Source organism: Microtus oregoni, unplaced genomic scaffold (genome assembly GCF_018167655.1).
Source record: "Microtus oregoni isolate MIOR12 unplaced genomic scaffold, Mior012 000050F_010, whole genome shotgun sequence".
NCBI classification, from domain to species: Eukaryota; Metazoa; Chordata; class Mammalia; order Rodentia; family Cricetidae; genus Microtus; species Microtus oregoni.
In genome coordinates, this window is record NW_024543234.1 from 126989 (window position 1) to 241428 (window position 114440).

The following is a 114440-nucleotide window of genomic DNA, read 5'->3' on the forward strand; positions in this document are numbered from 1 at the left end:
GCACAGCTACTTGCATGCTAAGATGAAAGAGGTCTTCTGGGAGGAATTATTTGAGGGCTGTTTTTATTTGTCAAGCAAACTCAATCCCTAGAGCTAAAGAATGGACTGCGAGTAAAATAGGCTTACAGAAAGAATTCCGATAAAGGATCAGACAAGTTGACAAAGTATCCAAAATGAAGATATATGGCCATGTGGCTAAAACTATGGGGTGGGACACACTCAGACTAGGAGTCCTGCAACTAACTACTGAACTCTTTGCCTTGAAGGAGTGTGTTCAGGTTAAATCTTCGGAGATGCTGGCTGTCACAGAAAGTTCTTGTGGATGACAAACAACAGCAAAACCCTCCAAACAACAAGGACCACAACAAAACCAGCCCCCCCCCCCCCCAAACAGGACAATCCAAAAGGCAATAGGAGCAGCTTTCTTCAGAGGAGGAGGCAACCCTCCTAGAGCCTGGACACAACGTGTTTCCTAGTGCAAAGTCATCCAAGCTTGAGGTGTATTAAGTACATCATTTTCTCACTTTCTTCACAGTGAAAGAGCAATACATGCAGCAAATGTAGACACCTCTTGTCTTCCTTCATTTGCACAGTTCTGGCCCCCTTTTAATTTCCATTGTCAGTCAGTACCCTTATGGTTATAGTTATGGCAAGGAGCATCAGAATGGATGGCTCCTTTACCCTACTCTGAACCCAAGCAGGGCCAGTCAGAGGCTCCGCTGTAAGATCAGGCCCTTTACATCTCAGAGCAGAGAATTTAGAACGCTTTTGTAAACAAACATTTCGCTGATTATATAAACTAAACAGTTTTCAAGTTAAATTATGTATATCAGGTAAAAATTTTTCTTGATCATAACCTACTTCAAGTCTTTGCAAATAAGTGTTTCTCTAAAATCACATTAAGAACAGAACGGGGTTCTATTTGCTGTTCAGTTGTGTGTGTTACTGTAAATTACTTTAGGATTACAAACGATCTCGACTATCCCTGCTAGTATTGTCCTGGCACTTAATGTACAGTATGACGTGTTTTAAAATAACCCTATGCTTTTTCTTGTTTATAAGTGCAGTTTCGGAGAAATTGTTACTTTCCTGAGTCCTCACATCTAAACAAATGGCAGAGTTGGGATCTGAGCCTGTATTTATGACTATAGACCAAAACACTATATTGTCTCTGAGTATGGTCCGTAGATACAAAAGCAATGTATCCAAATGCTAAACTCACTTCTCCGAATCCCCCCAGTCTAATATTCTCATAGTTTGAAACACTACTGTTTACCAAGGTGTTAAGCTGAAAACTTTGGAATAAGCTTGGGTTTCTTATATTTTTGGTTGTGAGCTTAGCCTTTAATGGCTGAGCCATCTCTCCAGCCCAAGCTTAGGTTTCTTTCTCTCCCTTTCTTCCCACCTCCATTTGCATCTCTCTGTGTGTTTCTCTGCACAATATTTTTAAAAATCTATATTGTTCTTCTGTGGTTTAGAGTGACTCCACATCGTGTTATTGCTATACAACTTTAAAAGCATCCCAATTCATTTGTTTGCTTTCATTTTTATTTTCTGAGCGATATATTAACCCACCTAATAGCACGGCATGAGGGTATATTATCCAGAGGTCAGTCTTCTGGGTGACTGGCTCATCTAAATAGTGGCCTCAAATACTTATGAGAAAATGTATGAGGGAAGAAACGCCCAAAACCAGTTCCAGCAACGGTGCTAGGGAAAGGCTTCCGCTCTCACTTAGTTTCTGGGCTAATCTGAAGTGACATGAGCTATGTTTATAGAGTTTTAGTCTATAGCAGATTTGGGCGCAATAAGATTCAAAGTGTGAATATTTGTCTTAGGGGACAGTCATTTAAAGTGTTGTTTCTCCAAGTGTGGATCCCAGACCAGTGTCATCTGGTCACCTGGGAGCTAGAAACTCAGACCTTCCCGCCTTACACTTGGCCTGCATAGCTAGAATGTATATTTGACCAAGGTTCCCTGGAAGCTTGTGGGACAATAAAGCTGTGGATGCATTGATTTAAGGTGAATGGTTATTTGAAAATCAAACTACTCCAATCTGGTGCCCATTAATCATGCTTGACGTAAGCCCCACGTAGGCATCATTCATTAACCATGTGAGCCCTTTCAACATAAGGTGGCAATATTGCTCCTTTAAAAAAAGGTTCTGTTAGTACCTGCTCATTAAGGTTTTCTGGGACAATGGTTCAAAACTGGGATAGCAGTTGGAGTTACAGCTAAAAAGGGAACTTGCTGTTAATCAGCCATAAACACTTTTATGCTTTTAAACACCAAGAACTATACCCATGAGTGCTTCCCATTTATGAAACTTCTTGCATATTAAAAAAAATGTGAGGACTAGAGAGATTGCTCAGTGGTAAGTGCTTACTGTGTTAATGAAGAGGACCTGAATAAAAAGCCTAGAGCATCTATCCACTCGTCAGGGACAGAGACAGGGTGACTGCCACCCTAGCTCTGGTTTGAATGGCAGACCTGTGTCAAGGGACTAAACCAAAGAGTGATAGAGCAGGGCACCTGATGTCTTCCTCTAGCTTTTGTGCATTCCTTTATGCACATACAATGCACACACATACACGCACATGAACATGCACACACCATGGCACATAACACTGAAAGTTGAGGACTACTGGTTAGTACTTCTCAAACTTTTTTTACTGAAGTAGCTTTGTTGGTAGAGGCTATCTCTGCAGGTCAAAGTGACCACCACAATCATTAATTTCTTTTATTCTCATGTAGTGTATTAATTGTTAGTTGTTGTGCTTATACTATAAAAATTAACTCCAAAGAAAAGCAGTAAGCAAAAAAATAACTAGACATTTTACAGTCTGGGTTGGTAATTCTTTAGCGAAATATTTTACAAATAAACAAGGATGAATGTATGAAGGAGATAAGGAATGTTCCTACCATTCCAGTTGTCTCTATAAATGCTTTTAGTATTTCTGATTGGGTGTGGGGTAAATGTATATTCCTAACATGAATCAACTCAAATTCCAGTAAACTCATACTCAGACTCCCCTATTTCTTATGTTTGCAGCTCATTGTGCAAATATTATCTATAGTTAAAAGAATTAGCCTATGTTGTGATATCATGTGAATGCATAGTATAAAGTCTGATGTTTAAGCTAAAGTATATCAAATGGTAGTATCAAGAAGTCGTAGGATTCCTCTCTTTGAGGAATTCCTCCTGGCATTACATCTAGAGAATGATTTATATGTGAATGTAAATATAGAATGTAGTTCTATCCATAATGACTAAAATGGTGCAACACCCCAAGGATTCAATAATAAGTGGACAAACAAATGTCAGATTCTCATATGATGGCATATACTCAACAATGGAAAGGTATGAATTATTGTATGTATACACTATAATATGGGTGAAGCTTGACCATATTATTCTAAGGGGAATCCAGCAGCAAAGCCTTTATTGTACAATTCTGTTTGTGTGCTGTCTAAAATAGTAAATCTATAGAGACAGAAAGCAGACTGGTGAAATGCGTAAGCTGGAACTAGGAACAGGAATTTATTCTTGGCACGAGGGTATGTTCTGGGATAACGCAATAAGGATCTGAGTTCAAATCCCAGTACCTATGTTAGCAAGCTGTTCATCCATTCCCCAAAATCATGAAGCACCAGCTCTGGGTGGTCTAACAACCTTTTCTGGCCACTACACTGTGCCATGCCTCGCCATACATATGTAAACCCTCACACAGACATGCTGTGGAACAACCCTTTACACTGTAAATATGTATTGCTCTCATTAATAAAAAGCTGATTGGCTGATGGCTAGGCAGGATTTTCAGGGCAGAGAGAATGCTGGGAAGAAGGAGGGCAGAGTTAGAGGGGTGCAGCCAGATAGCAAGGAAGGAGGACACGCAAGAGAGGTAAGAGCCACAAGCCGCGGGGCAGCACATACTTGAATAGAAATGGGTTCATTTAAACTGTAAGAGCTAGTCTGGGCTATCGGTCAAGCATGTATAATTATCTGTGTGGTTATTTGGGAGTCAGAAAAACTCCGCCTAAACTCCGCCTACGCAAATACATACACAAATAATTTCTCTCTAAGTTAAAATTATCTTTTTCACTGAAGCAGCATGTACAGGGCCTGCACAGGTCTGCACCAGGTCCTCTGAATATGTACTGTGGCTTTCAGTTTAGTACTTTTGTGAGACTCCTAAATGTCTGAACGAGTGGGTCTCTGATTCTTGTGTCTGCTCTTGGGGCTCTTTTCTTTTTCTGTTGGCTTGTCTTATCCAACTTTGATATGGGTTGTTTTATTTTTTTTTTTAATAATTTTTTTATTAAGAAAAGAAGAAAAAAAAACATAAACAAAAAACAAGTTTCCACCTCCTCCCAGCCTCCCATTTCCCTCCCCCTCCTCCCACCCTTCTCCCCCTCCTCCCACCCTTCTACCCCTCCCCCCACTCCTCTCCCCCTCCCTCTCCAGTCCACAGAGCAGTCCAGGTTCCCTGCCATGTGGTAAGTCCTAGGTCCTCCCCCCTCCGTCCATATCTAGGAAGGTGAACATCCAAACTGGCTAGGCTTCCACAAAGCCAGCACATTAAGTAGGATCAAAACCCCATGCCATTTTCCTTGGCGTCTCATCAGCCCTCATTGTTCGTCATGTTCAGAGAGTCCGGTTTTATCCCATGCTTTTTCGGTCACAGTCCAGCTGGCCTTGGTGAGCTCCCAGTAGATCAGCTCCACTGTCTCAGTGGGTGGGTGCACGCCTCGTGGTCCCGACTTCTTTGCTCATGTTCTCCCTCCTTCTGCTCCTCATTGGGACCTTGGGAGCTCAGTCCCAGTTAGTTCCTTGGGTAGCTGAGGATTGGGAACCTGAAATGACCCTATCTGATATGGGTTGTTTTAATCCTGAGATGGAACAAATCAAAATGATCCCCACAAAACTTAAACCCTTTAAAACTATAGAGAATACTCATATTGCAGGCATGTTGTCACATAAAATGTGTACACTGATTTTGATAACCATGGTCCTGAAGTGATCCAAGTATCTGTGGATTCTTAAAATGCTTTACAAAAGATAAGATATATTCTGATTCATTAACAACATCCTATCAGTCATACAGTCTAAAGAAAAAAAAATGAAAGAAAGCTTTAAAATACTGAAATAATCCTCATGTCATAAATGGCACAAATACAGGTTAACATCAAGATAATTTAACCTTGTATTTTATTACTGATAAGCTTTATTATTTACTTTGTTGACATCTAAAACTACTTCACAGTTTTTTCAGAGCATAATGGCATCTCTTCCCTTTTTGCATGAGGTCACACGTAAAGATCACACTAGAGATTTAGTCTGTACTGATCAAATATATCAATGACCGTTTACATCCAACAATTCTTTCCTCTCAAAACTAAGTGTATTATACACAAAAGTGAGTATATAACAGCTAAAGGGAACATCAGATGCACTCTTTCATGGGAATGTTTTATTTACATTTCATATTTAAAGAGAATCAGTACAAATCGAAGCATATTTACAGCATTTTCAAATCAGTGTACAAGAATGCAATGGTTTCATCCATCATATAGTCAGCAAACAAAAATCCATGTCTGTTCTATCTCTGTCTAAATTCTGCTGGAATCTGAACTCACTGGGAACAAAACTAATGGGCAAGCCACACGAAATAGAAATAAAGTGAATTTTTAAATAGCTCTATTTAACTTTGGTGGTTGAAGCTTCAAACTTTATATTAAGGCACCTGGAAATCCCCCCTTCCCTTGATTCTTTTTCAAACACCAACAAAATGCATTCACAAAACTATAGATATATGGACAGGATTTAAATTTAATATAATTAGAGCCTGTTAGGTCAAATGTAAACTTAATTTTCAATGTCAACAGTGTTTGGAAAATACTTTCTACAGACAAATCTTACAGAACATTTTCTGTAGATTAATTCTGCAGAGTAGTCTGTTACCAATTTTCTCTGATTTATTCTACTATTACTATTTTCACATCTTAGAGTAGTTTCTATTCTGTGCTTTTGAATATTTCAAGTTTGAGAAATAGTTTACAATAGTTTTGTAAGAAACTCTTTTGTGTCTATAATCTTGTGTGGTGTCACTGATATACCGATCAACCAATTCAGTTCATATTTTCTGACAAACTATGCTCACACTCACATGAAATACATACACAGCTTAATTAAAAAAGAAAAGGTTAAAATGAGCATTTTGCTTTAATCTTGTTCTATCAACGTAATGTATTTTAAATCGACATTTCATGAAGCACTAGCCTAAGTTTGCAATGCTTTTTACAATTCCAGATCAATACAAACACCCGGAGACAAACCCTGACACAAATAGCCCAAGCGAAAGTAGTAGCAGTGTTTCATTGTGATACTATTACGAAATAAAAGCGATTACAGCTACTCCACATATTGAAAGCAACATATTTTTATAAGAAAGTTGTTATACATGAAAAACCCGACTACTTGTAGACAGTTCTGAATGTTTAAAAATGTTGTTATCACTATCATCAAGAGGAAACTTGACTATGAAAAACACTATAATGAGTTTGTGGAAAAGTTGCTAGGTTAAATATGCTAAGCCACTTAACTATAGTATAATATTAGTCATCTCAGCACTTTCACTCGTCTTTATTACGTTTACCCAGTTCATTAATAGTAAACTAGGTCCTGATTGGCAGTCCCGTTATTACTAACGGTTCAAGTTTCTATTGACACAGATTTTATGATTTAATTTCGCGAACAGCAGTCTCTTGATTGGGGCTTTCATCTTCTTCAAAGGTTGGGTTGTCAACATGAGGAACAACATCCACAGCCACAGCACTTGCTTCATGGTTTACCAGCTGTAGATTTTCATCTGAAAACAGAAGGGAAAAATGTAGGGTGATTCCATTCGTCTCTCCTTTCAAGACAGAATTCTGCATCACATCTAAGAGGGCTTCCTCATTCAAGGTCATTATACTCTGATGATTATACCGCTTTCTGTTCCTTAATACCATGTGGCCTTTTCAATATCCAGTGTGGGGTGCCTGCCTATATTCATAGCATTCAGGGCAGTGAGGAACAAGCATTCTTGTGCTTTCAAGGCTAGCCTGAACTACACAGTAAACTTCAGGCTGACCTAGGCTACAGCCTGAAATCCTATCTCCAAAAAACAAAAAAAAACCATAATTTATATTGTTTCACATAAGGCAACTATGGTCCTATTGATTTATGGTTCCTATATTTGATTCATGTACATGTGTTTACTTTTACCTGGATTATAGTCTCATTAACGACAAAAGTTACATATTTTACTTTTTTTTCTTTCTTAAATATAACAGTTCTTAAACCTGGCTGCACATTACTACCTCTTGTGCTATTTAACCTAACTGTATAGTAAATACAATATATAATCATCCTTAAAGAAGAAAGGCGGGGATGAAAAAACATCTAAATAACTTCATGCCAGATGGCTAAAGAAAAAGAAATGGGTTGAATAGTCGTTGTTGAAAGTATTCTATCTTTATTCTAGAATTGAAAGGTTAAGTAAACATTTCTTGGATAAGGAAAGCCTTCTCCTTCCACCATCACTAATAGGAATTCCAAGTAAGGCCAGTAGGAAGGTCTAGAATGAGCCCTGGCTGTGGAGCTACAACCACACACATCCAGCAGCAAAAACTCAGTGTCTTCCAGATCAGAGGAAAAGGAACAGAGAAAGGAAGAGAAGAAAAGCTTTGTGAGGGAACAAGTTCATTATAGCCTTGTGCTTTGAAAAATTGATCAGAATAACCACCCAGTGGCTATGAGTGTGCCCAATGCCCAAATCTTGCTTTTGCTATATCAATCTCCAAGAAGAGACCTCTTGAAGAAATGGCAGATTCTGAGACAGGGAGTGTACAAGATTAACCTGGATTCTAGCCTAGGTGTCAGAAAACTATAACTCACGGAGCCAAAGCCACATTAAGAGTGCTTTTCACATTTTAAAATGTTTTCAAGACAAACCAACCCTTCCCCCTGAAAGATACACAAAAAGAATATGCAACAGAAATATATGTGGTTTTCAAACCATAAATATTTACTACTTGGTCCCTTAAAGAAAAAAAAAAGTCAACTTGAGACTGAAAGCATACTATGGTACCAGAAAGTAAGGAAGTCAAAAGAATAAAGAACCCAACTTAAATAAGTTTCTCAAGACAGAAATGAAGAATCTATGAGCAATGGACAAATCATGAAACTAACAAAGAATGAAAGAAGTATCTGTGATGTCACTTATTACCAATAAATGAATAAAATAGAAAGGGAATGGCTCTTCCTTAAATTTGAAAATTAATGTGTGGGAAGAAGGATAGAAATAGAACGTCACTATTTGGTGAATAGTTCAGTAATAAATTATAACAGGAAGTATCAATTATTGCTAAAGTTGGCCAGTAAAGGAGCCACGACAAAAGAGATATTTGCAAGGTTTCCAAGCATCTATCAAAAAGATATTTAATAATTACAAATGGAAAATGGTAACTTTACAGGGAAGAATTTGGCAGCCAGAACCCTTAACCAAGTGAACAAAGTTAAAATCATTTGTAATGAGAACATCGTGTGCCTCATAATATGTGCTGCTGACAGGCACAGAGCATCATCCTCTGGCATTCTTACCAGAAATGGACAGTGATTTAATTTTCATGAAGCAGCAGACAAGGCTAAATAAAGGAACATTTTATAAAGTAATCTTCAAAAATATCAACATCATAAAAGGCAAATACTAAGGAATTGTCATAGATTGAAGATCAAGGAGACTTACAAGTACAGGAAGCGTGAGGCCTTGGGGCGGAAAAAAGGACATGCGTGGGCCAGATGGTAAAGTTGAGGAAGGTCTGTAGTTAATATTTCATCAGGTCATTTTCTAGGCTCTATGCAAGTATATGGTTATATAAGATATCCATATTTGCAGAAACTAGGAAAGGGGTAGATGAGCACTCTCGGTACTATTACTGAAACTTATTTTCAGTCTAAAGTTATTTCAAAATTTAAACTAAAACTACATGTAATTGGGCCCCATCCCTTATGAATTCTTTTTTTATTTTTATTTATTTATTAAGGATTTCTGCCTCCTCCCTGCAACCGCTTCCCATTTCCCTCCCCCTCCCCCGATCAAGTCCCCCTCCCTCATCTGCTCGAAGAGCAATCAGGGTTCCCTGACCTGTGGGAAGCCCAAGGACCGCCCACCTCTATCCAGGTCTCCTAAGGTGAGCATCCAAACTGCCTAGGCTCCCCCAAAGCCAGTATGTGCAGTAGGATCAAAAACCCACTGCCATTGTTCTTGAGTTCTCAGTATTCCTCATTGTCCGCTATATTCAGCTAGTCCGGATTTATCCCATGCTTTCTTATTAAATTGCCCTAAAGTGCTCTTTATATGCCAGATTTTTTTAAAAAAAAAAATCTCTCCATGTGATTCTGATGTACAGCATGGTTGATAACCAAGGGCCTTAGTGGATATATTCCCTGTACCAGAAGTATCAGTATCACCAGAAAAATTGCTATAGATATACATTTTCAGGCCCCACTCCAAACCCACTGAGTCAACAAGCCCTCTAGGACATTAGGTAGGTAGTTAACTTTGAAGACTTGTATTCTAACAGAACTGATCCCAATGATGTATTACATAGATGAAGTAATTATGCACTTGCAATTATAAAAATCAACTGCCCCCACAACTGACTTTGAGATACCACCTCATACCAGTCAGAATGGCTAAGGTCAAAACATCAATGATAGCCTATGCTGGAGAGGATGTGGAGTAAGGGGAACACTCCTCTATTGCTGGTGGGAATGCACACTTGTGTAACCACTCTGGAAATCAGTATCGCAATTTCTCAGATAATTGGAAATCAACCTACTGCAAGATCCAGCAATACCACTTTTGGGCATATACTCAAAAGATGCTCAACCACACTATAAGGACATTTGTTCAACTATGTTCATAGCAGCACTATTTGTAATAGCCAGAATCTGAAAACAACCTAGATGCCCCTCAACTGAAGAATGGATAAAGAAAATGTGGTACATTTGCACAATGGAGTGCTACTCAGAGGTTAAAAAAAATGACATCTTGAAATTTGCATGCAAATGGATGGAAATAGAAGAAACCATCCTGAGTGAGGTAACCCAGATGCAGAAAGATGAACATGGTATGTACCCACTCATAGTTGAATACTAGCTATAAAGTAAAGGATAAGGAGCCTATAGTCCATGACCCCGGAGAAGCTAAGTAACAAGGAGAACCCTAAGAGAAACATATATAAATCACCCTGGGAAGAGGAAATAGACAAGATCTCCTGAGAATATTGGGAGCATGAGGTGGGGGAGAAGGGAAGGCAGAAGAGGAGGAGGAGGGGAGAAGGGGAGGGGAAGAAGAACTAGAGGGAACAGAATGGTCCAAATGGGGGAAGGACAGAGAACAAGGAAAGAGCTATCTTGATCGAGGGAGCCATTATGGGGCTAGCAAGAAACCTAGCAATAGAGAAATTTCCAGAAATCCACAAGGATGACCCCAACTAAGTCACTAAGCAATAGTGGAAAGGGTGCCTGCACTGGCCTTGCCCTGTAGTCAGATATGACTATCTTAAATATCATCATAGAACCTTCTTCTACCAACTGACAGAATCAGATGGAGAGATCCACAGTGGAGCACTGGGCTCAGTTCCCAAAGTCCAGTCGAAGAGTGGGAGAAGTGAGAATACAAGCAAAGAGGTCAAGACCATGATGGGGATACCCACTAAAACAGCTTATCTGAGCTAATGGAAGCCTTCCAACTCTGGCCTGGCAGTGAGGGAACCAGCATAGGACCAAACTAGTCCCTCTAAATGTGGGTGACAGTTGTGTGGCTGGGGTAGACTGTGGGGCCAATGGCAGTGAGACCAGGATTTATTCCTATTACTTGTTCTGGCTTTTTGGAACCCATTCCCTATGGAGGGATATTTTGCTCAGCCTAGATGTAGGGGTGAGGGCCTTGGTCCTGCCTCAAAGCAAGGTGCTAGACTGTGTTGACTCCCCATGGGAAGCTTCAGCCTCTCTGAGGAGTGGATGGGGGTGGTATGGGGGGTAAGGGGGGAAATGTGCAGAGTGCAGGAGGAGAGGAAGGAGTGGGAAATAGATTTGGCATGTAAAATAAGAAAGGATTTTTAAGAAAATTATAGGGAAAAAAGATGGCCCATAGATGTGGATCCACTCCACCCTGACCAAAGGTGAGAGAATTCAAGCCTATTCCTGTTCCTTAATTTTAAAATAGGAGGTTTGACCTAGGGAGTGGCTGCCTATAGGATGCTTGTTCGAGTCTTGCTTTACTCAGGAAACAATGGCTTGATGTCTCAAGTATCAAAGCAATAACTTCTGGTTATCCTTTGTGTCATATTATAACAGTTTTTTGACTTCTCCCCCCACTTTGTATTGGGAGCATAAAAGTGTATAAAAAATAAATGTGAGTGGATTCAGTATTCACTGAGTTACCCTCGTGGTACTTAAAAGAAATCAACGGCCATTGTAATCAGTGACAAACATGTCATATCCCCAAACCGGCAAGTTGCAATCACAGACAAAATTGAATGTGATCTAAGGGATCATTTATTCAACACAAATTTCCATATCTTAGGTGGCAGCATGTGCTGAATGGGAAACAGGTTAACAGAAGCCACCTTCCTCACTAAGAGGAAATAAAAGTTACATGGTACAATTTAGTTCACTAAATGCATCCATAGAAATTTGTGGGTGTGGACGTGAAAGTGAAATCAAGGCTTCTGAAAGAGTCTGCGAGGCATGCCTGCAGAGGGGGAGCAGACATTAGACTGGGAAAGGAAGAGTGGAAGTATGACATAGAGAAGCAAGGGGCTCAAACTCTGTTTATGAAAGATGAGAAATTAAGGGGCAGATCTGAGAAAGTGTATTGAATCAACAGGAAAGAGGGAATGAAGAATCTGGGGAACTAGGGATCTAGGGACGAATCCTTAAGGCCTCAAAGTGGGCGTCACTAGCATTCATCCAGGAAAGAATGCAGGAGGAACATGGACCATTATTTCATTTGCTAGTCAAATGATCTGTAAAGTCTCTCTACTTCCCCATCCTCTGAACCAACCCCCACAAGAACTGAACACAATTAAGTAGGGTGGAATTTTGTATATAAAAAAATCTAACACAATTTAAATTATCTTTTATCTTCATCAAATTCTCTTACCACACCATTATGGGAACACAACATTATGACAAAAAAACAATGACTCAGTATTATAGCTAGAACAATCCACAGATAATTAACATTCCTATGAATGTACTGAAGGAAATGTCTGGAGATCAGATTGCAAGAAATACAAAGTTTGCTTTTATACGGCTGTGTGCCTTGTGACGTCTTCAGCAATGGTATTTATGGCACTGATAAGCCTACAGAGGGCAAAGGTTTATGGCACAGAAAGCTGAAATATTCACAAGCTATTGTAGTAATTAGTTTCTTCCACTTTTACACTAAAATCGGGTGTCTTCAAGGTAAGAACCGAGGGGAAACTTTCAAACTAAGAAAAACTTGGAAAAAGTTAGAGGTTAGAAAAAGGAAAACTAATTTATAGAGAGACTTGATATTTTTAGAGGAAAAAGTAACAAAATTACCCCCAAATTTCTCCATTCATATAAAATTACTAAGCTGTAATAATAATCCACATGAATTCCAAAATTAATTATGTTCAATCTTAGTTTCTAACAATTGATTCATAGCCTAGAAAAGTCAACAGGTGGCAGCACATACCATTGTTAAACCTAGTTTCCTATCTGCAAGATGGATTCCTGAGAATATAGGCATAAACCTAACTGTTGTAAATCAAATTCTTCTATTATTCCAGGAGTCATTTATCCTCCATTCTGATTTATCTGTCATAAACAATGGCTGCTAAAATTTAAAGTTTCTCCTTCACCTCAGTAAGAAGTTAATGGCTCAGAGAGCAGCTTTCCAACAAAACCTCTTCTTCTGTGAATAATCCTAATTCCTGTGGCATGCCATCTATTTCAGGAACATTTGAATATGTATGTACTCTTTGAATATGCATATACTTTCTGGCAGGAGTACATCTTTCATTGCATCATTTTAAATAGCAAAAGAACTTGAAATGGCATAATGCATGAATGGAACCACCACTAAAAAGCAAGATTACGTGGCTAGATGTGTGGCCCACAGTGGACGACTTGAGATGAGCCCACTGCTCTGCAGTCTGATGCTTACTTGCTGACTGCACATGTTCCTCCAGAGGCGGCTCATCTGCTCCCTGGACCGAAGCATAGCCAGATGATGCGGTCTCGCTGCGATTGTCCTCTTCGTGGGGAGAAGCAATATTAGATGCATTATTGGAAACAGGAACTTGTAAAGACACTGATCCATCTTCAACATCCACCTGTGGTAAGCATTCAAACAAATTGACTTTCAGAGTACATGCATTATTACATTGACATATGGTTATGATGTTTTTCAGTAGTGATAACACAGTAATATTTCTTAACCTTATTAGTAATATTTCTCTACCCCATTTTCATGTCACAGAAATCTCTTACTGGCCCCAGTCACGGTAGCAGGAGTAGGCATTGGCTATACCAATGGAGTACATATGTCTTCATCTGGCTGATCTCTTCACCTCAAACATAATGGTGGGAACAAGGTATACTCAGTATACATTAATATATAGTATTCTGTCCCAAAAGAGAACTGAAAATTGCTCTCATCTCATATTTCTGTTCTGTTAAAAAGATTTCATCGAGTTGACATTTATCTTGAAGATACGTTTTTTTCATTTACCAAGTACAAAATTATAATTTTATTATGCTTTCTCAAATGGTCATGGTTACTTAATGACAAATTTGAAACTTTGCAATAAATGACAGGGTTAAAACAGAAAAGTAGGTAAGTTGGTAGTTTAGAGTTCTAATTCTGATCCAAATACTAAGTACATTTGCGATGAGAGAAGGAAAATGGATATGTCCACGATCGTATGAGCGTCTCTGTGGCTATGAAAGAAATAGGTCTAGTTTTTGGTATCAACTAAATGATTTGCACATTACCTCCCCAGAGAGAGAAGGATGTTATTGTCATAAATGCCCGGGAATATAAATACCACACTGCTGAAGTTCCTTCAGAGAAAGAATATAGCAACGTTTACCTCAATTCCCAGAGCTTTGAGAATGTCACACTTGCACATGGGGCAAGTCCTGTGTTCTAAAAGCCATGGGTCCACACATGTCTTATGGAAAATATGACTAATGAAGGAGAAAAGAGATAATGCAGTTACAAGATGTGAAACAGAAACCACACTTTGCGCCTCCCCCCACCACCACCACCACGGACACATGCACACACGCACACACACAGAGATGACTCTTAGCCTTTGCTAGGATGTCTTTTCCCCTTTTAAACATACCATTAATAAAGAGGCCACAAGAATAGATTCTGGAGATTTCATAATGCAAAGCTCTTAAATATAGAGGCCCCATTACTCTAGCCTCAAAAAGTTATTTTTAGTATTCATAACTTGAAAATGGCTAATGCTACTTGACTTAAGTCTCTTGGCATTTCACATGTTACAATATTAAAATTATAAGTTCCATAACTCTAAAATGGAATCATCATTCTCAGTAACAGAATGATAAAGTACTGAGTACGACATAGTACCAATGCTTCAGGCAATGAAACGAGCTCCAAGAACAGCGCTATTTAACAGCTGAGAAGACAATCTAAGACTAACCTTCTGGAGAGGAACTGTATTTTAAAATCTAAAGAGTAAAGACTTCAAAGTAGGCCACTAAGTTGAGCTTATGTTTTCTCAAAAGAAATGTTAGAATGAATTTAAAATAAATAAGCAAGTACTAAACACACACACACACACACACACACACACACACACACACACACACACACACACACACACACACCGATGACTAGGTTTCTCGGTTTCCTGCAGGGAAAACAAACTGTTGAGAACAAATTGTACTGGATTTTGGAAACTATAATTCAATTTTAGTGCTATATCAATTTGGAAGCATTCAAAACAGTTTTCCTTCATCATGCTAACTTTAAGGATGTTATTTTTATGGATATGAAAGAAGATGAAACTTACTTGCAGGTTAGGATGCGCACCAAATCATTTGGTTTATAGAGCTCAATACACACAGCACAGCTATCTCCATCAGGGCCAATTTCCTGTGAACAAATAGTTACTGTTACTCAAACAAGAAAAAGCAAATTAAATGTCAGAGCTGGACCAGCATATGCACATGCAGTTTAACACCTAGAAATTCTTATACAAAGAGAAACATTACTGAGGATGCAACTATGAAGTTGCAGTGGGTGATTTCAATTCATTGACCTTTGGAAGAGGCAAAATAACAAAGTCTACAAAATGAAGAAAGAACAAATTAAATCATGTAGTACTGACTTCAACTCTTTTTCCTGTCTTGAGAATTTATAGAAAGCCATCTGTATATTTTCAGATATGTTTTCTCTAAAAAAGTAAGGTATAATTTACATATAGCAAACCCCAGTCATTTTTACAGTCTTGCATGTTCTTAAAAACATGTAGTAATCTAATCCCCACCACACTCAAGATATAGAATAGTGACATTACCCCCAATAAATTCATTCATATTCCTGTAGTAACTAAGCCTTTCTCTCATTCTCAACCTCTGCCTATCACTGTTATGTTTTCAATCCCTATACCTTAGGCTTTAAAAACTAATGCCAAATAAATGCAATCATGTATCATCTAACTTCTGAGTATTACTTCCTTCATAATTATAGGGTCTTTGATAGTCACATATGTATATTATTGCAGGTAGCAGAAGGACTTGCTAACACTTTTATTACTAAATTGTATTCCACAGTATGAATATTCCACAGGTTATCCATTTATCAGGTGATGGGAATTCAGATTCTTTCCATTTTGGAAAGAATTACTAATAACTACGTTTAGGAATTTAATGGGGATATAGGAGTTTCCTTTCTTTGCAGTGAATATCTAATATGGTAAATGCATTTTAACGTCATAAGGGATTGTTAATCTGTTTTGCAGGGTAGACATAATCATTTAGTATTGTCACCAGAAAATAAATAAGAATTCCAGAGGTTGTACATATTCATCAGGTCTTAGCAACCCTAATGAATGTGTACTGGTAACACATTTGGTTCTAATTTTGTATTTTCCTAATGACCAGTGACACTGAGTATTCTTTTGTATACTTCTCAGCCATATGTTCATTTGATTAATGTATGTATATTTAGCATACTTACTATATTTATTAATTTTCAAAATATTTTTATTGTTGTGAGCCACCGAATGGGAGCTGTAAATTGAACCCAGGACTTGTAAAAGAGCAGCAAATATTCCTAAACTCTGAACCATTTCTTCAGCCCATATTTATTCTAAGTAATTAGCACATAGAGTATTAGGTTTCATTATAGTACTTTTGTTTTTATTTTATTTATTGTTATTTTGTGTGTAGGAGTGCCTGAATGCATGTCTGTACACCACACGCATGCAGTGCCTTCACAAGCCAGAAGGAGGCATTGGCTCTCCTGGGACTGGAGTTTCAGATGATCGTCAGCCACCATGTGCTCACTGGAAATTGAACCTGGGTCCTCTGCTCTTAGTCACTGACTCATCTCTGCAGCCTCCACACAGTGGAATTTTCAGTTTATTGTGTTGTTGCTGATTCTCCCCCATCTCATGTTCTCCAACTTCTCCTGCCCCTTCTTGTACTGTTATACTCCTCCCCCATAACCTCTTTTCTGCTTCCCTATCACAGGTTTGTGTCTTTATTTTTTTTGGCTGCTTCTGTTGTCGAGACAAGAGTTTTTAATATTCTAAGTGTAGTCGTTTAATAAATATGCAATTTGCAAATATTTTCTCTAAGACTGTACCTTGTGTTTCCCTTCCTTAAAAACTGTCTTACAAATAACAGAAATACATTTACTTATTTATTTGTTTATTTAGTTGATACAGGGTCTCATTATGTCTTGGAATTTGCTATGTAGACTAGGTTGGTCTCACTCTCAAAGACACCTATGCCTCCAAATTTTGGGGTTAAAAGATGTGTTACACCATGTCTAGCAACAATAGAAATCTTTTCATTTTTATTTTATTTTACTTTACTTTATGTGGATGTAAGTTTTACCTTCTTTTAGGTCTGTGCACCATGTGTATGTCTGATGCCTGCAGAAGCCAGAAGAGGGCATCAGATACCCTGGAACTGGAGTTACAGATGATTGTGGGCCACCATGTAAGTGTTAGGAATTGAACCTGGGTCCTCTGAAAGAGTGGCCAGTGCTCTTGAATCCTCCTTAAAACAGAAATTCTTAAACTCTGACAGTCAAATTCTACATTTTCTCTGTGGACCTGTGTTTCGGTGTCATGCATAAAAACTATTAATGTATCCCATCCACATCTGAATTATTTTTCTCCCAAAGACTTCCAAAGAATCAATAGTTGCTGGATGGTGGTGGCACACGCCTTTAATCCCAGCACTCAGGAGGCAGAGGCAGGTGGATCTCTGTGAGTTTGAGGCTAGCCTGGTCTACAGAGCGAGTTCCAGAACAGACTCTGAAGCTACAAAGAAACCATCTCTCCAAAAACAAAACAAAAAAAAAAACAAAACAAAAACAATAGTTATAGACTGTATATTTAGGCCTATACTCTTTTAAGTTAATTTTTACACTGTATGGAGAATGGAGGTATTTTTAAAATGGATACTATGCTGGCTAGTTTTTATTTTAATTTTTATTCATTTTACGTATCAACCAGAGTTTCCCCTCCCTCCCCTCCTCCTGCTTCCATCCCACCTCCCACCTCAGTCTACCCCCTATCCACTCCTCCAAAAGGGTAAGGCCTCCCATGGTGAGTCAACAAAGTCTGGTCCATTAAATTGGGGTAGGACCAAGTCCCTCCCCACTGCATCAAGTCTGAGCAAGGCATCCCACCATAGGGAATGGGCTCCAAAACTGGTAACACAGGTGGTTCTGATTTTGTATTTCTCTAATGACCAGTGACATTGAGTATTCTTTTGTATACTTCTCAGCCATATATCAACTTGACGTAAGTTTTATATCAATTTGGCATAAGTGTCATTTAGGAAGAAGGAATCTCAATTGAGAAAATACTCCCACCAGATTGGCCTGTGGGGCACCTTCTCGATTGATGGGTGATATAGGAGGTCACGGCTCACTGCAAGTAGTGTCACCCTGGGCTGGTGTTCCTGGGTGGTAAAAAGAAGCACTCCTCCATGACTCGGCATCAGTTATTGCCTCCAGGTTCTTGCTCTGTTTGAGTTCCTGCCTTGACTTCCCTCAGTGATAGATGTGATATAGAACTGTAAACCTAAATAAACCCTGTTCTCCACAGGTTGCTTCTGGTCATGGTGTTTTAAGTATAGCAATAGAAACCTTAACTAAGTCATATACTCAATCACTGCAGAGAATTCTCCTTGCTTTGTCGCCTTTGGATCTTCAAAAAAAAAAATTGGCCACATGTTCATTGCTGCATTCTATACTGTTCCATTCATTTCTGGATTCTATACTGTTCCATTCATTTATGGATCTAGCATTTCTGGATTCTATACTGTTCCATTCATTTATGGATCTAGCATTTCTGGATTCTATACTGTTCCATTCATTTATGGATCTAGCATTTCTATACTCCCACAGATACAGCCTTGAAATAACCCTGAAAACTGGGGGGATGTGAACTACTGTTTGAGGTTGTTCTTTTTTATCCTCCCTATATTAAGAAAAGGTCTTTCTATGTAACCCAGGCTGAACTTGAATTTACAGCTCTTTTATCTCACTTTTCTGGATGCTGGAATTGAAGGCATGTATAAGACTCTCAGTACATGGTCTAGGAATGAAGTCATGTGAGAATTCTGAGTGCTTGTGAGAAAACTCCAAAAAAAAAAAAAAAGAGTCTTGTGACCTCAGTTTCTTCAAAACACTGAATTCTTTCTGGAATGTGTCTACGGGCTCCTCCCAGGTGTAGTGGACAGGAATGACTTTACCTCAGCTTGCTCGGCTGATCTTACTCAATTCATGTTTATATGCCTCTATGGGAAAATATGTTTTTGCCACATGTGGCTTGTTCTTGCGATTGTATGCAGCTTGAACTCGTGGGACCTTTACTCATCTGACAATTCTAAACCTTTAGAGTATAAACTGTCAGGTGCTCTGAATAAAGTTGGCTATTGCATGAGACTTTAGTCAGCCTCATTTTTCAGCTCCACTCTCCCACGTCCCACTGTCTTTAGAGCGGTAACACAGCACATCCAGCTTCTACAGTTCTTATGCATCCAAATTGTTTGGATTATACTGGCTCTTGGGCTTTTCCAATACTTAATACTATCTCATGAAAATTCTTGTTGAAATGCTAATTCATAGGTTAGTTTAAGGTGAACCAACACCTTAACGATGAAGTTTTTGATCCACAAACATTATATATATATATATATATAATCCATTTTTATAGTTTCTTTGATTTTTTTCTCCATACTTATGGTTGAACTCAAAAGCCTTGAGGATGCTAGAGGTAAGTGCTCTACCACTGAGCTATAATTGCCAGATCCTGTGATTTCTTTCATTGGTGCTGTACAACTTTTAACATATAAATCTTGCTCACATTTTGAATATTTATATCTAAGAACGTAATGTTTCTGATGGTGTTATAAGTGATAAATCTTTATCTCAGTATGTCCTGCAGGTTTTTTGGGATATCTTTTGCCATCAATAGGTTTTCAACTGTCCTAAATCTCAAATGGACATTCAAAGTTGTACTGAAGCATGATATTAGTTTTCTCTCATTGCTGTTGCAAATTACCATCCTTTGATGGCTTATGTTAGCATGGCTTTTTACCTTTTGTGGAGGTGAGAAGTAACTGAGGTGTTGGCTGTTCTACATTCCTTCTGGAGGCTTCAGGGAAAATACCTGTCATTGCCTTTTCTAGCTTCTGGAGCATTCCTGCATTCTATTTCATGGTCTCTTCCTTGACTCATTCCACTTTTTTTTTTATTCCATTGCAACCTTGCTATGGATGGCGGTCAAACCTCCACCTTTACTCCAGCTTATACAGATTCTGATTATATTTAGGGTTTGTCTAAATAATCCTGGATAGATGGGGAGAGAAAAGGTAGAAGGGAAGGAGTGGGGGGCTTGGGGAAACAGGAGGATTGGGATAAAGGAAGGTTGGACAGGGGAGCACGGAACCACAATTCTTAGTTAAGGGAGCCACTTTAGGGTGGGCAAGAGACTTGACCCTAGAGGGGCTCCCAGGTTCCCAAGCTGAGGTCCCCAGTTAGTTCCTTGGGCAGCTGAGGATTGGGAACCTGAAATGATCCTATCCTAGAGCAATACTGACAAATATCTTGCATATCACCATAGAACCTTCATCTGGTGATGGATGGAGATAGAGACAGAGACCCACACTGGAGCACTGGACTGAATTCCCAAGGTCCCAATGAGGAGCAGAAGGAGGGAGAACATGAGCAAAGAAGTCGGGACCACAAGGGGTGCACCCACCCACTGAGACAGTGGAGCTGATCTATTGGGAGCTCACCAAGGCCAACTGGACTGTGACTGAAAAAGCATGGGTTAAAACTGGACTCTCTGAACACGGCGAACAATGAGGGCTGATGAGACGCCAAGGACAATGGCACGGGGTTTTGATCCTACGTAATGTGCTGGCTTTGTGGGAGCCTAGCCAGTTTGGATGTTCACCTTCCTAGATATGGACGGAGGGGGTGTTATGGTTTTGGTCCCTTTAAGAGACAAGCCACACCCATTCCCCTCCACATCCACTGAGGCAGGCTGATCTTCAGCTTCCAGTCCTGAGCTAATTCTCTCTTTTCCATCTTCCTCTCGGAGAGGCAGCTTCACTTCTGCCTCTCTCCCCACTTCTCTGCTTCCCCCCTTCTCTGTCCCTTTCTCCTCTTCTCTCTCTCTCCCTCTCTCTCTGTCCCCCCCTTCACCCTTCCTCCTCCATAACCCCCTGAATAAACATTCAACCTCACCCTGCATGTGGTGTCTATCCATTTTTCTGTCTTCTGCCCACCCGCCATGTGTCTCCCTGCCTGGAACCAGCCATTGCTCGGGGACCAGCAGCCATCTCTGCCTGGGGCCCACTGCCTGCTGCCACATGGCCCACCACCACTTCTCGCCACCACTTCTCTGAGACCAGCAGCCATCTCTGCCTGGGACTGGCTGCTCCCAGGGCCCGCTGTCTGCCGCCACATGGCCCGCTGCCACCATTTGGGACCTACAGCATTTCTGCTGCCTACCACCACCGGGGATCTTGCAGCATTTTTTTAAAAAGAACAACAGGGGGGAAGACCTAGGACTTACCACAGGGCAGGGAACCCTGACTGCTCTTTGGACTGGAGAGGGAGGGGGAAAGGAGTGGGGGGAGGGGGAGAAGGGTGGGAGGAGGGGGAGAAGGGTGGGAGGAGGGGGAGGGAAATGGGAGGCTGGGAGGAGGTGGAAACTTGTTTTTGGTTTTTTTTCTCCTTTTCTCAATAAAAAAATAAAATAAAATAACAAATAAAAAAAATAATCCTGGATGATCTCCCTCTTTAACTTTCCACATCTATAATTTCTTTCTGCAAGATATTGTAACATTTACAGGTGCCAGTGATTCGTACCTAGGAACAGTTGAGGGCCATTGTGTAGTCTAATTGCAGTATTGAATAGAATAGTATTGAATAGAAATACCCAGTGAGGTATATCAATGCTAGCAAAAAGACAATTGCAGAGGGCATTTAAAGAATGTCCTGGTAGCTTTGCTTTAAAAGTAATAAAAGTACCTTGTCTCCTTGCTTCAAAGTGCGCAGCTGAAGCCTTCCAATAGCTTTTTTAGCATCTGCCTTTAACTGTCTCTGTAATAAAAACAGATATTAGAAGACATGTGTTTAAAAGAAGTATGATAAGAAGGTATAGTAGTTTAATAGTAATTGATAAAAGTTACTATCCAAATAAAAATTCAGAGATTAAAAATCTGCGGCTGGGGAGATGGCTCAGTTGGCAAAGTACTTGTTATGCAAGCATAAAGCTCTAAGTTTGATGCCCAACACCCACAGAAAAGCTAGGCACCATAGTTGCTGACCTTCCTTGTCACCTGGGTACCCTGTCCCTTTAAGCCCCACCCCCACCCCAGAGGCAAGCTGATCTCCTGCCTCCCTCTACTTGCCTCTTCTGAAGAGGTAACTACTGCCTCTCTCCCCTTTCCCCTTACCCCCTTCTTTCTTCTCTCTCCCCTCTCTTTCTTCTTTCTCTGTCCCCCCCCTTCTCTCTTTCTCCCGTTCTCCCCTCCCCTCCATAACCCCTCACTCCTATATCATTCCCAATACCCATTAAATAAATTCTAGACCCAAGCTCTGTCCGCATGGCATATCTGTCTGTCTCCCACCTGAGGAGGTCTCCCACCCACCGGGGCCTACCAGGGTCACACCACCGAATATCTTTCAATAGTGTGTAACTCTGATTCCAGCACTGGGGAGGCAAGGACAGGAAGATCACCAAGCTTTGCTAGCCAGTCAGTCAGGTTGATTCAGTGAGCTCCAGGTTCAATGAAAAACTCTGGCTCAGCAAGGAAGATTAAGGGCAATTGAGGAAGATACCTGTCTTTGACTCTCCATACATATGAGCAAATGTATGCATGCCCACACTCAATTTTTAATTAAAAAAATTTATATGATATATTTTGATCATATTCTTTCTTTTAACTTCTCTCAGATCCTCCTCCCCACCTCTGTATCCATCCAACTTCATGTTCTCTCTCTTCCCTTTCCTCCCTCCCTCCACAAAACAAAACAAAACAAAACTAACACCAAAGTTAGTCCAAAAGTGCCTTAAGGCAAAAATACCAAAACAAAACAAAACTGCACAAAACAAAACAAAAAACAGAATCTGTTTTGGTTTAGCTTGCTACTCCTGGATATGGGGCCTGCCCTTGAGTGTTGTTGACATACTCAGTGACACGCCAGTGGAGAAAACTGGTTTTTCTCTTTCCCAGCAGGTATCAATTACAAATAGCTTCTTGGCGCGCACACACACACACAAACACACGCACGCGCGCGCACACACACACACACAAATTAATTAACCATATTACATATCTTATTTATCTGATATCAAGCAGGATCTTCCAAATTACTGAACCTTTTCCTTCTAGCCCACTAAGTTGTATGCTGCCTATATTCCAGCTGTGTGCAGCCACCAACTAGAGCAGTGGCCCTCACCCTTCCTAATGCTCCCACCTTTAATGCAGTTCTTCATGCTGTGTTGAACCCCGACCATCAAATTATTTTTGTTGCTACTTCATATGTGTAATTTTGCTACCGTTATGAACTGTAATCTTATATGCAGGATACCTGATATGTGCTCCAAACGGGGTAGCAACCCATAGGTTGTGAACTGCTGTACTAGAGTACGGTCTGTCCACCAGGGCTCCATGCTAAAACTGACTTTCCATTCCAAGTACCCATCCACTGTTAATAGTTCAACTAGGCGTGGATGCTTCCAGCCCCTCCTCCTTCCTGTCCTAATGCTGACTGGTTTGATCTTGTACAAGTCTCGGTGAATTAATCACAGTTGCTATAAGCTCATGAGTCTAGTGGTCCTATAATGTCCAGAAGATACTATTTTGCCCTTGTCCTTTCCAGCAACATCTGGCTCTTATCATTTTTCTGCTCCCTCTTCTAAGATATTCTCTGAGCCTTGGGGTCAGGCAGTGTGATGCAGGATGTCCCGTTTATGGTTGAGTACCCCACCAACACTTGTTCTCTCTACATCGATCAATTGTGAGTTGCAGAGTTAACTCCTATGCACTGCACAGAGACACTTCCCTGATAAAAACTGAAAATTGCACTAATCTATGGATTTACACATATGAATCTGGAAGGCAGTTTGATGCTATGTCCATTTAGCAAAATACCATTAATATGTAATATGTCTACCCCCTGGGTAATACTAGTAATATGTAATGTGTCTACCCCCTGGGTTCTTGGCCAGATTTATAGTACCAATCATTAGTCTCCTCATGATGAGTACACCTTAAATCCCCCAAATTACTCAAACCTACATACTGTGTTTCTCTACTTTTAAAAAAATAGCATGCCTGCGACCATAATTGTAAAAAACAGTATGCCTCTCTCCCAAATGAGTTCAGATACTATGAATTTTTGAAGCAATTTTTCTATTTTTAAGGCTCAGAGGACCTTAAAGCATACCTTCTTCAATTTCTTTTCTGAAATGGGCCCTGTTCAAACAAAAGTGCACAGGATTTGAATTCAAATGGACCTAGATTCAAAATCTGAATTTGTCACTGAATAAAGAATAATACTAAGAAGTCACTGAATTATTGAACTTACCTACTTTTCTATGAAATGTGGATAATAACAACCTTATAATATTCCGTATTAGGAAAACGTGCTGCGAATAACCACCATTGTCTAGGAAGGAGGACAGATTCCGAGTTGTCTCATTGAGCACATATCTAGATGAGTCTGGATATTCAATGTCAGACTAAAGCTCAGGAACAAGGACTAAGGCATATAAAGTGGGATGATGCTATAAGTTCAGAACGGATGATAAAGAATGGAATTGTTGAGAGGCTGTCTTTCTTCTATGCAGTTTGAACTGGCCCCAGGAAAATTAATGTCACAAATAAATCCTCCTTTTTCTTTGAGAAAAAAAAAGTCTGTATTCTAGATAAGAATGTCTCCGGTGACTATATCAAGTGTTTAAAATGAAGTTGAGGTAGGTTTCACATCAGAGCAGGTGCTGTGTGGACTCAATAGCATTGCAGCAAGACACAATATACAATCTTATTTTGAATTGTAAAAATGAATAAACTTACCAGAAATTCAGCAAACAATAGCTGTTCAACCAGAGTTCATTATGAGAATGAAGATACAACCCCCTCCCCCCCCATGCAGGGTCTGGTCCCTAGCAGGGTCTTCAGCTGACACGTTACATGAAAGTTAGATATAATACAAATAAAACATCTACCACAGTGCCTGACATATATAGATACTCAATAAGCTATCGACTAAATGAAACTATAAACTATTACTTATAAATAAATAACACTGGGTACAGGTAACATATCCATAAATGTTTCTGACAAATAAATTTTGGAAGGAAATAATCCATAGTATGGGTATGTAAATATTGTCCTCAATGCCGCATGATATATCCTCCATACCATTTTTGAAAGGTATTTGACTTAAAGCTAACAGATTACTAGCCAAACCATTTTTCTTCTGCCACAGGAACAGCAAACATCCCTCTCAGATGGCTACTTTAGCCAGTAACTACAGATCAGTGGAAATAACTCATGAGGGTGTAGCTGAAAGTCCTAGGAAAGGCTAGACGAATAAGACAACTTGATCTTTATATTCCTGGAGTCTAGCCCAATAAAACCGTCCAGAATTCAGCAGTCTTCTGATAGTTGTTCAGTTTTTTGAGCCTATGGTCTGGGAAACTGTTTTCCTTTCACTGAACAGCTAGGACCCACAGGCCTGGCTGTGGCTCAGATTTCTAGGCCTGGGCACTTCCTTATCATGTAGATCAGGAGCTACTCAGACACTGAGAAAAAAAATGCAAAGGGAAACAGAGCCAATGAGAGACAGGACTGTAATAAACCCAGAAATATATCTTTGTTGATTCTTTTGTTATTTGTCCTTAAAGCATTTCTGATTGAGGTTTAAGCGACAAGCTCTGTAGGCAGTGGAGAAAGGTACTCATTAGGAAGTGGTATTTCCCTGGCATGTTTATTTGATTAAGTGTCCATACTCTGGAATGGGAGGGTGATCTGGTTACAGTATCTGTCACACTACTCATCTCCACGGTTGACTCAGCTAAGCTGGCTGGCTAGGTCGGTGTCCCCTTTCAACCTTACCCCTCCACGTGTAGGTCACCCAAACTTTCATGCCTGGTCGAAGAGGACAACCTTCCCCTATAGAGCAGGAACATTCCTTCATCAAGGGTATTTGAGTAGCTGTGCTGTCCTGATAGAACCTCCAAACAAGCTCTCAAGTCTGTATTTTCAGATTCCTCATCCCTAAATGTTCAATTCAATCTATTATCAGTCCAATGGTGGTGTTTATATACATTTACTCGTAATGAATGCCAAACAAGTAATCTTTACTGCAGCTACCATCGTAACACAAGTTAATTTGAGTTTTAGGCCCAAAGGCAAAGTTATATGCCATGTATGAATCTATTCCCAAGAAACAAAAGAGCTGGTATTAATACCAAGCTAAAAATAGGGGATGGGGTGAACTACACACACACGCACAACCAAACTGCAAATGCCAAGTTATTAACAAGAAACTTGATTGTAGAAGATCTCTGAAGATCTACAACATCTAAAGACAGCATGCTGGTTCAAATTGTAATTTATCATTTATTCCATAAAAATGAGTATTTTATGTAGTTCTCAGCCCTCACCAGAGAAGTTCCTGCGTGTAGTGGATGATGGGAAATGCGAAAACTCACAACTGGTCAAAATGCAAAGAATAAGTAAGTATCAGGGGACTGCTCAACCACAGATGGAACATTGGTATCACACCCGTCAAAACTCAGGGACCTCTCTCAAAGGATACAGCAGGAAGATCGTAAAAGCTAGAGGTCAGGGATGGCTCACACGAAATGTCTTCTGGGCATGAGAAGACCACTGAACTCATGAACTCATAGCGGCTGTGGTTGCCTGCACAAGATCAAACCAGCCAACATTCCTGCACGGAGGGAGGGGCTTTGCGAATTCCCAGGCCTAGTTAAGGAGCTAGTAAGAGTTGAAGGGTGCTGGGAGAGGGAAGGTCAATTTCCTTTCAGGGTGTGGCTCCTGGTAGCTGACCCATACTCTAGTGCAGTGGTTCTCAACCTTCCTAATGCTGCAGCTCTTAAAACAGTTTCTCATGCTTCCGTGACCCCTCAATCACACAATTAGTTCACTGCTACTTTATAGCTGCAATTTTTTGCTACTGTTAGGAATTGTAATGTAAATATCGGACATGCAGGATATCTGATTTGTGATCCTTGTGCCCACAGGTTGAGAACCCACTGCTCTAGTGGGCAGCTCCATGCCCATGATATACAGGCAGCACAAACTGGGTTAAAAAAAAATAACACAAAGTTCACAGGGAGTGGGAGAGTGGGGTGGATCTGGGAGCAATGGCAGAGAGGGTTTGTAGGGTGAATGTCTTAAAAATACATTGTATGAGATTTTCAAGAAAGTAATAAAAATAGTTTTAAAAGAGCTCGATGCACCGTAATTGAATTTATTATCCCTTTATCTTTCTCGTACTAGGCAGCTAGTAGCTGGAGGGCTGGGCTTTAATAGTAAGTTTTTAAAAATTCCCATAGTGGTTGCTCACTTAAGAGTATATTTAATTTAAAAACATAAACACTTTCACCACTTTCTCAAACAGGACATTTCTCAGCTTTACCTATTCAAAGCCTTTTTTTCGGAATATCTGGGAAAAGAAAAAAATTAAAAGAACATTTAGCGGGCTCCTGGTATGGATCAGGTTCAGCCCAAAGAGTTTTACCTGTGTCATCACGTATAATCATTAACCAACTTGTGAAATAGGTATTTTAATATCCACGCTTTATAGACACGTCAAGTGGGTCGTGAGTATTGACTAAAGTCCAGGCAGGTGGCTAGTTGCAGGGCTGATTCACTTCCACCCCAGCTTGTACCTGACTTTAAAGCCGGCGATCCCTCCACCGCAGGACACTGCCTCCTTTGTGTGCTAGAGATGAAGCCTTTAAAAGGCTTCGCATTCCTTATGAAATAGATAAAGGAAAGAAACAGGGGAGGGAGCCCTCCAAGTCAGCTATTATTCAGTCTTGAAATTGTTTCTAAATTGCTCTACACTGTGATTTGAGAAGCGGTTTAAATAGGCATATTATACTAACAGCCTCCGCTCCTCTTCAATCCTCAGTCATATCTGCTTTAAGAATATTTGACAATAGAGTTGAGAATTAAAGAAAAAAAAACACTGCTTTTTGTGCGTGGGCCAATTTTCTTAACAGAAGCTTGATGACATTTTTCAAACCAATCAAAGTTTTGACAGTGTCAGAAACTGAAGATATCAGCTATACAGTTTTGGGTTTATTGTTGCTGTTTTGGTTCTGAGACTTTCCAAGTTGACATGAAGGAAGGAGCTGAAAATAAACTCAGAACAATTATTATTTCTTAAAATTTTTCAATTTAAAATTGCAAGGAACACAAGATATTCTATCTAGTTCATTTGTATATTCATGCCAAATTAGGTAAAACATATGTCAGCCTTGTGATCTGTCAGCCTGGGTTTTGGTCACAGGGCATTTAACATGCAGTGTAACTGAAATCTATGTGAACAACATCACTTCTATAGTTAAACTAATTACTGAATGGGGCTAGAGTACACAAAAACAAGAAAGTGGTTAGCACAAACAAACTAGATTTTTGTGCACATAAGTCACTGCCTTTAAAAAAAACAAACACTTCATTAAAAGCTAAAAATAAGAACGTTTTCCAAGAATTAAAGTAAAAAAATTACGATCTTGGCTTAGAGTTTATAAAAACGATGCTTAATTTTTTTAAAAAAATATATATATAGTGAGAGGATTCTTTTCCTAGGATACATTCCTGTGAGCAAATGCAATGTCTGTGCTAAGTGGCAATTTAGGCATGTGAGAATTTGCCTTGCTCAATGAAAACTTATGCATAATACTTGAAAAAAGGAATCCCCACATTATGAAAGATTTTTCTTCAATTAAAAAACAAAGAAGCAGACCTTAAGAAAGACATACATAGATCTACATAGGAAGGAGAAAAATACAAGATCTCCTGATTAAATTGGGAGCGTGGGGAGTCCCGGGAGAGGGAAGAAGGAGAGAGCGAGGGAAGGGAGGGGAACAAATAAAAATGCATAGCTCAATAAAAGCAATAAAGAAATAAAGAAGCAGGCTGTGCAGTGCTGGAGCACACCTTTAATCCCAGAACTTGGGAGGCAGAGGCAGGAGGATCTCTGTGAGTTTGAGGACAGCCTGGTCTACTAAGCAAGTTCCAGGACAGCCAGAGTTGTTACAGAGACAAACCCTGTCTCAAAAAACAAAAACAAAAAAATAAATAAATAAAAAATAAAAAAAAAGAAAGAAAGAAAGGAGGGAGGAGCAACTTTTGAAAAATGTATTCCTTATAGGAAGGGAGAAGCAAACAAACAGGATCCCATGTCTGTAAATAGCCTGGAGACAGGGATAAAGATGGCCACTGTTGACAGTAAAGGACTGGACAGCAAGGAAGAAATATGAAGAAAAGGAAACTTGGCAAATGAACATGACACAACTAAGATTGTGTAGCCTTTTCCAAGAAACATAATCAGCATGTTTAGAAACCATGTTATACTTGTAAATCTGTACTTTTGAATTAACTCTGACCCCTTGCAAACATTTCCCCTTCTCCCAAAGGGTAACTGCTGTCCCGATCTCTCCTTCTATGAGGTTAACTTTTCACAAAGAGAAGAAAATTCTGGAATTGTGCTATTCAAATTCATTTACTTGAATTTGCTAGGAGAGCAGCTCTTAAGTGACCTCACTATACCGAACTCTATGCTGCACACACACAGCGCTTACATGCACTGTTGTGGTAAGGACAGGTTTAATAAATTGGCTATGGTGATCATTTCACAATGTACACCATAACAAATCAGCACAGGGAACATTTTGGATATCATTTTATTTGCCAATCATGCAACAATAAAGTTGGGGAGAGAATTAGTGACATGATCTGTGTATGGTTATGTCTGGCTGTAGTCCCAACCACTGTGGAAACCTGAGATGAAAGAATTGTCTGTGTCAAAAGTTCATCACCACCTTGAGGAACTAGTAGGGTTTGTGACTAAAATGTTCTCCAAGGCTCATCTTCCACGGGTGTTGATGCCAGGCTGTAGCACTACTACACAGTGGCAGAACCTGGAGGAAGGTGGGTCTGAGTACTGACGGTAGACCCTTGAAGGGGATGCTGGAAACCCACCCTTTCCTATCAGCTTTTATCTCCACAACAATAACAGGATGAATAACTTTGCTATATGGTCTGCTATGATGCTTTACATGGCCCAAAGTGGCAGGACTAAGTGATTATGCAATGAAATCTCAGCTCCAGAAACCGTAATAAAATTTTCCTACTTTAAGTTTTATCAAGTCCTTTGTAACAGTGGCAAAACCAAACCAATCAAACAGAAACACATCAACAACAGTGAAACCCAGTCTCAAAAAGAAAATCAGTGAAACTAGTGATTAGAGTATATGAATTTACTCTAATTAGAGTATATGAATATATTAAAATTCTGAGACCCGTTATTTGAGTTTTCTTTTGATCTGAGAGAAAGTCAGAAGATTGTGAAGATAAGCCTCAGTTAGACAAGTATTTGTTTGACTTACTCCATATAAGAGCCAAAATTCTCACAGTTTTGTAACAGGCCGAGAATAATTCTCAAATTTAGGCAAGAACAGACCAATACATGTAAACACATCAACCACAAATATACACAAATGTGTATGTATAAAGATATGTATAGGCAGATAGATGATAGATTTGATAGAAAAATAATGGTACAAAATGTAATCAGATAGTGGATTTTTCAGTTAATTTAACTAATGGAGAAAATTTTCCATAATTGGAAATATTTCATAATTGGAAATATTTCAGATAATGTTTACAATAGTTTATATTCAAAGACATTTTTGAGACAGGGTCTCACACTGTAGCCCAGGCTTGTCTGAAACCCACTATGTAGCCAGGCTGGCTTCAGATACTCAGTGACCCTCTTGCCTCAACCTTCAAGTTCTGAGATTACAGGCATGAGCCAGCAGCATACCACGTCCAAGCACAAATGTTAAGATACTAATAAGTTCAGCCCTTCTTCATCTGAGAGCACACTGTGTTGCTATTTCTAACAGCAAGCTATAGGGAGATCTGTTGCATATTTCTACCTAGGGAACTAATTTGAGACTCAAAGTCCCAGACTCCAATTGTAGGAGTGGAAAGGGCTGGTCACTAGGATGGTTCCGCTTGCAATCTGCTCATGTTGTCTGAAAGGCGGGACCCAGACAATGAAACCAGGTGCATATCATCTAGCTAGACTGTTGTGCAAAGCAAGCTTGAAAAACTGGTACAACATGGTTCATTGCTCCAGCCGTATCTAACAATGCATCAATCACTAATATAAAGGACACTTTGAGGGCCATATTCCTAGAGTTGGCTAATGTCCAATCATGGTTAACTTGGGAACATTCAAGGAGTAAGCTACTAGTTCTGCTCTGTTACCTCTTACTTACAATCTATTCACATTGCCTTTGATCAAAATCTTTTTACAAAAAAACATTGTGTAGTGCCTATTAGAAAAGTATTTATGTGTAAATACTTCATTTGGGATTTACTATAATGAATTCTAAGATTTTATATATGTTGGTATATCCATATTAAGTTATGATATAAGCATATAATTACATTAAGTAGTATTCAGTTGATATTTATAGATTCAATTATTATATATAGTATAATATTTATATTAGCATAGTGTAGCATTTGTATATTTTCAATATATACAACACATACACACAGAGTCTGTAAGGACAACAAATACATCTAGTAGATGCAGAAGCCAACAAGAGACAGAAAGAAACCCAAGGAGACAATTCAACCATCAATAAGTCCATCACAAATATACTTTATTGCTTAACCAGTTTCATTATCCATTTACTCCTTGATCTATGGCTACCTGAACTTTGTAATACCCTTGTTCAGAGTGACTTAACACAGTAAGAAATTATGTAACTTTAATTCTTTTCCAGATAAGTCACTATTCACTGGTATTACGTCTTGAGGAAGTTTTAGTTGACTCTCCCACTATATTTGATTACTGTATAATCTGCTTACACACAAAACGTTGACTCTTACCAACAATACCTGTATGACACCATATTACAGTATGAGTATTTTATTATGTGTGTATGTGTGGAGACCAGAGGTTAACAACAGGTATCTTTCTTCTTATTTTTGTTTGTTCTTTTTAAATAATTTTATCATTTTCCGATTCTTTTTTCCTCCATCCAATGTCTTCCTTGTATCCCAGCCCATTCCCCCTTAATTTCATGGCCATTTTCTTTTGTTATTGTTACATATATATGCCTAAATATATAAATACAACTGCTCGGTTCAGTTAGTGTGACTTATATGCATATGATTTCAGGGATGGCACTTGGTATTGGCTAAACAATTAGGGCGCTCATCTCTGGGGAAGGCTATTTCTCCTGCTCTCAGTATTTCCTAACTCTTTGTCTAGGGGTAGAAATCTATGAAATTTTCCCCTTCCATGTTAGCATGTCTAGTGTTGCTCATCTTATTTTTTTGAGACAAAGTCACTCACTGACCTAGAGCTCACAAATTTGGCTAGATTGTCTGGCCAGTAAAGCTTGGCTCCTCCTGTTTCTTCCCCCTCCCCCCAGCACTGGGATTACAGTCAAGCCCTGACATACTTGGCTCTTTTTATGAGTACTGGGGGTCTAATTCAGGTCTTAACGTTTGTGAAACATGCAGTTTATCAATGGAGACATATCCCCAGACTTTAAATGTGTGCTTGTGTGTGCGTGTTAGATTGAACCCATAAGCACATGTTAAAGAAGTGCTCTACCACTAAGCAACATTCTCAGAACTCATATTGTCACGATACAGTTTGGTTTAGCTAACAAATAAACCAGGAGGCGGCACAGAATTTCTAGTACTATGGAGAAAGTAGGCTCCATGTTAGTTCGGACAAAGCACATCATCTATCTTAATTCACATTACTACATAGTTACAGGTTCCCATTAACTATTGTACAGCATGGTGTACTCCCTCCATTACAGAGTACATGGCTATCATTAAAATTATCTCTATCCTCATACCTAGTGTTATTTTTATTACTACATATGACCTGTAAAATTTAATAGGTTTTGTTGTGACATGCTTTTCTTCTCAAAATAATCACTTCTTAGCTATTGCTTATTAATTAAATTTGTTCTTTGGCAATTTCATGTATGTGTATAGTATATTCTGATTACCCTTTCCCGACACCCTCCCTTATCTCCTCTCAAATCTGTCAACCCTCTTTCCCACATTCATGTCTTTTTGTCTTGTTTTGTGAACCAGTGAGTTTAACCATGGATATCTGTATGGCTGTTGGTTTGGAATTATCCACTGGAGCATGCCCGGTGGGCTTATCACTGGGTATGCAACTGAAGACAATGACTTTCCACTCCTCCACATGTATCAATAGCCAACCACAGTTCATCAGGGTTGGGAAGGGCCGGTCTTGTGCATGCTCAGGACAAGAAGCTGTAATTGCCGTGAGGTCATTCCTGCCATGATTGTATGAGACCTAGCAGATGGCTTTTCACAGTCCTTCCTATCTTGTGGCTCTTATGCTCTTTCTGCTCCTCTTCTATCGTGTTCCCTGAACTTATCAACTGCTCTGATTTGTGTGAATATTTTATCAAGGCTCATTACATTCTACAGGGATTCCATTTTTCTCTTGCTCTTGAAATGATTCCTTCCTATCTATTTTAATTACTACATCTTAGTCTTCTTAAAATCACTGTTCATTAAGGGAAAATGTACAAGGCTGACACCAGTAGCATACTAATGTGAAAATGGGAACGCCTGTGAGGCCTCAACCTACACGAAGAACTAAGGGATGCTGAGAGTTGGGAAAGTCGTCCCAGGGAACTGGTTATCCAATATCAAATGTTCAGGCCTGGAAATATACATAATAATAACATTATATGGACTGGCAGGTTGTACTTATGTGTTTAGGTATATATATATATGTGTGTGTGTGTGTGTGTGTGTGTGTGTACACATAGGAAACAACAATTAAAGAGGCCATGGATTTGGAGAAAGGGGAACTACATGGGAGGATTTGGTGAGGGAAAATGATGTAATTAATTATAATTTTGAAAATTATCTTTTAAAAACATAAGCATAAATCCAGCTTTTCTTGCTATACCTATTCTAGTTCCTAATTTACCAAGTACCCTCATTTGTTTCATTTAACAGTATTTAATCCAATGTAAGCTGACACTGAGTATCAACTGCCTTAAGGAATGTCAGCATACATACCCTATACCTCCCTCCAAATGTTGGGTACTGTATTCTATAGTGTTACAGTGGTCATTGCCATGAGTAGTTTAGTATTTAGTGTAACTATGACATTTCTCATAGTTTTCTTTATTATTTATTAATATTGTTTCAAGTAGAAACAAATCCAATTTGCTATGCTTAGTATGTTATTTTCATTCCTAACTCACTGGTGTTTTTCATGGTGTTTAGAAGTTTCCCACCCACAGAACCGGGATAATGTGTGGTCTTAAACATCTTCTTGACCATATAAATAAATTACACCAGAGGGCTCACCTGAGTAATTATCCAAACTTATACCATCATTAATTTGTGCAATATTTAGTAATATGATTCATAATCTTCAGAAGGAAGATATCTCTAGATACATAATCTTCCCTAATATTCTTTTGTTTTGGTTTTTAGTGACAGGGTCTCACTCTGGAGAACTCACTATATAGCAGGGCTGGCTTCGAACTCACAGAGATCCACTTGTTTCTGCTGGAATTAAAGGCATTGGCCACCATGCTCAGCCTTCACTAATATTCTAATAGAGGGGAAGTCCCATAATATAGCTTCACCAACATTTCTACCAGGACAAAGCAAAAAACGTGACAAATGTTGAGCTAAAGTTGTAAACATGCACATGAAGCATTTTGTAAACAAATCTGAACGTATGAAAACCAAATATATAGGTAACATTGCAGCACTCGAATCTTTATAAGCAAAAGTGACTATTGCTCATATAGTTAATCCTTTTATCCTCAAAGGAGAAAGGGGATAAAATTCAATAAACAGTAAAAGCAGATTTTCCAAAAGCCTTCTGTAACAGATGAGAAGCTTTAATGCTGTTCTTGAGAAATTATTCTAGAGAGGTTAACTTTCATAAAATATATTATAATCTCTGAAAATGGCTTAAATGAAAGATGGGATTAGGCTTAAATGTGCAATGAAGCTTGTGCAACACCAGGCAAAAGTTCTTTACAAACCCTTCGTTCCTGCCTCCAGAATCGTAATTGTGAATAATTTATTTCTGTTGTTTAAAAGCCAGGAATAAACCTTATTACTTGGTAAAGGGGTTTATAGATTTATTGTAGAAATTAAAATACAGAAACACAGATTCTACCTTGGACACACACAAACCACTCTTACGGTTGAGACTATAACCTTTGAATAGTTAATCATACGTGATAGCATTTTTCTCAATCTCAGAGATAAAAAAACTGCATGATAATCAAATGTCAAATATTAACACAGTGTGAATTTGCTGAGTGACCTGGGATAGGAATGCTAAACATCCTTCTGATCATAGCTAGTAACATGCTGGACCTGCCACCATTGTGATAAGCTCCTTCACTGAAGAGGACAGACGTCAATTCATCCTAAATATTCCAATAATCACAATGTATTACCATATAATGGCACCTAATTTTTATATAGGTTTTACAATAAAATTTAAACTTGTCATCTATTGTGAATCAAGAAATCTGTTGCTTCCAGTCCTAAATACACTGAGGTCTTCTTTGCTTTTTGGAGAATTAGTACCTGAAGTGGCCAGAACTTCATTGCCTTTGAGGAACTTCTCAGATTATATAAAAACCCTTTTTTGTGCTTCTACCACAAGATCACCTGAGAGCATTAAATACCAACTGGACATTAGAGAGAAGCGGTATGACACTCTGCAGTTACACTGAGAAACCTTGAAGGGAAGGGCAAATAATGATGGTGGCACGGACCAGGGAAGAAGGAGGAATGGAAGTAGCTAAATAATTATTATCTGGGTGTATACTGATCATAAAACCATTATCATTTGTTCTTGAAGGCTTTGTGGGAAATGTGGGGGGGAAAGAATAGCTCAATAGTTTCTGGCCTAGGGACAATAGAAATTCCATTGAAAATGGGTGCAATACTGCCTTGTGCTCGTATTGATTAGAAAGAACCAGCGGAAAGGGAGACATGGCTAAAAGTAGGTAGAAAGGACAATAGCTGGAGTGATAGCCTTGAGCACACAAAAGAAAGAAGGAGCCTGTATGCCAGGGAATGTTGGCTGCTGCAGAAAAGAAAGAAGGAGCCTGTATGCCAGGGAATGTTGGCTGCTGCAGAAAACACCTGTAGAAACAGAAGGCAGGGAAGAGCAGCAGGATCTAAACACAGACAGGGAGCAATGTAGAACTACTCTTTGGATTGCTTCCATTTTCTTGGCAGAATCAGATATAATCAGACAGTGAGGTTGAAGGATGTGTTGGGGACCTAAGTTGCAAAACTTACAAACAAGGAATGCAAGAAAGGTCTACTCTGCACAGGCTTCAAGTGTATGGATTTAGCAAACCCTGGACTGAAAATATTCAGAATAAAAAGACTGCATCTCTCCTGGATATGTGAAGGCTGTTTTTCTGAGAGTCATTCCCTGTAAAACATAGCATAAGACTTATTTGCATAGCATAAACATTGTATCAGTTATTATAAGTAATGTAGACATGATTTCAAGTATATGTATATGCATAAGTCATATGCAAATACTGTAGCATTTTACATAAGAGATTTGAGCACCCATGGATTTAAGTATACAACAGGAGACCCTAAAACCAAACCTGATGGATGCCAAAAGGATAACTCTATAACAAAGATACGGAAAGCCCAAGAGAACTGAAGACAGATGTGCATGGATGGCCACAGAATCTAAGCTGATTAACTACAGAAGTGAGGCTATGAAAGGGGTGAAGACGGTTTAAAGATGACAGGATCAGGGATAAATAATCATAGATACTTTTGGAACTCACCAAGACCAGCTGGCCTGGGTCTGGAAAAGCCTGGGATAAAACCGGACTCTCTGAACATAACGGACAATGAGGACTACTGAGAACTCAAGAACAATGGCACTGGGTTTCTGATCCTACTGCACGCACTGGCTTTGGGGGAGCCTAGGCAGTTTGGATGCTCACCTTACTAGACCTGGATGGAGGTGGGGGTTCCTTGGACTTCCCACAGGACAGGGAACCCTGATTGCTTTTCGGGCTGAGGGGGGGGGGACTTAATTAGGGGAGGGGGAGGGAAATGGGAGGCAGTGGCTGGGAAGAGACAGAAATCTTTAATAAATAAATAAATTAAAAAAAAGATGTTGGGTGTTTAGTTCTATCATTTCCACACTAAAGCATTGATGTCAAAACATACTAAAAATTATGAACATGCAGTCCGTTTGGAGTTTTAGCACTGTATCATGAACCATTAAATTTTTAAAACCTTCCTTGGGCTGGTAAAATGGCTTAGGAAGTAAAGGCACTTGCATCTAATCCCAACATGAGTTAAATTTCTGGAACTCACATGTTGGAAGGAGAGTACAGACTTTGGGAAATTGTCCTCTGTCCTCCATATGCATACGAATGCCATGAGCTTCCCTCGCCCACATGCACAATAAATAATTGTAATAAAACCTACATTGTTGTGGAACTCAGCATTTTTTTCTTTTAGCTCCACTCCCACATTCTCCCTCTCACCCCCCCTCACACACACACACACACACCCACACACAGGCACACACGCACACACACACAAACACACATACACATGCAGGCACGCACACACTCATGCACACACGCACATGCACACACGCACATATTAACCTTCAGGCAGTTACAACAGTTATATTGATTTTGTGAAGAATTCTTCATCTGAACTTCATAATTTCTCTTTTTTCTTTGAGTATGAAATGTTTTTATAATTCAAAAAACAGTTCATTTAAAGCAACATATGTATTTACAGTCACTTACAAATAAATGTTGGCTGTGCTCCTTTAGGTGTTAAAAGACTTAATCAGGATTAGCTTCTTTGGCAAATGACAGAATATAGGGCTTGAGATGATGGGAGTTGATATACTTTTAGAACGACTAGATTTCATAAAACATATGCATAGACCTTGTCTAGTAATTATATTAATATACATGAAACCAAAAATATAATTGAAACAGTAATGGCATTTTAAAATTGGGAAAAGGGATCTTTACAAACCTGCTTCCTGCTTTGAGCTCTTGCATTCCGTAATCTTCGAGCAGAATAAAAGATAAAGTAGCCCACAGTTGCTGCCGTAATAATAAAAAAGGACACGGAAACAAAGAAAATCGAATAATGATTCACCCATGGGCCATGTTTTTTTCCTACTTCGATGACCATGGTTACTTGTATGCCTCTTTGAATAGACTGCAGAATTTTTGTTCCTTTTAGATTGCCAATCATGATCGCAACAATGTCTCCTGCACCTGTAAAAGGAAATGAATTCAGTTTTAGTTTGAGATCCTTAATATAAAAATCCAATTTTAACGGATGATTTAAAACATTTAAAATGAGACATAATGATACAAAAAGAGGTACTATAATTCAATTAACATTATTAAGTGCCTACTACATATTCAAAAGTCATAAGGGTTATAACCATGTGCAAGATTTAGTTATGGATCTATGGAGCTCATAGTTTAAAGGAAAACATCACACACAAAATTACCAAAAATTCAACATCATTACCTCTGGGGCCTAGTTTGCGGTTTTTTTTTTTTTTTTTTTTTTTTTGAGATAAGGATTCACTCTGTTTCCCAGGCAAGCCTGGAACTCAGGTCCTCCTGAGTAGCTAGAAATACAGACCTGAGAAAGCACTCCAACATGCAAATTTCATAAAGGCTTTCTTAATAACAAATAGTCCACTGGCTGGTAGATGATAGAACTTACCTCCTAAGGAATATTAAAATACTTAGATGCACTCTTTTTAACTTATAAAGAGGCAGATTATCATATGTACCTGATACTAATATATACAAAGACGTATATAACAAGATAGGGATCTGAGACAAATAATGTACATAAAATGTTTTACAGCCGATATACATATTAATGATGTGCTATTTCCATAGATCTTCAAAGAGAATATCAACTTTACACAAGCTACTTGGGAAGGAGAAGCAAAGCTGTGAAAGGAGGATATGCTGCAAGCGAGGGCAATGGGTAGGCCATTACAAAGTTCATTATATACACGTATAAAATGATGTAAGGAAATAATATTCGGTCCCAATGAATGCACTATGAAGCAAAGTAAAGAAGAAAAGAATAACAGTAGAAAAGGATACGCCTTCACCCAACTAACATTTATTACAAGAAAGGAAAACAGAAAGAAAGCAGACAGGAGGCAGGCAGGCAGACAGACAGACAGATATTTTGTTCCAAGAGCTCTAAGTTTTCACACATGGACCTGTTCAGGTTTGCAAGGACAACAACACAGATAAAGGATAGAAGTATTTGTTTCTATTCAGCACCAGCTAAGGACAAACCTGAACTTAGACACAACTGTTACCAAAGATATCACATCTGTAACAACCTCCTTTCTTCTCCCAAACACATTTCTAGAAAAGCAAGATAAACCTCGTCTTTCTGAATGTTCTAAGAATGACTTATCGTTCAAGCCATTCCAAGGTTTATCAAGGTTTATAATCCTCCTAGCTTTTATGACCCAGGATGCACGATCTGAAGCAGAAGAAGGGTTCTTTGGGTGCTAATGTATTGCCAACCAGAGAAACCTCCTATTGATACTAGCTAGGTTAAGGTACTACTCAGGGTTAATAATCAAACCCCAGCCTGGGATAAACAACCTCCTACAAATAAGACTTTAAAAGACCTTTAGACTAGAATTGAAACACAGATACTAAAATAATATTGTCCCTTTCAATGATTATGAGTAAAAAAAAAAACTTCACTGGCTATATATATATATATATATATATATATATATATCATTTTTTTTTAAATCCAAACAATCCTTGAAATTTAAAGCTCCTCCTAGCAAAAGACTGCACAGGATTAGGCCACATAGAAATACGTCACAGCACACTGGGTAGGATCCTTTCCTAATGTCTGCAAAAGGTATCACTACAGATCCCTTCACGGCTTTATTTTATGCATATGAGCGCTTCCGTGACTACCTTTATGTACACAATGTGCCTGCAGTGCAGAGGAGGCTGTCAGATCCACTGGAACTGGAGTTCCAGGGAGTTACAAAGCACTATGTGTCTGGGAACGAAGTCTGGGTCCTCTGGAAAAGCTACAGGTGCTCTTAACCACTAAACCGCCTCTCCAGTCCAGCACTCCAGAGAGCCGAAGCTCCAAGAGAACCGTTTACACAGGAGAGTTAAACTCTTACGACTCCCGCTGACTAATGTGTCACCACTCAGTCCAAGAGAATGACTCACGGTCTATTTGCATGGAGGAAAATCTCAAAAGATACCGGAAGTGAAGGGAGTAGAAAATGTAGAGAGCATTTTCTGTATCTTCATCTAAAACAAACATAGGACCCAGATTTCCCATATGGGTTTAAGAATTGGTAACTTAGCAGAAAACTTGCTTAGGTTTTTTTGTTTGTTTTGGTATTTACCTTTGCTTAAATTCTAACTGTGAAATGAAACACAGACTTCTTTGTCTTTTTCCTTTTGCCAACTCTTAGGAAAACATCTGGCTGTAAAGTTTTTATCAGTTACATAATGTGATCTTGTAACATGTATAATATTTAACAGCACAGATAATTTGAAAAGTCAAGTCTGGAATATATTGCCCTTTGAAAGATTTCTTTTTACAGCATAGATGAGGCCTAATAAGTTTCTGAGCAGTGGAAATAGATTTTTCTCTTAGAAGCTACAGAGTCAGTACCAGAAGTGGCTACTCAGACTAGCCACTGTATTTAAGAATATTATATTTAAAAACACAGTCAAGAATGTAAATTCTGTATACAACAGGAACAAGGTTGTGTTTCTATCCCCACAATTCATATTCACACATACTTTATATAGTCTAATGGTGAAATAGACTGAATTACACTTCCAATAATATCAAAGACATTTCTCTTTTTGTAGTGTGTGTGTGTGTGTGTGTGTGTGTGTGTGTGTGTTTAGGTTGGTTATATGTGCTTGTGTATATATGTAGGGGAGGCCGGGCTCAAGGTAAAATTGTCTTTCTCTGCTTCTTTCCCTCTTTCCCCTTATTCTTTGAGACAAGTCCTACCACTGAACCTAGAACTTGCCAATTGAGTTAGGTGGGCTGGCCAGCAAGCAAGGATCCTCCTGTCTCTGCTTCTCCAGAAGGATTGCAAATCAAGAACTTTACCAACTAAGTCTTCTCCCCAGCCTCATAAATGTTTTTTTTAAATATACTCTAGGCATTATTATATCTCTTTTTCCCCCAGTGCCTTGCGTCTTTCTGAAAATGACTCCTTGCCCAGAGGGTTCCAAATCACAGTAATGGCACCACAACTCTTCAGGTCACGTGCTTTAGTAGCAGCGGTGTCCCTCTCCAATACTTTAGTGCTCAACTATCAGATCAGCCATGTCCCTCTTCCTTTCTTGCTGTCTCCCATTATCAGAACACGTTTTCAAACTCACGCTGCTTTCATAATTCCTTGTCGTGTTTCCATAGCCTAACTGGTTTCCCTATTTTCCAGCATCCTTAACGTTCACTTCACCAAGAGTCCTTCAAGTCCAGTAACTTGAAAGATAGCACCTTAAAATTTCATCAGAATGTATCCTACTGCTCGCTTTTCTGGCATGTGTTGGTATGTCCAGCTCAACCATTTTTGCTTACTTTCTACTACTCAAGTCTTACTCCTTGGTGTAGGGTGTAAAACCTCATATGACATGGTCTCAATTGAGTCGTCTAGTTTGGTGTATCTCCCTTACATTCCCACATCATGCACACTCAGATTCAACCACACGGGACCATTTGTTGTCATTCACTTTTCATTAACCCTATTTTTTTCTGTCCTCTTGCCCTCAAGTTCCCTGCATGCATTCCGATCACTGCTCCCTTATCCATTTGCCTATGTATCTATCCCTCAAGATCCAATTTTCCCTACATAGTTTTCCCAAGGGAAAGCAAATGTTCCATCACTTTTGTTTGTAAGATTTATTTGATGTGTGTATGTGTGTGTGTGTTCATGTGTACGTGTGTGTGAGCACACTCACATGAGTGGAGGTCAAAGGAAAACCGTGGGTGTTGAAATAGGAGTGGTGGGGCTGCGTCCCCAGCACCCCGGCCGCCTGCTAGCTTATGCCCCGCCAGGATGCACGTAGGCTAGAATCTTTCCCGGTAAGACCGATGCTACACAGATTATTAGAGATGGGTTGATCGAGATATGAAAATTAGCCTATAAGGGCTAGAGTTAATGGGCCAAGCAGTGTTTAAAAGAATGCAGTGTCCGTGTAATTATTTCAGGGTATAAGCTAGCCAGGCGGCCGGGGTGCTGGGGACGCAGCCCCGTTGCTCCTTATTACTACACGTGGGATTCTGTTCTTTCCTTCCCCAAAATGGTTCCCGGGCACAGTACTCAGGTTATCTGGCCTGACAGCAAGTGTTTTTACTACCATCCAAGTCATCTCACCAGCTCCCGTCACTTGAATTTTAACTTCTATCTAGTTCTTCATTTTTCCTGAAGAGTCAGTCAGAACACCTAACTCCCTCTCTAAACTAAGAATCTTTTCTATTTCGGAGTGGAAAGAGTCTTTTAATTCACGATAGCAATGGTTTTAGTTATGGGATGGTCAGGAAGTCACAAGCTTCACACTAGTAAAATTTACTGGAAAACTTGCTTTACACAAATAATAAACTTTAACTATGCTTATGTAAGTAGCTTTTTAATCTTTGTGTTTTATATGTATACACTGTATGTGCACATACGTTAATCGGTCAGTACAAGTGCACACATGCTGTGACGTATGTGCACATCAAAGGACAACCTGGGGTATCAGTCTTCACCTTCCACCTTGATCGAGATGGGGCCTCTTGCTGCTTTTCTCCACTGCATATTCCAAGCTAGGCGGCCTTTGAGCTTCGGGGATTCACCTGTCTCTTTCCGTATTTCCCTACAGGGGAGTTGGGATTCCAGATGCTCGCACTACTCTGTACGACTTTACCTGGATCCTGGAGATTTGAACTCAGGTCTTCACATTTACATGGCACATGTTCTATTCATGAGTCATCTTGTTAACAGACATATCACACTTAACATAGTCAAATATGTGTAGCTAAGTCCTTATTTCAAAAAACCTGCCTGGTACATACAGCCATAGAATCAGCTTTGTGTTCCATAAGGGAACAGAAAATACATTTCAGCACAGAATTAGAATATTTTTAGAAACAATCTGTATGCAGTGTTTTATTTCTGTAAAATGTACATATTAAACACTGATTAAATATGTTCCCGTTGGGCAGCAAGATGACTCGGCGAATAATACTTGCCACTGACGTCTGACAATCTGAGTCAGGACCCGGTTCCCCTGTAAAGATGGAAGGATGGAGCCAAATGCACAATGGTGGTCTCTGGTTCCCATACCCACGTTGTGGCATGTGTGTGCTCACCTCACTAAAAATAAATTAAGTGGAAGAACTATCCAGAAACTATTAAGTTTATTCCATTAGATATTTAACACATAATTTTTGCTCTAGTGGACTATGTGAAGCAAATGAATAAATAATCTGTTCTATCTCTGGAATATTAAAAACATTTCATCTTTAATCGTATTTCCTTCTTATTCCACAGACAAAAGTGTATGCATATTTAATAGTGTCCTATTTTCATAACTAAGATATACTAATCATGATTTGTTATTGACAGTGGGTTATCTTTGTAAACCATTATTTAATATAACAGTAATATTATCTGTCTCCAGGCTGTTAATAATTTGTACTTAAATCATATATTGTTGAAACTGGAATAGATCTCATGGATCAGCATAATTCATTAAAAAATATATAACACTGGACAACTTTCCTTGAGGGAGGAAGATTCTCTTGCTCACAGAATCAGCTCTCCTCTGCAACTGACACTTCTCCACCGCTGTTGGCTGAGAAGAGACAATTGAGCTTGGGTCTACAGAAAGAGTAAAACAGCTTCCGGAGAGCACTTGGGGGTTTCAGTGCAACAACCCTGCAGCGTTCATATTTGTTGGTCAGTGACACTTGGTTTAGTTTCTGAATTTTACCTATACTCTGGATAGAAAAGGTTACCAGATAAGGTTTATCTATAAACTAGGGTCTTAACACGTGCCCTATAAGGTAGGCATTGCCATTGTCCCAGTTCTAAATAAAACTGAATTCGCAGCAAGGAGAGAGAGGAAGACAAGACAGTTTGGTTTAAGTGCTGTTCTTTTGCTCTTCTCTATTAGTTTGCTATTTTTACTGAAATTTGAATGAGATTTGACTTTAAAAATAAAAACAAAAGAGAGACAACCCAGGGGTATGGCGGGAAATTTTAAAAACTGGTTCTCAGAGTTGGAAGAAGCTGGAATTGGTAGTGTAGTTTAATTTTATGGTTCAGCTTTTCCAACTGTGGCCATATGACAAATCACTCAGTCGTCAAGCTCTAGCCCACTAGTAGGCATTACGATGAGAATGTATGTGTTAAGTAGTACAAAACCCAACTTAACTGGTATCAAACTTAGTTTGATCATTTTTTCCCTTAGTCATAGCTACCTGTAAAGCCAGTTACTGTTGGGGCTGGGGATATAGTTTAGCTTGTACAGTGCTTGCCTTAAAAGGACAAGGCCAAATTTGATTCAGAGAAGCCACACTTCACACACACAAGTACAAAAGCCAATCGACATGGATATACAATTCCAAGTTAAATTTGTTTTCGACTTATTACTCTATTGAAAACCTCAAAATAAGATGGCTGACTCTAGAACTCTGAAGAATAGATTCATTTTAGTGGAACAAAGTCAAAATAAAGCAAACCAAAACTAGCTCTGCGTTTCAGGGCTGAGAATTAAAGGCAAGGCCTCCTGAATGAGACTGTGAATGACAGGCAAGCACTTTACCACTAAGCCACACCCCAAGGATCTAAAGAAAGCCTTTTATGACTGCTGGGTGTGTGTGAGTTTCTGCTGCTAAAGCAAACCCTCCAGAGCTTTGTTTTCCTTTAAGCTTCCCCACGACCTTCCAGTGCTGCACGTGACCATTATCACCGCTTCAGCTGATGTTAAATTTTTCCGCTTTCCAAATGAGGTTTTCTGACCTTTTACAGGAGCCTCCGTTTTCTTTTCTTTCTTTTCTGTTGTGCTGAGAACTGAGCCCAAGGCCCATGCATAACAGGCGAATGTTCTAGCACTGAGCTATAATCTCAGTTTTCTAAGTGATCTTTCTGAAGGTTCGCAAAACAGTCACTGTGTAAACTGAGGCACTTATGATACTGCAGTATATATGTGGTCATATTCACAAACTATTGCAAACATTTACTATTCCTAAATTAGACAGACACTGGGGGATAGACACTGAAAGGCTAAGAGAACTCTCTTTTTTGCTTACTGCAATGTACATGTGTGTGCCCACATACATGTGCGTGCTGCACCCTGTGGGAGTTGTCTCCTTCCGCCACACAGGGTCTACAGAATGAACTCTGTTGTCATATTTCCAGGGCAAGCACCTTTACCCACTGAGACACTTGCAGGCCCTTAACTCCTTTTTGAAACAAACAAGCAAACAAACAAAAAAAAGGAGTCTCATGTAGCCTAGACTTGGCTTCAAACTCACTATGGAGCAGAGACTGACCATGAACTGCTGATCCTCCCATTTTAACCTCCAGAGTCCTGGGATTACAAGTGTGACCCACTGGGCCTTGTGGTGTCTTCATTTTTAACAAGATCTGGAAAATGTAGTGGATGTGAATTTTCAAAGGGACAGTTAAAAAGATGGCCTTTTGCCTTTTATGGAGATTGCTCCTGCCACTGTAGATCCTGGGATACTCACAACACTTCTTCGAAGCTTGTAAAACTGATCTCTGAGGACTGGAGTACAAAGCCTTCAGGTGACAACCCAATCACTATGCACTAGGCTGTGGGGTACAGTAAATAACTAAAACACAGCCCGCTTTCTTGGGAACAGTAATAATAAAACAAGATATAAGAACTCTTGTTTATTAATTAGTTGTGTATGTAGTGGTGGTAGCAGATGCCTACAGAGGCCAAAAGAGTGTCAGATTCCCCAGGGAGTTGGAGCTAAAGGTAGTTGTGAACCACCCAACATGCATGCTGAGAGTCAAACGTAGGTCTTCTAGAAGAGCAAGTGCCCATAACCACCGAACCATCTCTCTAGCCCCTGCAAGAACTCTTACCACTATGACTGAATATCATCCAATTAAAATATTAATCACAACGATCTCTAGCCTATGTACTATTGAGGACATTTATTTTATTTTTAGTATTCACATTGCACACAAATTACATACAGGTTCATGGTGACAGCTGATATTATAATTCAGCTATTATGATATTATAATTCAGATATTATGATTCAGGTTTAATCTTATTTACTTGTAAGCACAAACTCATTAAGCAAGTATTCTTACTAAGTCCTGACATAGTAAGTTCTGTGTTTCTGAATCTTTTTACTCACCTCGATACTAATATGTCAAAAATTTGTATAACATATGAAATATTGTAAGCATAGTGACAGCATATTTACAGGACCTTGGCATTACACCAAAAAACATGAGGAGATGAGTCAAAACTACACTCTTTTAATATTAGGGAAGAAGAAGTATTCACCAAGAGTAAATCACAAATAAGAAGGGCCCTAAAGTTCAGAGTAGATGATGTTAAACTAATCTCAATGCTGTTCAGGCATCCTGACCCTGCAATGGTGTCAGCGCTTGGGAATCCACTGCTTTCTAGAATGGATGAAGTCTACTTGTCGGGGGTTCCCATACGTTAGGCAGTTGGGAAAGACAACTAGCTCAGTCAGGAATATCAGAGTTCGTAAAAATGGAAATCTAAGGTGTACTTTCATAAGACCAAAAATACATAACTCTGGATAGTATAGAAAGTTGCTCTACTTCCATGAACTCTCAGATATTTCAACTGTAGGTTTGGAGGGCCCTATTACATCAGAGAACTTGGGAATGGATCCATTTTGATATCATACAAAATTGTCTCTGGCAGATGGAGTCTTCAGAAAGCAGCATATTAAAAATAGTAGGAAAATAGAAACACTCTGTAGAAAAGGTCACAGACGAAAAATTTGTGAAAGACCTATCACATTTACAAGTAACAATTCGTATAGCTGTTTTGAAAACATCTAGTCCTGTCTTAACTCATTCTGGTTTCCACTAGTTTAGCACATCATTAAGAACACAAGAACTAGATTCACAATTCTCCAATTTTCTGGTCTTAGACACATTTACATGTTTTAAAGTTATTGATGACTTCAAAGAACCTTTGCTTATTTAGATTATTTCTAGTGACATTTACAAAATTAGAAGTTAATACCAAGGAATTTATCATTCATTTGAAGTCACCATAATTACATAACATAATTTTATTAAAATATTATTTCTTCAAAATATAGTATGGAAGAGTGGTCTTATTTATCATTTAAGCAAACCTCTTTAATGCCTGACTTATCACAAGGGAATTTATAGCAGCTGGAAATTCATATATGCTTTTGCATTAGAATAATTGTGATATTTTAGTGGAGGTATATGAAGGTAAAATTTTACTTACAGAAAAGATGCAACTAGAGAAGTAAGTGTTGCTTTAACAGTATTTCCAGATATTTGTATATACTGCACTTCAATACTACACCCAAACTGAATTCTTAATTAGATATAAGACATAATTTGGAACCATATCAAAACACACACACACACACGGTTAAATCAAAATTCATTGGCTTGCCTTTTATATTTAATGGCTCTTTCATTTATCCACATCCCGTGAGTGTGTGTGCGCACACACACACATGTTCCTGTTCCTGTGGGAGGCTCCTGTATAGGTATGTCCATGTTTGTGGGTCCATGAAGTCATTCTCCCGATGTCATCCACTCTGTTTTTTCAGATAAGGTCTTTCATTGGTCTAGATCTAACTGAGAGGCTAGACTGGCTGGCCAGCAAGTCCCAGCTACTGGGATTGCAAATGTGCAGAACTGTACCCAGCTTTGTCGCATGGGCCCCGAGACATCATCTATCCACTTTAATATTGCGCACTGATCATCTGCAAAGTCTTGGTTCACTGGATTACACAGATATAAGTGATACCTCATTTCAAGACTATACAGCATTTAAAAAAGTAAATCGCATGTTAACATCAACTCTGATATTATCAGAAAAGTCCAAATACCAGGAAGGTATCAACTTATCAAGTTCAAGTAGTGGGTACATTTTTAAAATTCCAATTTTGCCAGAAAACTTAAAATTATATCATTGGCAGAAAAGACTGTCAGTGGTTTTCCTTGACAGGCTCAGTTTTCATTTTTGAGAGGTCTTCCAAATATTTAGCTCTGAAGCGCTCCTGTTTGTCAGTAGGTTGTCAAGTTAAAGAAGCTCTCCGAAGAGAAGAGCTAGTTCAGCTGACAGCTCTATCTCACTCGTGCGCTTTCTTCCAACACAATAGAGCATCTGATCGCAAGCTGCCTCCTGCTGGCTTCACATCTCTGCACACAGAAACAGCGCATTTCAGAATGCAGAAATGGAAGTGGCGTAGAGGAGAGATTTAACAAAATTAGCTATTTTATTCATTCGCCGGGGTATTCTTTTTTAAACTAACCTTCAGTTTTATTTTTAATCTTTATATGTTATTTTTAGTAATATGTTTAATGTTATTTAATTAATTTAACAATGTTATTAATATTTTTATTGATTGTTGACATTTCATGCAGTATACTCCGATCATATCCACTCCTCTCCTCCAACTCTACCTAAGTCCATCCCTACCTCCCTACCCACCCAACTTCATGTTCTCTCTCTTAAAAAAAGTAACCATCAAGTCCAATTCATGTTGTACAAATCCTGCTGGGTGGGGTGCCTGCCTTGGAGCTTGGTACTAGCAGGGCTCATGCCCTTAAAGGGAACTGGCTCACCCTCTTTCCGAAGCTATCAAATGCCCATAGCTCCTCAGCTAGGAATGGGGCACTTCATGCCCACTTTCCCCTTCCATGTTGTCATTTGTCTGGCTTTAGCCTACAAGGGTCTTGTGCGTTCTGCCAGAACAGCTGTGAGTTCAGATGTGAAACTGACTTCCCTGCTGTGTTCAGAAAACACTGTTTCCTTGTCGTCATCCACTACCACCTCTGGCTTACAATCTTCCTTCCTTCTCTTCCGCAATGATGACTAAGCCTTGTATTTAGAGAGATATAATATAGATTCCCTATATAGAGCTGAACACACAGTCTTGGAGACATTTTTATGTGACACTGACATTTTCTTTTTCCTATACGTGCACAGGAGTATGATCAGTAGCATTTAGTACGTCAGTCTTAATTTGTTGCTCGCAGATAGGTCGAGTGTGATGGCATGCACCTTTAGTCCCAGCACAAAGAGGCAGAGGCAGGTTGGACCGTGTGAGCACAGGGCCAGTCTGGTCTACATAGTGAGTTCCAGAACAGCCAGGGTTATACGTTAAGACCATGTCTCAAAAAATGATGCTAGCAGTTTTCCCCATTACTGCTTTTACACCATTTGTATAAACATGAGCACAGGGAATGAGGTAAATAATGTCTAAGTGCTATTATGAAAATAGTCTTGACTTCTTAGACCATTGAGAAATTATCAGGGACCAACAACAGTCCTCTTACAACATCTGAAGAGGTTTGGGGGGTAAATGATCCTCAAAGTTCAATGTGCACGAGACTTAACTGGGAGTCTTCCTAAGCTCCATTTGGAGTCAGAACATAGGGGTGGGATGTGGAAATCTGCTTAGTTCACTGTGGTCTATTTTGCAGTATGTGGTCTACAGGTAATTCTTTGAGAAACATATTAGAATTTGATTAGAGCTTAACTGATATTAAGGTTAAATAATTCCAAGACAGTGGTGCAGTCACTTTGTCTAGAGAAATATCAGTTGTTTGTGAAGTATTCAAAAAACCCTGCCAAGAGGATCATTTTCAAAAGCATGCAGCAGACTTCATACAGAGATGTTTGAAAATCGGCCCCATCAGAAATGACCCCATTCCTTTCCCATTACAGCAATCTCTCGCCATTGTCACCAGGAATAAACTCCTAACTACTAGCCAAGCCAATAGTCTATTTCTTTGGGCTTTTTTTCTCTTTTTCTCTTTGTGGCTTCAAGAAACACTTCTATATTCCTATTATTCTTTTAGTGAAAGGTTCTTTTAAAAGCTCCATTTCACATAGAGAAAGAGGTTTAATGTCTTTTAAGAAGATCCTGGCACATCTGGGTTAGAAGTCTAATTTGAGCCATTTAGTGTGTAGTTCTCTGGAAGTTATGTGCCTTACTTTATACCAAGCTATGAACTTCTTCAGGTTGGTGACTATGTCTTCCATCACTGTATCTATGACATCTAGTGAAGTGGCCATAACATATGCCCAATAAATACTGGTTAACTGGAGTTTTAAGAGCATAATACCCTCTTGTTCACAGTGTTAATTTCTGACATTTCAGTTACCTATATTACAAAAGTATTATGCAGAAATAAAAATATAAGCTTTAGCTTTATTATATTGCTATAATTATTCTAGTTCATTATTATTTATGGCTGCTAATCCTTATTCTACTTATAAATTGAAGTTTATCATAGGTATGTATGGAAAGAAAGGAAAATACATTATAGAGATAAAATATATAGACGACACATGGTTCAATAGTATTTATGGTTTCAAACTTTAGTGGAACATCGTGGGCTATTGTGAGATATATTTAGTGATCCTTTGAATCTTGATTTAATCTGAAAACTAAATTCATTCTTTTAAGATAATCACTGTTGTTTGCCCAGCAGTGGTGGCGCACGCCTTTAATCCCACCCCTTGGTAGGCAGGCAGATTTCTGTGAATTAGAGGCCAGCCTGGTCGACAAGAGCTAGCTCCAGGACAGGCACCAAAGCTACAGAGAAATCTAGTCTCAAAAAACCAAAAAAATTAAAAAAATAAATGAAAAAGATAATCAGTGTTGAACATTCTAAGATATGTCTCTTTCTCACATACAAACATGTCATATCTAGACAGGGTAGGCACACCTTCAGAAAGCACATGAGATATATATTGATATAAAGCTAAAGATTAAAGATTATCCTACTCGGTCTACCCACTGAGGCAGAGTGCCTGTTCTAATGGGAGCTCACCAAATCCAGCTGGACCGGGACTGAACAAACCTATGATCAAACCCCCTTGAATGTGGCTGACAATGTGGGCTGACTGATAAAGGCACTGGGACTTGTTTCTACTGCATGTACTGGCTTTTTGGGACCCTAGTCTATTTGGATGTACAGCTTCCTAGGCCTGGATGTAGGGGGGAGGGCCTTGGACTTCCCACAGGGCAGGATTCCCTGCCCTCTCTTAAGGAGGGAGGTGGAGGGACGAGAGTGAGTGGGGGAGCAGGAGGGGAATGGGAGGAGGGGAGGAAGTGTAAATATTTGAATGGAAAAATTAAAAAAAAAGATTATCCTACCCTGTATATATACCTTGTGTATATAGAGTACATAGTATGTACAGGGTACACAGTGCTGACTCAGCTGAAATGACCATACTGATAGGCTTGCTCCACTGAAGACATTAATTCCTCTCCAGCCTGGAGCTTGGGTACATATCAGCTTCAGAATTACATTTAAGCACTAGGGCACAGGGCATTTGGTTCCTAAGGTCAGGTTAGAATAGAGCCACCTGGTTCACTAGAAAACCGGTGGTTTTAGTACTTGGGACATTGTTCAGAGAGCATAAAAGAAAACCCTTGAAGCAGCTCTACAACCTTAAATTGCCAAAAAAATAAAAGATATACTATTGCAAGATTCTACAGAATACAGTTTATTCAGTTAATAATACATTCTGCGATTGTATTGAAATTTGTGTTGACATTTTCTGTTTCCATAATTCGACTATGCGGTGAAACTAAATTCATCATTTACTGTTGCTTCTCATATAAGCTTTCCAGAGGAATGTTAGGAAGCTATAATATTAGTGTATCCGATCCCTTTGAATAATAAATTTCACAGTATCCAAAGCTGTTCAGAATCTGATGGGAGCAGTTGATGGAACAGGGTAAAACAACTAACAGGACCCGGGAGTGACAGTTTGCTGAGCTTCAATAAAAAGGTGATGAGAGGGAAGTCACAAGGATTTCAGAGAAAGGAAACCCATGCATGTGGACATTTGCTATTTTTGGTTTCTTATTGATCAGATTTGTTTTCCTACATTGTTAAGCCTTAGGAAGGAGAATTCCACGGACTAAGTTGCTACTGTATCCATGTGCAGAACACATGGGTGCAGAACATAGCCATAGCGTAGGCCTGGAAACTGACCCTTCAGCTGGAACAGAGCCTCCAGCACTTACTACTTTACTCTCGGTCTTTTAGGCCAAATGGAATTAATGTAAGGACATGTAGAAGAAAGATGGGTTTTGTAGCTTACACGGTACCCAACTCTAGACATCAGGCGCTGTTATTGTTATGTAGACCTGAAATTCCTACCTAAGCTGGCATTTGCAAGCTAGATAGACTATGTCGTTTAGATTTGCCCTGCTGTGACAAAATACCCGAAACAACTTTCAAAAAGCAAAGGTCCATTTGGGGCTAAAAGTTTCAAAGGGTTCAGTCTATGATCATGTAAACTGGGAACTGGGTTCAGTTGCTTTGGACATGTGGCAAGGCAGAACACTATCATGGCGAGTATGTGGCAGAACAAAATTACTTACCACATAATGACCATGAAAAAAATAGAGTGGTCAGTGGGGACAAGTTTCCAATACTCCTTTCAGGGACCCAATCCTTTTATTTCATTAGGCTCATGTCTAGAAGATGTACCACCTCCCAGTAGTGACACAGGCTGGAGACCAAGTTTTTAACACATGCTCCCTTGGGAGACATTTGAGATCAAAAGTGTAACACTGACTAACTGTTACCAATGAGGAAAAATTCAATACAGCCTGAAATTGTGAACTCCATGGAAAGGATCAACGACATTTCAATTTATGTCTATGCATTACTTGATCAAACCTCTACTCCTGCCACATCCAACACACAGGAGGTTCAAACTTTTGCTGGTTTTGGGACCTCTTTTGCATGCTCTTCAGTAAGAGTTTGAAACAGGGAGATTTGATTGCAAGTTGCATTATCATTATACTTTGGAAAAGTATTGTGTTGAGAGGCAAAGCCTTCATTTTGACTTGGACACAAGAACTCAAAGGTACAAAACTTATATGTTCAGAAACAACACATTAAATTGAAGTTGAAGCAAATTTTCCTGGCACATTAGAGGCTCTGAGAAATGTTACTGTGAGGTGCATTTCTGGTCTCCAAGCCTGGGCTATTAGGCGAAAGAAAAATTAAGCTTTCCTTTTAATGTATTAAAATGTGCACCTAATTCTCTATATTTATCCATCATAATTAACCTATAATGTAGACATAATTATTACTCTCCACTCTACATGGGTAGAAATCAAGTTTTAAAGAGATTAATTTGGCAAAGCTCGCAAAACTATTACAGGAGATAAATGAACTGGGAATCATATCAAAATCCATCTGATTCCTAAATCCCTTCCCTTTACTTCTGTGCCATGAATATTTCTGGGCCCTCCGGGGTGTAATCTCTTAATATTAAGGTTTTGTTCTTACTGTAAAAATGGAAACGCATAGGAGAAATGGAAGGCATGGCAGTTGTTCTCATATCTCACTTTGGTTTTGTTTGGTAAGTTTTTCATTTTCTTCCTATTCTTTTTGTCTAGCTTTGTTTTCTTATTGTACTGGAGATCAAACCCAGAGACTTGCATATGATAGGCAAATGTGCTACCAGTGAGTTGTCCCTAGATGTCATTGTTTTATGCTGAGACAGGATCTTGCCATGTAGCCCAGGCTGACATCAAACTCCTAAGTACTAGGACAAGAGAAATTTGACACAATGCCTGGACTCATTTCTTCATTATGAAATTTTCCTATAATTTCTTAGAAACTACCCAGAAAAAAATAACAGTATGAGTGTCGCTGCTCTTTTCTTATTTTTGGATGTAAAACAATAGCATATTTCAAAGTATGATACTGAACAACTAAAATAGCCAATGGAAAAGTACTATGTTTCAAACAAATAAAAAAAAACTTAGCAAAAGTTCAAGAGAACTAACATTCTTCAATTTTTCACCATGTACTTTATTTATAGAATCAGGGAGAATAGGTATTACTACGTCCTTCATGAACAAGATAACTGAGGTTCAGATTGCCAAAATGCTCATATTACATATTTACTCATGGGTAAAGCAGTAATTCATGCCAAGCCATCAGACTCAAGGACACCTGTTCTTGCATTATAATATATTATCTTTCATTTTCAAATGGAACACATTCAACCTTTGTACCATAGATTGAAATACAAAATAGAGCAATCACATAGCTTTCCTTACTACCAAAGGCTATTTGTTGGCCTTTCCTTACATTATTCAAGGTTAAGTCAATTCCCATATCTTGTTAGCAAGTTTAACCAACAAGCATCAGCCAAATGGAAGAAATGAATATGCAGTGCTTTGAGGGTTCTCTTGAAGTATTCCATCTAGGTGGAAAGCTTGTTAAGACTTGGGGAGAAAGTGACACTCAAAAGTCTGAGGCAATAAACAACTCACAAGTCTCAGAAAATTCCTGAAACTTAACAAGATTCAAAAGCACTTCCCCCCACCCCTCAGAGTTTCTGAGAAAAGTTTAAGGAAGAAATAGAATATGAATATAATATATTATATAAAAATAATGAAAAATGCACTGTGGGGAGGATCTGGGAGGAGACAAGGGAGGGGAAACCAATATTAAAACATACTACATGAAAACTGTAGTGGCATTTCATTTGTATTTTAATAAATGAAGCTTGCCTGAAGATCAGAAAAAAAAGAGCCAGGCACTGGCTCTTACCTCAATCTCAACCTAAAAATGGTGATCCTACCTCCAAGAAACCTCAGAAAGAGACTGTGACTGAGAACTGTATCCTCCCGTTTTATATTACTCTCTAGAGTTGGTACTAAAGGCATGTACCACCACATCCGGTTCCTATGGCAAACGAGTGTGGCTACTGGGATTAAAGGTGTGTGCCACCATTGCCTGGTCTGTAAAGCTGACCAGTGGGGCTATTTTACTCGCTGACCTTCAGGCAAGTTTTATTTATTAAAATACAAATGAAATGCCACCACAGAAAAATTTTAAATTTGAATCAAGCAAAGTTTTTAAAATGCAAATTAAAAAACCCCTCTGCAAGGTTATATAAGCACTAACTACTGTTGGAGAAGAGTCTCCTGATGGCTGGTCTGGCTGCACAGAGCTCTAAGGATGTAGCTGTCATGAGTTGTCACCTATTCTTTCAGTGATACAGCTGCTCTGAGCCACCCATCCTCCTGTGAGCAATCCAATAAATTTACCAGTTCACTAGGCTAGACTCGGGTGGAAATGTTTCTTTAGTCAACACCTTCTCTTGGATGAGTAGATGCTTGCTCATGTCTTCCCAGGAAAAGGCCAACCACAGAGGATTAGAGCAAGGAGGTGACAGGGTTAATCTTTACATTGGCCAGTTCTGATATCTCTTGCCATCTTGTGAAAATGAAATGGAATTGGTGAAAAACAAGACTTTGATGCAAACATTCTTTAGAAGAGTACTTTGGGAACATGGTTTGCTCCTGGTTTTGTTAATGAAAGTCTCACTGAAAACAATCCGATTTTCCAGTCCCTATCCAAATGACTATTTAAATCCTCTAAGAAGATAAAAGACGCATTTGGAATGGTGATGGCTACCTAAAGTACAAGTCAAACTGAAGATATTTTTTAAAAATTACTTAAGAACTGGGGCCAGAAAGATGGTTCAGCGGTTAAGAGCACTGGCTTGGCTGCTCTTCCAGAGGACTCTGGCAGTTCACAACCCTCTGTAACTTCAGTTCCAGGGGATCTAATGCCCCCTTCTGGCCTATAAAGGCACTACAGTCATGGTGTACAAACATACATGTAGGCAAACACTCATACACATAAAATAAAATATCTTTAAACAATTAAGAATATTATGAGATTATTAGTATAAATAAATAATCTTCAGAGATAATCCAATATGAGTACAAAATTTCTTCCGAGTGAACCCCAGGGAAATGGTGCGGGAGAATCCTGATCCATGTGACAATGAAATGGAATGCAATAAAGTCCCAAGCAGCACACAGAGGAGTGTAATAAGCTGAAGAACTACGGCACGATCATTATAAGTAGCAACAGAAACACTAGTGGGTAACATTCTAAAGTTTATTTGTAAGGTCATTGCTTGGAACTAGACATAACACTTTTTATCCACAGTATGGTAGATAAAAAGAAATTGAATTTTCTAAAGAGCACACAGACTACTGTATGTTAAAATGCTTTGGGGACTAAAACCTAAGAAAATAAAAATTATTACTTAACCTCAAATTTGACAAAACTTTTTCAAAAAATCATATCATTATAACACCTAAGGAAAAATAAAGAAAAACATTTCCGATTTATCTTGAATACTGAAACATTAGAAAGTATTTACTCGGGAGGATTATATAGCTGATTAGAGTTTTTGCAGCGATTACAGGAGTGGGTGTAACTATACACTCAAGGTCATTATATATCAAGAGCACGGATTTTTCATAGAGTGATTAATTTCATTTCAAAAGAAGGGAAAGCACCTAGCAAGAAGAAGATAACAGAGATTAGAAACCGAGGAAAGAGAAAGGGCGAGGATAGGGGCAAGAGGGAAGGGGAAGCAAAAGAAAGGGAAATAGCCGTATGTGTAAAGTACCCAATATTGAATTTCCCAGACTAGTAAAGGGAGAGTATGGGGGATTAGAAAGTAGGGCTGCTTCTTAAGAGGAAAAGAAGTGGCACCACAGCAACCTATACATTCAAGGGTTTCATATGCAAACAACAAACTGGTGGAGTGTCACCTAGGAGAAAGTAATTTCAAGGGGAATTAAGACATTGCTCAGTTTTAATGAGCCAAAATATTCTATCCATCATTAATAAAGTATAAAACAACACTAAGGTTTCTCCACTGTTCTTACTCCAGTAGAAGTTCTTTCCCCTTCCTATAGTGACAAACACCGTCAGACAACCTAGCTTTGCTGGGTGGAAAGGATCAACATTGAATTCTTGGCACTAAGCACAGGTCTTAAAAGTATCGAATAAAATGGATGCTGGTGGATGCTAGTACGATTCAGCAAGCCTTTTCTGAAAAAGAAAGGAAAATACAAAGAAAGATGAGGTATGTGCATTTCCATGTGTATAATGGGAGGCTAAAATTTTTTAAATATAAAAGAAAAAGAGAAATATTACATAACAAAATAGGAAAACCCAAGAAGACCTTCAAGTTCTTTAGTGTTGGAGTCTCATTTTTACATATGAAAAAAATCAATTAGTGTTTAGAAGAAGGGATGCAACCTAATAATCACACAGCTGCACTCAAAAGACCAAAGCAATTCCTAAATTCTCAGTCTGTAAATTGTTCTATAATCACATGTTCTTATTATACTGCACTATTAATTCTTTCTTTAAGCCTTACCAAACTATTGGAATATTGAAGCTTTTTTAAAACAATTTTTCTGGTTATGAAAGTAAAATATATTCATACTAAGAAATGAGAGACTACAGAAAAACAAGGAAGAGGAAAATAACCTGTAATTTCACCAACCATGTTAATAATATGGTGTTATTTTCTTTTTAAATGCCAAAATAACGTTAATTGCAGGCAGCATTTATCTAAGTCATTTCGATGTTTTCTCTGAAATGGCAATGTGTAGAAAGATCATAAAGGCACAACAAATTTTAGTACCATCATCGTTCAGAAAAGGTCAAAATGAATAGAGTTGAGTCAAAGACATAGGTTGGTACCTAACTTGATTGTTCAAGTGTTAAAACCAAATAATTCACAATTAGATTCTGAACTCAATAACCTCCAATTACATCTAGTTTCCTGTTGCTCAGCATGAACCACTAGACTTTGTTTAGCTAAAAAAAAAATCAATATTGTAGTTAGTCTATTGGCAAATACAAGCAGAACACATACCATGATGCATAAGAAGGCCATATACAGCTGAAAAAAAAGGGAAGAGGAAAAGGAATAAGGACAAAAGACTCCTGTAGAGCTTCAAAGTTGGAATTGTAGAGCAGAGTGTAGCAAACGGGCACTATTTTAGGATCCTGGTCAAAAACCAGACAAATACATGCATTCGCATACATGTGTGCACACACGCACACCATGTGTTTGGTAATACAATAACACCCTATGCCGGCCAGTGGTGGTGCACACCTTTAATCTCAACACTCGAGAGGTAAAGGCAGGTGGATCTCTGAGTTCGGGGGAGCCTGGTCTACAGAATGAGTTCCAGGACAGCCAGGGCTACAAAGAGAAACTGTCTCAAAAGTAAGTAAATAAACAACACCCTCCAATATGTAGGAAAGGATAATCAGGTTTTTTGGTTTTTTTTTTACATTGGGATTGTCTTCTGGGATTTGATAGTACTTCATTTTATTGAGTTAGGGACAGGTTACATAAGTACTTTCATTTGTGAAAAATCCATTGAGCTATAAGCCAATGATTTATGTACCTTTTTAGTATGTTCGTTATACTTCACTATATATATATATATATATACAATATACACTTCATTATAATATATATACTTCATTATATAAACACCATGTATATTATGCTCCACTATATAGATACTATATGCACTGTATATGCTATATACACTATATATAGTGAAGTATATATAGTGTATATAGTGAAGTATAACATACTATACATATAGTGAAATATAATATATATATTGTATATGCTACATATACACTATGAAGTATATAGATATATAAATTTTCATATTCTTTTTGTCCAGTGCTGGGATTTCCAACCCAGTGCAATCTTCCCTGAAAATACATGGCACCCTATCAAATGAAGTTTGGAAAAACTCCAGTGATATTTTACAGTTGGGTGGACAGATTTTTTTTTAAAAAGCTACTTCAATCCAGGAGGTACAACTTCATCAAGCAGTAGGGAGCTGGGAGAAAAATCTCAACTGTAAAAATGATTTCACTTATAGGGAGGAATACTGAGCGAATAATACCTAAAGCACAATTGCTGATCAAATCCTTCAAAAGTCGCTGCTGATATAGCTCATTGGATAGACTGCTTGCCTAGCATGCGCAAAACCTTGGGTTTCATCCTCGGCAGCACATAAACTAAGCTTGGTGGCACACACCTGTCACCCCAGCACACTGGGGGCTGAGGCTTGAGGATCAGTATGTCAAAGTCATCATGGGCTACATAGGATGTTGAAGGCTGGCCTGGAAGAAAAGCATTTCAACAGGACCAAGTCATAAGAGATTTATCACGCCGGGCGGTGGTGGCGCACACCTTTAATCCCAGCACTCGGGAGGCAGAGGCAGGCGGATCTCTGTGAGTTCGAGGCCAGCCTGGTCTAGAAGAGCTAGTTCCAGGACAGGAACCAAAAGCTACGGAGAAACCCTGTCTCGAAAATTATAAAAAAAAAAAAAAAAAAAAGAGAGAGAGATTTATCACATGGGGTAGACCAGTTTATAACTCTTGAATACATCTCATGTAAACATTTATGGAGACCGTATTTTTGTTTCCAGCTATGTAATTCATACTGTTCTCCATCCAACTGTTGCACTTCCCTTCTGATAGCTAATGGAAGAGAGGTTCATTTTCCTAGTCGATTGCCATGACCTTCAGCTAGAAGAGAACTCTCTTTTCAGTTTTACCCATGCAAGGAAAATTTGTAATTAAAAGCATTGAGATTTGATATAAGGCTGTAGTGCACATGGTACACATATAGAATTTTAAAAATAATATATACTTAGGAAAAGAAAATTATGGCGAGAACACTAAATATGACAAATGGTTTTTTCTACAAACTTGTATGCCTTTAAAATTTTTTTTTCTGAATGTTACTGCCATAACATTAATTATAAAAAATTAACTACTATGATAAAAGTAAAATAAAAAGTTATACCCATACATGGAAAAAGACACAAGAAGCATTATTAATGGTGTTTACTTCCATGCTAGGGAACGTTGAGTAATTCTTTTTTACATTTTACCTATGCTTAGCTCCATAATCAGAAAATAACAAAGAAAATGTATGTATGTACTGTGTACACTATAGTCCTCTATTGCAACTCAATGCTTTCATCATTTTAGAAGCCAGAACGAAAGCCATAAACAGATGGGGAACATAGAGGTTCAATATGATAATATATAGGTGATAATACATACTTCCCAGAGATAGAGGGGATAAAGCCTTCTTTATGTGCACAGAAAACAACGCACTGATCTAGCTGTGATTCCTGCTTTAAAGGTAAGATCATTTTATGCTGGGAACGTCAAAGTGCAGCACGTACAACTGGAGACCCAAGTTGAAGGCCGGCATAAGGAGTTTTAAACATCCAGAAATAGTGGAAGAGCTCACATGTGTCATTATTTGTTTGTTACCCAGGTAATTCTGCTTTAAAAAAATCCATAGGATTTAGTCATTTTGTTGATCACTATAGAAATTAAGGCGCCTAGAGTTTGAAGTATTTCTCTGCTCTTAGTATATATTCTCCCTGCTGTGAAAGTCTAGACCCTTTAACAGGGTATAGTGTCTATGTTGTATGCAGACAAGAAGCGCAGTGATGCTCAATAAAATGAAGCCCAGTTTCCAGTCCTCCGGTATTTTTCCAGCAGATCTGAGGGCCCTCTACCATTTGATTTCTTGGGTGTTTGAGGCATGTCAAAAAGCATTCTAGAGCACATTCAGAAGAAAGGTTCCCAGGAGGATTCTAATCTAAAGATTAAGAAAACATCAAAATGACACCATCTAGCCGGAAGGCCAAACAGGTAAACAAATAACAAGGGGTAAAAGGCATAAAGCATAAGGAGAGATGAGGTACTTACTATTCAAACAAAAGATAGTTGCTTGGTTTGTAGGTATGGGCTGTAGCAGGCAGAGGGGAAAAGATGCCACAATATAGAAACACCACAATCGAGCTTCAGATATCTGTGGAATTATTGTGTGTTAATTAAAAATGAAACTGGCTGGGTTTGGTGGCCCATGCCTGTAATCCCAGCACTCAAGAGGCAGAAGCACGGGAATCTCTGTGACTTTGAGGCCAGCCTCACCTGCCTATCTAATTTCAGGCTACTCGGGCCTATATAGTGAGACCCTGTCTCAAATAAGTAAGCAAGCAAAACCGTTTTTAAAGAAAAAAAAAAGGATTTTACAAATAAAGCAAGCATTTGTGCAGGTGGGTTTCTGACCCGCAGAGTTGGAAAGAATAGCAGAAGTGCTCTTGACTCTGTTAAAGAGTTGGCTGCGGGGCCTGATGAGTGGAGTTGGATGCCCAGGCCCCAGGGCGAAGGACAGAATCGACTCCTGAAGGTTGTCCTCTGACTTTCACGTGTATTCTAAGGCATGCACACCACACACCCACAAAAACTTAAAAATCATTGAAAATGGCCATTTAAACAAATGATGCTAGGAAAGGAGAGAGTACTTTTTGACGTCAATGAGAGAAGAGGAATCTAAAGCTTTCAAAGTCCTCTGGGACCAGTTCATTCAGTTGTGGACGCTGGGCTGAGCAGCGAGTTGTAAAGTGTATAAGCAATGGCAGGTATGTGATCCAGGCCCTGGTGGCAACACGGAAGAAGTGTGTGCAGGAAGAAAATGACTGGAGGCAAGGACACCAATCCGGAAGCTGACTGCTGCTTCCGGAGAAGCCGTGGGAACTGAATGCAGGGTATTAATTATCTATCACAAGACAGAAGGGGATGGTGGGGCAGTATTTAAAGAGAGAGCATCAGCTTGCTGCCACAGCTGTTTATAAAAGAGGGGGGAGCTGCGAAGCGCACAGTGCAATGGAAAAGAGTAGTAGGTGAATGAGCTCATAAAACAGGGAAGCAAGAGACCGGAGAAGTTCGAGCCAAGAGCCCAGTGTCTAATATAGTACCGCAGAGACATGCAGACCACATCTGGAAATGGCAGTGTTATTGCACACTGGCAAATCACCACCACCCAATCCTTCAACCAGCTTATTCGACTGGGAAAGTTGCTATTCTAGAGGAAAAGAAAAAAGAAAGAGTCAAGCAGGAATTGGGACCGTAATAATTCAGTAACACACAACATTTCAGGGCCAGATGTGGTGGCACACACCTTTAATCCCAGCATTAGGCAGGCAGAGGCAGGTGGATCTCTGGGAGTTTGAAGCAGGCCTGGTCTACTGAGTGAGACAGCTCAAACAAACAAACAAACAAACAGTATTTCAAAGTGCTTTTTAGATGGGGGGGGGGGAGAAAAGATTGGTAGCTTAACTGAGAAGAAGCTATTAAAGAAAAGAATGTCAAAGCTTGGAAGATCAAAAGTTTTTCCTTGGGGCTGGAGAGATGGCTCAGTGGTTAAGAGCATTGCCTGCTCTTCCAAAGGTCCTGAGTTCAATTCCCAGCAACCACATGGTGGCTCACAACCATCTGTAATGAGGTCTGGTGCCCTCTTCTGGCCTGCAGGCATACACACAGATAGAATACTGTATACATAATAAATAAATAAATAAATATTTAAAAAAAAAAAAAAAAAAAAAGTTTTTCCTTGTGAAAAAAAAATTGTGCCTGATCTACTCTATGCCTAGAGGATTTAAGTTAAGATTTTGAGTTATGTGGACTTTGAAGTACTGAAGGCGGCTCATTTTCAAATTTCGCTTTCTAAACATAGGACTCAAGTTTTGTTTTATAAAATGCATTTAACTAGCCTACTGGGATGAAAAAAGACATGCCATTGGCACTATCTCATTCAATCCTAGCAACCTAAGGGGGTTTTTAAAAATGCTTTATCTCTATCATATAGAAGAGAGAATTAAGAATTAAAATAACTGCCCTAGAGATTAGAAATAGCAAGGGGCAGGCGCCCATCCTCTTAACTACTGCACTACGTTCTCATTCAACAAAGCATACAAGCAACCTTTCTATACCAAACTGTTTGATCAAAGAGCACCGAATCATTAACTTACACTGTTTAGTTCATTATTTTCTTTTTTAAATAAAGCCTTCAGGAACAACGCTTCTCCTGTCACCTCCTTGCATATGTTTTAAGTCCCTGTAAACGTGTCCCAGACTATGAAGGTTACGTGTAGCTCTGCACGGGCCCTTCAATAAATCCATGCCTGCCCATATTGACGCAAGGAAAATTGTACAAGCAAGTACACAGATCACTTCAACCCGTAGGCTGTGCTCAATTAGACAGCAGGCAAGGCTTAGGCCCATCTGCTTGATCTGTGAAAGAACAGTAAGCCGTGCCATAGAGAAAGCATGCTTCTCATTCTTCAGCGTGAAAAATCCATCTACATTTTAGATGGCTTCAGGGCTTACTCTACATTTTGGCTGCCTCTCATCTGATTTTCATATTTGAAGTGACTCTGAATAATTAAACTTTGCTATCAAATTCTCCTCAGAATTTTTATCTAGGTTTCTGGATCGATTTAATTGAAGTATATACGCAGGCATTCCGCAACAAGCTATCACTTCACATGTAGCCTTTGCAATGATGGTATCTGGATGAGCGGGGGGTTTTCTCTATAGTTTGTAACCAAAATAGAATACAAACATAAATTGCACGGGTTGATAGCAGACCTATGGTGGGTTTGTTCATTTGTTTGTTTGTTTGTTTTTCGAGGCAAGTTTTCTGTACACAGCCCTGACTGGCCTTGAACTCAGAGATCAGAGATCCACAGACCTCTGGGATGAAAGGCCTGTACCACCATGCCCAGCTAATAGTAGATCACCTTTTTATGAAATTTTGAAATCTATTTAAAAATAGCTTCATTTTCTTAATTGATTGCTCATATATTGTAAAATTTTTCTCAAAATGAATGAACGAAGGAATTCATAAATGAATGAGTGGAGTAAATAAATAAATAAATGGCACTGGCCTTTAATCCCAGCACTTGGGTGGCTGAAGCAGTAGGATCAGGAGTTTTCAACACCTGCCTGAGCTCATTGGGTTACAGGGTGTGTAGCAAGCCACTCTGGGCTTCTACAGTGAGATCTTGCCTCTAAAAAAACAAGAAAACAAAAACAAAAGCCCTGGTTTTAAAGCACTTATTTCATTCAGTTCCTTGAAGCAATGCATGTTTAACATTTTATGGTTATGACAGGGGAGAGCATAGAAATTCTGTACAAATTCAAAGGGCAAATAATTCCGGTGTGGCCCCCGGGAGAGTCTGTGAAGACAGAGTTTGTAAACAAAGGAGACAGCCATGGCTTTTCCACTTTTGGTGCCCCCTGTGCAATCCACAAGGACTTAAAACTCAGTCCTACCTATCCCCCCACTAGGATACAAGCCGTTTTTTAAGCCAGATGTTTAAAAGAAAGCCCTAGATTTGTTCTCAGGAGAGAGAAGGGCAAATAGCGTAGTACTCTCCGAATAGTCACGAGCAAATCTGAGCACAGTGGCTTCTCCCTGTGCTGCAAAGTAGTTTCTCTAGAAGTTTAAGAGAGAGATGTCATTTTATGCCTCAAAAGCTTTTTGGATAGTCAGGGTAGTTAGCATAACAGGGGTATCTGTTCTCCCATCGATCTGGGAAATAAAAACCTTCCAAAGTATCCGAATCTTACCTTACACTTGTAACTTTCATTATTCCTATTTGAGTTCCTGAAGCATAATAGACCTAATCAGATTTTTAGGCTATCAATGTCTTCACATTGGTAACTGAATAATCATACATTTGTGCATTCACTCTTTGCTTCCTCTTATCACTAATCTATTATACAACTAACATTTATGGCTCTTCCTCATCTGCTACCTGGCTTATCTATTATCCTTAGCAAGCATCTCCACAAATATCACCTCCATTTTATAGATGGGGAAATCAAGACTCGGTAAGGTTAAATTATCTGTCCAAGGTCACAAAGCTTTTGTGTGTTAAATCCATAATTGGATTGCCAATCTTGATTACAATCTGTTTTTCCTCCTACACCATGGGGCCTGTCAATAAATAATAATGCCTATGTCGATAGTCTAGCACATAGTAGGAGCTCAATAAAAGGTAATTTGTCTCCTAAAACTCCCAGATAAATATCCTTAACAGGAGTTAAGTAGTTTAACAAGGAAGCCTTTAAAATAAAACATATTATTCAACTGGAAATCACTCATGCAAATGAATCTCATTTGGAGAAGACTAAGTCAAATCCTTGTAAAATCAGATAGCCAAATAAAGACTTTTAAATTTTCCTAAGCTTCATTATTCAACTTTAGTAGCCTTTAAAAGGCAATTGCATTCTAATCAATGTATCATCATCTAGAAAGGATGCAGTTTGCTCTCTTAATCAATATACTAAATCTAAGAACTGCAGCATTTCAGAGCTGATCCAGACCATAGTGTTCTCTCGTCTCCGCTGTATCTCGGCACACTCTGCCAGCTCGGGGCCCACCCCCTATACCTACACTACCATTCCAAGCATAACTTGCACAAGGTCACAAAGCTGAGCCAAGCAAAGGGGCTTAAAGGAACTCAGAATGCCTGAGTTCCGGTCCAGTGCTCTTTCCAATTCTACACCACCTCCACTCCACGCAAGTGCTCTCCAGCCAGGGCCAGTGGTACTATCATAAGCAAAACACAAATTCTCATGCAGTTGAATAACTAAATTCCTTTCTTCAGGAACTCACAAAGAATTCTCCCTATCTGCTGACCTTTGGTAGCACTGTCCTAGATGCTTGAAGGTTTGATTTCATTTTACCCTAGAGGCAAACGTGGATGATCGGCTTCCTGTCGTTGTGCCTGGTTTGACTGAGGGAACAGAGACTCGAGTTAAGATAAGTTGCCCAAGGTCACAGGACTAGTAAGAGCTGGAGCAGAAATTTGAGTCAAGGTCTGACTTTAGGCCCAGCTCTTAACAGCCAGGAAACACTGTTACTTGTCTTTTCTTTCTTTTTTTTCACCCTGGCTCTTTTTTTCTTTGTCCTTCGGGGCCCAGGGATCACAAATCACAAAAGGGGGTTTCTAGAAGGGGGTAAAATAGTCACCCCCGCCATGCCCACACATTTCAGAAGTACCTGGACTACTTTGACAAAGTCTGGGCCTTTATTTTTTCAGTGACACTAATCACCTGCTTTGGAACTCAAGAACCTAAATCAGATTTGTCAAAAGGCAAACAAAAGCACTGATAATAAGAAGTGCTCAGGATCCAAGACCGCTGGGCAGAGAACTCCAAAGCTAAAGTTTCCACAAAAATTGCAATGAGGTTAACCCAGTACTGTAACATAATCTCGTACTTGATACATAGGAAACGTGAAGAGAAACCCGAGACAGGAAAAAAAAATCCGTTTTTATACTGCAAAGAGATTCCCAGGCGATGTTCTGTCCTCATAGTTTAAAAGCCAATGTCCACTCCTCCCACACCCTTAATCCTAGGCAAAGCACCCTCGTGAAACACCAGGAAAAGACGCAAAAGCCCCAGCTGTGCCAGCCTCAGTGTCGTCCCCCCCCCCCTCCCGTTTGTCTTACCCTTTTCCACCAGAGGCAAATTAAATTCTAAAGGAATTTTTTGCACCCAACCCCCACACCTGGCGAATCTTGGGAGGACCCTGCTCTACTAAGTAGGGGCAAAAAAGGGCAGCCGCTTTCTTTCCCACAAGGGGATTAGGGGAGGCAAGGGGAGCAGTGAGGCAAACTGGGGAAACTGGTCAAAGGAAGAGGTTTGAAGAGGTGCAAATTAGTAGCTGCACTCACCAGGGTGAGACATGGGGATGACCTCATTGCGGGTCCCAGGGAAGTTAAAGATGACAGCTCCAGAAGCCCCTCTCTCCGAAGCCAGATGGATCTTGTCCGCGAAGGTGCAACCTCCGCCGCGTTGGATGAGGGCCAACCAAGACACTTGCGCCGTACTTCCCCAAACCGTGGGCACGGTGAAATTGGTGTGCGGGTTACAGGCATTGAGCGCCCCGGGCCCGTCGGGCGGTACCAGGACCCCGGAGACGGGCTCCAGCGGCGAGTCCTGGCCATACACGCCCTCCTCACTCAGCTCCCACACCGTGCGGTTCACTCCGGTGTGCGGAACCCGCCAGGACACGTTGAGGTACGCGGTCCACACAGCTTCGGCACCCCGGGAACCGGGTGCGTGCGGACTCAGAGCCAGAAGGAAGCCCCAAGCCAGCAGCCTGGCAGCTCGGCAACCTCCGCTGAGGCTGTCGACCTGGGTCCCCATAGTGCGCGCTCAGCGGGAGACCCTGACCCGGGGCTAGGTGCGAGTCCGGTGGGGAGCCTGTGGCCAGCAGCCGGTCCGCGGCCAGGGAGGTCGCCTGCTGCCGGCGGGCACGCAGCGGTGGCGGCCGGGCTACTGCAGACGCAGCTCCCTGCCTCAAAGCGCTAGAGATGCTGGCTCGCGACTGCCGAGCAAGCGTTGGGCTCTGGGACGCTAGCGCGAAGCTCCGCCCAGCCGGCTGGGGGTAGAGGTGGCTGGGAGAGCGAGGGAGAGAAAGAGCGAGAGGAAAGGACACTGCGGGATCCGCCTCTTAAAAGGGTCACAGGGTGGGAAAGCGTTACGCGAGAGACTCAGAGGTTGGGCAGTCAGGTGTGTCGGGTCGTCTTTGGAAAGAATGTGATGGCAAGAAGCTTGAGAATGCGCCAATTATGAGCTTTCAGTTCTGATTCGGAGAAGAGTCCCCTTTGAAAGGCAGGAATGCCTTGTTCCCTCTCAGTCGCCTGAAGGGGAGTTTGGGCTATTAGGTAGGAGAATGGGAAAGTACTTCTGAAAAGCTGCAGGTCCAAAGGGTGCGAGTTCTGAATAGTTGGATAGTGCTGGGCTTAGCTGTTTCTTGGTTTCTACAGGAAGGACAAGCAAAAGGAGTCCTCATTACTCCCTTTATTTAATTATTTTCTTAGTGGCCACAAATGGTACATTTCTCTTTACCTGATCTCAGCAAGCACTATTCTGGGTGAGAGTGCCTTTCCCACAATTACCCCAGGCTAACACACTGCACCAGATGCCACTAGCAAACAGTCTGGATAGTCAAAACAGAACCTCTGTCTTCACACAGCTCCAAGTCAAGCCCTTTTTTTCACCTTCCACAAAGCAGGTTTGACCTAACTGATACTCCAGCATAATTTGTGATCTTAACTGGATTACATTTCTTCTCTTGACAGCAAGCAGAATGAGGCTCACCCACCTGGACAATTCTCTGGATATGATTTATTCCTGTTTCAGCATACATTTCTATCAACACTATCAATGACTACACTTATGGGTGGATTCTCAAAAATTGTGCGTGGTAATAAGCTGAATTAATATACCTGGTGACAGGCAGTTCAGAATTAATGATTTTGATATTATGATAGTGTCTCTCTATGTAGCCCTGATCAGCCTAGGACTAAATAGAGCAGGCCAGATTCAAAGCTGGGGCAGTCCTCTTGCCTAGTTGACATTACAGTAGACGTGTGCTACCAGGCCCATCTTCTTAATAACTTTGAACCTCTGGAATTTCCTTCTCTATGTCTCAATTTCTCCATAAGTTGTAATGGGAATAATAGTGATGGTCTCATGGAATTGTTCAAATGATTGAAAGTCTTCCTATAGATCAGTTAGGACCCTGCTTAGCAGAGCATGAAAAGTATGTTAAATATTATTACTGGACAAGTTTAGGGGCCCAAGATCTCTATAATATTGAGGTTGTTGCCTTGCAATAATAATCAGAGACAATAATGTTTACGAGTTCAGGCTTCTTCGTTCAGTCTAATTTCTAGCATATCACTCCTAAACCCTCTCTTCTCCAAATCTGCGGCCCAGCATTTTAAGTTATAGTATTTGCCAAGGTTAAGCATGGCTTTATTCTCTTCTTGATATCCTCAGGGCCTCAGAGAAACCTAGAGGAAAATTGGCACCTTCTATTGAACACCATCTCAAATGCAAGTGAGTATTCTGGGTAACATGAACCTTGAGTGTTAAAAGGAACTGTAGGAGCTGCTTGGAGTACGTATGGGAACCATAGAAAAATACTCCCCCAGATAGCAATGCTACTAATCTTTGAGATTTAAAATAGCCAAACAAAAAGCAGAATAGTATCATTTATATGAAACAGTATAATTCCAGAAATTATCTGAGTTTGTTAATAAAGAACACTCAAAATATAATTAAGCAATATTACTTGAATGAAAATCAACCGCATTGTTCTTTGAAGAGAATGTGTTCAAAAGAAAGGTGATATTTGTAAAGTATCTACAAAACTAAATATGGAGAGATGTTAATTCATATTTTCCATTTATTAGTATTTAAATATTTATCTCACATCTATTATGTGCTATGAATTCAATTTAAGTCTAATAAAATATTTTAAAAAGCTCATGAAATTAACTTTGAAGAGTAATAAGCAATCATTATATGCTCAGTAACATATGCCTATGGTACTGTCTCTATAATAAAGGTCTACACAGGCCAATAGTGGGTAATAGAGAAAAGCTCCCTAACCTAGACTAGGAAATCAGGGAAAGTATATAACTGTGCTGAGCTCAAGAGAATTAATGAGTCTTTCTAGGCAAAGACCAACACAAGAGAAGGCACATTGACCTGAAATAGAAGTGCTGGAAACCGGCACTTACAACAGGCCTTCTAAGTGCAAAATGGTTGAAACCTAGAGCGTTAAACAGAAGGTCATACGAGAGAAAATTAGAAGTCTGAGAATGAAATTCAGTGGTAGGAAACTTGACTAACATAAGGGATGTTCTGGGTCCATCCCCAACACTGAAAAAAGTAAGTAATAAAAAAAAGATAAAATTGAAGGCCAGACCTTCAGAGTATTTGGAGTAAAGCTAGGGAGTGTCTGGATTTGATCCAAAAAAGTAATATAATCAGGATTTAAACAGAGAGTAATATCAGATTTGCAATTTAGAGATCATTATGGCTTCTCTGTAGATAACAGTTTGAAAGGAACGAGAGTAGTATCAGGGAGCTGAGGTAGATTTTTGGCAGTACTCCAAGTGGGAAATGAAGGTAGCCTGGACAGTAGACAAGAGATGTGGGCAGAATGGGGATTCACTGTGAAGGCCAAATCCATGGCACTCATTTTGAGGGATGGAACAGAGGGGAGGAATAGTCTTCCTTTCCAAAGACTGGATGCATCCAGTCAGGCAGTACAGGAAGACGCCTTAAACTGTGAACAGTTGATAAGAAAGAGAAGTTCCCTTTAGATGTGTTAATTTCAAACTGTGTGTAATATAACCAGGTAGAAGGGTGTACTAGGTCATTGGCTTTTCTTATTACTGAACACTTACTAAATGTAAGAAACTGAGAAGGCAGAGGCATAAAGGGAACATTCTTGCTCTAAATAGAGTCAGGGTTTATTTAGTAGGCGAGTCAGAGAGATAGGCAGATAATAATCATATGTAATAATGAACAGTATAATCTAGTAAAGCTTAGGTGTTCCTTAAACAAAGAGGGTGAAGATGACATTCAGGCACAAGTATCCGTATATGAGAATAGCAGAGAATAATCAGGGGACTAACATTCAGATATAAGCTACCAAAGGCTGATGGAGGAAGGTCATTGGCTAATAAAGGAACTGCCTTGGCCCATTTTATTGGTTAGAGGATAGGTGGGAGGAGTAAACAGAACAAAATGCTGTGAGGAAGAGGAAGTGAGGTCAGAGTCTCGACATCTCTCCTCTCGGGAGCAGATGCCTGAGAGAGATGCCATGCCCCGCTCCCGGGATGAGCCATGCCCCGCTCCCGGGATGAGCCATGCCCCGCTCCCGGGAAGACACACATTACTACAAAAGGCGAGATAAGGAAAGTGAAATTAGTCAAGTGTGTGGGACATGAAAAGTTTGAAATGTGCAGAATCAGCTTGCATATCCCCTATGAACTCACACGAAGCAAATTTGACAAACTGTTGCTAAATTGTGGGCATATAGGTGTTAAATTATTTTTCTTGTCTGTGTATTTTTTATACTTTTTGTAATTAATGAGTTTAAATTGTAAATTTTAATTTTTTTAATGTGAATGTTTGTTTTGCCTGCATGTATGTATGTGTATCATAGCCTGGTGCTAATGAAGGTTAGAAAATGGTCTTAGATCCTTTGGAACTGGAGTTACAGGTAGTTGTGAGCTGCCACAAGGGTGCTGGGAATTGAACCCAGGTCCTCTGAAAGAGCAGCCAGTGCTCTTAACCATTGAACCCTGTAAGCCATCCCCTAAGTTGTGGATTTATATTGAAGCTAGTGGAACATAAGAATAATATAACAGATCTTAGTTTAAAAATTCACCCCGATTGTTATGAAGACAAGACTGGTAACAGACTAGTTAGGAGGCTACTGTCATCAGATTTCTTATGAAATGGAGACATCAGGCTACCACGGCTTGATGACGTGAACCATTAAGCATCCCCTTGCTCTGAGTCCATACTCACCAAGCAACCTTCTTATTATCATTTAGCTTCTCCTGTAAATGTGCCTACAGGGAGATAATGCACTCATCAGCAAACACTAGTATCAGGTCCATTTGGAAGTTACCCTTCTCATTATAAATTAATCAATTGGCATTCTGACTTGCATATTGGTCTCCTGTGAATTTGGTTAACTGTGAGTCAGTCCCCAGGAGCCCAGACTCTGGTTATACTACCAGTTAAATTTCAAAGCTTTCAAAGCTGAGAACCAGATTGCTGAACCTAATTGCGTCAAATGTCTTTCCATGATGAGTAACTTGCTGACTGTCCCTACCTTATCCCCATGTCTTCCTGTGGAATATTTTCACACTACAACAGTTGCCTACTACTAAGCGTTATGTCTGCTGCTGATGAGGAGCATTATCCATGTCAGGAGCCTGGCTAGAAATGCTAGCATCCATTTCTGCATCAGCTCTCACTCCTTCACGGAGCATCACCTGCTGAGGAAGGCTACCTGTTTTCTGTTAGAAAGTTCCCATTCCCATTAATGTAGCTCAATTCTCTACCTCCCCCTCCCCGACTCTTTTCTTAGGATTCGGAGTCCTCAGTGTCTCTATAGTATCCTTGGCCATATCCCTATTCATCTAGGGCCTTTGCTCTCCCAAATGGCCCTGGACCAGACCCCACCTGATTCCTGACAATTGAGTTGATTAATCCTAAAAATATTCTCTCAGGTTGCGACTTTCTTTAAGGCTAACAACACTTACTCGACTACTGTTCTTTGAATATTTACCAGGTGTTTTACATACTTATCTCCATCTATTATTATCTCAACCTTCTTTTTAATAGAGCAGGAAACAGGCTCAGAATTCGCAGCAGGCCTAAAGCAGTTAAACAGAAGCAGAATTCCAATGCCGTTCTGACTATAAGTATTAATAGATGCTAATGACTCACACCATCCATTCCTCGGTAGAGTGGCATGCACACTGTAACTTTTTTTATGCTAAAGAAAGTTTAAGGAATGTTTCTCATTTGCATTTCAAGCACTGCCACCATTGAGGGAGGGAAGAATAGTCGAGAGCCAAGAGCCTTTTTGTATTGTTCAAATCCTACGAAGATGAACCCTGCCAAACGTTTCTATCAACAGCAGCAGATGAAACAGCCCTGAGCAGGCGCTATCTGATGATGAACTGATACAGCAGAACAGCATCCTGCAGGAGCAACGGTGTGGCGCCAATGTGGCAGATTACGTTTCCTATCACACGGACTATCTGCAAAGGCGTCGAGATGAACGATAGTGTGCAGCCTAAAATACATCTGCAAAAAGATGAGACATTGCATCTGACCTCTTACCATTAAATAAATGACAAAACACAGCCTGGAATAACTAGTGTCTTCCATATCAGCGATGGTGGAGGTCTACAGCTGGAGAACATGCGTGGTGTCCAGGCTCCAGAGAGAGGCCTGACAGCTGCTATATGGGTAGGATGATGAAAATGGTGGGGGTGTAGAAAGAAGAGCTGAACAAAGGGAAACAAAATGCCAACACATAAGGCTACTTCATCTTTCCAGATAGCATATCATCACTTGCAAATTCAAGCATGACTCAGCCCACACTGGCCTAAAGCCAAAGAAAGGATAAAACTTCAGGGAGGGGCTTAGCAATAGTTGTATGCTGCACGTAAAACTAAGGACAGCCTCCTTCTGTTCATTGTTAATAGTTAAACGAGAACCTTCTATGGTCCAGATAGCTTTATAGGGATAATATACTGTATCTTCACAAAAGAAGAAATAGGTCCAGGTCTAGGCACTCGATGATATCACCCATGGTTACCAATGGCAGAGTTGGAATTTGACTCCAAGTCCAGGTATAAAACCACACTCTTTCCATTTTTTTTCCTCTTTCCACCTTATATATCACTACACGGGAAAAAACAAAAGCACAGAAGGCTTTCTATTTACTGAGAACCTACTATGTACCAGGCACTTTGCAGGAATTAATTATATCCTCAGGCTTTTTAAAACATTTTTTTACAACAGACAGTACTAATAGAATTCCCATTGTAATTCAGATGAGGACCATGAGTTGTAAAAATGATGGAGTATCTTGCTGTTGGAATTCTCATGAGAGTTTTCCTGGCTCCCAGTTCTCTATCTGTTTCCCTCTGCTGCACTACCGCTCTGTGTATATAGCCATGATACCATTACAAAGTGAAAAGAGCAGATCCTTTTTGGCCATCTCCAGTAACAGTATAGGATGCTAAGAACAAATTCACCAAAGGGCCTTGATGTACCACTGAGAAGCCCCAGAAACCCCAAGACAATGGGGACTGTGAGAATGTGTCTAATCATCAAACGCTTCGTATTATTTATGAAGGTCTACTTCCTTGGCTGTACAAGCTCCCTCACATGTATGCGTAGAATTGAGTATCTCAGCACACGCTTATAGTGAGTGTTTTACACTTGGTGAGGAAAACTTGCACAGGAAGAATATTTTGTTGGAGGATATCACAGAGAACATGAGCTAATAGCTTCTGCTTGATTTTCATCAGGGGATCAAATTACATATAGTGAATTTAGGGCGGTAGTTAAGAGGATCGCAGATTGCTGAAAAGTTTCCTTGCTTCCCGACTTCCCGACTGTGGAGAAGAGCTCAAGGCAAGGTTTGAGCGGGCAGAGAAGGGGCTAAAAGGAGCATGGAGATGTGTGGTCTTTCTTCTTCACTGTGCTATCTGACGAGACTACTTGGGAAGCCCTACAGAGCATTCCTTTTCAAGTTTCTAGAGAAATGAAGATTCTAAAAGAATTAAATCAGGTCTGATTGTTGCTTTGGGTGAGCCAGTACCTAGTGAGTGACTATCAAGGCCTAAAATGTGACCTTACATAACTAAAGGCTTTATAAACACTGTATGCTTAGGCTACACTAAGTTTATAAAAGTATTTTTCTTCCTTCAATAGTGACTTAGTCTTCTACTAGATTGGTTCCAGTGTTGTTCTGCCACCTCCATTATTTCCCCCAAAGAGCCTTCTGTTCTGAGAAATTAAAGGACTCCGAGGGCAGATCACAAATTCAGGATAGAAAACCTGCAGTATGCAGTCAGAGACTGTATTGTTGGTATCCAGATGCTGGACACTTTGCTCAGGAGCATTTGGAGAGCATTCATATAAAAGACTATTTGTTCTTGGGAAAATGCTCACCAGCAAAGAAGCCTTTAAGAGGACAGGGAGATTTTGCTCTCCATTTTTGCTTTGTAACAAATATATATATGCACTGTTTAATAAATAAATAATCCTTAGTTTGTTTCATCTTTTTCTTTATTAACATTCATATTTTAATTTTTTTGCAATAATTAAAACACAAACACATTTTACCGTGGCCCTTCTTTCCTTTTTTCTTCTCTCTGTTTCTATCTCTCTCTTCTTTCCTTCTTGGAAATGAACTTTTGCTATGTTGGAGAGCCTGGTATGGAACTCCCTGTGTAACCCAGGCTACTCTCTAATGTGCTTCAGAGCCCCTGCCTTAGCCTCCCAAGTGCCAAGATGTCATGCATATACTGCCACTGTGGATAGTATTCTTTTTATATATCTTCATTTTGTATGCCTTTCCACTTGTTATTATATTATTATTTCCACTTTTAAAACTCCTTTTGTTGGAAATAAAGACACAAATGCACACACTATTCTAGGCTTACAGAGAAGATCAGGGTCATCAAAATCCCTATCTCCCACTTCCCTATCTGGCCCCACTGAAAAGTCTTCAGGGCAGTAACAGGAATAAGACTGTCAACCTCTCTGATAACAAGATTTTCTGACATTCTTCCTGGAGAAAGAATGTATTTTCTTGAGTATGTTATTCTTTATCCCAGAAATATGTCCAGGTTGACTTTTTCTTTGTTTATTCTTTTTAAAAAATCATGGAATTGCCTTAAAGAGAATAATACTTCACAAACACTTCTATTTTTAAAAATTGTTTCTTTTACATTTTTACATTTGATAATCTAATTACATTATTGTTACCTTCCCTTTCCTAACTTCAAACTCTTCCATATACCCCTTCTTGCATTGGTTGCCTTCAAATCCATGGCTTCTTTTGTCATTAATTCTTATTGCATGCATATATGTATCTGTAGATGCATATATATTCATAAATACATAAATATAGCCTGTTAGCCATTTGAGTTCATATGTTTTCAAACTTTTAAAGGAGTTATAAGATATTTGCAACATTTTTCTGCTATTTTTTTAATCAGGTTTTCTTTTTCTTCCCCCCTCCATACTTCCTTTTCCTCTTACTTCTTCAGCTATGCATCCATTAGATGACAGGGGTTTTTCAGCTCTGTTTTAAACTATGGGACAGCCATCATGCATGTGCTCTATCATTGACCAAAATGTCATTGTGTGGCATATGCCTGTACAACTAAACAATTATCTATGGTATTGTCACTGTGTAAGACACATAATAGAAGAGATATTCATTGAAGGGTATATAGAGAGGTAAATATGGACCTGGTACTAATTCAGTAAGTTAGGCACAAGTTAAGAAATTTTAAAATGCACCTGGACAATACATCCTTTAACCTACAAACAGAACTGGATTTCTTTTCAGTTTTAACAACATTTGCTGTTTCCTACAAAAACCAATGATTCTAAAAAAGCAATTCAAGTATCAGCATCCAGGTTGAGAAGTAGAGCTCCTGGGTTTAATCGCTGGGACCACAAAAACGTTCTTTAGAAACAATACTCAATAGATAACAAGCTCTCAGTAAACTTCACCCTGAGTAGTGAAAAGTTGGAAGCTTGTCCTCTAAGATCAGAAACAAGTCAAGGATGCTCACTCATCCTTATTACTTCTGCTCAACATAGCAGTAAAAGTCCTGACCAAACAAAAGCCATTCAAATGGTAATGAAGGAAGAAGTAAACATGATAACATGATAGGAGGTTCTATGATAAATGACCTATTTTTCTTTGACTCAAGAAAATTGTTATATTATAAAAACTCTTATATGTGAGAGAACTTACAGGGCTCTAAAAAACAGAAAAAAGTAATCAGATATTATTGAAAGGAAATGAATCCTTATTAATGGTTTGGTAGCAATGATCTCTAGGAGCTATGGGGTAGCTATAAGCTAATTTGAACTTTTGCATTGGCCTCTTTTTTTTGACAACTTGTTATATACATAAAACCACAAATCTTCCAGGAAACAGTTGTTGGGAATGATAAACATATTCAGTAAGGTTACAGGGTAGAAAATCAACTGAAAACAATCAGATTTATCAAAACACTCTCTAAAAAAGATATTGAGAACTTTTTCCTACTTATAATTACCTCAAGAAGAAGTAGAAGAGGAGGGATTTTGGCTAAAGAGGCCGCATATCTTGACAGCAAAAGATATAAAACTGGGATGAGAGAACAAGGAGACATAAATGGAAAGGCACTCTGAGTAAATTAATAGTTAAAATATCTGCAGTGCTGAAATTGCTCTACAAATCTAATCTAGTGCTTCCCCTATAAAAATTCCAATGCCATTAGTCACAGAACTAGAAAAAAAACAAAATAAAAAGAACAACTCTAACATTTGTATGGAAGTACAAAGACTCTCAAATGATCAAAGCAGTTTTTAGCAAAAAGAACAAAGCGGAAGGGCTAGAGATGAAGCTCAGTTTGCACTTGCAAGTTCAACTTTTTGGAGGTTGTGACAAGAAGTTCAGGAGTTCAAAGTCATCCTTGGCTACATAGTCAGTTCGAGGTCAGTCTGGGATATGTGAGACACTGTCTCAAAAAAACGGGATGAGGTTTGAAGTAAGCTTGCTTGGGATAAAGAGTGGAATAAAATATTTGAAAGTCATAACTTGAATCAGGGGCTAATATTCAAAATATGAAGAGAATTCAACAAGAAAATAAATTACCCAGTAATAAAAGTGAACAGATATTTCTTAAAAAGAAGACAAACAGGAAATGCTCAAAACCTCTAATCAGTAGAGAATTGCAAATCAGAAACTACATTTCATACCTGTTAGACTGACTACTATGAAAACGGTAAACGACAAATGTAGGCAAAGTTGCTGAGAAAGAGAACCTATGCACACTGTTGGGAAGGATGTAAATCAGCACTACAGTATGCACAGCAGAATGGAAGTGCCCCCAAAACCTAAAAATAGAACTACATTAAGATCCAGAAATTTTACTACTGGGCATATAGCCAAAGAGCATGAAATACATGTTGAAGGGATGACTACACTCCCATGTTCATTGCAGCACTCCCCACAATAAGTGAAAGACGGAAACCACTGAAGCAGCTATCAGTGGATGGTTGGATAAAGAAAATGGGCCCACACACACTATGAAATATTATCCATCCTTTAAAATAAAGAAATAGATGATTCTATCATTTTGAACTACACAAATAAGCCTAGGAGTCATTATGGTAATTGAAATACAGTCAACATAAAGGGACAATTACTGAATGATCCGACTAATAATTCAAATCCAAAAAGCCAAAGTGATGGAAGTAGAGAGGAGTATGATGATGTACATCTTGGGGGTAACCAACAACCGTCTAATTGGACTTAAGACCCACTCTGTGAGAGGGGATTCATGCCTGTTATTGTAACCCTAACCAGTTACATGTGGCAATGGAGGCCATGAATCCTAATGGAGAACCTACTCTTGTCACATTCCTAAACCAGTATAATTCCCAATTGCATTATAAATACCCCCAGATAACTTTAGCTCTCCTCTTTCATCAAAAACATTTTTTTTTCTTCAGCAGATAGAGACTATCAGAGAAGTCCACAAATGGTCAAAATGCAGAGAAGAATTGACTGTGGAGTGGCTATCCCCAGCCAATACATCTACAGCAAAACCCTACATCTAAAGCTAAGGGAACATCATAGAAGATGGCATGGAAAGATTCTAAAAGTCATTTTTCTTTAGGGGAGCACGCTCCAGTGATGATCCCACATCTGTGCACGTATAGACAGTCATAATGGAATTATAAGTCATAACAGCATAAACACATAGAATCAGTGGTTATTAAGAGAGAGCAAGCACATAATGTTTAGGGGGAAAGAATGAGGGTATGGGGAAATATTGAAAGTTGAATATGTATTTAGGATATAATTGAGAGTTATACTGGTCCAAAGACATTATAGGCATGTAAGAATATTTTAAGAAATGTGAAAATAAAATGAAACAAAACCTTAAATGCATAGCCATATTGGGGGAAAATAGAAACTTCAAAAACTAACATCTTTCTTTGTGTGTTCGCACAGCATGTGATGACAATCACCCACTGAAGCTAAAACTTGACCTTTAGAAGCTAAAGTCTCTGTGGGTGTGGGCAAAGGCAAATTCGTATTGCAAGGGGCAAAGTCACAACTTCACAGCTGCCAACTATATGCATTAGGATTAGCTGCAGCTGCCCTGGGCTCCAAATTGATCAATAACCTGGAGTAAACAAGTATCTGGCAATAAGTGACCAGGTGCAAGAACACAGACCAGACGACTGCCATTGACTAGCGTGCCACTCTCGAGTCACACAGTAATTAAGTTCTGTCGTCTCCAAATGAAACAAATGCTACAGTTCTGCTGGTACCAGGAAAAGTGGCAAGGGACAAGCAAACTTTCAACCAAAGGGTTGCAGAAATCTGGCCTCACAAGTGTTTCAACTTTGATCTCACCGCAAAGTAGGCAGGGTAGAATTTAGGAATTTTCCTGTAAAATACGGGGGTCTTTCCTATATTTCACTAACAGGGAAAATTAGAAACAGGAACATCATACGGAAAACACACCCAGATGGACTGAAGCACAGCTCACCCTGGCATCCATAAGATCCTCTTTCCCCCGATGATTTGGGCGGGTATGTGTTTTGAACTACCATCTCTGTGCAGCCTTGAGTGCTAATAGGAAGAATCACAATATTTTAGGATCTTTACAGCAAATTAATTCAAACCCAGGAACCAGCTACTGCTTAATATTCTGTACGCTATCAACTCTGGAGCCACACGGAGCCTTTTAACCAGAGGCAGTGAAGTGGCTCAGCAATGTTTGCTTTACATAGGGAGAGAAAAAAAGGCAGAAATAGAAAGCATGGAGCTGTTTTTGTTTGAAGAAGTGTCTCTTTAAGTTTACCATCATTAAACATCTTATTTTCTTTGATGACAACTGAAGTATTTAGAGAGCTGCCACAACCACATGTTTGGGCCATGCATAGTGTTTTGGACACAGCTCTTTGTTCCTCTCACTGCAGACCTTTTATTGGGTTAGATTCAAGACAGAATGAAAACTTTGCAATACACACGTTCTAGGAAGCAGGCTAATTTATATCAACGCTTTCAAGAGACCATACCCGTGACATGTAACGGGAAAATTTAACTTTGAAGGCAGAGGCAATAGATACTGGCTTCAGAGTAGTATCCTGGAGAGGAGAGTGGAATTATATTACTTTTGGCCATTTAGCTTTCTCTTCAACAGAATTTTCTCGTTACAAGTCCTGCTAGGTTGCCTGGAGCAAGCAAAAAACAAGCAAGCTTTTTTTTTTTTTATTTTTTAATTACTACATTGATTTAGTAGTTGGGATTCAGCACTCACACTGCTGCGGCCTGGGTTCGATTCTTGGTCAGGGAATCAATGTTGTAATTAAAAATAAAAACAAAACGGTGTGTGAGAGAAAGCTGTTATACAACAGAATTCAGTTGAAGGGTTTTTATTGGGGGGGGGGAGTAAATGGGAAAAGCAGGGAGGGGAGGGGAGAGGAGAGATAGGCCTCTGGGCACAAGAGTGGCAGAAGAGAGGAGAGAAGAGAGGGGAAGAGAGAGACATACAGAGATAGAGGGAGAGATGGGAGGAGGGCAGGGCCCTTTAAAGGGGGAATATAGTGAATATGCACAGAAAGTGTTCTTAGTGGCTACAGTTGAGGACATATTCCCCAAGGTCGGGCCAGAACGGATGCCTGAATACTAACAATGGTTCTTTGAGAAGGAGGCCATGTGTCTCTAGGTATCAGAATATGTATGCCAGATAAAGAAATGAATAACAGCACCTAAAGGATGTTTTGCCTAGTTCGCTGTTTAATTGCTTTGAGCCTTCCGCTGTTGCTGTTAAAATATAGTTTCCTTAAAATGAAGCACACTCTTAAGTTTCATAACTTTTGACAAACGTACACAGACACTTAATGGGGACCACAATCAAGATCTAAAGCAATTTCTTCACTCCTCCAATTCCCTTGTGCTATGCCTTTAGAGTCCAGCCCTCCTCCTACTCCTAATTACTGGCAGCCACTATTCGATTTTCTTTCCCTATAGTTTTGTCTTTTCTAGAATGTCATATAAATGGAATCATTCAGTCTTTTGTGTGTCTGACTTCTTTCACTTAGCAAAATGCTTTTTTTTTTTTTTTTGCATTTGGGACTGGTTTGTGGTTTTTTGCGTTGGCATGGCATTTAAACAAAAGAATGGTCAGAGAGATGAGCGCTGTGAGGGAGTACAAAGTCCTACTTGAGTATAGATGCAGGAATGCTTGCTTCTGACTCAAGGAATTAAGGCATGTTTCGTGGAGAAAGTAGCATTTGAGCAGGGCTGTAGGGGCTGGCAATGTTTTCAGAGGCACAAACAGCAAGGGAAGAGGGGGGATTTTAGTAAAACGTACAACAGGAACAAAAGCCCAGAGTTCCCTCTAGAGTGCAGGAGAAAGCATAGTACCCCGGTTTTGGTTCTCACCCTTCCTAATGCTGCGACCCTTTAGTACAGTTGCTCATGCTGTGCTGACCCAGCCAGAACATTCTATCATTGCTACGTCGCAGCTGTAATTTTGCTACTGTTATGAATCATAATGTAAATATTTTTGGAGTTAAAGGTTTGACAAAGGGGTTGTGACCCACAGGCTGAGAACCACTGTTATTGTGGGAGGTAAGATGGGAAAAGGGGAGGTAAGGGCTTTGTTGACCTTAAATAACATGTTTGGGAGTAATCTTAATTCATTAAGAATAGATAGCCACTACAGAGTATTGATGCGCACTCTTTTGTTGAAGAGGGTAACAGTTTTGAATCTAAGGAATTCAGCCATCCTACCTGAGCTGAGGTAGTCTCCTCTCTATGCTGGGGAGTGTACAGCGCTGAATCTTGAAAAATGTGACAAACTACACACACATATATATGCATATGTATATATAGTTTATAATATATGTAGTATATATACGCATGTAGAGAGAGCCACAGCATACAACTTCCCTTTCATTTGCACTCCCAACAAAATGTTGATGCATTTGTTTCATTACATCCTCGCTACTTTTCTTGAAAGCTTCCAATGTCTGCAAAGTCCCACAGTAGTTTCTGGGGACGATACAAAGATGCATGCAACAAGTCCCCCCACTAATATCTCACTGTCCTACAGGTACACGCTAGAAAATGTATCTGTAGAAGGAGAGAATTCAACAGCTGCCCGAAGTTAGTTCTCTGCATTCACTGTGTTCTCAGGTATCTTTCCCATCGCACTATCAGAAGACCGAGCATTGTTCCTGAACTCTGCTTTCTTAGTCCTCCATCGAAACATCTTCACTGGGGTAAGAGTCAACATCTCAGTGTAGAAATCCTAGTTGAACAGCATTTCTTTCCTTAGTAAGAACACGTTCTCCATAGATATAACCCAAATCCCTCACATACCAAGAATCCATTCCTGTTTTGGATGCCTTTTCAGATTACTCTTAAACAGGTATTTCACCACGGAGAACGTGCTGGTGTCCAACGAGCACATGGAAAGCTGTCCAATATCGTTAGCCAGTAGGAAAATGCCAAGTAAAACCACAATGTGGGGCTGCAGAGATGACTCAGCAGGTTATCGCTCTTGCTGCTCCCTCCGAAGACCTAAGTATGGTCCCCAGTACTCACATGGTAGCTCACAAGTGCCTCTAACTCTAGTTCAAAGGGATCCAACATTCCCTTCTGACCTCCATGGGGCTCCTGCTCACATGTGGTACTCATCCATACACACAGACACCACACATACACATAAAACAAAATATTGTTAAACCCCTTAATTTGAGACAAAATAAATAACAACAACAACAACAACAAAGTAGTAACAACAATTAATGATGAGGATGTGCTGAGACTGGAAGACACCAGCATTTGCGTTGGGGGTGTAAAGTGGCGCATCTAGTATAAGAGTTAGTCTGACTTTCTTATTAAACTCATCGTGACACGAACCTATGACTCATCAGTTTTCGTCTTGGACCTTCATCTCAGATACATGACTCAAGTTAGCAAAAATATCCATAAACTTTTATTTCTTATTTTATTCATATTTTATGTGTGTGCAGCACTGTTCTTTGTTCGTATTCCTCCATTGTACTTTCTTGTCTTTTCCTCCTATTTCCACAGTTTCTTTTATACAATCCCCAAATTCTGGAAACAGCTTAGTTATCTTACAAAAAGTAAAATGGTAAAGCAAGTCATGATACTATGGAGTGTCATTCAGCAATGAAAAAAGGAAGGGTCTGTTAATTATATACAGCAATCTGGATGAATCTCCAGATAGCTGTTTTAAGTGCAAAAAGGCGGTCCCCAAAGGTTACATACAATGGTTCTGTCTATAGAACTTCATTTGTGAGGCAGGGTGGCCTTTAAGAAGTGATCCTCCCACCCCAGCCTCCAGAGCGTTGGGGTTACAGGTGTGTGCCACCATTCTCATATTCTATATATCTTTGAAATGATAAGGGCATGCTAATGGAAGAGAAATTCCTTTACTCAGACACCACCAAAAGCGGTTTCCCCACTGTTAGTGGTTGTGAAGTAGAAGGACATGCGGCTAGAAAAGTATTACACAAGGAAGCCTTGTGACAATGAGATTGCCCTGTATCTCGTCTGTGCTGGTGATCACATGAACCTCCATATCTGATAACATTTCATGGTCCATCCAAATGAGTGCATGTAAAACTAGCGAAATCGAAGTAAGGTGCATTGATCGTGACACTGCCAATTCCCTGCTTAGGACACTGCATTCGAGTTATGCATGGGAGAACTTAGGTGAGAAGGACACAGGACCTCTCTACTTCTGAAAATTGCACAGGAATCTGCAATTCTCTCAAAAAATGAAGGTGGTGGTGCATGCTACCACCAAAGCATCTTATTTGAACTTAATTTCAGGTATTACTATCGTTATTTTTAGGTGAGGACCTTGAATGCTTTCCTATCACAGAGCGAATACAAAACAATGAAAATTACTACGTTTCTAGTTTTAACCTTGTTCTTGGGGAAAGGAGAACCCAAACAGGTAACCTGTACTTCTGCTATGGCTGTTCTTAACTATATTGAGAACAAAATTACCTCTGAACATTTGATGAGACTTATGCACAGAGTAAATGAATCCCACATAGGTTTTTTGTTTTTGTTTTTGTTTCTGTTTTGTTTTTTTTTTTTTTTTTTTTTTTTTGGTTTTTCGAGACAGGGTTTCTCTGTGGCTTTAGAGCCTTCCTGGAACTAGCTCTGTAGACCAGGGTGGCCTCAAACTCACAGAGATCTGCCTGCCTCTGCCTCCCGAGTGCTGGGATTAAAGGCGTGCGCCACCATCGCCCGTTTCCCACAAAGGTTTTTACACAATGTCCAGTAGCTTTGTGGATCTCTTTAAGCTTGCTCACTGATCCTGTGCTAACAATCCCACTCTGCAAACTTCTGCTTTCTTGAATACGGCAGCCAATGACATCATTTGAGCTAGATAAATAAACTAAGCTAAAAGGCAGCATTTATTTATATTAATCACATTGCAATCACTCAGTAGCCATGGTGGAGGGAGGCTTGTGTTTATATACCAGACACAGAGACAGAATTTTTGTATTACGACATCTTCTAATGATCAACTTAGCTCCATAATATTCTGGATCATAATTGGTTTATTTTAGAAAATCGACTTCATGTACTTATACTGTTGAGAATGTTCCAACTCTACAAAGATTTTCATAGGGCCCATGTATACACCCCCAACGACCTATTCTGCCTAGGACCTATTCTGTTTTAATCTATAAATGTCTCATTTTTATTACATTTATTTAAGTGTGTGCGTGCACATGTGCCTGTCTGTGTATGTGTGTATGTATGTGTGAATGCCAAGGCATATGTGTGGAGGTCGGAAAACCATTGGTGGAAGTGGGTTCTCTCCTTCTAGTTAATAGAATGAGCTTAACCAGTGAACTAACTTAAACCCTCTTTCAGTGGGAGTCTATAGATTTCCCACTGTGTGTTATGTGGTGCTTGCGCTCAGACCCAGTGCCTGTGTGCTAGGCAAATCCTCCACCCCTGAGCTACATCCTCCACCCTTAAATCCACATTTTAAAACATAAACTTTATTCGATATGACTGAAAAGCACAGGCCCAGCACTTGCAAGTGGGAATAATTGTTTCAAGCATAGAAAGTATTTTTGGAGGAAAGCCTAGATATGGCCTAGGTATTTGGAAATAGTCAAGCACCAGGCTCATTTACATAACACTGAAAGAACTGGTTAACAGGGAACACTAGGTTGCTTTGCTCAACTACTATGTCTTACTTTGTAGAAGATAAATATGCATGATGTTAAGGGCAGAAAAGGGCTATTAGAACAGAACAGGGAGGAAGGGCAAGATCGGGAAGGCTGTGGAAGGAAAATAAGTAAGCTTCGAAATGGAGGCAGAACAACATGGAGGAAATGCAAGCAAAGCTGTTTCTTACCTTAAGAAACTTTCTGATTCCCTGGAACGTATCAAGGGTTGTTTAAGACTAGAACGTATTCATGTTTAAAGGAGTGATTGTTCATCAAAGTTCTGATAAGTTTTCTCTTAGGAGAATGGTACTCTTAAATTATAAACAACCTTACCTTCCCAGGTTTTTCCTCCGTTTCTAAATCAGCTTTTTGTTTTGTGAATTTAATTTTATTTTCTACGTAAATCAAGGTGTAGTTTCCTTAGAACCACTGTTTATTTATTCCTAAAAAAAGTGAGCAAGGGGCCTGGGAGATGGCTTAGCAGATAAAGGCGGTTGCCACCAAGTCTGATGACCTGAGTTTGATCCCTAGGACTGACTCATACCGTGGAAGGAGGCAAGCAAGGCCAGAAAGTTGTCCTCTGACCTGCACTCCGTGTGCTGTGACTCAAGCATGAGTATGTAAGAGTGCACGCCTGCCTGCACGCACACACACACAGACACAGACACACACACACAGACACACACACACACACAGGCACGCACACGCCCACACGATGCATGCAGCACACTAAGAAAAAAAGAATCGGATCAAATTTCAATCGTAAGTACCAGTATATAGGAAGCAGTGATTATAGATGATGCGAAAAAATAAACAACCAAAGAGATACTTGGAATTGGCATTGAAATGGCTGTTAACTATCATTTCATCTTCTATCCTACACGGGCCTTGTCCTCAAGCCTGTGAGACATAACTCTAAAGTCCTAGGAGTGACTGCAGCTAGCCAGAGATCTAAACACTGCCAGAGGCCTGGCCACATACAAAATAAAGGGCTCATTTAGCACACTTAGTTTCATATGGCACCTTAATCCCATGGGCATGTAGCCGTAAGAGATTCTATTCACTCTCTGGGAAATAATTCACATCTTTAAATGATTGGCTTTAAAACAATCAATTAGATTGATTTTTGTTGTATTAAAATCAGTTTGGCTGACCTTGCCTAATTGAGGATCTTGATGTTCCTTTTCCTTTTTTCTTCTTTTTTGTTTTTCTTCTTGGTGTTCTCTTACTTGAGGGAGTTGCCATATGGTGTCAGAAGACAGTGGGAATTTCACTTCAGATGCCAGTGTGGTAAGTTCCCACTGAAATACGCTTGAGGTAATGATGAAAGTGTTCGCACTGGCCAAAAAATGTTCAGCATGCTCACTGCCAGGCCTCTCTTTCTAAGATCAGAACAAAACAAAGTCTAAAAAATCTGCTGTGTCATCCCGTTGTACAGTGCCTTGAGAAAGGGAATGCCTCTGGAGCTGCAACTTGCGACAAATAACCCCTAGCCTGAACTCACATATCCTCGTGGTGTGAGTAAATCTGGTTTCCCTAACTAGTTTCAAAAAAGAAATTGAAGACATTTAAAACACAACCCTTCACCTGAGGCGAGAAGATCCCGGAAGAGACAGTGAAGAGATTTTTAAGAGTTAGAGGACTAGGACATTTCCTGTGAGATAAAGGCTTCTTTAAAAAAAAAAAAAGCGAAATGGAAGGAGCAGGGAAGACAGAGTGCATGGGGTGGGGGGTCGTGGGGATGAGTAAGCAGTGATCGTGATCAAAATCTGTTGTATGGGATTCTCAAAGAATTAATAAAAATGCTGTGTAATTAAAAAGATACCATCTGAGTGCCTTAAGCTATTGATAAAGAGAATTTCCCTCTTCTGAAGCTATAAGGAGCACTGTAGAATAAACTTAAATAAGATCTATCTCCACTGCCACACCCTCCTCCCCAGATGGGAGGACTCCAAGGCCTACTTCTTTTTTTTTGTCTTTGTTTTTATTTTGTTTTATTTATTTATTAAAGATTTCTGCCTCCTCCCCGCCACCACCTCCCATTTCCCTCCCCCTCCCCCCCAATCAAGTCCCCCTCCCTCATCAGCCCAAAGAGCAATCAGGGTTCACTGCCCTGTGGGAAGTCCAAGGACCACCCACCTCCATCCAGGTCTAGTAAGGTGAGCATCCAAACTGCCTAGGCTCCCACAAAGCCAGTATGTGCAGTAGGATCAAAAACCCATTGCCATTGTTCTTGAGTTCTCGGTAGTCTTCATTGTCCGCTATGTTCAGCGAGTCCGGTTTTATCCCATGCTTTTTCAGACCCAGGCCTACTTCTATAAATAATCACATACTACTACAAAATAAGTGGGCATTTTCAAGTTGTATTTAATCACATGTGTGTGTTTGTGTTTGTGTGTGTTTGCATGTGTGTGTGTCATACTGCACATGACATATGGATGTTTCAGGACAATTTTGGGGAGTGAACTCTCTTCTCTCTAGGTTATATATGAGCCCCAGGTAATGGACTCAGAAATCATTCACATATTTGTCACAGATTGAAGCATCACATAGAATCCCCGACAACAAGGCAGCAACTATCCTGTAAGTGTCTTCCCAGAGCCTTTCTTCTCGATACAATGGGGTTGTGTAGAGCTCACACATTGTCTTTCCGTTTACCATGCATTCCTGCTTAGAGTTTCTGAAGAGCAAATCACAAAGCCAGAGTCAACTTATGGAAGCTACTATTTCTCTACTCCAGAGTAGCTGCGGCACTGGATACTTACAACTGTTGAGAACACAGCGGGGCATTCTCTTTAGAAACTTCTCCCTAAAGGCACTCCGACCAGCTTTTCATATCCCTGAGAGTCAAAGCTTTTCATTTCAGCACGCTGACAAATTTTCTGTATGCTCTTAACTCAATTTCCTCAATCAGCCCATAGGTCCCTGCATTTCCTAGGACATCAATTCTCCATTGCTTATGCCATTTTTACAATGAATAAGAACAGATGTCAATTCAGTACTTAGGTCTACAGAAACTTGCTTTTTGGTTCCTGTTGATTTTCGCTTCTTTCCTTTGGCAATTAATGTTAGCACTATGCCAATACTAGGATCAGATTGATACAAGGATGGGAGAAATAACCATACTGAAGTTAATTTAATGCATATGAAAGTAAACTTGGAAGTGTGATTTTTTTTTTGGCCTTGCCATTTTGTTTGGTCAAAAGGCACCGATTCCAATGATCCTGGCTTCTAAACAGTGTTGTATCCATTGCAGTTTAGACATTCAGTGTCTTCCAAGGGAGCATGTGTTATACAGGTCTTGCTCCCCAGCTTGGCACAATTGCAAAGCAGAAAAATCTTTAAAAGGAGGGGCTCACTAGGACACCTTTGCGTCCATTTCACTCCTCCTCCTTCCTTGTACATCTGGTTATGATGTGAGCAACTTTGCTCCAACACTTACTGCTGTGTTGTGGTACCCTGCCCCAGGCCCAGAGACGACAGAGTCAAACTGCCATGAGACAGAAGTTCTGAAAACTTTGATCCAAGTCAGTTGTTCCTCTGTGGAAATTGATGATCTCAGCTGTTTGGAATAGTCATGAAAAAGTAACCTGGGATACTTAACCTGGTAAGGACAATTTTTCAAAAGTTCTCTAAGCTCCTTACTCATGGAAATACAAATGTTTCCACACACATACACACACAAAAATTAAGGAAGAAAATGACTCAAATGGATATAAAAGAAAACATAATGAGGTCACTATTACTTTGTGTTTTCTCTGTTGGTGTTGGGTTCTGATATATATGTCATGTGGTGTATGTATGTCTGGTCACATGAGCAGGAGTGCATTGTGTGTGCTCGTTAGACACTGAAACGGTTGATAATGTCTTCCTAATCAAGCTGTACCTTCCATATTGAAACAGGGCATCTCACTGATGCCAAAGTTCACTGTTTTGGGGAGTTTGGCTAGCCAACTTGCCCCAAGGATGTACTGCCCCCACTTCCCATGCTCTTGTTCACGGAGTTAATGGGCCAGCCACAGCACCAACTCAGCTTTCCTGTGGCTGAACAGGATGATCCTGGCTTCTGAACGGTGTTGTATCCATTGCAGTTTAGACATTCAGTGTCTTCCAAGGGAGCATGTGGTCCTGTGGGTCCCGGGATCTTTTTCTCATGCCTGCCCTCTGTGCCTGACACATTGCACCACCTCCCCAGCCTGACTTCGTGTTTTAAAATCTAATTACATGTCAGGGCATGTAGTTCAGTGGTAAAACACTTGCCTAGAAAGGGCAAGGCCCTGGGTTCAATCCTAGTATCGAAAATAAAAAGTAATTCTAGATGAAAGCATAGTTCGGCTAAAGTAGCAAATTTATGAGCTATCATCACTTACAAGAGGAGTATTTTTAAATCAATATTTGCACTTTGCTATTTTTTGAGGATTCATAATAAAGACTAATGTGTTGTGGCTCTCTTTCATCTCCAGAGTCATATTCATGGGCTGTCGCACTAATAAGTATTGCTACAAGTGAACGAGAGAGATGTTCTTGTAAATTTAACTTTCTCCAATGTCCGAGCATACACGAATGAGGAAAATGCAACCGTTTCCATTGAAAATTATTTTCAAATATAGTCAAATCTTATGAAAACTGAGTTAGTTCAAGAACTCTATGCTAGGGATTTTCAAATATATTAACATTTCACTAGGCTAGTATTTGCTCCACGATGAAAGAAAACTTATATTATCCAAGTACTAAACAGGAAGCATATTTTCCTGGCATTTCAGAAGGCATTCATGTTCAGAAAACAAACTACATACATAATTCAAATGATTTACATAGCCTTTTCGGATTTCTATATTTTATTAGCTTTGATGATCTCACTGAATGTGTCTGTGAATATCTATCTGTCTATCAACATGCCTATCTCTCTGTAGTTCGGCATATGCTGCCACATAGGCCTTCTTAAGCTCTTTTTAAAAGACCTATTTTTGTATTTTATTCGCGCATGTGTGCCTGGGTAGGGTTGTGACTGTGCCTTGTACCCTCTTCACCTGGAATTGCAGGCTGCTGTGAACTGCTGGATGTGGGTGCTGGGAAACTTAGGTCCTTTGGAAGAACAGCAAATGTTCTTAACTGCTGAGCCATCTCTCCATCCTCCTTAAATGTTTAACAGAAGGCAAATGCAGCTTTACTATTTTTAATCAATACAAGAACCCAAATGACTTGCCGCTAAAATAAATCCAGGGAGACGCGCTGCTGGACCTACTCTGATGAAGAGACAAAGATGGTTTTCAGGAAACAGTCACTTTTATCTACTGCTGAGAAAAACTCTTATTCTCTGAAGGTTCTTAATAATCTCCTCACTACTTATTGTTTGTCTATGTGCTAATCTTCCGCTTTAAACTTGAATAGTAACAAGGATGAATGAAGTTTTGAATGCGCTACCCAATTTCCCATAGGGTGGTGCGGATCACTACCCTGACAATAGCTGCTTGCGGAAGAGTAGCGTTAACTCCATAATAAGCGCAGTGAAACGGGATCTGTACTGCAATCTGCTTCCCTCACTCTGTGACCCTGTGTGGGTGCAGCCCTCTATGCAGCTATGTGGATCACTGGTGGCGATCTAGGCAGTTCCTCTTGCCAGAGCTTTATATAGAAGCAGCCTAACAAAGAAGTCATGTCCCTGACTGCCAGCTAAAGATGAGGCACCAAATAGTTGCAGGGGGAGCAGCCAGAGATAAAAAGGAACACTGTTAGGAGCGAGTAGAGCATCGTTAAGCTGAGGAGCCAAAATATGTGGGTTTTTATTGCACTCACATAGCTATAGATAGAATCATAAAGGGGGCAATATTTAGGGTTTTTGTTGTTGTTGTTGGGAATGAGATAACTTCACTATCTGCCTCATTTATTCTTTGTGGTGCTATGGACAGAAGCCAGAGCCTTCCAATGCTGTGTAAGTACCCTTATCAATGAATAGCGCCTGTTCTCCATTTACTCATTTTCATAGTCTTATTTACTCGCTTGTTTGTATTCAGGGATCAGTGAGATTCTTTTCAGTCTGTTGGTGGCATAAGAGCTATATTGACTGAGATAAATGATCAGGTTTCTTTTAGTGAATCAATCCCTGTTATGATGTTAGCCAAGTTTGTGAAGGTATTTTTTTCTAGAAGTATGCGCCTTTTAAATAGAAACACAAAGTTCTATAGCTTTTACATATTAATTTAATATGTGTCTCTGTGTGTTTGTGGGAAGTGGGTGGTACTTGTGAGTACCAGTAGCTGTGGAGGCCGGAAGAGGGCGCTGGATCCCCCGGAACTGGAGTTTCAGGTGGTTGTTAGTTTCCCAGAGATGTGCTGGGAACCAAATTACAGTAAGCTGCGAGAGCAGCCTGTGATCTTAGCCAATTAACCATGTCTCCAGTCCCAAACCTATAGCTTTTAGGATCCGAAAGGATGTTACTTTAAGGATGTGTGCCATATGGTGTTGGAGAGATGGCTCAGCAGTTAAGAGCACTGGTTACTCTTCCAGAGATCCAGGGTTCAATTTCCAGCACCCATTTGTTGGTTTTCAACTGTCTCAACTCCAGTTCCAGAAGAACTGCTACCCTCTTCTGGCCAAAACAGGTACTGCATGCACATGGTGTTGATGTACATGTAGCCCAAACATCCATACACATAATAAAATATTTTTTAAATGTGTCTAAAAATACGTGAAATTTAAATAGCTTTTTTAGTAGAGAGGGAAATCTTGTTGAACAGATTTATATCCACCTCGCCTGGCCAATCTTTATTTAACCGACTGACCCCGAAATCCTTCTCCAATACATGGAGAGTGAAAGCACTCATAGCCTGTGACTGTGCCAGCAGTGAACACTTGCCCAGTATTGCAAGGCTCTGTGTTTGTTCTCCACCATCACATACAAAAACTAAAGGCCTGGCTTCTAGTCTATGAATAGAAAACAGAATGGTCTACACATTGAAATTCCAATTCTACTATTGACTAGAAAAGAGTCACGTCAATTCTATTGATCAGACACTGACAGGATGCTAAAGTAAATAGAAAGAAATAGAAAACAACTTCAAGCTGCTCTACTTTGTTCAGGGGAGCAAAATGTTTGGAAGTTAGAGGCAGAATAGTTGGAAAATAACTTTGGAAAAACTTGCGCTATGCAGGGAAGAGGCTGTCTTGGAAGAACACAAGTGACGTGCCTTGGAGAGAACAGACGCAGGAAAGAAATAAGCCCTAGACAGGGCTCTCACAGAAGGGATTGCCCAGCTAGGCTGAGAGACTTCTATCCTTTCAAGTTTAGCCGAGTAGACTATGATAATTAGCAACGCAAGAATAATACGCATAGGAGAATACATAAAAACTGGGCTGGAAAGATGACTCAGTGGTTGACAGAAATTCAGCAAAGTTAAGTAACTTGTCCGAGATCACACAGCCTGAATAACAACAACAACAACAAAAATCAAACGACAACAGACCAGAGCAGGTTTGAGATTCAAATCTAAATCTGTGCCACTACAAACCTACAAAACCCCAGTCACTGCTATGTCCTCTGTCTAGTAGAAAACATGCTGAGGACTGGAGGGCTCAGAGAGAGCATTGTGCAATGAAAAACTCAGGACATCAGCATCTAACAGAATTAGCTCTCGCCAATAGTGTTGATTAAATACGTAATCCACTGCTTTTCAGCTTTGTTTATTTACTAATGCTGGTTTGTTTGAAATGATGGGCTTTTATTTTGTTATTATTTTAAAATGATTTTATTTTTATTTTTTTTCTGTAGTGTGAGTGTGTTGGATTCTCTGGAACTGGAATTCCAGACAGTTGTGAACTCTGTGTGCTAGGAATTGAACCAGGCTCCTCAGGAACAGCAGCCAGTGCTCCTAGCCACCGAGCCAGCTCTGCAATCCCTGTTTATTTCAAACAGGTTCTCATATAGCCAAAGCTGCATAGCCAAAGGTGTCCGTGAACTCCACATCCTCCTGGGGGTAGAATTACAGGCCTGTATATTATTACACTCAGCACAGTATTTTAGTTTTTAAAAAATCATGTATATTTTTTCTTCTTCTTTTTTTAAAGCCATGTTAAAAACTCTCTTGCTAGCCAGCACTTGCTCTCCCTGTGAGATTTCCTCCAAGCAGCCTGCTGTGGAGCTAGGGAACTTTCCCCAGTCTGTTGATAAGTAAACAAGAACAAGCCTCCCCAGGGCCTCTACCCTAGGGCTTCTCTTCACCTGCCTGCCTCTCAGGAGAGATAGGTATCTGTGGTAATAGCACCAGGGAAGAGCCTAGAATTTCTCTTTAGGGTTTTTCTACATTGCACTCCCAGAGAACAAGAATTAAATGGTCAAACTGTAGGGCTTCCTTCAGCCAAAATACCATTTGCCAGTCTCTCGTCTAGGGCCACTTTTCAAAAGTCCTTCCATGTCACATGTGTCCTGTTGCCCTTCCTATTTTTGTCCTCCCAGGAGTGCCTTTCTAGTTTTTTGACCTCTGCACAGCCCTACTTGAATACCTGTGCAGGAAAGAGTGCGGGGTTGGGAGGGTTCCAGTGGAGATAGGGGGCAGCGACAGTTGGGAGAGGCAAGGGACCACAACTAAGGATATATGAAAATGCCGTAAGGAAACTTGCTATGGGGTAATGTAATTTTAGAAACAATGTATAAAAAAGACAAAGACTTCTTAGGTAGTATCTTAGTAAATGTGGCCCTTTCCCCCCCCATATTCCTAGCTTTTCAGATGAGATTACTTTTCTAAGACTATTTGCCTGTCTGTGTAAGTTCACCACTGTGGCCTCCAGCTGCAGCAGATGTTTCTGTCCATAAGTTACTGAGCATTATATACTGGCTATTTCACACCAGCTGAAAGGCCATTTCTGAAAAAAAATACTTAATTGACCCGTGTTGACATTTTTAGAGTTAAAATGATGTCAAACATCCTCCTTGATTCTACACTCCCCCTCAGCTGAACCTACTGCTTTAAGGGAAGGAACTCAATTTACATTTCCATTTAAAAGCTAAAAATACACACAAGTAAATGTAGACTGGATTGAACACAATAACGGAATGCAGGCATTTAATGCCAGCAGTTTTGACATCTGAAGGTCGTAACTACGTTTCTCCTTTCCCTAAAACTCGCCATCTTCTCCATGAAAAGATGGGTAATTACCACTAGTCACAACAAATATTATTTCTCAGAATGTATGATTTATTAAAATGGTTCTAGAGAGCTCTGTCTTCAGCTCAGTCTTTATAATGCTTTCCTATTGCTATGCCACTTCCTCCAGATCTCCAGGTAGCAGCCAGCTTAAGGACTGACTGGCACCTGGGTTTCCACTTTTACCGCTCCATTGCAAACCTCTCCTGGGTTCCTTTCATAGGCAGGCCATTCCACATCACCTGCTGCTTTCCACTGTGCCCCATCCATAGCCACTTCTGTCCTTGTTCTGTGCCATCAACATGCTTCTCTTGCATGCTTGTGACATGCAGTCTGCCAGCTGCATTCAGGTGTAGGCACAAACCGTCTGAATTACCTTCTACTAATCTTTGAGATATTCAGCTCGTGTATTTCTCAGGATCTTCAAGTGTGTCTGCTGTCTCTCATCTTTTTAAAAATTAGGTGTGTGTGTGTGTGTGTGTGTGTGTGTGTGTGTGTGTGTGTGTGTGTCGTACATGTGTGGTTCACTATGGTCCCATGGAGTTCAGAGGCTGAACTGTGGGGGTCAGTTCTTTACTTCATGTAGGTCCAAAGGACCAAACTCAGGTTGACAGCAAGTGGCTGTTGGGAATAATCTTTTTGTACACTGTGAAGATGGGTCTCTGCCGAAGCACTTTCTGATTGGTTTATTAAAGAGCTGAATGGTCAATAGCTAGGCAGGAAGAGGTTAGGTAGGACTTCTGGGGACAGAAAGGTTTTGGGGAAGAAGAAAGGAGGAGTTGCCAGCTGGCCCAGAGGAAGCAGAACATGCGGGAGGAGAGGTAAAAAGTCATTTTTATGATTTTTTTAAAAATGCTGCAAGATCCCCCACAGAGCAGCCACGAGCCTCGGAGGCTCGCAGAACAGCTAGCAGCTAGTCCCAGGCAGAGACAGCTGCCGGGCTCGGGAGCTGTTGCAAGTTCCCCAGAGGCAGGCAGACACATGGCAGGCAGGCGGGCAGGAGACAGAGACATGGATAGATACAACATGTAGAGTAAGATTTAATATTTATTCAGGGGGTCATGGAGGGGAGAGGGAGAAGGGGGACAGAGAGAGAGAGAGAGAGAGAGAGAGAGAGAGAGAGAGAGAGAGAGAGAGAGAGAGAGAGAGAGAGAGAAGGGGGGAACAGGAGAGGACAGAGAAGAATCTAAGATGGCAATGAGAGGTCAGGGGTCGCTGGGAGTGGGCGTGGATTGCCTCTTAAAGAGACCAAAACCCATAACAGTCATGAAGCATGCAACAGCACACAGATGAATAGAAATGGGTTAATTTAAGCTGTAAGAGATAGTTAGAAAGAAGCCTAAGCTAAGGTCACGTTTTCATAATTAATAAGTCTCTGTGTCATGATTTTGGGGCTGGTGGTTCAAAAAAGCTAGTTACAAATGGCACCCAACTCAGTTGGTAGAGTATGAGACTCTTAATCCCAGGGTTGTGGGTTCAAGCCCTACATTGGACACCATGTGTAAATGGATTATTTGGGGGAGGGCTGCCAGCTCACAAAAATGATATGGAAGCTTATTATTAATTATGAAATCTCTATAGCTTAGACTTATCATTTAAACTAACTCTTTTAATTTAAACTAACTCTTATAATTTAAACTAACCCATTTATGTTAATCTACATTTTGATGTTGATTCCCAGATACCACTCCATGTCTCCAATTTTACATTTATAAGGATGTTGCCATTGGGATCACAATGAGTCCTGAGTCTACGTAAAGCCAGCACCATAGCCTCCACTGGCTCCATTTCAGGGATTTTGTCTGCATTCTATCTTCTTTAGCTCATTGCCATGCAAACACTCTACATTATCATTGCTCTCTCCAGGCAACCACTGAGATTTCTCATTGTCTACTAAAACTCTCTCATTTTCAAATCCCCAGTGCTGATCGTTGAGTTAATCATTGTCATGTTTATTATTATTATTATAATGTGTGTTCATGTATGATACGCACATATATATGTGGGTGTGGATACACATGAAACAGTACTCATGATAACCAATTTGCCGACTTGATTCTTTCCTTCCTTCTTGGTATCTGGGAATCAACTCATGTTATCAGCCTTCTGTAGCTGAGCTATCTCACCACCTCATGTTGCCATGATTTATAACCTGAACTCTCATATTTATAACCCTTGCGATACTCTCAATTCACAATCTCTTACCTCTAATAATATTAACATTCAATGATCTGCTTTCTAGCAGTTTATATAAATATTTTCTCTTACCACATTTCCCCCTTTGAACACCATAATGTTTAATTTTTAGTGCTTTGCATGGGATATGATGTACAATAATTGAAAGTATGGGTTGTGGAGTCAGGATATCAGGTTTCAAATCTACCAGCTCCTTTTCCATGGGAGAAGTCTATCAGCTTGTCTGTATCTCAGTTCTGTATAAAATGGACATGCTGATACTAGGACTTCAAATTGTTTTTGAGATTGTCACACTTAGAATACTTGGCACACAGCTAACAGAGTACTCAGTATAAACAATTGTCCTCACAAAGGGGAAGAACACAGGCGTTTTTCTTTTCTCATTGTTTGTGGTCCTGGGGATTGTATCTTGGGGCCTTGTAAAAGGGTCAGGCAAGTGCTCTGTCATTGGGCACCTTAAAAAAAATCTATCTGAGGAATGGAGAGACAGCTCAATGATAGAGTTCTTTCAGAACGTAAGATCTTCAGTTATTATGAGTGCCAATAATGAGAAATGGAAAAAAATTAGAATGGACAGAATGTGAATTTTAAAGCATGGTTTCATTTCCCCCATGTCTTGTTTTCCTCGCCAAGATGGCAACATAGTAGTTATTTGGGCATGACATTTATAATTGCATTGTGAAGTCATTACATAGATCACATTAAGAAGATTCAATATTAGATATTTAGATTAACAGATGATATAAGTCTAAAGAATAGTTGACATCACCTCATTATTCACCATTTATGTACAGAAAGCAGAACACGAGAATGGGTGAGCTACCTTTTCATCAACATGCTCCGAAATACAGTTTCCCCAGTGCACTCTTCCACAGTTATTTCCAAAGTCCTGATGTTCTCACCTGTTACATTTGTTCCCTTTTAAGGTGCATCGCTTAGTGGTGCCACAATTAAAAGGCCTCCTTATAGGAAAATGAAGAGATCTGCCAACTATTAAATTAACCCAAGACTCAGATAAAAATCTCATACTCTCTCCTCATTTACAGATCTTAGCTTTACACATTTATATGTATGCACTTGAGTGGGAGTAGGTGTAGGTATAGGCTTGAAACAGGGAAGGGGACTGCGGTAGTTTGAATGTAATTGGTCCCCACAGGCTCATAGGGAATGGTGCCATTAGGAAGCGTGGACACAGAGTAAGTATGGCCTTGTTGGAGGAAGTGTGACAGTCTCCTTCTGCTGCCTGTGGATCCAGATGGAGACCTCTCAGTCCCCCTTTCAGCACTATGTCTGCCTGTATGTCTGTGCTTCCTGCCATGACGATACTGGACTAAACCTCGGAAACTCTAAGGCAGCCCCAAATAAATATTTTCCTTTAGAAGAATTGCAGTGGTCATGGTGTTTCTATACAGCAATAAAACCCTAACTAAGACAGACGTTCGTACCAGGGACTGGGGTATTTCTGTGATAGGCTTGACTGAGTTTTTTGTTTGGAGGAATGTAGATTTGAGGATTTTAAATTAGGAAAGCTGTGGAATGCTTTAAGTCAGGCTTAATGGGCCATACCTGTAGGAAGATGGGAGACAGTGCTGCCGAGGGTGATTTGAATTGTGGGGGCCTGGCTCAAGAGGTTTCAGAGGAGAAGAATTTTAGTATGTGGCATAGAGACTGTTTCTGTGATGTTTTGGAAAAGAATGTGACTGCTTTCTGCCCTTGTCCGAAAAGTTTGCCTGAGGCTAAATTGAAGAGTTTTAGCTTGGTTTTGTTGGCAGAGGAAATCTCAAAACAGCCTAGTATAGACTCTGTTGTGTGACGATTAGTGTTCATTCTTATGAATATCTATAATGAAAAGGAACACGTCGCGCAAGGAAAAATCTAAAACGTACAATTTGAGGGTCCCAGGAAGTGGAATGGAGCTAAATCCCGTGTTCAAGGAGATAAACAGATTAAAGATATTAAATGGAATAAAGGAAGTGGTGACCTTAGAGCAAGACTCCACTCAGCTAGGCTTCCAATTGGTGAAAAGGGATTAAAGAACAGCTTCGGTCCAGGTGTGGTGGTACACACTTTTAATCCCAGCACTCAGAAGACAGAGGAAAGTAGATCTCTGAGTTGAAGGCCAGCCTGGTATATAAAACAAGTCCCAGGACAACCAAGCTTAGGCAGAGAAGGAAATCATCAAAAACAGAAAGCTGATGAAGACATGCTTGAACATTGGGGGGCATGTTCTAGCCCCAGCAAGCTGTAGAACTTGGCAGTTTTGGTCATGTGGTTCTGGCTTTAGAGTTAAGGATAGAAGAAAGGGGTTATGGAACCCCCCCCAGGACTAAAGAAAGCCACTGAGAACAGATGTTTGGCAGGGGTGTCCCTGTGTGGAAGCCCAGATGCCATTGTGTGAAGCTCAGAAGGTGAAGTCAGATTGCCTTGGAGACACCAAGATTTTGCAGATTTCAGAGCTGTGGAATACTTTGCCAAGGAAAGCTGGTAACAGAAAGTGAAACCAGCCCAAGAAAAAGAAGTGTGTTGCCGTCAACAAAGCTAAAAGGAGTTGGAGATCTTAAGAGCACTTTGATATCAGACATGGAAATACAGAGTTTGAAATTTGCCCATCTGGTTTTCAGTCTTGTTATAGTCCAGTATTTCCTCACTATGCTACCTTTCCTTCAATTTAGAATAGTAATCTATATCTTATGCAATTATATGTTGGAAGTATGTGATCTGACTTTTATTGATTACAGTTAAGAAATTGCTATGAGTCTCAGAAGAGACTTTGGACTTTTTCAGACTATTTTGAAGGGACTTTTGAAGTCTATAAATGCACTTTGCATTATGATATTATTACAAGCTTATGGGACCCAGGAGTAGAATGTAGTAGTTTGAATGAAAATGGCCCCCATAGGCTCATAGGGTGTGACTTTGTTGGAGTACTTTTGGTTTTATTACAGGAAGTGTGTCACTATGTGGATGGGATTTGAGATCTCATAAACTCAAGCTAAGGCCAATGTGGTACACACCTCTCTCTGAAACTGTAAGTCGCCCCAATTAAATATTTTCCTTTATAAGAGTTGCCATGGTCATGGAGTCTCTTCAAAGCAATAGAAACCCTAACTAAGGCAGAGACTAAGATTGGGGGTATTACAGAAATGAGGAGAGCAATAGGGCACATGAAATATAAAAGTGGAAAGAAGCTTTGGAGGATGAAATGATACAAAGTGGGGCAGGCTGGAGAAGCACATGGAAAAGAAGAACCAGTGAAAAACTGAAAATGCCCCTGCAAGAGAACACAGCTCACCAAATCAACTAAGCAGGGTTCACAAGGGCTCACAGAGACTGAAACAGCAAGCACAGGGCCTGCATGGGTCTACACCAGCTCCTCTGTATAGATCTTATGGCTGGTAGCATGGTGTTTTTGCGGGACTCCTAACAGTGGAAGCAGGTGTGTGTCTGACTCTTTTGCCTGCTCTTTGGACTCTTTTCCTCCTAATTAGGTTGCCTTGTCCAGCTTTGGTATGAGGCTTTTGCCTTGTCTTAATGTATCTTGTTTTGTTGTGTTTGGTTGTGGTTTCTTGGAGGCCTGCTCTTTTTTGATAGGAGACAGAGGGAGAGTGGATCCTGGAAAAGGGTAGCAGGGGGACCTGGGGGAAGTGGAGAGAGGGGAAACTGCAGTCAGGATGCACTGCATGAGAGAAAAATCTATTTTCACTGTGAAATGTAAGACTGTATATGCTAATTTAAGATTAATTAATAAAACTCAGGTTGCCTTATCAACATAATCCATGAATACATTAACAGTTCCCTGAATGGGTAAGTCAGAGGGCTTGCAAATATTGATACAGATTAATGTAGCACAGTCAGTCAGATTTCTTGCTGCCTAGGATAGGAATATTTGCATCATAAAGGATGGGGGAGTAGGTGTGAGGATAGAGGAAGCAAGGGTTGCTGAAAAAGTGCAGGAACACCTGAGCAGCACTAGACTATTTAGTACTGTCTTCCTTATCCACTTACTCTATGTATTTGCACACATATACGTATATACACACACTTTCCTAACTATCAGTAATTATGAAAAAACTGAAGGGCTAACAGACAGCAATGATATACATGAAACATTAATTTAGGCAGAAGATGCCAAAAGTTAAGCAAAGACCACGTTAAGGAATAAAAGTAAAACACATCCTGCTTGAGGAGGGCCAGGGCATGCCTTTAATCCCAGCACTCGGGAGGCAGAGGCAGGTGGATCTCTGTGAGTTCGAAGCCAGCCTGGTCTACAAGGGCTAGTTCCAGGACAGCTAGGACTACACAGTGAGATCCTGTCTCCAACAACAACAACAGCAAAAAAAGCACATTTTTTTCTGACAAAATATTATCCATTCCTCAATTCTAAAATGAAGAAAATGTATACTTTAAAGAAATCACAATGATTATACTCATTTTAATCTGTCTGAAAATCAGGGTCCACAAAACATTATACCTTTATGTCTTTATAAACAAATAATTGTTTATGGAGCTATGTTTCTAGGTACCCAGACCCCCCAGGAGAGGTGGGAAGCATTGAGACCTGCCTGGAAGTATGAGAGAGGCACTAAGACCTTGTTATGGGGAAGCCGGGTTATAGAAGAGCTTCGTATGTTTACACAGATTCGTGAATTACACAGATGACTTATTTCCTAGCCTCGACATGTCATGTTCCAGTCAGTTTTCAAAATCTTATTTAAAAGAATTATTACACTAATTTACTTGTGTGTGTGTGCATGTGCCACAGAGCATGAGTATGTAGAAAAAATGGGGAAAGCCTAAGAAGTTACATACAGAATAACAATCAGAGTTGGTAGTCAAAGGAGGACTCTAATCAGATACTGTTTTCATGCAAAGAAACAGTTCATTTGCAACTTATATCTGCAAAAGTGACAATGATTTCAAGTACAATAGTTTGCTAAATTTATCTAATCAACTTCACTTAATTATACCCATCCTTTCTTCTACAGAGGGGAATTCCTCTTCAATCTTTTAAACCACTGGTTCTCTACCTTCCTAATGCTGTGATCCTTTAATATGGTTTCTCACTCATGTTGTGGTGACCTCCAATAATAAAATTATTTTCGTTGCTGCTTCATAACTGTAATTTGCTCCTGTTATGAATTATAATGTATATACATGGTTTTCTATGGTTTTAGGAGACCCCTGTGAAATGGTCATTTGATGTCCAAAGGGGTTGAGACCCAGAGGTTGAGCACCACTGACTTAAACTTGAGTTCTTTAAGGAGTGAAGCTGATGTTGCAGCCTCAGCCCAAGAAAAATACAAAGACATCTGTGGTTTATATGGTCTTAGAACTCACAGTCTGAGTGGATAGACAGGCAGTCAGCAAGTGACAATTAATTGTGCATTTTAAGAGATTTTAAAAATAATTGGGAAATAATGTGGGCATGGTTAAGGAAAACCTCTTAGAAGAGATATTTTCAACTGGGATTCAGAGACAGAAAGACAAGCAGGCAAAAAGGAGCTCATGGAGCAAAGCTTCCTAAATTGGACAGATTGTTAAATGGTCATAGTGGTTGATGTGGACTGGATTGCTGGGTTGGGGGAGTAAGGTAAATGATGCAAATCCTTTCAGGTGTGGGAATATTTAGATTTTATCTGAAGAATAAAAATAAGTCCCTAGGGGATTCAGAGGAGATCAATGGTGTAGCTGACCTATATAGGAAGGCAGTAATGGCTGGCCGTGGTGCAGAGAATACCCAGAGCAGAAATAACAAACCCAACTTGGAAGATTTTGGGATTGTTATTTTGGGGGATGATAGTAAATAACATGCACTAGACTGGTTGTAATAGTCATTTTGGAGTTAACATTACAGTATAAAGAATAAGAAATGACTCAAACAGAGGGAAAGGTAAGTGAAATACATGCAGCTCACAGAGGGAAGTGCTTGCTGCATAATAGTGAGGACCTGAGATTGGGTTCCTGGCACCCATGTAATAAGTCATGTGTCATAGACTGTGTCTATAACCTCGGCACTATGGGAGTGTTCAAACAGGCAGGTCCTGGAGTAATGCTGGCCAGCCAGTCTATTGGAACAGGCAAGGTCCAGGTTCAGTGAGTCCTTGTCTCAAAAAGTAAGGAGGGGAAGGAAGAAGGGAAAGACAGAAAAAAAAAACACAGCCAAACAACATAAAAACAAAAGAACAACCAACCAAGGTGGAGAGAAACAGGAGAAGGAACCCAAGGTCGACCTCTAGCGTCCACATGTGCACGCACAGAGTATACCTACAAACATACATGCGCAAAAACCACACATACACATGTACATGCACAGGAGAGTATACCTACAAACAGACATGCGCAAAAACCACACATACACGTGCACACAAGCACACACACCAGAAAGAATACCAGAAAGAAGCTTGGCAGTGTACGACATTATAGCATGCACAGAGAAAGTCTGGATATTAATAAAGATGGGGTTAAGTATATTTTTTACAGGCCACTTTCCCAGACACTGTGGAGGGTGAGAGTCACAAGGAGGCTTGCAGTAGTTTGGGTAAGAGATGATGCTGACCTGGACTTGGATAAAATCAGGAGAGGTAGGAAAAGAAAAAGGGTGTAAGGAAGGGTATTGGAGGTGGAATGAGTAGGGTTTCATGCTGATTGAGATGTAAGAGAGAAGGTCAAGGAGTGTCAAAGGTTACTTTCTAGTGCTAAGACAAGAAAGTGTTGACTGGACAAGGAGACGCGAAAAGAGCCCACTGTGGTTAGTACTCAGAGTGTGAGATGAAGTCAGAATGGCAGGCAGTAGTCAGGTGGTTTCTGGATGAGTAATGGCTTGAAAAGGTGGTTCCCTCACAGCAGGATGGCAGACAGCTGAGACTTGCCTCTCCTGAAAAGCTATTTTGAGAGCTAGGAATGGATCTTAGGTGCTGGCATGCTTGTCCACCATGCACAAAGTCCTGGGTTCAATCCCCAGCACTGCGCAAATCAGAGTAGTGGCACACAGGCTTGGAATCTCAGCACTCCAGAAGTGCCAGCAGAAGGATTGTGAGCTCAAAGTCCTCCTCAGCTACAAAGAGTTCTGAAACCAGTGTGGGCAACACAAAACCCTGGCCCCACGAAATGACTTTGGTTGCAGGATAGGTTTGGATTGAGATGGGGGAGATCAGTTAGAATCTCTTGTGGTGGCCTGAGAATGAGGATGACGCCATGAGGATGGATATAGCCAGTCAGATCTAATGCCCATGTAGGGCAGAACTAGTCAGTTCACTTATATTACCCTCTTGTTTATATACATAGTGAATCTCAGATCTTATTGGGGAGTTGATTGTCCTCTAACTTCACCTGTATAATATGGTTTTATTTCCCCTTTCATTTCCACAGAAAGCATTTTTATACAGCGGGGGAATTTTCCACACCGATCAAATCCTTCATTTCCACATACTTCGTTGCTCTAAAATTGGTGAGTGCTGGGGATTGTGAAATGCAGTTAATCTCACCCTGCAATTCACTTCATTAGACACAGTCAAAAAGATAAGAAGGACTAGTTTATCCTTCTCAAATTCTTAGCTTTGCTGACACAAACTGCAATTCAAATATAAGCATTTCTTAAGGCAACTTATCCATAAATAGTTTATTTAACTTAAAAAAACTTGTCTGTTCGGCAAGTGAGTACTTACATGTCCTAAAATTTAAGTTTAAATAACTCAGGAGTTCTGACTTTTCCTGTATATCTGGCATAGAATTTGGTGCCTGTCTCTGGAGTGTTTAGAAAGCATTGTTGGACTGCTAAGATGGCTCAGTGGGTAAAGGCACCTGCTGTCAAGTTCAATTCCTGGAACCTACATGGTGCAGGGAGGAGGGAACCAGCTCCCACAAGTGTCCGTTGACTTCTACACACATTTGATGATCAGAAGTTCAAGGTCATCCTTGCTTACATAGTGAGTTTGAGGGCAGCCTCGAATATGTGAGACACTGTCTCAAAAAACGGGAGGGGGTGAGGCATGGTAAATGCTTGTTTTGATGAAGAGTAAAATAAAACACTTGAAAGTCATAGCTTGGATCAGGGGCTAATACTCATGAAAAGAATTCAATAAGAAAATAAATTACTGTGTTAAAATGGACAATAGATAGGCTGGAGAGATGGCTCAGCAGTTAAGAGCGCTGGTTGCTCTTCCAGAAGTCCTAAGTTCAATTCCTAGTAACCACATGGTGGCTCATAACTATCACCTACTGGGATCTGATACCCTCTTCTGGCATAAAGTTCTACAAGCATAAAATTCACAACATAAATCTTTGAAAAAATATTTATGATTCATTAAAGATAACATTCATTGTTTACAAAATTGACATAGACATGAAGAGATATTTCTAAAAGGAAGACATAAATATTCAACAGATATATAGGAAATTCTTTAAATTTCTGCTCATCAGAGAAATGCAAATCAAAACTCTGAAGACTACATTTGATACCTGTTAGATTATAGTATATACACAAAATAAATGCAAATCAATTTTTAAAAAAGGTGTGCCCTCAAATTGGTTATCCAATATCAGATGGTTAGCCCTGAAAACATATATACATAGCATTATACAGACTAAGCATGTTGGGTAACAATATACATTCATGTGCATACACATATATTCACACACTAACAACTAGTGAAAAAAAGTAGGCGAAGAATTTGAAAATGAACGAGGTACCCCTCTTTGGGAGATTCTGGAGAAAGGATAAGCAAGAGAGAAATTTTAATTATAATTATATATTATAATTATAATATAATTATATATTATATATTATAATTTTGAAAAAATGTTGAAATAAAATTTGGTCCCTTAATCTATGGCTAGGTAAGCTTATTTCTAATGTCATGAATATGTGTTCCATTGATGGCAAGAAGTTGCACTTATGAAAACAGCATGATTTCCTAAGCAAGATCTGCACAATAATTACACCAACTGATGCACAAACACGGATAATGAAAATCTCACAAGGCTTGACCCCTAGATGAAGAGTTATATACAATTAATGGCTACCAGGAAAGGGAGAATCTGTCTTTTCCAGGGACAAGCCCCATGATAAGTTATTCAATCCCAGGTAGTCATCTCTAGAAGTGAATACATATGAGCACACTAAATTGACTCAGCAGATAGTGCTTTTATATGCATGTGTATATAGATACGTAAAAAATATAATTGATGAAGAGATCATGAAGTTGAGGAGGAATAGAGGCAGGGACACGGGAGGAGTTATGGGACCTTCTGGGATGAAAGGGATGTGAATACAGTACATTCTCAAAGTGTTTAAAATACAGAAAAAAATGCCAAGTCAAGCACACAGTGACTTGGGGGGCTGCATCAGGTGTTTATTTCCAAGGATGAGTTCATATATTATCATTATTATTGTTATTATTAGTATTATTTTGCTTTCTCCTGTAGCTGCAGGTATCACTTATAGAAAAAATGCCAGATGAAGAACATAAATAGCCAGGGTGCAGGAATAAGGACATTTGGTTCCTATATCACAAAACTATGATGAGCAAAGAGTGCAAAAAAGTCCTGGAGGTTTATTGCATCCTTGGAGACAGCCTCTTTGGGTCAGGGAAGCCCAGAACTATGCAAAGTTACTGGGGAGATAGATCACAGTTACACAACTGTATGGGCATGCACAAAGTAGATTGTCATTGGGGAAGAAAGAAGTGTCCCCTGTTGTCCACAACTTAGCATGGCACTAGCAATTTGGCCTTGCTTATTCTTACTGACAATAAATTATTTTGTAGAGCATCAGCAACAGAGAAGGTCATCCCGTGACCATGATGCATCAAGGCAGTAGTGATAAATTGTGATCATGTATGAATACAGACTAAATGTGAACAAGTCAAAGCCACAAAATAAAAACTGACTAAGTAGCCCCTATCTAGCTAGTGTAAATGGCTATTGCTTTTTCCAAAATGATGGTTGTAGTGTCTGGCTGATCTTTGCCATTTATATAAAAAACAAAAAAGAACTTACAAGGAACTCAGGACCACGAGGGGTGCACCCACACACTGAGACAATGGGGATGTTCTATCGGGAACTCACCAAGGCCAGCTGGCCTAGGTCTGAAAAAGCATGGGATAAATCCGGACTAGCTGAACATAGCGGACAATGAGGAATACTGAGAACTCAAGAACAATCGCAGTGGGTTTTTGATCCTACTGCACGCACTGGCTTTGGGGGAGCCTAGGCAGTTTGGATGCTCACCTTACTAGACCTGGATGGAGGTGGGTGGTCCTTGGACTTCCCACAGGTCAGGGAACCCTGATTGCTCTTCGAGCTGATGAGGGAGGGGGACTTGATCGGGGGAGGGGGAGGGAAATGGGAAGCGGTTGCGGGGAGGAGGCAGAAATCCTTAATAAATAAATAATTAAATAAATAGAAAAAAGAAAAAAAAAACCACCAATGACTTTTCCTGACTTTCTGACGGCATACAAATCCAAAATCAACCCAGATATGCTCAATATGTCCTGCTTTGGCCTGGAGCTTCCTGGTTTTAGCACTGAAAGCCCAACACCCTGGTAATTGCTATAATTTCAAGCCAAGTAAGATGGTTAGCCAACGTCCTGCTTCCTTAAGTCACCTAAAGCATATGCAGTCTTGCGGAGATCCTTCATGGTCTCTAACAGTGCACATTTGTCTTTTGTTGTACTGAGTGATAAACTCAACATGTTTAAAGTACAGACCTTCTTACATTTTATTTCTGCGATTATAATGCAATTACATCACTTCTCCATTGATTTGCCTACCTCCAAACCCTGCCGTATACCATTCAAGAGAAAGGACTAGTCAGGCCTAGTGGGAAACTGGAGCTGAAGGAAAGGGAGGAGGAACAGGAAGGAGTGAGTGGTTAGGATCATGAGTTGCAGGTACTAGATTGCTTTTCTGAAATGGTGGTCTCCAGTTTTGACAAAGCTCGAGGTGGCAGAAAGTCAACCCATATGCTCTTGTGGGAGGGTGCAATGTTCCTTTCCCCTCTGTGGCAAAGCAAATAGAAGAAAACACTAAGGAAAAGACAGTACGTACAAATTCACTTCTCCTTATGTTGTGAAATAAACACTCTGTGTTATATGTATCACCTGCATCACAGGTAGTTTCTCTATGAGGGCCATTTCTAGGAAGGAAGAAATCCTTCCTAGTTAGCAGTGACAATACCAACAAGGACAAAGCCGAAGTTACTGGTTTAATCATTCACAGTTGACATCATTCACTGTTAAAGATACAATACTCGTTGAAAGAAAGGTGTATTGTTATATGCCAAAAATGTTAATTATTGCAGTTATGATTTTTCTGTCTTTTCTTGTTTAGGTTGTTATTTCAATTGACACATAAAAGCATAAAAGTTGTATATGCTAATGAGATTTATGATGTTTTGATAGATATACATACATACATACATTCATACATACGTATGGGTAAATCTTTAACCCCTCAAACACTTATTTATTTATGATGAAGCCATAAAAATGTCCTTCTTTTGCTTTGAATACAGCTTACAGCATCTTGCTCTCTTAGGTCCCCGCTGTGCAATAACAGAAATGCAGCACTTCTTGCATCTAGCTGCAGCAATGTTTCTCTAGCCTTCCTTACTTCATTGGTTTTTTTCTTTTTTACCTTTCTCTATTTCTCTTTCCTCATCATTCATCCCTTCTTCCTTCTCTCATTTCTCCACTCTTCTCTCCCTCATTTTTGATATAGGATCTCACTGTGTAGTTCAGGCTGGCTCTGAACTTATGATCCTCCTGTCCCTGTCTTCCAAGTGTTGGAATTATAGCCATGAATCACTGCCATCTGGCTTCTATGCTAACTTTTTAGAGTACGCTTATTTTATTTTGTATCTGTTTTGAGGTGGGGATCTCATTTTATTTCGTATATTGCCCTCAAATTCTTCATTCCCGGGCCTCAGTCTCCTGAGCAGTTCTGATATCAGGGTGTATCATGATACTTGGCTTAGCGTGCTTAATCTCCAAACAGATTAGTGGTCTTTAGGAAAGTGTTGCTCGTGTTGGGCGGTGGTGGCGCCCGCCTTTAATCCCAGCAGAGGCAGGCGGATCTCTGTGAGTTCAAGGCCAGCCTGGGCTACAAGAGCTAGTTCCAGGACAGGCTCCAAAGCCACAGAGAAACCCTGTCTCTAAAAACCAAAAAAAAAAAGTGTTGCTCATGCAAGTATCATATAAGTAGTAGTGCTTCCTGTTCAAAAGTCTGTTCAGAGACACATATTAGCATGAGGGTCTGCATGTCTTTTGAAGAGTTTTACTACGAGTGACCTGTGGTAAATATTTTAAATTCAGCAGCAGGGCACTCATATTTCACACAATATTAGTTTCCACTGTACACTTGCGAAGAGAGTTTCAAGAACAAGACTAATATTTACCTAGATGCTGTTTGTATTTTTAAAACAGCAGGAGCGTCAATGGTAGAATATGGTTGTGCACAGGCAAAGAAACCCGGAGCACCCAGGATCTCGAAGCTCGAATAAAAAGGAAGTCTTTGTTTGTTTCCCAGACTAGGCATAATCTCCAATCTTCACTAGAAAACTGCATTACTCTATTTCTTTTTTTTTTTCTTTTTGGTTTTTCGAGACAGGGTTTCTCTGTGGTTTTGGAGCCTGTCCTGGAACTAGCTCTTGTAGACCAGGCTGGTCTCGAACTCACAGAGATCCGCCTGCCTCTGCCTCCCGAGTGCTGGGATTAAAGGCGTGGCGGACATATAAAAGTAGACAAATACTCAGCGGAGGCTAATGAGATTGTTTTAGCTTGAAAAAGAAATGTGCTCAGCGGAACCCCTAGCAGTGCCTAGGGCAGATTACAAGAGACAGCGAGTAGAGTGCTGGAGTGGTTTTAATAACTGGGTACTGCTGAAAGACTCTTCCAGATGATGGTCCTAGAGTCAGAAGAGGAACAGCCTGCCTTCTGAACAGTGTTAGGAAACTTCCATGTTTTGGGTGCTATTATTAATCTTTCCTTTTCATGGTTCTGAAATATGCTTAAATCTACTTGTGTTATTTTCTTATAGACAATTCTTGCCTATGATAAACACCAAAAGACTGAATTCAATTGCTTATAGCTCTTTCTCTGAAATAACCCTCCCTCGCAGGCCTTCTGGCTAAGTCTGGGGTAAATAAATACACATACCTAGTCACAGAATAAATGACTGGGTTCTGAAGTCTACTTCTTCACAACTTTAGAAAAACATTTACTTTTCTGCTGTTTTAGGTTTTTTAAATTAATTAATCTTTCATTTTATGCGCATTGCTGTTTTGCCTGCAGGTACGTCTGTGTGAGGGTATCAGATCCTCTGGAACTGGAATTACAGATAGTTGTGAGCTGTTATATGGGTGCTGGGAATTGAACCCGGGTCCTCTGGAAGAGAAACCAATGCTATTAACCACTTGGGCCATCTCTCCAGACCCCCAAAACCATTTACTTTTAAAGTGAATTCTCAGAAGTACCTTCCCTTGTACAGTAAATAAAGTAGATGTAATGGTTTACTGAAGAACTCATTAGAACACCTTTCCAAAGGAAAAGCTTTAGTTCTGATAAGAATTATTCTTCTGTGGACTTTTTAATGGGGAACATTTCTTATGGAGTCATTTACATGTATTCATCCCTTAGACAGACCCAAATCTTCATGTGTACAGCAGCGTCAGAGACTCCTTTCTGCCAGTTTCACCAGCTTATAGTCTGCTATTGTCTAATAATACTAATGGATCGGTTTTACAGTTTCATGGAAACACACAGAACCAGTTGCCGGGAGACAGTGAAACCAGCTGAGAAATTTGAAATAACACCGAAATTGAAATGTTATTTGGATGTTGACAGAGGTAAAGGCACAGCATATTAAAAAGCAGTTGCATAACACATGCTGAAGAAACTAATAAAGGTATATAAACCTGAAAGTAGGAATCATTTCACTAGGTCTTCCTGTCCTTGGGACAAATTAAGAATATTGACTAAGAATAAAATAATTGCAAGTAGTGCTGGGCCAGGAAACTTAATGTAAAATTGTAAGACTTAATTTCTTTGCCAGATCATCCATTAAATCTAGACGGAAATACAATTTTAAGTCAAATGTAAACATGAATTCTCTCAGGCCTCAATCAGGACTTACCAAAATTTGCCATCTGTATTGTCTGGTTGCCGGTCTTCGGAGAATTGAAAATCACAACTGCATCAGCATTCCTTTTACTCGCTGTTTGAATTTTTTCAGAAAATGTGCAATTACCTCTTTCTATCAGTGCTATCCAGGGCTTATCAGTGTTAGTAAATTCAGTGTTCTGGTCGCAAGCTTGATAGTTACCGTCCTTAGGGATGCCCACCACTCCCATAGCGTTCGCCACTCGTGAGGCTAAGCCGTAGACACCACACTCACATGTATCTGTTATGGTATCGTTGCTGGTCTTGTTGAAGTAAGTCACAGTCACATAGGCATTCGTTGAAAACGATGCTGTACTTTGAAGTAAGAAGGCAAAGATTGCCAGGCAATGGAAAAACCTGTTCTTCATCTTCCAATCCATTGCTTGTTCATTTGATCATAAAACTTAAGATGTCTGCAGATATTTCCAACTATCAGTCACCATTGTCCACTAATGTCCTCTCTAAACAGAAGTTTGAAATTTCAGTTGCAGGCAGGTAACTGATCTCAGCTCCAGCAACCTAAGCTCTGACGGCATCAGCTCTTGCTCACTTTATCTACATTCCCTTCTGCTTGTCCCTCCTCCAGCTGGACACACACAGACTCACAACCTTTAGCCAGACTCTCTTCGGAATTCTAACACTATCAACTTTACTCTGCATATCAATATATGAGGATTGGATGACTTCCTGCCGTGACTTTTTTCTTCTTACCGTTCCAGCTAATAAACACGGAGTGAATTGGAATGAGGAACTGGACTCTTGGGAATCCCACGTGACAAGTCTGAAAGTCACCTCTCCTGGAATATTTCAAACACAAACCTGGTTTTCCAAGCCCTGCTGAAATATGCTATCAGCGACTGAGCCGGGAGTAAGTTCAGATCCCTACTTTTAATTGCTTTGGCACTAGTAGAAAGGATTTTACTACCTCTTCCTCTCCAGTTTTCTTTGTGAGTTATTTTGTAAGAAGGTTCCCCAAGGAGTAGCCTCTGTTACCTCGTTTACTCATTAGAAGTAAACATACTTCGGTAGTTTGCAATCTCTTTGAGTACAGTGCCTTGCCCACGGTAGACAATCAAATATTTGTTCATTGTTATCTACAGGCTGCTGGCTTCCATAATTTCCCCTCAGGTTTTACACTCTGCAAGGTAGTGTTCAAGCCTTCATTTTCAACACTGAGAGCTTTTACATTCTTCATCCCCCTCCCCCCCCCCAAATGTATAGACAGGTTCATTTCACTGCCTTCTTTGTTTCAAGCACGGCTTTAACTTGAGACTACAATAGATCCTGGGAGCAGTTGCACACACATTGCCAGAACGTCAAAGGGTCCAGGCAGTTTTCTGGGATGGGGAGATTACAATGCGTGCTAAGGGATGCTGAAGGAATAGATGAGCAGACTAGGCAAACAAATGTCAGGAGTCTCATTGGGCCAAGAGTTAGCAATCTATACAAACAGGTATCAGGCTGTTGGAAGAAGCAAAATGAAACTAGCTATACTGGCGGTCCAAAGTCCAAGGCAAGTAGTCAGGAGCACTGGGGGAATCTAGCAAACAGTCAAACAGAAAATAAGAAAAACTGTTGATGGGCAGGAATAACAAAAGTGTTTCTTTTTGTCTTTTCTTGTGTAACTAATATATTAATGTAAACATATTCATAATAGAATTAATAACTATGACTGAATTGAAAAATGTCAAGGCCTATGTTCTATTCAAAAGTAAACACAGGATGTTCATAGTTTTTCTGTGGACACTACCATGTTGTTGTGCTAAATATAACGGAAATGATAACACGGGAAAGTTATTATTGCTAATATGTGACTGTCCCAAACTTTCTGATGGTCAGTTATTAATGGTAAATTTCACATCAGCATTCAGTATTGAAGAAAGTTAATTTAAACTTTTTTATCGGGAAAATTAAATCATTTAAACACAGATTCATGACAAGCTAGTGAAATATGATGGACGCCAGACTTTGGGGATCCCCAAACACTCCTTTCAACCCCCATTTTCCTTCTGGACATCACTCTGTGCCTTTCAAACAACAGCTCTCCCAAAACATTTTGTGGCAGAGCTGCTGTACCGAAGACAGTGTCACTGAAGTCTTCGGTTAAATTGCTCAGGTGACGTGCATGACTTTATATGGTTACCAGAACTGTATAACTTGTATATGAGCACATTTATGTTTGCATTTTTATGGTACTTTTATAGTCACAACTTTGATAATTTTAAATTGCTCTTAAAGCTTTCATGGTTGAGTAAGACTTAACAGAATAAAAATACTCAAATTTCACTCTAACTTTTAAAGTAATTTGTGGGAAGGTATTAGTAGTTTTAGCGCTTGTTTAGTGGTTTTATCGTTTTATTTATAGAACACCTAAAATACAGTCCTTCAGAAAGTTACTAGAATGATGATTCATGGCTCCCTTACTCCAACATCCTGCATCAGGACCTGCGAGGATGGGGGAGTGCAAAAAATTGATTTTATTTTATTTTACTTTGTGGTGCTGGGAACTGAGACCAGGGCCCTGTACATGTCAGATAAACACTCTATTGCTGGGCTAGACCTTTAGTACAGATTTCTCTTTTTAAGTAACACTTCTAGGTAATTCCTATGCACAGAGCCTTGGTTTCATCTCTAGCACCAAAGAATCCAGTGTGGTGGTCCATTTTCTATAATCCCAGCACTTGGGAGGTAGAGGCTGGCAGATCAAAGTTCAAAGTCATCCTTGAATATGCTGAGTTTGAGGCCAACCTAGCATACATGAGAACTTGCTTCACAAGACACCTGGATGCTTATTTGTATTAAGCTTGATATTCTGAGGATTTATGAAGTATCTGACACACTACACTTTTCACAAATGCCAATGCTACAACTAGTGTCCCATTTTTCTGCAAATACAAATCTCTCTGGGACCCTTTGTCTCCATTTGTACACAAAAGCGGGTCAAACTAAGATCTACCTATAATACTTTTACCATATTTAACAAGATAAACCTATGAAAATTAAAGTTACATGAAGCTGAGAGGGAAACATGCTGTGGAGAAGCCCAGAAGAAGCTGATATGGCCAAAACACATTGTATATGTCTATGAAACTTTCAAAGAATACCTTATCTTAAAAACGAGCAAAAATACTATTGCTTGTGTCTATAGTTGCACAAGACTGGGCCTTGCCAACATTTCATGGGGGCGGGCATGAGATTCTATCTTCTCCCAGTTGCTGGGCACTGAAAAGTAGCCCATGTTCCAGTAAAAAAGCCTCCATTTATGCTCATAGGAGCAACCTTAATTCATTGTGTCATATCCAAAATAAGATGAGAAAGCTGGAGGGGGACTTCTTAGAAAGAAGGAGGGCTTCAGTAGAAGAGGTAGGAAGCGATCTCCTGTGCCCATCTGTTGTAGGGTATTTCCCACTTTCTCTTCTATCAGGTTCAGTGTGTTCGGGCTGATATTGAGGTCTTTAATCCATTTGGACTTGAGTTTTGTGCACGGTGAGAGATATGGGTCTATTTTCATTCTTCTACAGGTTGACATCCAGTTGTGCCAGCACCATTTGTTGAAGATGCTTTCTTTCTTCCATTGTATACTTTTAGCTCCTTTATCGAAAATGAGGTGTTCATAGGTTTGTGGGATAAAATCCGGGTCTTCTATACGATTCCATTGGTCGACTTCTCTGTTTTTATGCCAGTACCACACTGTTTTCATTACTGTAGCTCTGTAATAGAGTTTGAAGTCAGGGATGGTAATGCCTCCAGAAGATCCTTTATTGTATAGGATTGTTTTGGCTATCCTGGGTTTTTTGTTTTTCCATATAAAGTTGATTATTGTCTTCTCCAGATCTGTGAAGAATTTTGATGGGATCTTGATGGGGATTGCATTGAATCTATAAATTGCCTTTGGTAGAATTGC

General features: G+C 39.8%; 1 protein-coding gene across 2 annotated transcripts; it reads right to left on the reverse strand.

Moving 5' to 3' along the window:
- Nucleotides 1–4749: 4749 nt before the first annotated feature.
- On the reverse strand, nt 4750–111218 carry LOC121436948 (E3 ubiquitin-protein ligase RNF128). Of its 2 annotated transcripts, none has more exons than XM_041636861.1 (7): nt 110511–111218; nt 38192–38439; nt 21846–21917; nt 15130–15212; nt 14176–14272; nt 13248–13416; nt 4750–6869 (listed from the first exon to the last, which is right to left on the reverse strand). In XM_041636861.1, exons 1-7 carry the CDS (start codon nt 110914–110916, stop codon nt 6736–6738), a joined length of 1209 nt encoding a protein of 402 aa, XP_041492795.1. In that variant the 5' UTR covers nt 110917–111218; the 3' UTR covers nt 4750–6735. The 2 variants fall into 2 exon arrangements, with proteins under 2 accessions (XP_041492795.1, XP_041492794.1); XM_041636860.1 differs by lacking the exon at nt 110511–111218 and adding an exon at nt 66894–67567.
- Nucleotides 111219–114440: the final 3222 nt, after the last annotated feature.

Coding starts and splice junctions, on each gene's coding strand:
- LOC121436948 (XM_041636860.1), bottom strand. CDS start 67,368: ATGGGGACCCAGGTCGACAGCCTCAGCGGAGGTTGCCGAGCTGCCAGG. Junction 14,273..15,129: donor GTGCGCATCCTAACCTGCAA/GTAAGTTTCATC, acceptor CTCCTTCATTAG/TCATATTTTCCATAAGACAT. Junction 13,417..14,175: donor TCAAAGCTCTGGGAATTGAG/GTAAACGTTGCT, acceptor TGCTTACCACAG/GTGGATGTTGAAGATGGATC.